The sequence below is a fragment of the Parasteatoda tepidariorum genome, chromosome 5 (genome assembly GCF_982258835.1).
Source record: "Parasteatoda tepidariorum strain Cologne lab strain chromosome 5, Ptep-v5.0, whole genome shotgun sequence".
Classification (NCBI taxonomy): Eukaryota; Metazoa; Arthropoda; class Arachnida; order Araneae; family Theridiidae; genus Parasteatoda; species Parasteatoda tepidariorum.
This window is the reverse complement of record NC_141759.1, coordinates 52664666-52799578: the sequence shown is the minus strand read 5'-3', so window position 1 is coordinate 52799578 and position 134913 is coordinate 52664666. Positions and strand designations below refer to the sequence as shown.

The 134913-nt window shown below is 28.4% G+C and overlaps 5 protein-coding genes across 17 annotated transcripts; 3 read left to right on the top strand and 2 right to left on the bottom strand.

Moving 5' to 3' along the window:
• Window positions 1-13885: 13885 nt before the first annotated feature.
• Window positions 13886-43981, bottom strand: LOC107452822 (RNA 2',3'-cyclic phosphatase angel2). Of its 10 annotated transcripts, none has more exons than XM_016069416.4 (3): window positions 43843-43976; window positions 40995-41171; window positions 13886-16973 (listed from the first exon to the last, which is right to left on the bottom strand). In XM_016069416.4, exons 2-3 carry the CDS (start codon window positions 41089-41091, stop codon window positions 15463-15465), a joined length of 1608 nt encoding a protein of 535 aa, XP_015924902.1. In that variant the 5' UTR covers window positions 41092-41171; window positions 43843-43976; the 3' UTR covers window positions 13886-15462. The 10 variants fall into 10 exon arrangements, with proteins under 10 accessions (XP_015924902.1, XP_015924900.1, XP_015924899.1 ...); XM_016069414.5 differs by having other exon boundaries at window positions 40995-41160; XM_016069413.4 differs by having other exon boundaries at window positions 40995-41160; window positions 43692-43852.
• Window positions 36020-70970, top strand: VhaSFD (V-type proton ATPase subunit VhaSFD). Of its 4 annotated transcripts, none has more exons than XM_016069422.5 (14): window positions 36020-36221; window positions 46524-46605; window positions 47939-48131; window positions 51566-51682; window positions 52859-52963; window positions 53883-53980; window positions 54706-54813; window positions 57320-57404; window positions 60166-60344; window positions 61741-61866; window positions 63185-63286; window positions 64265-64378; window positions 67252-67398; window positions 70196-70970. In XM_016069422.5, the coding sequence occupies exons 1-13, from the start codon at window positions 36197-36199 to the stop codon at window positions 67361-67363; spliced, it is 1446 nt and encodes a 481-aa protein (XP_015924908.1). In that variant the 5' UTR covers window positions 36020-36196; the 3' UTR covers window positions 67364-67398; window positions 70196-70970. The 4 variants fall into 4 exon arrangements, with proteins under 4 accessions (XP_015924908.1, XP_071041294.1, XP_015924907.1 ...); XM_016069421.5 differs by lacking the exon at window positions 36020-36221 and adding an exon at window positions 44027-44368; XM_071185193.2 differs by lacking the exon at window positions 67252-67398.
• Window positions 70971-74686: 3716 nt separating this feature from the next.
• On the bottom strand, window positions 74687-107993 carry LOC107452819 (chitin deacetylase 1). Its single transcript, XM_016069409.4, has 7 exons — window positions 107844-107993; window positions 84678-84914; window positions 80159-80308; window positions 78435-78756; window positions 76963-77262; window positions 76685-76869; window positions 74687-75788 (listed from the first exon to the last, which is right to left on the bottom strand). Exons 1-7 carry the CDS (start codon window positions 107890-107892, stop codon window positions 75436-75438), a joined length of 1596 nt encoding a protein of 531 aa, XP_015924895.1. The 5' UTR covers window positions 107893-107993; the 3' UTR covers window positions 74687-75435.
• A 9329-nt stretch (window positions 107994-117322) lies between these two features.
• On the top strand, window positions 117323-118288 carry LOC107452808 (uncharacterized). Its single transcript, XM_016069393.3, has one exon. The coding sequence runs from the start codon at window positions 117323-117325 to the stop codon at window positions 118286-118288; it is 966 nt and encodes a 321-aa protein (XP_015924879.3).
• Window positions 118289-121499: 3211 nt separating this feature from the next.
• Window positions 121500-131769, top strand: LOC139426372 (TD and POZ domain-containing protein 2). The gene is made up of 2 exons (XM_071185062.2): window positions 121500-122725; window positions 130107-131769. Exons 1-2 carry the CDS (start codon window positions 121643-121645, stop codon window positions 130149-130151), a joined length of 1128 nt encoding a protein of 375 aa, XP_071041163.2. The 5' UTR covers window positions 121500-121642; the 3' UTR covers window positions 130152-131769.
• Window positions 131770-134913: the final 3144 nt, after the last annotated feature.

Genomic DNA, 134913 nt, shown 5'->3' with positions numbered 1-134913 from the left:
TATAAAAATCTATAAATTTTCTTTAATAATTGTTAGAAAGACGGCTATTTTCCAAAGTTCTTTCCGATAGATATTTTCAATTATTGATTAGTTTCTAAAACATTCAGCATTCCAAGAAAGCAATTATTAATTATTTCGTAAAAAAACTATTATTATTTTGTTAACACAGATTTTTTTAAAAATCTGGATAAAAAAACTCTATTTTAAGAAAAATAATTTTATACGGCAGTGTAATTTATAGCCTATGTATAACTTGCGAGAAGAATTTTCCATCATTGCTTAGACCAAAATCGGTTGAAAATTACAAACTAGGAGTCTTTTTGAGTTCAAAACATCAAACCGTAAAAGTTTTAGATCTTTTCATAAAAAAATATTACAAAATATTGTATAAAAACATTACAAACTTTTACAAAATATCAAATAATAGAAATTCTTTGCCATTTTAGCAGGACTGTGAAGGAGCCAAGCCAAAAAGTAATCAGTATGTAATCAATGAAAAGTAAACAATATGCTTCATCTGTAAAAAGAATTTTCCATCATATGCCATCGTTTAGACGTAAATTTATTGAAAAAAGCAAACAGAGGGTTATTTTGAATATAAGACATCGAATTATATAAGTATTAGGTAATAATATTTATTTAATAAATATTACAAATTATGGAGTAGCAACTATACGATTACATTTACCATTTCATCTCAACTCTAAAGTCGGAAAGATTTGCTTGACTCCGACTTCACGAAGTTTGGTCCTAATATAGATTAAAAGAAGAAAATAAGTCTCTGATGCTATAAAAAATAATTTAGACAAGTATTTATAATTGAGCAGCGATGGATCAGGGGATAGAGCGTTCGCCTTCCAATTAGGCGAACCGAGCTCGAATCTCAGCAATGGCTGGTCGATACGAATCCACATCCGGCTTACACTGACCACAGTACTGACATGAAATATCCTCAGTGGTAGACGAATCATGGGTTAGAGTCCCTTTGCCATCAGGCTAGCTGTGGGAGGTTCTTGTGATCTTCCTTTCTAAGTAACGCAAATGTGGGTTAGTTCCATCCAAAAGTCCTCCACGAAGGCAAACTTCTCCCAATTCTTGATCCAGGAGTTCCCTTGTCTTCAGGATTGGGTTCAAAATTACAAGGCTACGGAGTTGAACATTAGTAGTTGTAAACCCAAAAATTGGGTCGGCTGTTTAACGTTGATTATAAAATAAAATAAAATATTTATAATTACATCACTGTTAACTATTATTCGAATAATTATTACAAGGTTAATAATATCACAAATAATTCCAAAAAATTACGAAGTTATTGAAAATTTTGATACAGTATAATTCGAAATCGAGTTTTAGGAAAAATATTAAGTCGAACATTTCAGCTACAGATTTTATAATTATGCATTTGAAGAAACTTAAAAAAATTCCTCATATTATTTTTGAAATCTCTTTTTTGTAATTACTTGTAGTCTCTCTTGATTTTTATTTTCGGATTTTTCTCTCTCATTAAACTTTGGCTTTTACTTTAAATTCCAAATTGATCCGCTGCAATAGCAGGAGAAGTCATGACTCATTTATTAAAGTAACTCGTAATTTTTTTTTCCTCGTAATTTTTTTTACTCGTTCTTATACTCGTAATTTTTTTTATTTCTTTTTTTATCGCATAAGTTCTTTAACATGTGGAAGAGGTCACTTCAAATAGTTAGGAAACTCAAAGGATAAATGAATTAAATAATTTTCAAATTTCTTTGGTTGAATCTCTCAAGATTTTAATTCGAATCAATTAGAGCTCGCAAGTTTTCTTCCCTCTTTCACCCGCTGGTATTTAAGTAACTAGTTCCAGAAATATCCCATGCTCTTAATAGAAAATATTTAATAATAATAACAAATAAAAATATTTTTACTGAGACGATTTACTCAGAATAACCTTTAGTAAATTCATTTATAATACAGGATAAGGTCCTAAACAATTTTTTTAATAAGAAAGTAAAGGCATTTAGTCCAAGCTTTCGTAAAATAAAATTCTTGAACAGGTTTAGGAAATGCTACACGTATTAATCTTAAACTTTTAGAACATTCATAAGTCACGATGTTAAATTATCGTTTGAAATAGTAAGTGGGAAGATATCAAGAATTTATGATGAAGGTATTGGAAAAAATGTAAGGAATGAAATCGTTTGGTTTTTCCCCTTCACTGGTTTGATCATCAAGATCAAGCTGCAACGAAAAGGGGTGTCTACCAGAATATCTTATGACCCAGATAATCCTCAACATAGCTGTTTTGTCCTTGGCTTACTTTACCTACCTGAATCGTATAGAGAGCGAGAGGAAAATATTCCATCTATTTAGCATGCCTGATTCTTTCTTTGTTGTTAAGCCTCTTTTGTTTGCTTTAACTTCTGTTGCCAAACAATAATCATAAATAATGAAATATAAATAAAGTGAAAATAAAAGTCTCAGCATTATAAGAGAGAATAGCACTTCTTTGTGATTGGAACTAGATAAATGCTTGCGATACAGTTTAAACGTTTTAACACTTACTACTAGGAGAAACATTTTAATTCAAGCGATTTTAAGACAAAATGCTTTGAATTTTAAAGCACTGACTTTCAATGTAAATAAAGGTTTTGCATTTTTAAATGGCGTATTGTAGCAGAATTTAGAGATTTCAATAGTTCCAAAATTTTGAATTAAATAGTTTGTTACTTTAATTTCTATAGTCAAACGATAAACATAATTAAGGAAATAAATAATAAAGGGAAAATAAAAGACTTGGCATTTTAAGAGAGAATACCACGTCTTTGCGAATGGAACTAGATAAATGCTTAAAGTACAATGTAAACATTTTAATACTTTGGAAATTTTTTATGAGAGACATTTTACTTCAAACAATTTTAAAATACAATGCTTTAAATTTTAAAGCATTGTATTTTAAAATTGTTTGAAGTAATTATTTCCATCTATTTGCACTGTAAATAGAAGTTTCGCTTTTTCAAATGACTAGTCATAATTTATTGCGAATGTAGCTTAATTAATATTTATAGCAGAATTTAGAGATTTTAATTCTTTCTATATTTTCTGTTTGTTACTTTGCAACTAAAATTATAACGCTTATAAATTTTAAAACATTTAACTTCATTTGCAAATATGTTTTTTTTTTTTACATTTTAAGATGGTGAATAATATTTTTTGTGAATATAATAAAATAAAATAGTTTAAAATATTTCTTCTGATAAATGTTTTCTTTGTTTATGACAGGCTTTATTTAGAGGATTTACAACAAGATGCTCCTTAGATTTTAAAATTAACGAAAAACTTTGTTTTAAATAATAATAAAAAAGGCACGTCTTTACATTGTAAAAATGATAAATGATATTTCCTTTTAAAATTTAAAAAAAAAAGAAAAAATTAATGCAGCACAGTTAAAAATATTTTAGTATTTTTGGAACATTCCTGATAAATATTTTGTTATTTCTTCAACGACTTAACTGATACCTAAGTTCACTCTCAGACGAGTTCCGAATAGTAATACTCGTATAACTTTAGAAAGGTATTGCTGTAACTAATTGTTTAACCTCAATTTTTTGCATATATTTATAAAATATTAAGGTAGGATTATTTCATACGAAAATAGTTTCTTCTGAATTGTTATTTCAAGATCATTAAAAAACGTTAGAAATTTAAAGTAAGCAATTTTCATTTCAAATCAAAATTTAGGAAAAATTGGCTAAATAGTTTAATAGAAAAATGAAAAAAAAAACTTTCTTTAAAATTCGATTAAAATACAAAAGATTTAAAATATTTTCTTTCCTTTTTATGCTTTGACTTTATTTGAAGCATAAGCATTATATTTAATTTTTGTAGGCCACGAAGATTTCAATTTTTATAGCTATCGTAACCTCTAGGACTCCGTAGTCGTAATATCAAAAGTCACCACTATGAAAAATAAAATTTTTGTGTATTGTTATAAATCGTTATCGTCATATATTGTTACCACATTAGTCTCTGATTACTATAAGTTGTTATATAATAATATTGCATCAGATATATTAAATATTTAAATAGCATTAAGTATTCAGAGTGCAAATGATTAAATAACATATTGTCTTAAATTCGTGAAGTCCAACACATTTTAGTGTATAATAATTTTTTTTCTTAGTAAAATTTAAACTATGGAATAATTAATGAATTTAAACTATGGAATAATAAAATGGAACTGCAATAATATGGAAATGTAACTAATTAAATAAATAATTGAAAGAAACAGAAACTTTGACTAAATTTCCAAACTAATTTTTCAAGAATTAAATTAACTTCAAAAATGTGTTAAAATAATTTTCTTTAAAATTATTGTTACTATAGATAATTGAAAAAGTTTTTGAAAGACTTCTCTAGCTTTTAAAGTAAGAAGACAAATAATTAAGAAAAAATAAAAATAATATATTTGTTTTTATATTTTGGAAAACATGCATACCTTATTTATATTGATCATCTTTCTTGTTTTCACTTGCTTGCAATGAAATTTTAATTGTTTCGTAATGTTGCTGTAATTTTTAAAATATTGCATAAAAGAACAATGCTCTAAAGACCAGTTTTTTATAGTTGAGCATATGTTTTAAAATATATTTGTTATTAAGATTTTGTTTAATAAGTGCGGCAATTTTAATTCTATTTTGCGTATTTTTCAGTTAAATATTGTTTTTAGACAAAAGTATTGTGTGGAAGAGACATTAAAAAAACAGTTATAAGAGCCGGAACTTCAAAATAATATCGAATAGGATGAGGGAAGGACAAAAAAATATAACTTCGTAAATCAGTCAGGGTAGCACTAAAAAAGTTTTAAACAATGCTTAATTTAGTTGGGCGTTTCACCTTGAAATAACATTGCACCCCTTCTTGTAAAATTCGGTTAGGAATAACTTTCCACTGACTAAATGCAGAAATACCTGACATCCGTAAAAAAAAAATACCGTTTTTATGTTAAAAGACAAGCTTGAAACCGTATTTCAAAGGTCACTTACATTGTGGCAAAAAGTGCGTGATTGCTAAACGTTATTTGCTAGAGGAAAGAAGAAAGTAAAAGTGTTCGGAATGGGAGCAAATCAAGAATGACCTTAAGTTATAAAATGTTCTTTTTTCCCGTTAAAATGATGAAAAGGTGCGTAAAAGTTTCATAAGAATAAGTCAGGGAATTTTTTCCCCAGGCTTATTCTACAATCACAAATCCGTAATCTAATTAGTCGCAAAAAATTAAAACAATGCATAATAATTGTGAACGAAATTCGAGTAAGAATAATTGTATAATGTTTTTTTCCTTCCAATGCCCACCTGTGTTAACAGTTTTCGTCAATTCAGGCATTTACAGGGCAGATTTGTTGGCCTGTCTTTCAGGGGCACCATATTAGGTGGGCCAACGTTGCTCCCATAGTAAGGATAGAGAAGGAAATAAGCATCCATGCCTTGCCCGGGATTCGAACCCAGAACCTTTCTGATGCAAGAACAGTTCCCTAACCCCTACACAGGCCGGTCGGCTAATTGTATAATGTTTATATATTAATAATTGTACAGTGGATAAGAAAAAAAAAATAGACCACCCTGAATGACTTTTGATCTAATGATTGGATTTTCACGTTCTAGAACTCAATCTTAATGTTTCTAGTACTCAATCTTAATGTTTCGATTAGCATGTTGATTTCAAACATGCTAATTATTAACTGCAAACGATGTTTTAAGTTACGAAATCAGAGAGGCTAAACGAACTTTCTCTGAATAAGTATTCGGATTTATGACTAAATTCGGATTTATGTCTCTCAAAATATAGGGGTAGTATAATATATTAATAGTAAAATATATTAGTAGCCACAATCTGGGAAATATGGTCCCAATAGTTTGGTCAAGCGCGCTCCATAGTTCAGATTCCTAAATTTTAATTTTTCTTTTAGCTATATCTCGAGAAAATTTTAAGCGAATTGAAAAAATTTTGCAAGCAATTATAAAATTCGTTTATCTAAAGATAATTCCATGCAAAAAATAACATTTAGTAAATATTTATTATTTTATTTAAGAATGGTCGAAAAAACTAAGGTCGGGTTTTGAGGATATTTACATTTATGGAATCTTTTTATTTTTCTGTTTTAGGGCAGTTTTGGAAACTTTTAGGGCATCGTTTCTCATTTTGGGGCATATTTTTTCTTTTTTTTCCCTTTAGGGCAAAATCTTTATATTTTAGCATTTATTTGGTATTGGATTAACTTCATATTTAATATTTTCTAACATTTTAGTCGTTCATATCGTAATCCACATTTTTGTTTTCTGCTTTTAACATGTATTTCAAACTTTAATTAGATTTACTTCTCTATATCTATAAGAATACTCATTTTAATGTAAAATTTCTGATAGAATTGCTGAAAATTACATCTCTTTTTCTTATTTAAATACATATTTTAATGCAAACTTTAGGAAGAATTGATAAAAATTATATCTGTGTTTCTCATTTAAATACGTATTTTAATGCGAACTTTATGAAAGAATTGCTAAAAATTACGTCTGTGTTTCTCATTTAAATACGTATTTTAATGCAAACTTTAGGAAAGAATTGCTAAAAATTACGTCTGTGTTTCTCATTTAAATACGTATTTTAATGCAAACTTTAGGAAAGAATTGCTGAAAATTATATCTGTGTTTCTCATTCAAATACGCATTTTAATGCAAACTTTAGGAAAGAATTGCGAAAAAATTATATCTGTGTTTCTCATTTAAATATCTAATTCAATGCAAACTTCAGGAAAGAATTGCTAAGAATTATATCTGTGTTTCTCATTTAAATACGTATTTTAATGCAAACTTTTGGAAAGAATTGATAAAAATTATGTCAGTGTTTCTCATTTAAATACGTATTTTAATGTAAAATTTAGGAAAAAAAAATATTAATATTGATGTTCTCGCTTAATTGAAAGAGAATTTTTCTATTTTAAATGTCAGTATTTTAAAGTCACTTTTTGCTGCTTTTAAGAACATTTTTAGAATTTTTCTTCTTCAAGCCAACAGATTGCGGACTTCATAACTAAATAAGATATAATAAATTCAATATCCTTGAAAAATCATTGCACCTAAGCGAGAAAATGCAATAAAAATGTCTCACATCCTTTATAATATTTTTTGACACAGACGGAACTATTTGAAACTCTACTAGAGTGAAAACGAATTTCTAAAGGTCACTTTCTTTGTGGCATAAAGAGCGATTGCTAAATGCAATTACCAGAGGAAGAAAAGTGAAAGTTGGAATGGGAGCAGGTGAGAATGACCCCAACTATTTGAGGTCTTTTTCGTCAAGATGATGAAAAACCAAACACGAGTACGTGACCAATGTATTCTATATCAGTGGCAGACTATTCGAATCAAATTATCTGGAATGATTTCACTGTTTTTCGAACGTCTTGACTTGTTTCGAAATCATCGCCAAATGGGGTCAAAATCACACCCACATGGGGAGAAAGTGACCAAATGCCTTTGTGAGGGTCTAAACGTTAAGTTACGGTTAAGAACAACCGCATGTTTCGATACCTCGGCGTAATATGATTTTTAATTTTCTTATTTAAGAATAGAGAGAAAAGAATTTTTCGGAAGCATTGTTTTCTAAACACAAGGAAAACAATTGAAGGACGGTAGAAATAATGAATTACATTGACGTAAATAATGTGAAGATATTAATCTTCTTTATTGAAGGCTTTTGTTAGCTGACTTACACAAATAATTGTATTATTCCAATTTTTTAAAATAAAAAAAATTTCAATCATTAAATTTCGCAAAAAGCAAGCGTAGTTGTTATAATTATTATTTTTAATTAACTTATTATATATTACTTTATTGGAGTTTTCAGTAAACAATAATTTTAATAATCTATTGTCAATTATGGTCAGAAAACATTATTAGTGTACATAAAATAATTGCTGAGAAAACAAAACGACGAGATATAAATCTAATAAAGTTGTATAATTGTGGAATAATCCAAAAGAAAAAAATTAAAGTACTATAAAGCCGAAATAAAAAGTAAAAATATTCTTAATTTTCGATAACAATTCTAAAGATTTTATTCAAGTTTTCTATTTTTGGCAATTAAAACCCTATAGTTTAAGAGGACATGAACAATTTAATACAACGAAATGTTTAAAAGCTTTTTTTCAAATAAATTAATATTAGCTGAATGGATGATTATTAATAATTTTTTTTTCCCAAATTATCTTCGGGTAACCAATTTTGTCACGAGTTTTATTTCTATTTATACAAAAATCATTCATTACACATGAGAAAAAACGTTAAAAAAACAGCATCGAACATCAGTCTGGTGAACAGTTAAATTTAAATCAGTTTTCGTTTAAGATCTTTAAAAAAAATTCATAAATGGATTTGATCTGAGAATTTTCACGTTTAAATAACTTTTTAAATTATATTATTTTGTTATGTTTGTAATAAACAGTTTTTATTATTAAAGATTTCCTTAAATAACACGTACATTGTTGAAGAATCGATACTAGTTTATTTATTTAAGGATAATTCGGTATAAATCAGTTTTCCTCCATAGTCTATATTAGTATATAACAGTATATCTAATTGAAAGCAAATAAATACAAAATTAAAAAAACAAACAGAAAACAGTAAGTAGAAGTTTAAAAAAACAAACAAACACTATCAACAAATTTTTAAATGGCCTTAGATCGTTTCTTAGATCAACAATCATCAATAGAGATAAAAAAAAAAAGTAGTACAGTATAAAACTATTATATGTGCAGTTATAACCCTTACATCCAAAACATAGAAAGAGAAAGAGAGAGAGGGAGGGAGAGAGAGAAAAAAGTCAGAAACTTCCAGAAGAGACCACCTCTTTGTAGCAATCTCCTTGTTCAAGCGGTGCTAAGAAAGTAGTAAAGCAAATAATGGAGCATTGAGATGCGTTTTGACTTTTTTGTTGTTGATAAAACAGAGATGAAAATACTTTTTCTGTCTACTATGCTGAACTGTCTCTTAACTTCACTTACTGTGATTTAATGGCTGCTGGATTGATTCGAAATTATTGCTAAAATTCCATACATAGGGAACTTTGACAATCTCTCCGGCATCTCATGAAAGTAGTTACAATTGAAATCAAAGTTGTACTTTTGAGTGGCCAAAGCCGCGGAAAACAGCTAGACGATTAAATAAATTTGTCTAATATATTGTTTCATACTAATTAAGGTTTTAGGATTGGAGGAGGGGTTGAAGAATTAGAAATTATTTAAATACAGTGTTGCATATGGCTTATGGTTACCATTAAAATTAATATGTTGTACAAGATTAGTTTTGTAAGGTAATTAATCTGATCGCCAAAGGCGGCTAGTTATAAATATTTGTCTAAACTATTTTCCTCAGTTCAAAAATTCCGAGCTATCTTTTAACCTTCAGAATCTAACGCTTAATAAACCGGAGTAGTTTTTATTTTCCTTGTTGTCCTATGTAATGAAACGATTGTATTTGTTTATCTTTTTCATTTTTTTGAAAATTTAACATGATTTGCTTGAAAAATCATTGAAAAAGACATAACTATTTCTTGTTTTTGTGGAGAAATTCATTTTATAACCATTAAGACCTTAAACACCTGATTGTGACGGACGTTTCTAGGGTGATGAAGACGAATCGTTTTTTGGATGAAGGAAATGATTTAGACATCAAATTCCCACATAAGAATCTGACAGATTGCAAAATCTGAACAGCATGGAAAATTCCTATTTCCATCATTATTGTGAAAACTGTAAAAACCATATTTTTTTGTCTATTTTTTTGAACTAGAGGAATTTATGAAGAAAGAAAAGGTTTAAAATATATATTTTTTTATATTTACATGTTTTCTCAACAAGCGCGAGCACCTTAAATTCCAAATAAAATGCAGTCATCACACAACTTGCAAATGTGGCAGTAGGGCTGAAAGTAACATTGGTCTATTTTCTTTTCTCGATTTCTAGCTGGGTAAGAAATCTCTAAATTTTGAATCGGGATAGTCATTACTTTAGTGAGCTAACTTTTAATTTTATATGTTTAAAGTAGGGAATAAAGGTAAAACTTTGTCTTTTTTTCTTCTGTTCCGCAAGCTTACGACTGTCGAAATTCATAAATTCTCAGCACTCATTTAAACTGTTCGCGTCTTGGCGTTCACGTGTTTTAAGGCTGTTTTTCGAAGGCTATGTCGTCACATGTAACGTCGCTTTTTAGGAGATAATGCTATTTTTAAAACTGTCGTGAGTTACACTCAATTCAATATAACCCAAGACAAAATTCCTGATGGTACCATTACCATCAAAGAATTATGATGGTTTAAGTAAGATTCTTGATGGTCCAACATGTGTTGATGGTAACCATCATACAACAATTTCCATCTAGTTTTGATGGCCCAACAAATTTCCATCATTACAAAATGGAAAATGTTGCTTTATGTTATGATGGTAAACCATCAAGCAATGTTTGATTTTTGATGGACCTATATAAGCCATCATATTTTGATGGCAGATGTTGTTTTACCATTATGATGATCAACCAACAAGTTATGTTTTCAATTTGTTAAATACGGAACGTGTACTTTAAAAAAAAAATATTATGAACGGGATTATTTCAGTATTTCATCGTTTCGGGGCGTTATAGTACACGATAATAAAACAAGTTTATTTTTTAAAAATATAATACATAAATTTTTATTTTATTTTACAGCTGTCGACCTAATTTTGAGTTAAAAACTACCAATGTTCAATTCCATAACCCTGAACCCAATTCAGAAGATAAGGTAACTCCTGGATCAAGTATCTAGAGAAATTTGCCTTCGCGGAGGACTTTTTGATGGAACTAACCAGCATCTGCGTTATACGAAGAGAAAAACCACGAAAATCTGCCATCGTTAGCCTGACGGCAAGGGGACTCTAACCCATGATCTGTCGTCTATCGATCACTGAGGATATTTTACGTCAGCGCTGTGCAAGATTCGTATAGACCAGCCATCGCTGGTTTTCGAAACAGGGTCACCTCATTGGGAGGTGTGCGCTCTATCCCCTGAGCCACCACGGCTTTTGATATATAAATTAAGAAAATTTTAAAAAATTGGTAGAAATAACTAAATAAAGATATTTAAGTTTAGATTGTGTAGTTTACTTTGTTCTGGCCTCTTCAAAAAGCTGTCTCTTTTAAACACAGTATTTCAAAATAAAAAATGTTCGGCCAATTAATGAGAACTCATGTTCAGCCAACGACAATGGTCACTTCTGGCATATCGGTCATTTTCCGTTCTAAAAGTTCAGTTCAGTTCTAGTAAACGTTTCAGCTTCCATTTCTTTTCGAATTGAAAACACGTTTTTCTAATGTGAAATGTGAATAATTTAACGTAGAGTGTATTAAACAAATTGCAAAACGATAAAAAACGTATTAGCAATCTGTAGGTAAAACGCTGCGTCAATTAATTAGTTAAGCTTTTTAGAAGATAAAAAATAATTTTATCTATAGCAGTGGTTTCCAACTGGCGGTCCGGGGGCCGCATCCAGCCAGCGAAGCCTTTTTTTTGTGGCCCACGAACTCAAATATACTAGTTGTCATTTTTTTGCGGACAATTTTCGTAAAATATCTATATGGGTTTAAAATACTTTTCTCGTTAATAAAAACCTAATTTCTTCGTTTCTGTGAAATTTATCATACCAATGGTGCAAAAAAAAATTATTTCTCAGGTTTTGCATCCAAGACAAGAAAATATTTATTCAAATACAAAATTAATCGCGTACGTTGCTCTTTTCTATTTCATTTTTTTGTATTTTGTGAATATAATTTAGCCTGTGTGTATAAGAAATTTTCTCGAAGAAATTCTCCGATTTAACTTTTTGAAACCACTCATTTTAGACGAAAATATTTACACACACATTTGTAAATTTAAAATGTAAATATCTATTCTCTGGTGGTTGCAGCAGACAAACCTCAATTTTCTCATTGAACATTTTGTGTGCTACTACGTAAGTTTTAATACCAACCTTTTTAAAGTTTTATATCTTAACAATTAGATATCTGTTGCACATTAATTATTTAATACATGGGTGCACATTAAAGTTATTGTAGCCCGAATTTTTTAACATGCAATTAAATATTTTTAAAAATCAATTTCTTATTTTAATTTGTAAGTCAATATTTTCGTTTTGTACAACTTGGTAAAAATCTGACAGTAATTTTTAATGTTCCTTCAAACATAAAAGAGTCCCACATAAGATTTTGATAAAGATGCGGCCCGCCATTTGATTTGTGTTTTTAATTGTGACCCCGGCCTCATGTAAGTTGGAAACCCCTGAAGCAAGGAGTTAAAACAATGGATTTTCGATATTACCTCTCAGAAAAATGACAAATGTTCTAAATTCAGCCAGTAAATATTTGCTATCTGCAGAAAGAAATAAGAAGCAAATCGCTGCACCTGTTTTCGACTAATAAGAATACAAACATTTTAGACTTTCAGTTATATATAAAGAAACATTACATTAGCAACGTAACATAGAAAACGTTTTAAAAAGCGATATTTTTTTCAGCAAACAATTCGATAAATGTCGATTTTTTAAAACCACTTCTCAACTTTTAACTTCGCCTTTGTTTTTGAAAAAAATAAGATAATCTATCTTTTCGGTAGTAATTAGTCCTGCAACAACAGATAAACGCGACATAGTATATTGTTTTATTCATTCCGTACGAAAATGTCAATAATTGAAGTAAATTGAGCGAATAATACAAAGCATCACGGTAAACGGAAAAAAGTTTTAAAATGAGAGCATAGAAAAAACTGGATAAGTTTTTCATAGTGCTTTTTATGGTTTGCGATTTCTATTCTTGTTAAAAAAAAAGTATATTGAATTACTTAAAATATACTTGTAGTATCAAACTCACTGACCGGAAAAATTCTAGAATCGAAGATGAATTGTAACAAATATGTTTTGTACTAAACTCTCGAATTAGTGAAAGAAGAGTATAATTATATTCAATTAATAAACACGTTATGAAAAAAACAATTTTTACCGATAATATAAATTCATTTTATTTTTATAAGAGATTATATCTGTCAGCAAACTTTTGAAAATTCTATTTTCGTATTTTTGGAAAGTACAACTCTTTAAAAAAATAAAATAAGTCGCAGTAGTAGTTTGTTAGTTACGTTTTCAAGTAACTAACAAACGTATAGTGCACAAAATAAAAAAGTGAACATCCTAAATAACTTTTTATGCAATGATTAGATTTTAGTCTCAATGGTTCGAGGTTCTACCTTAATTATTGCTAATTATACAGCAAAAACAATATTATAATTTAGGAGACAAGACACAAAAACGAACCTTATCTGAATAAACTTACTTTTTTTTTTTGACGTAATTTTTATTTCACAAGAGTTCTTCAACCGATTCTTTTCAAATGTCGGATTTCGTCATTCAGAATTACGTAGATTAAATTGGTGTAAAAATTTGCATACCAATTAATTCAAAAATTTTATTAAATTAAATAATCAAACAGGATGAGCATTATTTTTACATGGAAATATCTTTGGATAAACAAGTTTTATAATTTTGAGCAAAAAAAATTTTGTAATTCTGTTAATTAGTTCTTGAGTTATGTCGAAAGATGCAAAAAATAAAATTTCTATTAAGAGGTTCAAACTTTCGGCCGCTTTTAATGCCAAAGGGACCGTATTCCCCAGATTGCGGCTGCACCCCCATATTTTGAACATTAAGCACTCTAATCTGTTTAGGGAAAAATATGTTTATTAAAAGACGATAAGTTTTTGTACCTGATTTCGTAACTTAAAAACTTATATTTCGAATGCGCCCTTAAAGCTTATACAAAAATGACATAGACAATATAGGTTAATAATATTTTTTTTTTATATTCGAGAAGAATGTCAATTACAATATTTATCACAAACATTTTTATGTACTAACAACTCTGATAAGCTTTTGAAAAACGTCAATTTTGTACTTAAAAAAAATGAGTGTTTACATTTTACACCAACATTAAATATCAATATCATTCAACTAGTGGAAATGTCATCATCCATTTACCAAACATTTATTAATTTAAAATTAGGGTAATAAATTAGCATTTCACTAAGTTAACAAGTTATATAGATGTTAAATTATTTATATCCAAAAGCTTTTTTTTAAAAAATATATTTATTTACACAGCGCAGAAGTCATGGACAATATCCTCAAAGATTCAAGCATAACGTGAAGTACTTAAATCATTCTCCATTTAATTTAGGAAAATAATGGTTATCTAAAAATTTGGTTCAATTTAGTTAAATAATTTCCTATATTAATATGCTATAAAATAATCACTAATGATTATTTTATAGCATATAAATAAATAACAATATAATAAGAAAAATTTCCAAGGTCTTTAACAATTGAACCAAATAGTCCTCTTTACGCAACTTAACAATATGTCATATAGGAGCATGCTTTTACAAGAGCTATTGTGGTGGCGTAAGTTAAACAGGGTCTAAAAATGACCGATGATTTGAAAAATATATTAAAGAATAAAGGAGGTAGATAGAAACATACGTACGAGCTGAGTACTGTTTAGGAAACGAGAACTTCACTCTCAGTAAGTTTCAAAATTAGTTACCAAGTTGGTGCTGCTGACTGAGAAAACCTATAGAAACTTGGTCTCAAAATAACCACCATTTGAAAGCAGATGCACTAACTTTGATTTAGTGCTTTTCCTAATCATCAGCGCCATCTGTTGACGAGTTTTTGTTACCAATTTTGAACCTCTTAAGTACAAACCTAATCTCCTTTCGATTTTTTTTTTTAAAAAATCAGCGGCCATTTTTGGAACAGACATGCTAACTAGAACTTGTAATCACATGTTAACATAAGAGCTTAGTAAAATTTTTAGTTATTAACTGAGGTAGCTTTAATTTAAAAATAACTTCTTGACACTTAAAAGAGACGAACTTTTTCTTCCAACTCACTAGAATAAAACATTGATTAACAGGGTGAGTAGCCAAATTTTTTAACAAAAAATAAGCACTCAAAAATATTTTTAAGCACTTAAAAAAATTCATAACTTGGCAGAGTGGGCACGTTTTTGACAATTAACGGTTTTACCCGTCATGTCAAAAAAAAAAAAAAAAACTTTTGTCATAGTGCTTGACAATTGCAAAAAATCATAAAATTTTGAAACATCTAAAACGAATGGCGTTTTCATACGCTACGGACAGACGTTGAATTAATTGTGAAAACGTAGAATAGAACAATGCGAAAAGTGTCTTTTTGCATACTTCATGGCGAAATTCATCATGATAAAGGAAAAATAACATTTTGGAAAAGGGAAAATTAAGCACTTTTAAAAAACGCTACGCACCCTGTTAAATTAGCTTGCTCACTTCTTCATAGTTATAAAAAATAAATGAAGGATGATACGAATTAAAATATTTTATCTCTTACAACACAATCCAAACTGCGCAATGAGACTGGTGTGATCAGAGCCCAAGTGAGCATTTGGCAATCCTCCGATATCATCAATATCGTCCTTTCGCATTAGGCCATACACACCTAACAGTTTTAATTTCCCTTCAGTGTAAGTATTAATATTTTGCTTCTCTCTGACGGTATAAAAAATGTGGTCCACAGTATTGTAATCACAGCCAGTCATGGACGTGATAGGCATGTCTTTTGGATTATCGGTTTGAAACTTGTAGGCAGGTATGAATTTGAAATTGTGAGAAAACTGAAGGTCGCTTTGCTCGCACCTACCATCACTACTATCCATATCTTCAGAGTCGTTTGAATTGGCGGCTTTATTGGTTTTGAAATCTACAGACGTTTTTGGCACGGCTGATTGCTTGGAAGCTAGATCTTGGGCTAGTTTATCATGACCCATTGCTTTTAAAGTAGTTATCCAACGCGGATCATCCGATTTACCGATTGCTAACAATATACTGGGGTCCACAGATTCGATTGTCGGTGGATTAGCCAAGTTACTAGACCCACTGCCTGAATTAGCAAATGATTGACTATTTGGTACAGAAGTTGATAGTTTATTTTCTGATGTATCCTCGTAACGACTAGATTGATTTATACCGAGTTTGTGCAAAGATAATTGCTCACCATTCACACATTTGCCCCTTTTCTTTCCGTCTGTCTGTCCTGACATATCTCCAGATAAAACATTGGTTAGATCAACAAATCCAGACTCGATAAACTGATATAAAGGGGAATGTGGTTCGATATTGAAATCCCCACAGAGGATTATAGGATGATAATGATGCTGACCATCACTAGAGATTTCCTTCAAAGCTAATCTTTCAAGTTCTGCAAGAAGTAGTCGAAGCTGGCACAGTTTCACTTCCCCTCTTCTGGGATTAAACAACAAATGGGTGGTAGCAACATGGAGATTGATGTCCCTTAAATTTGGATGAATGGGTTTCAAAACAGCAATTAAACCAACATTGTCCCTATTTAAAAACTTGTTCCCATTTGCTTTGAACTCAACCTCACAATGTTGAAGAAGATCGAACTTCTTCTTTCGCCACAAGATGGCACAACCATCACCTTTACTGCTTGTTTTCTTCTTGAAAATCGATTCGAATCCATTAGTTTGAAAAAGTTCCTTGATTCTGTACTCAAACACATGCTGTTCAACTTCTTGCAAGCATATAATATCACTTCTGCTGTTCAAGATTTCCGGCAAGATCCTGGAAACTCGATAATCTTCTTGAAGAAAAGTATTGCTGCAGTGCTTGTACAGGAAACGATGATTTTCCACCGCTACTTGGCTTAATATGTTATAGGTCATAACAGAAAATTGAAAACCCCATTTTGGACGTCTCTTGCTCAATTTTGTTTGCTTCCATCGTCGAAAATGGGCAATTTTGTTTTTGATAATGTCTTCAATGCTCATTGCACCTTGTCGGGCCATGTCATGTTGATGTGGCGGCGAAAAACCTATAAAATACAAAGAAAAATGGTTAGACATGATAATATTTATACAAGGTATATATATATTATCGTATATAAACAATATTTATACACGATAATATAATATACAAGGTAGAAAATCGTATACCATTCCTCGTCAATACGAAATTTTGATCCAAATACTTCCAGAAGAATATTTTTTATTGCGAATTGTATTTTAAATTTCATTGCGAAGCTTTTGTGAGGCCATGAAACTATCCGCTAGCCGTTTTTAACATTGTTTCTTCACACATTTTTCAAAGAAAAAAAAAAGGTTTCGAACATGTTGCAATTCACAGTTGGCACTATTGACAAAGGCTGAGGCAGAGTAGAGAGTACGTGTTGACATAAGGCTAACAGGTACTTCGAAAGATTCAACCATTCATGGGTTGTTTAGCGAATGAAAACTAGTAATAGAATGTATAGCAATATAAAAAAGCTGTTTTAAAACATCTTTTTTATTTGAAAAACGCCTCATTAAAATACTCAGCAGATTATATGCGTTATTGTTTTATACATCAAGCAAAAGTGTTATTTATTTGGTTTGAGTTCAAAAGACCGAGTTCTTCGGCCGGGATAGCCTGGTTGGCAGGAGGCTGAGCCGGGAGTTCGAAACCAGCCGGCCAAAGACTCCCGTGTAATAAATGGTGACTGGTGCGCGTTAAATCTGTCGGGTCACAAAGCCCTCCATGTTCCCATAATAAATCAATACCTCTGGGGGTACTGAATTGGAGATTGATCGTTCTCTGGTTCAGGTCAAAATTACGACCGAAATTCGAATTTTTGTCCATAGATCGCACCCCCTCTGCCTTAATGGCTGAAGACAACAACTGAGTTTTTCAAAGATTCCTTATTTCCTTCACTTAATTCTTCAATTAAAAGTGTTTTTCAGTAAACTTAGTGTGATGTTACAAATAAAACATGTGGGTCCGAAAGAAATAGCTAATTAATTTATTTTTAACTCGGTTAGACTTATACTGCGAAATTCTCTAACTATGATTAATAATTCGAAGTTTGTAAAAATAGAAATAATTATACATTCCAAATAGAAATTTCCTATTTTGCAAAATTACTTCAACTACTTTTACAAAAACAAAAATATAATTCAAATACTTCAACCATTTCACAAATTTCAAATCACACACAAGTGAGGAAAATACAAACAGGAAATAACTAATAAAAATGACACTTTCTTCCTAGTTTTTTTTAAATCTATTTAAATCAGGTTTAAAGGGTTCATCAGTTTCCTTTAGAACAAAAATAGCATTTTCATTTTCGAAAAGTGAATTCGATAATTTTTTTTTGTACCGGTATCTTCACACAAATTCGAACTTTTTTTTATTTTTTTTATTCGCTTACACTACGCATCATTAAACAAAGTCATCTTTCCTGCAAAGTCCTCACTTATTGTATTGTTTCCTCATTTTGTTTTCCCCCATTTTGTAGATGAGTGACGTTAGGGCTAACTCCCACGAATTCAAATGGTTAACGTCGACCGTTATCTTTCCGCTTCTATGATCCCAAGAATGACATAACGTGTATTTTAAGTTACAAACATATTATCTAGAGTTTGTTTAGAAAATTTGATTATAAAGTCATTGATTCATCCCTCTCGGAAATAACGTTCGTGAAAGAAATAATGATCAGAGAGTTTTGGACTGTTGCCAGTTAATATTTGTTAAAGTATTGAAAAAATCCTTTTAAAGGAACACTACTATGATTATGCGAGATGTCGATTTATTTCGGAAACAACGATCGTAGCGGGAATAAAGGTTACAGAGTTTCAGGCTTTTCCCACTTAGTGTTAAAGTATAAAAAGGAATTCTAAGTTTATATTTTGTAACTGAAAATTAAACAAACATATCATCTAGAAGTTGCAAACATATTATCTAGAGCTTGTTTAGAAAATTTGATTATAAAGTCATTGATTCATCCCTCTCGGAAATAACGTTCGTGAAAGAAATAATGATCAAAGAGCTGTGGACTGTTGCCACTTAATATTTGTTAATGTATTAAAAAAAAATCGTTTTAAAGGAACACTACTATGATTATGCGAGATGTCGATGTATCTCGGAAACAACAATCGTAGCGGGAATAAAGATGACTGAGTTTCAAGCTTATCCCACTTAATGTTAAAGTATAAAAAGGAATTATATGTTTATATTTTGTAACTGAAAATTAAACCAACATTTCATCTAGAAGTTACAAACATATTATCTCGAGTTTGTTTAGAAAATTTGATTATAAAGTCATTGATTCATCCCTCTCGGAAATAACGTTCGTGAAAGAAATAATGATCAAAGAGCTTTGGACTGTTGCCACTTAATATTTGTTAATGTATTAAAAAAAAATCGTTTTAAAGGAACACTACTATGATTATGCGAGATGTCGATGTATCTCGGAAACAACAATCGTAGCGGGAATAAAGATGACTGAGTTTCAAGCTTATCCCACTTAATGTTAAAGTATAAAAAGGAATTATATGTTTATATTTTGTAACTGAAAATTAAACCAACATTTCATCTAGAAGTTACAAACATATTATCTCGAGTTTGTTTAGAAAATTTGACTATAAAGTCATTGATTCATCCCTCTCGGAAATAACGTTCGTGAAAGAAATAATGATCAAAGAGCTTTGGACTGTTGCCACTTAATATTTGTTAATGTATTAAAAAAAATCGTTTTAAAGGAACACTACTATGATTATGCGAGATGTCGATGTATCTCGGAAACAACAATCGTAGCGGGAATAAAGATGACTGAGTTTCAAGCTTATCCCACTTAATGTTAAAGTATAAAAAGGAATTATATGTTTATATTTTGTAACTGAAAATTAAACCAACATTTCATCTAGAAGTTACAAACATATTATCTCGAGTTTGTTTAGAAAATTTGATTATAAAGTCATTGATTCATCCCTCTCGGAAATAACGTTCGTGAAAGAAATAATGATCAAAGAGCTTTGGACTGTTGCCACTTAATATTTGTTAATGTATTAAAAAAAAATCGTTTTAAAGGAACACTACTATGATTATGCGAGATGTCGATGTATCTCGGAAACAATAATCGTAGCGGGAATAAAGATGACTGAGTTTCAAGCTTATCCCACTTAATGTTAAAGTATAAAAAGGAATTATATGTTTATATTTTGTAACTGAAAATTAAACCAACATTTCATCTAGAAGTTACAAACATATTATCTCGAGTTTGTTTAGAAAATTTGATTATAAAGTCATTGATTCATCCCTCTCGGAAATAACGTTCGTGAAAGAAATAATGATCAAAGAGCTTTGGACTGTTGCCACTTAATATTTGTTAAAGTATTAAAAAAGTCATTTTAAAGGAACACTACTATGATTATGCGAGATGTCGATTTGTCTCGGAAACAATGATCGTAGCGGGAATAAAGGTTAGTTTCAGGCTTATCCCACTTAATGTTTTTCTCTTTTAGAGTTTAATTAATTCCTAACGGGTTGATAATTACACCGAAGATTTATTCTCGTTTTCTTAAATTAAAGAAAACTATTCAAATAACCAGATATAGGGGATAAGTAACAACAAAAAGGATATATTTTAACATGAAGTATACATGACAATGGCTATTACTATAACTACATTAAAAATGTAAATGTCTTTTTCAAGAATCTTTTGACAGTTAACAATGCCATCTAGTGGTGGTTCAAGAAGTATATTTCCACAATGTTAAAGTATAAAAAGGAATTCTATGTTTATATTTTGTAACTGAAAATTTAGTCGACATGCTTCGTCTCATGAAAAATAACATCTTAATGAGATAAAAAACACTTAAAAAATAACATCTTAATGAGATAAAAAAAACTTAAAAAAAAACAAACAATAAAAATAGATTTGTTTATTTCTTTTCCGACGAAAAGTTTATTGCAGAACAAATTTTTTATTGCAGTAAAAATTCTACGGATTTTCTAGTTCTTTTTAGACAGCTTGGCGGCGGCCATAAACTGTGACTCATATTAAATTACTAACGTAATTTGCGGCGATCTATTTATTTAAGTAAACACAATGGAAAAATAACTGATCACATTGCAAGTGAATTAACTGCAATACGATCATTATTCTGATATAACTTTGTAAAGTTTACGTGAATTATGCCACTCTATGCACAGTGAACTATGTTCACATGTCATAATCGAGGTGCAAAGTAGTGTGGTTTTACAAAAGGAAATGAAACATACTATTCACATGTTTTTTAATTTCGTAATGTTGACCAAATGTATATTTGGTCAAAGTTACGACCAGTGGTACACATCGACAGTTCTGTGTCTACAGATTCATATCTATGAATCGTAGAATTGAATGGTAGCTTTTTCTTTCCCCTCCTCTAGATAAAGTTCGAAAAACGGAATTTGGATGAGTTCCCCTTCCTCTAGATAAGGTTCGATTAACGGAATTTGAATTAGTTCCCTTCCCACTAGATAAGGTTCGATTAACGAAATTTGGATTAGTTCCCTTCCCACTAGATAAGGTTCCATTAACGGAATTTGAATTAGTTCCCTTCCCACTAGATAAGGTTCCATTAACGGAATTTGGATTAGTTCCCCCCCCCCACTAGATAAGGTTCGATTAACGAAATTTGGATTAGTTCCCTTCCCACTAGATAAGGTTCGATTAACGGAATTTGAATTAGTTCCCTTCCCACTAGATAAGGTTCCATTAACGGAATTTGGATTAGTTCCCCCCCCCCCACTAGATAAGGTTCGATTAACGAAATTTGGATTAGTTCCCCTCCCACTAGATAAGGTTCGATTAACGGAATTTGAATTAGTTCCCTTCCCACAAGGTTCGATTAACGGAATTTGGATTAGTCCCCCCCCCCCACTAGATAAGGTTCGATTAACGAAATTTGGATTAGTTCCCTTCCCTCTAGATAAGGTTCGATTAACGGAATTTGAATTAGTTCCCCTCCCATTAGATAAGGTTCGACACTAGATAAAGGTTCGATTAATGGAATTTGGATTAGCGAGTTTCAACAGTAATATAAGTATGAAAAGAGAACAAGGTGCAAGAAGAGAGTGCCCCAGGTTCATCAACCTAAGGGTAAAAGATAATTTCATTATGAATAAATAAATAAGTATGCATATGTATAAAAAAACAGCAAGAAATTGTGGGCGATCTCCTGAAAGCCGTTTTTCTTTTATTTTATTTTTCGCTTTCAATCCAAGGTCATTGTCATCCAGGTGAAAGCCAGATTTGCTTTTCCGGTGTACCACGACCTTGCTGTGTGGGATTTTCTTTGCAGATCCATCAACACACGCCCACTGCCACATATTAGGCACCACGTATGGAAATTTTTTTTTTTTTTTGGATGAACATAGATAACCGTTATGTCAAAAACAAACTTCAAGAAAAAAATTATCGAAATGAACTAATCCGTATTTGAGAACTTCTGTTTTATAAGTGAAAAAAAAAAATTAAATTGCTCGAGATACAGCATTGCAAACTTGGAATTGCAGACTTGGTCGATCATCTCTAGAACTACTAGATCGATTTTAATGAAATTTGATATGTTCGTACATTTATACAATACAAAACAAATAACCATTCAACAATTGTAATACAACAATTATCAACAATGTGTACACAATCAACAATTGTGTACACATTATCATGCGTAACACTCGTTGGGGTCGGAAGGTATGAAACAGCGGATGCAGAATAAAAAAAAAGGGGTTAATTGGGGGTATGGCCTCCTCTTACAGATATACAGGCCTTGCAGTTCGATTTCATACTTGAAATAAGGCAGTTTAACATTTCATGTGGCAGTTGGCCTGAATTGTCATGTGGCTATTTCATACCGTCCGACTTCAACGCGTGTTACGCATGATCAAGTGTGTGCATTACAATTGTTGAACGTTTATTTGTTTTGTATTGTATCATTGTATGTACACATCAGATTTAATTAAAATCGGTCCAGTAGACCAAGTCTGAAAATTCACTTAATTTCTGACACAAGTCTATTAAACGTTTTAAATTTCGTTTAAAAAAATTAAACACCAAGTGCTAGTGAAAAGTAATTAACCAGTACTAATTGGATAGTAATGCCTGAAAAGGTGCATTCTATGTCTATCGTATCGTATTTTAAAATGACTAAAAAAATTATTTTCCCGGATGTCCGAAATCACCATCGATGAAGAGAGAGGAGATTAGCAAACTAATATAATAATCATTTTTAATTGGCCTTAATCTGTCATTTCTTGAAGTGTTTTAACAATATTTGCGCACCTATTAATAATTTGTGCAATCTAAAACGACAAGCTGTACTGCGAATGGTTTTGTGTAAGTCTCGAACATTATTTATGTGCAAAACACTAAAATGACTTGTATTTTGTGGTTCTGTCTTTTCAGCATGGACATATTTCTTTAATTTATCCCCCCATACATAATTATCGATCCCAAATATTAGTTATTCTATTTCGAATTTTGGTTATTTACTTAGATAAAATATCTTTGAACAACTTGCGGAGATGGAATTTGTTTGGTCATATGATTTAGGTTCTTTTTCTTCAGCCAATATAGCAGTTTTGAGAACAAACAGTATATGATTGAGTAAAGTTCGCCCATTCCTGCCTTTACTGTTCTTACAACAAATACTTTGATGCAAAGATTGTTGAAATGAAATGAAGATTTCCTTTTGAACCTTTGCAAACCAATCTTTTATTCTCAAAATAAGTTGTACCGAAATATCTGCATTATTTTTATGCTACATTTCGTGCTGCTATATTGCATAACAAGTTCACAGCAAGAGGAATTATGCTTCATCAATTAATAAGATTATTTCTGATAGATGAATTGCACACAAAGTTTACTAATATCACCTCGGCAATGAAAATTGAAAATAACAAATAATATAAATTTTTTTTTTTTTGAAGTCAATTCCTAGTTAGGTTAACAAAGAAAATTTTTATTTTAGTTACTTTTTTTTAAATAATTACAATTAATATAAATATGTATATACATATGACAGAATCACAATATTAAGTAGCAAAATAGAAATGTGCTATTTTGCTACTTAATATTGTGAAATAGTTGATGGTGGTCTATAATTTCTCAGTCTATCCATCTCTTATAATGCTTTTATATCCAGCTAAATATCTTACATAAAAGATATTTTCCCCCATATAAAACTAAAACTAATTAATTAAATTTAATTATTGAATTAACATTTGAAAAAACTGTATTATCATCAAGTGTCATCCACTACAAGCTTAAAAAAAATGTATTTGAACTTGAGTGGATGAATTAAAGTATTTAATTAACGACTGAAAATTTGAACAAGATATATGAATATAGATAGAGAGAGAGTGTGAACTAATAGTAAAATTAGAGTGTGAACTAAGTGAGAGAGTGTGAACTAATAGTAAATTGACGATTGAAAATTTGAACAAGATATATGAATATATATAGAGAGAGTGTGAACTAATAGTAAATTGACGATTGAAAATTTGAACAAGATATATGAATATATATATAGAGAGTGTGAACTAATAGTAGGTATTGAAAAATGAAACGAAATTGCCCTTTAAACTCCAAGCACACGCGGAAGGGAAGCATGTTCGAAGCAAACACCATACATCTTACTCATCTGCATACTTCAAAAACGCGAACTTATTAAAAAACAATTTGAACTTATAAACCAGGATATCTAATAAAAAAAAGTATCTGCATTTTAACAACAATTCAAAAACTTCATATCTGACGATAGAGTTAAGGTGTTTTCACCTAAAGAAGGAGTTGGCGTCAAGGCACACGAAACAAAATATCAGCAAACACTTTAACAGATGACGAAAATGAATAAATTGTCCACCCACTAGATAACGTACGCGGAACAATTATATCAAACGAAAAAATGCCGGAAGGACAAATGGGAAATTATTCACCCAAAGAACTTTTCAAGACTGATGACTTAGTAGTAAAAGCCCAACATTGAAATATTCTTTTTTTGAAGATAACGCAAATATGCAAATTAGACCAAGTAATTACAGAGAATAAAGAAACGTTTCACACTTTCGATACCTAGACAAGAGGGTCTCTGTCAAAAATATCTGTACCGCTCCCATTAGATATGCGGAAATTGATACAAATAAACGAAGTTTTAATATTTTAAGAAAAGCATATAATTTTTTAGAGATGCCACTGGTACTGAACGCCCTAGGTCAATGCTTGATATAACAATTAATTGACTAGATGTAGTGGTTTGATAATAGTACAACACCTAGCGTTGACAGGAAAATTGAGCAGCAAAAATGTTTAACTTTCATTTAGTTGCGCGGGTAAATGAACTTAAACTCATTTAACCTTTATGATAACTTATAGCAAGAAAAATTCAGGGTGAAGTCTTTTAATGTTAAAATATCGAAGAAGAACGTATTTTCTATAGCCAGTGTTTCCCAAAGTGTGGTACGTGTACCCCCAGGGGTACGGGAACAGTTTATCCGGGGTACGCATTCTTATGTGAAATATCTTGCAACAAACGAAAATTTCAAATTTTTTTATTTAAAAACAAAGCTAGCCATGAAAATTTACGATTACGTATTTTTCTATCGGCTATTTTTTGCAGAGTTAACAGCTAATAATTAGTGGTGCCAAAAGCCAGTTGCGATTTTTAACTTTTGTGCAATTTTTTTTACAATAAAAAATTCATTCCTATTTTTTATTAGTGGTACCCAGCGTTACGAAAAATTTAGAAAGGGTACACAAAAGTCATAATTTTGGGAAACACTGTTCTATACGAATATTTTGTAACTTAAAACAGTATCTTAGTCTTGATATCGTGGATATATTGCCTTAAGGGAAAACAATATATTTAAAAAAAATATTGCAGTTTTTTAAAGTTTTTTTTTTAAGATTATTGTATTAAAATATTGAGTAGATTTTCCCAAAAGTGTAAAAGTTACAGCATAATATGTAGCACGCAGTGCACGGTGACATGAATGAACAAGTAAACTTGTGCCCTCAGTTGATTAATGGATTTGTACCCTCCTAACTAAACGTTTAGTAAAACACTCTCATTACAGCTATTTTATTGAAATTAATTGTTTAAATTATGTAAGAAAACGAATTAATTAGGATTCTCACTCAATTTCAGAAAAAAAAAATTCTTAACTTTTCCAGGTATACCTTTAAATTTCAATGAAAATCGAGGCCGTATTTTCATTAGAAAACTTTTGATTTTTTTATTTGTAATGCGAATTATAAGATTTTTTGTGTAAAATTTTTTTTCTTCATGAAATGATGATGGATACCTTTCAGTTTGACTAAAATGTGAAATTTTTATAACAAATAATTGTAATAGAGGTTAGAATTATTTAACTCGAATCTCAATAGCTGATTACTGTCAATGACAATTTTTGACAATTTTATTTTCCAGGTCAAAGTTCTTGTAAAAAAAAAAAAAAAAAAAAATGCAACTTTCTCTAACTATTCCCAGATTTTTGGAGTTAAAATAAAATTCACTGACAATTCCTGGTTGTTCTCCCTGATCCGTGGGAACCCCGATTAATGGTGCTTTCAAAATATTCAGTTAAAATCGCAACCTATTTAGCTGTAATAATTCTTAATGAAAAAAATTAAAATGACAAATAAAATTTCAGCTGATACTCTAAAAACATATGAGCTGTCGCATAAAGGTTAGATTGACAAGAAAAAGGGGCTTAACTATCACTTAAAACTGTTAGAGAAGAAGCAACCTATGAACCTGGTATGAATGCATTATAATTAGTGGCAAAATTTTAATTACTCATAGGTACTATTGATCACAAAACTTTAAACGCATTTTACTCGAATATATTTGCTTTATCTATAACAAGTACAATTTTCAACCAATGGTATTTACTTTGAATTTTGACACACAAATAACCTGCCAACATTGAAAATGTAAAATAACGGAGATTTTTACTAGCGACATTTTTTAGGCTACGAGTAAAGTTTTGATACAGCATGCATAAACATGCAAGCCAAAAAAGATAAATTCAAAAATGGAAATAATATTAGCACTTACATTTAGTGAAGTATAAAATATGCATATAAATCTTAATCTTAAGAAGAATTTTTAACTACTTAAACTATTAATACTCAATATACCTCAGTACTGACAATAGCACTATCTGTTGAAGAATAAGAGAAGTATTTCTGCCATCAGTAGATACTTATCACAATTTCTTTAACAAATGCGGAGAAATTTGAGAATATACAGGTAAACAGGAGACTTGGCAGGTAATAGTTTGCACCGTCTTTGGTAGGTCTTTTTTTTTTAATTGAGTAAACTGGTTTTAATTAAAACACAAAAATGAAATTTATTTTGTCCCTTGTTGACTTTTTTTCTTTCAAAACACCGCCATTTTGAAAAAAAAAAATTTAATTCTCAAAAAAATAGATTACTAACACTCTTTATATTCACAAAACCGGATTTTCTCTATATTGACATACACGTCATTTTTCATTATTAGATGTCGCTGGTTAAACTTAACCAAAAAGTTACTGACAGTAATAAAAAATAGCACAATATTCGCTAAAAAGCATCCTTTCATTTGGCGACAGAGACTTTGAACAGAAAGGTTAGCTTTTAAGAACATATTTCAGTGGAAGTGAGGAAAAATTGTGAACGGATTATAAATAAATATACAACTTATTTTGTAGAGCGTTCGCCTTTCAATGAAGTAAACCGAGTTCGAACCCCAGCAATGGCAGGTCGATACGAATTCTGCATTCGGCTTGCACCGACCACAGTGCTAACGTAAAATGACCTCAGTGGTAAACGAATCATAGGTTAGAGTCTCCTTGCCGTCAGACTAACCGTGGGAGGTTCTCGTAGTGTTCCTCTCCATGTAACGCAAATCTGGGTTGATTTCTTCAAAAAGTCCTCCACGAAGGCAAATTTATCCCAATACTTGATCCAGGAGTTCCCTTGTGCTTTGGATTGTGTTCAAAATTACAAGGCTACGACGTAGACCATTAGTAGTCGTAAACCCCAAAATTGGGCCGGCTGTTCAACGACGGTTATAAAATTTTTAAAAAGAAATAGAATTAAATTTGTAAGCTATGGGGAGAGGGAAGTTTGGTGAAATGTTTGCAAACCCAAAACTACAATTAGCATGCAATTGTTCATGTTTAAACTTAATTAAAGGGTTTTAGAGCACAGTTGGATAGAACTTTCATTTCATTAATACAATAATGAAAACATCTAGAATTTACTAAAACATTTTTGTCACGCAACTTAGGTAATTCGAAGTATTATAATACTAATACTTAAATAAGTAACACAGAAACAGGAAAACAATTTGTCAGAGCTAGACCTGCAACTAGTAGCACTCCTTCGGCTAATTTGAGTTGGAAATCCCAAATTGGAATCATCAAAGTAACGGCACATAGAAACTAATATGTGATATCAACGAGAGAAAAAAAAAAAAAAAACGTTTTGAGGCACTTGCAGCTGCATTATACAAAGCGATACAATTTACACCTTCTGCACATACCAAAGATGTAATTTTCTCGAGAGCAAAAAAATTGTCTCGTCACGCTACAAGGATGTAAGAGTCTATTGAAACCACAAAAAAACATTTACTTACAAGCGCCACAACTGCGGTTCTTAAAAGCGATGCGCATTAAATGTACAGATGGTCGTAAAAATATTAAAACAAATTAATGTTTCTTTTAAACGTCTTTGCATAAGTTCCAACACAATGCTAATGAAGCAATTAAATCCATTATATATTATACCGAAATAACAAACTACAACCTATATATTAATAGAAACAAAAACTTAAGTCTAAAGTTTTTCTTATCAAAATAACCTAAGAAATAAAAATTGGAAAAAAAAAAAAAGGATTTACAGCTATGACATAGTTATTTGTTGCGTAGAAACCTGTGTTTGCAATTCAGTGTAATTCAAAGACACGGTTCTGTTTGAATCTTCAATTAATATTATACTAGTTCTTAAAACGCACGAAATTCTCTAGTACCATCTGCCTACTTCTTTATCCCTATAATAATTAAAATTGATTTCACTTGTTTTGCAGTCATAATCTATTATTTATTTAGCGGTTCGATTCATTCATCTCGAAGAATTTACACATAAAAAAATTACAGGAATTATCAAAATTATTCATAAACGTAACGTTCCGAATTGTAATAATAAAAAAGCATGGATGTTCAAAGGCTTCATATGTGATAGCTCCAATTTGTATTAAAATGCAGACACTAAATGTACTGTATTTGACAAAACTTACAAATGGAACATTGCAGACATTTTTTCACCACACAGCGGAAGGTATTTCGTATGAGAAACATATTTTAAACAACAAGTTTTGTATTAGTAAATTTGAGGAAATCAATCAGACAAATCTATCAATAAATCAGATGGGCTTAAATAATAATCAGGAGAAAGTTTTCCAAGTGCTTATGTTAACCCTACAATTAACTTGATGAACGAATCTTTTAGCTCAATCGTTCATCTATTCCAAACAAGTGATTCTAGCTTCATTCACCTTATTATTGCTGGAGGTTCAGTCTATTATCAGCAGATGGCAGTCAGTACAATAAGAGGCGTTCATAACTTCTTCTGGATGATACGAATGTATCGATTTACACTAAGGCTCCTATACTATGATCACTATCCTATACTCTAATTGACACTAATCTGAGCTACTATGACGTCATAGGAAGACTGCAAGACTTCCTTTTTTTAAAATTTTTGTTTAATACGATTGTCATGCCGCCCATATAAAAAAGAAAGTATCAAATAATAGCGAAGATTTTAGTGGTTTAAAAAAAATGTTGATTAAAACGTCGATAACATTGAAAACATCGAGGAATATATTAATCATTATTGCATCATAATACAAAATTTAATACCTGTGGCAGAATGTTTTCGAGCTTTTTGCGACAAATCTCTCTAATACTTATAATGTATATGTCTTTATATGTAATATGTCTTTCTGTAAGACATTTTTAATATCGAGTTATTATATATATGTATATATTATTAGTTATAAGTAAAATATACACGTTATTAGTTTTAAGTAACAAAAACGCTTTGTGTTCTTAAATAAATAAAAAACTACGAATAGAATTAAAGTGTATATAATTTATTTTTCAGTTGTAAATGTAATTTTTTAAAAAAAATCTACATGTAAAAGAAGACATATTCTATTATTATCAACGATAATCTCCCGTTTTGACGGGAGGGAAACACACTAATTATTTCCTTTTCGCATTTTGTAAATCGTCATTACATTAAAAAAAAAATTAACTCGCAAAATCCGTGGCAGTAACTACCGATAAAAGATCTACGATATAATCACGCGAATCGGACTCTTCAAAAAGTGGTAACTCGAATGCGTGTTTCGTTACTGAGATTAGGTTGTTGTAATAAATAATATCACATTGAAAATATCGGATTTTAAAAACTCTGTGGAAATCAAAGGAAATAACTGCCGAATTTTATAACTGTAACTTTCTCTAATTTGCCTAAAAGGTTCTCGCAGAATGGTGAAATGCGCAAAAAGTAAAAATTAACACTGAGGGGTCCAAACTTTTGACCGCTCACCTGACAAAACTATAATTCCAAGATTGCTATCCCCTATATTAAGAAGGTCAGAAATCATAATCCGTCGAAGAAAAAAAGGTATGTTTATTCAGAGAAAGTTTTGAGTCTGATTTCGTAACTTAAAATACTGCCTGTAAATTAATTAGCATATTTGAAGTAAAAAGTTATTCAAGGTGGTCCATTTTTTGACGACGGCACGCCTATGTTAAACGTTACGAATTTGCCAGTTCATAAGTTACAGTAGTGTATCATAATTTTTTAGTAGAGTTTTAGTAGTTTAGTATAGTTTTTGGTTCCAACAGCTACAGCATTATCATAAAAATAAAAAAAACGATATGGGGTATTTAACTTGGCACAATACTACTTAGTAAAACCACAAAACATATGCTTTTTGTCACTAATGTCAATCTTTAAGTTGTATATTTTGAAATATAGTATCGACAATATGGTGTTCTTTAGCTTAGTTAGGCTGGCGCCAGCACAAGGTTTTCGAAAAGTCTTAATAGAGTTATACACTTAGAACAGTTTACATGCATAATTTTAAATTTAATAACGGTTCCCTAAATTAGGAATGTTGAATTAAAACCTATTGTGTCAAAAACCTTGAATTTTTTTCGATGCAAAAATTTTCGGAATTTCAGTTGAATATCTACTTTTAAATAGTATCACAAAAGTATGCATAGCAAAACAAACTATTTCAACCGCAAGATTATTATCTGTAACAAATTCAGAAAAATGCCGCCATAAAGGGTAACGTCAATTATTTACTGTTACGTAGCAGGAGAAAGTAGGTAAACGCCCAGGAAGAAGTACTTAAAAAGTTTTAAGATCTGTAGAATGAAAAATAACAGCGCGTTCGTTAACGCAACGCCCAGGCATTACTTGTTACCTTGAGGTAGACCATAGGAGTGAGAATTGTTAAAATCGATTACTCATACTCTATGATTTCATGAAAAGAAAATAGAGACACATAAACAGCACTGCTGCCCTCTTAAACTAAACTCATTTCTTAACATGTCGAGCATCACTACTTAAAGCTGTTAGTGTTCGAACGATTCTTTTAACGATCTATCATATAAGTTAATAAGAAATTTGACTTCATGACTTATATGAGGCGTTTAATTTCAATACCAGTTCAATCCATTTTATAAATTTGATCAAAAACATCTTTCATCCGGGCATTTGAAATCGAGTAGATGTTTCGATTTATTTTCTTTTCATCGGACATAAGGCAGTTTATGCTATATAACAGGGGTGGCCAACCTACGGCTCTTTGAAGGATTATTTGTAGCTCTCGATAAATGTACCCGAAATCCTTTTTCATTTTTGTGCTATTATATTTTTCTGAATCCATTTGAAATTAACATAATTCAATGTGTTTTCCATTTCCAGTATAGTTATGACCCAAAAAGCATCTGAAGAATTAGAATTAATAGAGATGCAAGACGATCAAGCTCTACAATTAAAATGCAAGTCGACGTCGATTAATGAATTTTGGAAATTTGTACCAGAATCGATGCATCCTGAATTAAAAAAAAGGTCTGCTTGTTGAATTATTTCAATATTCGGAACAACCTACTTATGTGAATCATTTTATTCCACTTTAAAATTCGTGAAATGCAAACACCGATCAGTATTAGCTAACCAACATCTCAAAGAATTACTGAGAAGTGCTGTCACCAGTTATTCACCAAATTTTAAAGAATTATCAAGAGAAGTAAAATAAAAACGTTTAATATTTAAATTCAATGCATATATTTCGTACTTTTATTTATATGTTTTCAATAAATATAATTTCTGTAAAAAAAAAAATTAATACCTTTTTTGCATACCTTTTAAATATATATTTAATTGCGGCTCGCGAAAAATTTCTAATTTTGAAGAATGCCTCGACTATTTAGGAGCTTGGCCACCCCTGCTATGTAACTTACTTTATGGCGAATATTTTTAAGTCTCATCAAGTAAGCTAATAAGAAATTTGATCTTGATTTTCAAACCAGCTCAATTCATTTAAAAAAAATTCATCAAAAACTGTTTCCTACAGACATGTAAATTTGAGCAACTGCTTTTGCGAGCAACTCGCTGTGTTTTCAAAGAAGAATTTTTAAAAGAATGAACCAAATGTTTTTCAAATCAGTTTATGAGAATTATGACTTAAACAAGAAGTTTGATTTCAAACTAAACTCCATCTAATCCGAAATTTTTATGAATGTGATCAAAAACATATCTCAATCAGACATTTGTACTTCAGTAAATGTTTTTGGGCAAATTCACTTTTATTCAGTCGAATATCAACCAAAGCCGTTAGTGATGGATATTTTTAAAGACTTTTCCTTCAAGAATGAATCAAATAAGTTTACGAGAACTATGAGCTAAACGAGAAGTTTGATTTCAAAACCAGCTCTATCTAATTTAAAATTTTTATGAATGTGATCAAAAACATATTTCAATCAGACATTTGTACTTTAGTAAATATTTTGGAGCAACTCTTCTTCTCTTTAGCCGAATATCAACCAAAGTCATTAGTATTGGATATTTTTAAAGAGGAATTTTATATAATATATATATTTTACCAAATAATAAGATTGTTCACTCATATGAAGTACACGACTTCAAAACCAGTTTGATCTATTTCAATTTTTTTACTCAAACTGTTTTGGATAAACATTTTTGAAAGTGACTTTTACTTTTTTTCATGTAGTCGAACTTAAATTAAAGCGGTCAGTGTTGGATATTTTAAAATTTTTTTAAAAACATTTTAATTTAAGATTTCTGTAAAGAATAGATAAAATAAATAAATAAGAAGTTGTTTTAACAAAGTCTTTATTACTTTTAAAAATATTTCAGTAAGATGAAAATTAGAGGGTTATTTATTTTGGGCAAAATTGATTTTTATACAAACTAGGAGATTAGAAATTTGTAAATATTAGCAAAGAAGAATCAATGGTAATTGCCTTACATTGTGGTTGTGTTGCAATTCTTCGAGAATGGTAGAAAAATAATTAAAAAAATTTAGTTCAATAAATATATTGAGCTCTGAGAAATTTTAAATTATCATAATATAACTTTAAAAAAAAAGGGTTTGACTAAATATTAAAGATAAATAAATTTAAAGTAAAAACGTTCATTAAAAAGCAGGAATTTAGAAAATTCATTAGCTTAAGAATTTTGAGTTATTTTGATATTTAGCATTTTAAGTACACATTTTTTGTATAGAAATTTTTAAGAATATAAACACATTCACTTATTATTAGCAGAAAGAGTACACTCAAACGGACAAAAATAAAATTCGCTGTAGAATTTATTACTATTTAAAAAAAATTATAGATAAAAATTTGTATTGATAAGATTCAAAAACCTTAAACAACTATAGAAATAAATTTTAAATTCTACAAAAAAAAAAATTAAAAAAATAAAAAATAAATAAAACATATCCCACTTTTTCTTATTATTGGGAACAAAAGATGATAAACAAGGATCAATTATATAAATTTTTAATTTTTTCTAAATTTCTAGCTATCTATTAGTAAAAGTTTTCATCAACTTATAGAAATAATTAAAATTACAATATTTTCCACCAATTAAAATTAAATAATTTGAATTGAAATGAATTCACAAAACAGTCAACAATATCATTCTTTTGATCGGGAGTTGTAATAAAAATTAATAAATACCGATATTCACAGTGCTGCCATCTATCAGTCAAGTATCTCAACCAGATAAAGATAAAATGCGCTAATTTATTTACAAATAATTAAGATTCAAGCAACCAATAATAGAGGAACCCGAAATTGTGCATCATATCATTAATTTAAATTAGTGTTGAAATACAGTATAAATTTCAATAAATTTATAGTACAGAAAAAATTTTCATATTTAAAAAAATTTATAGTATAAAAAATTGTACAGTTTATGTTGCTATAAAAAAGTTACTAATAATTTAATCTCTACCCTAATTGCACTTCTATTAGAATTTATCAATACATTTATGGCTTAAAAATTGCCAATTTGGAAAAATAAGATAAAAAATATTTTCTTATAAATTTTTTTTTAATTATAACACAATTTAGTTTTTTTTCTTCTTCATAGATAGAAATTATTCTGTTATGTCAGTTAAATATTCACGAATAGCATTTAAAAATGAGATTTTCAATTACACCATAACTTCAATTCATTAATTTAATAATGCTTTATGCAATTTTTTTCACATAACTAATTATAATTTTTCAAAAGTGTAAATAAATGCATTTTATTTTACTCGTATTGACTGAAAAAAAAAATTTCATATGAAGAAGACAGTAATTTATTAGATTATAAAAATGAAAAATTTATAAATCTTCTTAATCTATGAAAATTTAAGATCCATATTATTACAAATCACAGAGGAGATAATATTGATAATATAATCGAGGATATATCGAATGTTCAAGTAAAAATTTTTTGTCCATATTTCTCTTGAAAAATTTTTTCAAAATAATAAATAAAATATGCACAAAATATAAACAAATAAAATAATTACTTAAGATATTTTCAAAATCATTTGCTTAAAAAGAGAGATAGAAATAAGAAAAACTTTTCTTTCTCATTAAAGAAAATATGAATATTATGAAATAAATGTAAGGTATATCGAAAAGCTTTTTGATAGCAAACTAAACTACAGCTACAATGAGCGCAAACTAAAAGATATATTTTGAGAATTTCTTAAATTACTTATTTTTTTAACTTAGGAAAATAATAAGAATAGTAGTGCAAAATTTAAAAGATAATTTTAGAGAATTTTTGATAGAAAACATTCTTTCTAATTTTTCAATTTTAGGAAATAACACAGTTAAATTAACAATATGAAACTAATAAGTTCGCGGCCTCCCGTTAAAGAGAAAAGACAAATATATCTAAAATTTAGAACAGTTTCGAAATCTAACGAAAAACCGAAGTGGAAAATTACAGAAATATTATCCCGATTTCTCGATCAATTTCATAGGTTTTGGGGAAAAAGCAAAGATAAAATAATAGAAAGCATGCAATAACTGTGTAAGAACAGCTGCATGCTGCGTAGGACACAATAAATAATTAAAAAGAAATCATATTGATCAGCGCGTGTAAATAGATGGATAAAAACAATACATACTTTTGATAAAATATATTTTGATTGGTATTAATCTATTTTTGATATCTCTAAGTCCACAAATAAAATCGATTCATACCAAATCGAAGATGACATTGAATTATATTGGAATTAAATAACTGGTCATGTATCCTCAATAGTGAAAGCGTGCGATGAGAAATACATTACGTAATAGACAAGTAAACAGGAGAAATTATTCAAGAGTCTGAAACATACTAATTCGGAGTAAACTGGTTTCAAGGCTTCGAAGGCACGGATTTCATATTAGCGATCGCTGTATAATAATGATAGCTAAGAGAAAAAATTCTCGGCGAAGGTTAACTAAAAAACGGTGCCGTCAATTCCTTCATTTCAATTTGTTACTTAACACGAAAAACATTTTACTGACTTTAGTTGATAGTTGACGTGCGAAGTTTTCAAAACAATAGCAGACGACTTCTCTTCATTTTTGGAAAACGATTTCAAAAACACGTCTTTACTTTGTGAGATAGATCCGCGAAATTGAAAATGTCAAAATTGTTCATGCCTTCATGTAAGTACCTTATGAGCTATATTACATTAGAAGCGTATAATAATTATCTTTTGTTATTGTGGCATAATTTAAATGTATGCCTAGATGGTAAAATGAAGCAAACGAGTTCTTTATTACTGGCAAACGATTTCAAAAATAAGCGTTATTTTGTAAAACATTTCCGTGATGTGGAACGCGTTTATTCAAGGGCAATACCAAAACCAGTGTTATATTTAAGGTGTGCAATAAATAATATGTGTACAATAAATAGGTATAGTGAAATAATATAATTTCATGCTAATGTTATAACTTTTTCTAGCGTAATAATATATGGAAATTTTACATTCGCCTTTTCTTTAGTGAAACAAGTTGAAACTTAAGTTCGTATTCTTTATCAAAGATATCCAAAAAATGTTCCGTGTCACACTAGGGTACCTCAGACAAATGCATCATGACTTTAAGATTAATTCTTTATTAGTAATCTGTTACTAAGATATAAAGTAGAGTTCTACATGTATGTAATATATTAGTACCCCGTTCGAAGGAAAAAGCTATGAGGATTTTCATTTTCACCGTTTTTTTCATAATTGTACAAAACTCTGTTTTTAACAGTTGCCGTGAAAAGCAAGTAAATAACTAAGAATAAATGCGAGTAGCTACTTAAAGCTTTATTTCATGATGTAAAAAATTATGTAGAATTACAAGCTCAACCATCGAATTTCAAAATTTTTAAATATTGATATTTGGCAATATCAAATCTGTCTCTCTCTTCTTTTAGTTACTTTTGATGGACATCAACTCAATTTCGAGGATTTAAAATGAAGATCTCGAGGGAGAAAAATACGTTTTTTCACAGCAATGGATGAATAACCAAAATTTACAGGAAAGAAAAAACCTGCACAATATTTACACAAAAAGCACTTAAAATTGTAATAACTTTCGAACAAATTTTAAAAAAAAATGTTTGCTTTTTACGAAAATTCTTTTAACATGTCAAGTTTCAACTCCGTAGTTGCATTTCAGCGGCACAGCAGATCGTCATTTCTTTATTCAAAGTTTAACAATTAATAATTCTCGAACTAATCATTAATACGTTACATTTTTTTTTATTTCGTCGTACTCCCTGTACATTTTTCTACGACCTACCAATAAAGCGAGGGGAAAAAAGCAAAATGTTCACGGAAAGAGCACTTAAAATAGCACTAACTTTTGAGCAAATTATTCGAAAACAAGTTCGACTTAAGTCCATAAACTAATATGGACCTTTCATCACGTCAAATTCCAGTTCAGTAGTTGCATTTCAAGGGTGTATAGAGCGGCCCCCGTATTTTTTACTGCAAGTTTAACAGTTAATAATTCTCGGACTAATTATAAAAAGTAAAAAAATTTTTTTGTTCCGCCACACACCCTGCAAATTTCTTCACACTCCATTGTATTATAGTTTCTGAGCAGCAAAACAAAGTGCATCCCAAAGTTGAACACCCAAAACAATGGTTGTGTCGTTTGCATTTTTTTAAATATACAGACAAACATTTAAAAAAAATTTCAACACTTGTTGAGAGGGCTGTTACTCGACAACATTTTATTCAAAGCAAAATGTTCCCCCCTCCGTAATTTTTTTTTTAGATTTGCAAGACCGTCCCAAAGTTTAAAAAAACTGGGAAGATGTATGAAAATTTAAAATTCCTCGAAAGTTTTTTTAATAAATTTTAGAGGCAGAAAATAAATTAAAAATTATGCATTTAGTTCTTTATTCTTTGTAAGAGAGAAAATAAAATTTTCGTGTTTTACAATCAATACTTTCGATTTTTTGCATTTATATTACACTTATACTTTTTATAGTGCCTTTTTCAGCATTATTTTTTTGTCTCATTTAAAGAACTCAAAAATAATTTATTTTCATATATTATAGGCCTTTGTTTTAATATCTAAGATTAAAGAACTTTATGATTGCAAAAAACATAATCAGAGTCATCGTAATGTCAAAGCTTCAAGTTGGGGAGAGTGTTACACATTTATTGTAATAACACAACGCTCATTTGCTAAATACAAAAAAAGAAGAAAAAAAAGGAAAAAAGAAGAAGAAAAAAAACGTCCCCCCTCCCTAATTTTTGATGTAGTGATCGGATTTTTAAGAATAATTCCTAAAAACTAAAAATTTAACTACCTGTCAATGCAAAAAAAATAAATAAATAAATAAAAAGAGGAAAAAACAGTTTTCTTCTAATTTTTGATCTAGTGATCGGAATTTTAAGAATAATAACTAAAAATGTTAAATAATAATCATGCATGAACATTAAGCACCCTAATGTTCATTACACAATTACGCTTCATACGTATTTCCGAATATCCATCGAACTACTTAAGAAAATCAAACAATGTTTGCATAGAATTTTAAAACTCGCAGATTCAAATGCAAAAAAAATATGAAAAGGATCATTCTATGCAAAAAAAAATAAAAAAATTCTCATTCTGTCCTATATCTAAACTATATTTTTCATATTTTGAGGTTCAACAATTCAAATTCATAGAAAAAAAAGGTATATTTATTCAGAGAAAATACGTTTGTGTGTCTGATTTCATAACTTAAAATATTGTAATCGTTAAACTAAGTAGCATATTTAAGTTAAGCTCTTTGACCATTGAGACTGCATCTTAATACGTGATATTTTGATAATTAGATCAAGAGGTATTAAGGTGTTCAGTTTTTATTTTATTTAGAGAACCCTACTATAATTATTTTTTGAATAAATGAGCAATCAGATCGAAATCCTGAGTTATAAGCCATTTTTGCCAGGCACTTCAATTGTATTGATGATTATGAAACATGGATTAATGAGATCGGAAGGAAATAAAATTTAAGTCCAGATAAATATATTTACCATGCACTGACATACTCACAGCTCGAAAATTTAGACTAATACATTAGACGTAATAATGCTTATAGTACAGTCGATCTTGATAGTACAAATATTTCAGCTGGAAAAATTTTAACTAATTAGATGTAATAATATTTATGGTACTGTCGATCTTGATTGTACAAATATTTTAAGTCATATTTTAGATTAATGGTGTACATTTTACTCATTAATATATCTTATCCATAGATATTAGGAAAACATTTTTATTAAGCTTTAGTTTCTTATATCGTAACTTTTTTTCATTCAATATTTAAGTTGCATAGAAAAAAAATAGGCTCTGATAGCAAGTTTAGTACCTTTTTTATAAATCAAACATCATCAATTTTTAAATTATTTTAATTTAAATTTGTTTGTTGCACAAAATTCAATTATCAGACTGCATTTTATCGGTACTAAATTCAATGATTTATATTCCTATATATGAAGCAGCTATTGTATATTACAATCGATATTTTAATTTTCTTTTCTTTTTGCATTTAATGGTGGATATAGATTTTTTCTTAAAATATTGAAATGTTGATAAATTTCAACACAATGTTTTACATAGCTCCTTTCAATTTAATATATGATCAGGAAATAAAAATATATGCAGATTCATGCACGTTAAATTTTAAAGAAAATCTAGAATTAATAGCTTTTTCAATAGAAAAATTGGTGGTCTTCATCTAAAAAGAAGCCAATAATTTTACCTACATGGCCTTTTGTTCTACTTTTCTTTTTAAGATGAAATTAAAACATTTGCAGTTCTTATTATTAAATAAAAAGAAAGGGAAAAAAAGAGGAATGATTTTAGGTGTTTTTGGCAAAATGAATGTAAAACAGCCTTCACCTGGAAAGAATGGGGATATATACCACACAAAACTCCACTTTCAATGATCATGGCTTCTATTGATCACAAAATGAAAATATTGGCCGTTCTTATAATGTATACAAAAATAAATAAATAAATAGAGTAAACGTCTTCAGATATTTCACTGAATAAATTTAAAACTGGCAACCCTTACCTGGAAATATTGAGAGGGGGGTGATAACCGATCCCTAACACCCCTGTTGTGACACCCTTGGTCATCATAGCTATAACTTTTTAGATTATTACCAATGTTTGCTTTATAAATCAGTAAAATGCATTCATTGTTTATATTAGATGGCAATATTTGTCCATAAGTTTTTTCTAAGGGATAAAACACCAAGAAAAGTAAAGAAGTTTATTATAAATGGATGGCAGAGTAGAAATCCCAATATTGATATAGCCAATGCATTTCTTTGCAAATTGTAGCAGCAATTTCACAAAGTAACTTTTTTTAAATAATTAAAGAGGAAATACACTGTGTAATATGCAACATTTTTCGTCCTGTCTAAGAATTGAAAATTAAAAGTAAGAAAATTTCCAAAGTAGAATAAATAAATAAAAATAAGTAATAATTTTTTTTTTCCTTCTTGATAAACTTAGTAAGTTTTTGGATAATCTTAACTTTGAGAGTCAAACTTCAGTGAATATTCTGTTATGAAAGACTAGAAATTCAGTATCAAACTTAACTATGAAAAACAAAATTTTGTGAAAGACTAAAAATGGTTTCAAAATATTGAAATTGAATTTACCCTTTAAAGAAAAAGATGAAAGATTAAAAAAAAAAAAGACATTATTTTAAGATATATTCACAAATCTAAGCAATAATTGAAAATAAATAATAGAATCTACACTGCGACTATATTATTCATGATTATGAGCATGAGTAATAGCTTTTCTCTTTTTTATGTTATTTAATGTCATTAATCAAACTAAACCTTTAGAATTAAAAGAAGATCTTATGAAGTAGAGATAAGTGGCAGTAAAGTATAGATAAGTGAAGACCAAATTTTGTTTTAGAATTACCTCCAAATCTGACATCTTGTACCGGTACAGCATTATATGGAACCCACGATGAATATTGTGGGTATACAATGGGATACGAAATTCTATTGAAATCCATCGTAGCAAGTTTTTCAATTTCCAATAATGTCGTTTTCAAAGATTTGCAAACTAGTGCAAAACAAATCACCTGAAATAATGCTGCGAAATGAATAATTAAGGAAACATGAGTACTATGGTTCTGAAAAATTTTGAAACAATTGGAAGAATTATATAGCGAAATTTTAATTTAGTTACCTAACTTATCTTTATTAAAGGAATAAACATAAATTAAGTCAATAGGATGGGTCTAAAAATACTTATTAATTGCTTCGGTACTTCTAAAGATAGTACCTAGTTTTATTTATAAGAAAACATTTTAAAAAAATACATTAATTAAAAACATCGGATGGCTACAGATTCTTTTGTTATAGTGAGATTTAACAAAAGAAACAAGCCACCAGAAACAGAAATCTCAAATTAATCATTAAAATTTTGCAAAATCGCTTTTAAATTTTTTAAAAAAAATTTATAATCCATTTTCAAGAATCTTCATTTTCCTTCCAACTAATTTAAACTTTTCTTTAAAAAGGATTAAAATTAGAGAAGCACAGCTTTTTTAAAAAAAAGAGGAGCCACCAGGTAAAATAATTGAGCTTTATTTTACCTTTATTTTAAAGAACAAAATAATCTAAAATATTTTTATATGAATTTAATATAAAAGCTGATTTAAAAACTAATCAAATTGGTTTTATTTGTTGAATAGATTAAGAAGTATTATATAAAATTAAAAAAAAATTATAAATATTTATAAGAAACATTACAGAAAAAAGGAAAAATAAATGTTTGCAAAATAGTTTTTTCTTTGGAATTATACATCTCCCCATCAGAAACCAGTTTCAATATCTTTATTTAAGCATAAACTACACCATTTGCTTTTAAAACTTCATAATCAAAGAAAGATTCTTAAAATTTTTAAGTACATATAAATAAAATTAGGATTTTTTGGCGTGATAAAAAAGGAAAATATTTTCACAACAGCCCGCTGTGGGCCATGGAGGTTAAGGTTTCACTATTTTGTAACCAACAATATGATTGTAGCAATTTGGTCAGCATTGTACACAGGTTGTCATTGCTTCTCAGAAAAGCTGATACCCATCAATATGAAGTTGGGCAGGATTCAAACCACAACTGGGGATAAAATCCCTTCCCTTAGGATAGATTCCTTTAAGTCTTGTCAAAATTAACAAAATCATGGGCTAAAATGACACATTAAATTAGAAGAAATTTTAAGTAGGATCAACCTAGGAAACATTTCCATATGTGTACCTATTAGTTCCAAATGTAATTACTAGTAAGTTAAAGAAATATGTAGGTATAGCAGTTTGTATAGGGGTGAATATGAATTTTACTTTTGTTATTTGTACCAAGCTGAAACGTTTTTCACAGTTTCGCGCGAACTCTTTTCAGATGTTAGTAAAATCCTAGAATAGGCCACTCCTTGACGACTTTTTAAAATAAGGTTTATTATTACTTGGATCAATGCTCTTTTTTAATTATTTAAAAAAAAATTTAAATTTTTACAAATTTATTAAAATATTAATAAAATAAAAACTTGAAATAAGGTTGCAACATATATCCCTGAAATATCTTCCAGAAACCTAGTGTGAGCAGATTTCAAAAAGTCGCCACGGGGTGGGCTATTCTAGGAACCGCGTCAGAAGGGTAATTGCATGGGTGATTGTGAGCCCAAGTCAAAATTCCAGAAAATTTCCCAAGTTAAAAAAAAAAAAAAAACAGTTTAAATTGAAAAAAATTTAAACAAGTTTTTTTTTCTTCCTTTTTCTCAATATTTCTTAGTTTACTTAAAATATATTTAAAATATTACACATACCTATACCATTTACACATACCTATGATGACCCGGAGAAGTAATTAAAATTTACAAATATGTCTTTCTTTCTTGAGTTTATGATTATAACAACTATTTACTGATAAAAAATGAATATTAATCATGAATATAAGCTTATAAAGTATCTCTCTGGCTCTCCCTTACAAACAAATAAAATAAACTGTACTTTTAAGTTCCAGCTTTGAAAATTTGATTTCCGGAAACTTCTGTGATCAAAGATTTTTTGAAACGTCTGGACCTTTGATCTCCGGAAACTACCGGATCACTGGTAGCGAAAATTCCGGAAATCCGTATTTTTTCGGGAGCACAATCAGCCCTGTAATTATCAAACCACGGAAAATATCTTGACACAGGTTAAAAATGAGGAAATTTTTTGATGTTAATAGAAGCTGTATGTAATCCCAATAGAAGCTGCATGTAATCACAAACAATTGATGACAAATTTAAAAACTGTATCTGAATAAAAAATGTTGTAGATAATGTATTTAGTGCATGAGTGAGAGTTGTACGGTTAGCGGTTGTTGAGGAAAGGTACAAAGTTTAATCGCAGAAAAAGGTCACACATTCTTTTCTTTCAGTGTAATATAGGACAATAAAGAGAAAGACAGTCTTAGAGAGATTAAAGGGAAAAAAACATTTTTTATATCGAAATGTAATCCCAAATTTAGAATTTATTGACAATTACAATCAAAGCTATTCTGATTGGGGGATATTTCCGTACTCCGATTGCACCACATACAAATAAAAAAGGTACAAGTTTTGACACTTACTTTTAAATTATATAACTAGATCAATAACAAATCCAAACAAATTGATTCATAGTGAATTAATAATAATATAATACGATTCAAAAATGTACCAGAAAAATAAAAGTTTCAGTTTCAAAACACAAAAATAAATTTTCTTGAATTGTTTACTTACACGAGACAGTTGTGGAGGTTGCCCCTGCCGTTCATTTATACGTTCTCTACGGTTTCAATGTTTGAGTTTGAAAAATATAAATACATTAAGTAGCATTGCGAACAGTTTAAAAGACTAAATAAACTGAGTGAACGGAAGAGATTCAGTGTTATTTAAGAACGCAAAGGGGAATTAGCTTTTTGTTGCCATAAATTTTTTAATAAATTCATAAAATTATCCATACACTCTCTTCCATTTTTATTAATTTTGATTTGCATTTATTACAAATAAACGCAATTTTTTACCTTACAAAGAAGTATTTACAGTTTTATTTACAAAAAAAGATTTTTAATTTTTGGTGGCATTATCATTTTGTGCTGTCATGTGATTGTGAGGTCGTCTGGATTTTTGCAGATCTCTGTTTTGGTTATACAAAAATTTAGATTAAAGGCCTCTAATTTTTACAATTGTATAATTTTCCATTTCTAAGCTATTATGGAGCTTAAGCCGAAGCTTTCGTCTTTATCTGATGACATAGAAAAGGAAGGTTAGTTTAATTTTTATATGGACAAATATATGTTTTGTAATCGGCCACTATGAAGGGATGGGTCACAATTTTATGCAAAAATAAATAAATAAAATTGTATAATTTTTATTGAAGATGAATTTTGTATGTTTACAATTTAATGCTTTGATGTTTTGTTCTTATGTTTATGGTTAGCCTCTCATAATTCTTAACGTTGAGCTATTGCTGTAAAAATAGTTATTTCGATAAACGTTTGAATATTTTTATGAAAACTGCTTAAAAATTTTAAGTAAATGCAAGTCTTAATATAAACCTCTTAAAATATTAATATAAACTGTAAATAAAGATCCAAAATTATTATAAAATCTTCTCAAACTGTTATATTTTATTGTAGTAAACAATTAACATAATAAGTAAATAACTGAATTTCTGTAGTTATTCTATTATTTATTTCAAGAGAAACTTGAACTGGACTTGCTGTATTTAAGAATAATCTGAATTTCAACAGAGAATGTGTATTAAGTCATATATAATTAATATTATAAAATGTTATATAATCAATAATATATCATCAGATAAATGTTTAGTTCAATTTTTCTCACTGATTTTTTTGTTCTTATATCGGTATGAACATTTGATAATGTAGAAATATCTAGGTGATTGCGAAATTGAACATTACTTGTTCTCTGACAAAATTGCAACATCATATTAAAATTGGTACAGTTGAACTCAATTATAAAGAGCACAAAGGGATCAAAATATTTGCTTATTACTGAGTGCTTGTAAAAAGTAGATTTGTGAAAAAATTTTAAAAGTTCATGCACACTTACTAAATTAGAAATTTAGTATTTTTTTTTCTCTACAGTTCTAAAGAATTACTTAATTTACTTTAAACTGTTATATTGTATCTCTTGTGTATTATTATTGTCCTTCAAGTAAGACTCATGGCTCAAAAAGGAATTTGTCAACAAGAAAAACATTCAAATAAAGAAATTCATTGGCTTAAAAAACATAAAAAAACAATTTATTGACTAGTAAATCATCAAAATAAGGAATTCTTTGGCCTGAAAAGCATCAAAATAAAAAAATATCCAAGAAAGAATTAGTTGAGCTGGTGAGTTGAAACTAAGTTGAATTTATATGAATCACTGAAATATTGCTTTTTATAAATTTTTTTTTAATAATAGCGAGTTATGTTCCTTTAGACTTAACATTGTTTCAACCAAGTGTTTCTAATTTCTTCATTAAATCAGAATTCGTTAGAAGTGTGTTAAACTGTATTATGATAATTATAAAAATATATGATCTAGTAATACATTTATGCATTCATGAGTATCTCTCTAATTATTAATATAAATTAACTTTAAATCATAGTTTCAAGTTTTTTTTAAACTGCTTCAAAATCAAAACAATTATGATTCATTTCTTGAAGATTTTCTACTGGCAACTCATAATTAAGAGGTTGTGTGCTAAACTATTTGTTAAGAGATGTTAGGAAACTCGTAAAAAGTTTCTTGGCTACAAAATCTGACAAATATTTGTATTGTGTAATAACAATCCTTAAAAAGCATTTTTGATTTATTAAAAAGTATATTTGATTATCTAAAGTTTTCCATCAAGGATTTCATTTCGTAAGGAAAATATCAAAAAAATCGATGCATTACTTTTTATTTATTATAAAAGTATTTAAATTATCTCTCTTTCTAAAATTATTTTTTTATTTTATTTATTTGTTGCTGCTTTTAATACTTTTTTTTATTTTATTTATTTGTGTGTTTTAAAAGTTAACTATATAAAGCAGAAAATACTCAAAATTGTGACAAAGGTTGCAGAATAATCCTGCTGAGCAATTTATGTTTGAAGTAGAATTATTTATATCTACATCTTTGCTTAAAAATATGATGAAATTTTTATATCCTGTTAATTAATTTTGTTCCATTATTATGATTACATTTTAATTTATTAAACTAATTATGGTTTCATGTTTTATAATTTTAGTTTACAAAATAAAATTATTCATCATTGAACAGAATAATTTGTTAGTCCATTTTTGACGATACCCACACAAAATGTTTATTATAAAAAATGTTGCTGAACTTTAGATGTGATTCTGCTTCTAGATAAATAGCTCTATTAATTTAATTGTATTTTTGTATTAATAATTGTTTTCTTTCAGGTGTATTAGATGCCACTGGAGCTCTGCAACAGCGAGCTGCTGAAATTCGATCTCAGATGGTTAATTGGATGTCATACCTTCAGTAAGTTCTTGTTTAGTTGTATATATATTCTTTATTCTAGTGAGCTAAGTTTAAGAAAACTATAGATTTCTGAATGTTTTTTTTATGTGTAGAGTGATTTCACATCATCTTCATATCATCATTCGGATAAAATAAAATAATTCATATATTGAATTAAAGTTTACTTAATGTTATATTGTATGCTTTTTATATTATATATCATATATATCAATATAAGGAAATTAATTATTTTTTTTATCTGCATTCTATTCTTTTTGTTCTTGGAAAATTCGTGTAAACTTAATCCATGCAAATCATCCATGCAAAAATTTCAGATCATTAAATTAGTCTTAATTAGTTGACTGTAAATTTGAGTAGTAGTTAACAATTATCCCATGCTAATAATGTTTAAAAAGAATGATTTTTTTATTGTTACTGGTGTATACAATCTTGTAAAACACTAACAAATATGTTTAATGAAGCATGCATCATTTATATAACTTTTGTTATTTGATTTTTACAATTCACTAAACTTATATTTTGCTGTCTAAGAACATTGAAGCAATCAATCAATGATTTTCTGTTAAAAATAACTTTGATTGTTCCAAATAAATTTTTGCTTGATTTTATTTATTCTGATTATTATATAATATTAATAAAATTAAACTCTGATGTTTGAACATAACTATGTCATTTTTGAAAGCTAACTTATTTTTCATATTAATAATCTGAATAAAATAATCTAAATGAGCTCAAATATTATATAATTGTGTATTTTTGGTTAAAAAATCTATAATCATTTGTATTTTTTGTTTTGTATGTACTTTTAAATTTGATGTAATTTTTACTGTATTAAATTTATGATTTTTTTAAAAAATATTTCTGTATAAGCAGAATAAGGTGAGAAGCTGAATGCTACAACTTTCTTCTTTTTTTATTTAAAAAAAAAAAAAAAGTATTGTTCAAGAAACAATGCAATAAGGAAAAAAGAAAGGCTTGATTTGATTATAAAACTCCACATTCAATTTCTCCTTTTTTTTTTTTAAACAATACTATTAATTATTTCCTTTTCATTACTTATATTTTCAAATACTAATGGTTCATTAATTGTGTAAAGCCTTAAGTGAACCTTAGAAAAATAGTCATCAAGATGTTTTTTAAACTTTTTTTCTTAACCATGAAATTTTTTTTTTTTTTACCCCATTAAACATAAGAAATTTTATAATAGATTTCTAAAATCTTAATTTATTAGACTTTTTGGAAAGTATATGTGTTTTCTTTTTAATAACCAAATGCTTTGTTTTTACGAGAAATGAAAAAAAAATTTTTTTAAATCTTTTTCAAATCTTTACAGGAGTAATATGATTAATCAGGATGATTATAACTTTATCATTGCATTTGATAAAGCTAGAGACAAGAAATCTCGGGATGCTATCTTAGAGACTCAAGGAAGCCAGTGTTCTAAAACATTCTTGAGTATGCTGGGACATATATCCAAAGATCAAACTTTGCAGTATATTCTTATCATGATCGATGATATGTTGCAGGTGTGTATGATGTACAAAAATTTTTTCCTGAGAAGCACATTATTTTATTAATGTATGTACGATATTTTTGAGTATAATTTTTTTTAAATGAATACTGAATTTTTTTTAAATATGCCTTAAAATACGGTATGAAGATTGAGATAATATTCTATAGTGAATTCTCGAGATAGTATTGGTTTAGAACATTATATGTTTCTTAGACAATTTTCCACCTTATACAAGCATTATAGTGCTGCTTTAAAAAATTTCCATAAATAGCAGCAAGTTATGTTTTTAATTATGGAAAAACATTTAAATATTTCTTTAAAATTTAAAAAAATAAAACATTAAGAAGGAATTGTTTGTTTTGATAAATAATAAACTTAGTTCTGTAGCCATTAAAAATTTTCATTGGTCACCTTTTACATTATTTTACATGTCAAATTCATTGTTTTTCTGTTTCAAGATTATTGAAAACTTACTTTAAAATTATTTGATTAAAGATGTTTTGGAACTTGATTACAAACTCTAATTAAATATTGATATGAGGAAATATTATCTAATGTAGGGGTGCACAACCTTTTTGAGTGAAGGGCCACTTGCACAGCAGGTTGGCTAACGAAGGGCCGCACATGTATTTGGAGATGTTAATGACAAATGTAGTAATGTTTATTTAAACATTAGCGTTCCATTTTTTTTATCAATAAACTTAGTCATATCAATAACTTAGTAGTGTTCCATTATTAGAATTCATTCAAAATAAAAAAACTTATACTTTTTTTTTACAAAAAAAAACTTGCTATTTTTATCATATGAACAATAGATTTATCAAAATAAATAAACATTGAAGAAAAGAAATGTTTTTTTTTCTATCATATGCAATACGAAAATTTATTTTAGAATTAAATTCTAATAAATAAATAAAAAAACTGCAATCCCCACAGAATGAAAGTAGGAAAAAGTTTAGTCATAATTAAGTAATATAAATTTAAATTAAATATTTTAATGGAAGAAAATTTATAGGTTTTAAACAAAAGCCTATAATAAAAACAAATCTGTGATAGTTCAAAATAAAATTAAATGCTTATTTTGTAATGCACTTTATTATTTTATTTATTAATTATTAGATTTTTTTATATCGTAAACATTTTCCTTTTTTTTTATCGAAAAAGATCACTTAAGCAACAAAAAACTGAAATCTAAACTACAAACAGTGAGCAGTTTAAAAATTCACGTTTTCCGCCATTTTATGAATTTCTCAAGTTGCAATAACATTGCATTTAAATTAGGGAGGGATGTAACGAGTACTTGGCCCTTCTGTAAAAAATTCAGTTGGTTGAATGATCAGTCAAATATTCGGCAGAATATTTTTTAGAACTGTATTTTTCTAAGTTTTCTTTATTTCTGAATTTTTAGATATTATTATTATTATTTTTTTAAAATTATAATCAGACAAGTCAATTTTGTCATTTTTTCGATTCTTTGAGAATTGAGAAGGATTTTTTTCCATTTCCTGCTGTTTTTATTATAACCCAGCATTTTAACAGAATGTTTCATACTATTAATTTATTATCACTCTTTCCTTGTACTGTAATATAAATAACCAGTAACATAGAAAAGTGTGATTTTCAGTATTAAAGTTTTGTTTCCGGAACTAAGAAATATTTGTTTTTTTCTGTTTTTCTTTTTTTAGGCATTTTTGTTAAGACTCAGCATTTTTTTTAAAATAAAGTTACTAATAAAATTTATTTTAGAGCAATTTTTTTTCTTCTAAAATTATGGCAATGAGAAAAATTTAAATTGAGATTTTCGGCATAAGATTTTCATTTAAAAAATTAAGAACCTTTTTTTCTATCTTTTTATTTTCTTTAAATAAAAAAAACTTTTTTTTAGACGTTTTCATTATAACGTAGTAATTTTTAATAGCATTTCTGTTGACTCAATTCTTTTTTCTTGACTTTTTCTGGTAATTGAAAAACTAAGATGTTCAGCTTTAAAAAACTTTTTCAAAAATTAAGATTGAGTTTTATGTTCTTTGTTTCGCTTTTCGACATTTTCAAAAACGTTCTTGATTGGCCTTATTTTTTAGAGTTAATTTATGAATACGTTTTTCCAGGAAATATTATTCTGAGCATTGAAGTTTTAGTTTCAGTGTTGCTATGCTGCTAAAAGATTTTGCTATTTGGCCCCAAGTGTATGGCGTTCAGTCGATTTTCTTCTTTTTTTTTGCCGAATACTTGGTTTTTGATCAAATCACAATTCATTACCACATTCGACCAAATCATATTCGTTGCGGAAATAAAAGTGAAGGAAAAATAACTAGGATTTATGATAAAACTGTACCGAAATACCGTATCAAAAAGTGATTATTTAATTGCGCGATTAACAATCACATGTCGTAATAACATCATAGTTAAATAACGGGATCGTCCAAATCATGTGGAAAAGTATAGAAATAATTGGGAAAAAATATATTTATGCTGAACTCAGCACGAATAAAGCGTGTTAAATGCATGATTTAAAATTTGCATGTCGTAATAGAATAATTGGAATTTTTATAATGCGTGGGAACACATAACAATAACTGCCGAAAAAAATGTTGAAAAAAAAGAAAGAATTGCAAAAAAAAAGATAAAAAATCACTTAGATTTAAGATGAAATCGTCATAAATAAAGTGCACAGAAAGTGATTATGCGATCTGAAACTCGCGTTGTAATAAAAATTCGGGATTTTCGAAATCACGTAGAAAAGCGGAAATAACTGTTTAAAAAAAATCATTTATATTTACGATAAAATCGGCTTAAAGAAAACGCATTAAACGTTCATTTACTAAAAAATCTGTTAAAATTGATTGTGTCAAAACGTGATGATTTAAAAGTGCGATTAAAAATTGCCATTTTTGAAATTTTTTTTATTGTGTTTAGAAGCTCTCGCGGGCCGCACTTCATTGGGCCGCAGGTTGTGCACCCCTAATCTAATGGATATATTTAATGGATTATAATATTATCTAATGGATTATAGTAATTTTTATTATTTATTTGCAGTAAAATTTGCTTTATTACACTTTAGTGGAGAAAATTATGCTTTTTGTTTGGCAGTTGCCTTTTTTAAAAGTAGTATGGTGTATATGTGTACTGTTTCGAAAATTGTCCTGATTGTTTTTTCGGGCCACTATGAAGCCTGGATTTGCAGGGACTTTTTAGACAGATTTTATTTTTTTCTTTAGACAGATTTTATTGTATATTCTACATTAAGTTGAATAATAATAGGCAATTTATAAAAAAATACTATGTTTAAGCATGATGTAAAGAACACATAATAAATACATTTTAAATGTTATTTATGTGTATAATTTTCTATTTATTTATTTAAAAATAGTGTTGCATGTTTCATATTCATATATAATCTTTCGTAAACACTTTATTTGTTTCTTAATTTTATAATGAAAATTCTAGGAAGATAAATCAAGAGTAGAATTGTTTAAGCCTAAACATTCAAAGAAAAAAAGTGATTCTACCTGGAGTCCATTTTTGCAGTTATTGAATCGACCAGATGGATTTATTATGAACATGGTGAGTATCACTTTGTTAGAAAAACATAACATTTTCTTTGACTACAGAAAATTACACTTATAAGTCTTTTTGTTCATATGCTTTAAATTATGATATGAAATAAATGTATGGAACAAAATGTTTTTTTGGTATTGTTAATTTAAACCATTATCATTGATGTTTGTAAAAAATTACTTTAATCTTTGTTCTCTTTTCAAATTTTAATTTTTTTTCCTTCCAAAGTTTTAGTTGTAACTGAAAGTTGTTTATTACCATTAATGTTTGTAAAAAGTTACTCAACCCTTGTTTTTTTTCCAATTTTTTTATTTTGAAATTTTATTTGTAATTAAAAGTTGTTCATGACTCCTTGATGGTGCTCTTGCATTGTTTTCTTCCATAATGTTGCTTATCAAATTTTCTAAATATTGGCTGTCTGGGTTGGATTAAGTATTGCCAACATATGATTGAAAATCTTACTGCAAAAACTTCATATTATTTTAAATTCTTTTTTAAAAGCTCAATTTCTTTTCTTTCCCCCCCCCTTTTTTTAGTTACTGAAATTACAGTTTTTGTTATTCACCTATCGAGTTCTGAAATATAAATAAATAATGAAATCTGTACGATAAGGAGTTGTTTGCACTATTTGCTGTTTGATTAATTGATAATTTCTGACATTTCTATGCTGTGAGATAATTTCTGGCAGGACTAAAAATGTAGCCATTATTTTTTTTTTCTGAAAATCTTATGTTGCACAGTTGAAATTTTATTTTTAATTGTGAAAAATAGCAGTAATTATTCAATTAATAACAATAGATGTAATCCATTGTTTTATTAAACATAGTGAGGCAAAAATGACATTAAAATAAAGAATAGACAACAGCTGATAGGCTTCCCTTGTGTGCCAGATCCCATTATGAGATGAGGAGGAAAAAATGGAAGCTGGTTGTAGTGCTTGCTAAATAATAGGTATAATATTTGCTGGTATAAAGATTCGTGAATGTCTGTGATTATTTTTTTATTTTCAACAGAAAATTCTCCTGTAATCTATGAAGATATTTTAAGTTTTTGAATTTTCTATAATAATTTACTATATTGGGTATATCACTGTAACAGTAGAATTTTAAAATACTACTGTTACTATTTTAAAATATAATTTTATAAATTTTGGACCTTACAAATTTTTATTGCTCTTTTCAGACTAGTCGTATTATAGCTAAATTGGCATGCTGGAGTAAAGAGTTAATGGATGGCTCTGATTTGAATTACTATCTAACATGGTTAAAAGATCAACTCAAACAGCCAGTAAGTATTGCAGTAGATTTATTTAAATTATTTTTACTCTTAATATATCCTCTATGATATCATTATATGGTTTGACTGAAAAATTTTAAATAGGTCTACATTTTAAAATTTAGATATTGAAAAATAGACATGTAGAGAAAAAAAATTTGCTAGGAATTCTGCTTTCAAAAATTTGCTTTTATCATTTCCTGCGTTTATAATTTTTTTTTTTTTTTTTTAAAGTTTCGAAAGAAGTATTATGGTATAGATTTAAAGTAATAATCTTTAATTCAAAGTAGTTTCCAATCAACACATTATGAAATTATAAAGTGTGTGTTAAATTTAAAATAAGGTTAATATCTTATGAAACAAAGTTAATTTGTAAATCTTGCTGAAAAAATTTTGATTTATTTTAAAATTTACTTAGATTTATGCTTAGTGAAATAGTTCTATCAGAGATACTAGATATCAGTTGATATAAGAAATTAAAATGTGTTGTAACTAAATCAATTCTGACTGAGGGGGGAAAAAGAAACATTTTTTTTTCTGGCTGTTCAATTTTAAAACTTGTTTGTCATATGGAAAAGTTACAGTTTTTAACTCTTTTTATCTTTAGCCTGTAGTACATACATAATATAATGTAAATACATATAATGTTATTTTTGTGAATTTGTGGAAATTGAATTTAGACTGAGTCTGTGATCTGACATAAAGCAATAAATCATCCTTTTTCATATAGTATTGTGCTATATAATGATTTTACAGGATAAGTTATTGCTCTATTATAATAGTTGGCCGTAACATGCTGTTAAATCTAGAAATCTGAATGTTTGTAAAATGTCATTTAATGTATTCTTGTTCTAGTTAGCATCTGCAATTCGAAATGGTATGTGAAAAATAATACTCTATTGTGATGTATACTCTTTTAAATTTTTTTTAGAACAATGAGTACATCCAATCTGTTGCTCGTTGCTTGCAAATGATGCTCAGAATTGATGAATATCGCCTTGCCTTTGTTGCTGTTGATGGAATATCCAAGTAAGAGTTCATTATTTTTTTTAAAATTTTATTTTTGTATACTACTAATATATTGTTTGATTTATTTTCAATATTATGTTGTAGGTCTTATGTGCTTAGCATTATTTTACATTCTTTGCTGTTATGTTTTGTCCTAAGTTGACATTTGACTAAGTTTTACAATAAATTATTCATTAAAATTATGTTTAATGAACCTTTTACTAAAATTATTTTGAAACAATTAATATTAACTGAGTTAAATTCTTCATCATAGAACCAAAATTTTAGTGTGCCCTTTGTGTGCCATTATATGCGTTTTATTGGTGATATTTAGCTTTATTTAGAAATTTGGTATTTGAAATTTGTAAAATATGCTTGTTTAGAAAGCTTAGCGATTGTTACACATGTTGAAAAGAAAAGGGAGAAATTTAAAAATTGTTTAAATTATTTTCAGGAAAAAAATTTTCTTGGTCTGAAGATTAAGCTGAATCTGTTTTTTAATACCATATTTAATGTTAATAACAATTATTTTTATAAAGGATACAAAAAAATTTTGTATAACACTGTAAGGTAGTAAGTGGTCATAATGCATTGAAATCATTATTCAGCTATTTTATAAAGATTTTGCATTAAATAAATTGTGCATTTTTTGTATCTGTAATCTATTTCATAAAATAGTAACTGAATGTAACTGAATAAGCTGTGATTTTTATATTTCTGTACTATAGAAAAATGTCTTTTGTTAGGCTTGTCACAGTATTAGCTGGAAAAGGAAACTATCAAATTCAATATCAGCTTATATTTTGTATTTGGGTGATGACTTTCAATGTTACATTAGCTGAAAAGATGAACAAGTAAAATATATTTCTCATAATGTTTTTTTTATTTTTTATGTTTGATTGATGCTTTACAATTTACAACTAATATATTTATTTTTAAAAATATATATTGCACTTATTAAATACAGTATGCTTTTGCAGTACATTATTGAAAATATTGGTTAATTCGAACATTTATCAATTTCCTTCTTAAATTCATTGGTGAGATTTTATTTTTTAATTTAGATTTTTTTTGCTAGTTTTGTTTTTTCTAGATTTGATGCTGGTGGTTTATTATAGGCATATGTTTTTTAAATCCGGTTGTAGGAAATTGTTTTTAATAACGTAACATGAATAAGGACTATCTGGCAGTCAAAAGTTGAGCTCTCTGTGAGGTTGCTTCAAATAGGCCTGGTGGCTCATATAATGATTGCCAGATATACTCATGAGAATAAAAAGAAAAGAGCTGTATGAGTGGCAAAGGGTAGGTTACAGTAAAATGCATTGTTATTATTGTTAACTGCATTCCTTAGCTTTCCTTTGGCAACATTTTTCTTGTGAATTATTTCAATTTTGTTGCAGTTCTTATTGTTCACATTCGATACTTTACTTGAGAGCTTAATAGCAGAAATCCTCCTGCAGGGCAGCAAGTACTGCAGGTTAACAGTGCATCCACAAATTATGTTTCATTTCAGATTTTTTAAAAAAAAAAAACATGTCTGAAATTCTATTGAGAGGAGAAACTGAAGTATCATTTTGAATTCGTAAACTTACTAAATTATTGTTTGTTTTAGGTGCTTAATAAAATTTGTTTCCCAATATGCAAATATATAAGCAAAAGAAAAATGATGACTCTCAAGTATTCCTAGTAATGTGCTTTAAGTAACTAGAATTTAAAAAAAATAAGAATTTTGAAATACAAGAGAAATTTTAAAAAAATTATTTATTTCCGAAAACTCTAGTTGCCTGTTTATGAACTGTATAGGGACCTATTCTATATTTTAATGATTCAACTACTCTATTTATTTAAAAGGTTATAAATTATTTAATTAAATTAAACTTCTGAATTTGTGCTGATTTTGCTGTATACATGTTATATTCAGCCAAAATTTTACAATAATGTGTCTGTTTGACTGTGTTATGGGCAGAGACAAATTTGAGTTTATTAATGATTGTGTTGCAAATTAAATTCTGCTACCAGGCCTGAGAGAAGTAATTTTATTATTATATAAAAAATCCAGGGGAAAAGAAACGATAAATTTTTTTTTAAAATTCCGGAAAATAAAAGATATAATCTTTTCATCAGCCCATACGATTATATCCGCAAAGAAAAATTTATCTTTTTTTTTCCGGATTTTTCTTTATTATTTTTTTTATTCCCCCCCCTGTTTCTTATTTTTTATTTTTCTCCCTTTTTTCATATGTCTGTAATTTTCCTTTGTTTTATCTTCATTTTGAACTTATTTTATGAGTTCTATTTACTTGCAGCTTATGTGCAATAAATGAAACTTATTATTTTTCTTAATTTTTTCGTGTTTTTTTTGTATTTATTTAGATATATATATATATATATATATATATATATATATATATATATATATATATATATATATATATATATATATATATATATATATATATATATATATAGCTTTGACATGCTTAAAAAACCTCAAGTAGACATTATTTGCTGTGAAGATATGCAGCAGCATATTATAAGTTGTAATTTGCCCACAAAAATTTAAAATACTAAAATGAACCAGTCCTTAATAATATATATATTTCCGGATCATTCCAGTCAGTACCCATGTCTTCTTTTTTATTACATTGCTATTCTTCAATATAAAAATGTAAAAGAAAGTAGAATTTCTGATTTATTTCTGAATGTGTGCAATATTGTGTTTATGTGTTGCATAAAAAATGAAGTCTCAATATTTTTTGAAATTAGTCTAATTTTGAATATATATTGCAAAAAAGTATACAAATCTGCTGAACTGTAGACTAAATTTCTGATTTTTTAATAAACGAGAAAACTAAGGACATCTTTCCAAGTAAAAAATTTAAATTAATGTTAAAAATTCTAAAAATTATTAAACAGCAGCAATCGCCATATCAATACATGCAATGACAACACATGCATACTTTTTGCTCTTGAACATCTGCTTTAAGGTTACCTAAAGTCTCATCTATTTGCTGAAAAGTAGTGTAAATTAAGTAGTAATACTTCGTATTGTGTTTCTATATTATTTTGAAGTCCCTTCTACTTGATAAAAGTAGTGCAAATGTTAAAAGTAATTTTTTTCTGGTTTTAGTTTGCTTTTATTGTATTTTTCATTTAATTGTTTTATATCTTCAATGGCATTGAAAATTGAAATTTATGAAAAAATGCTTATTCCCTGTCTTTTACTATGTTAAAATTGATGCAATTAAAAACTTAGTCTCCTAAACAGCCTTTACTTTAAAAATTTTCTATGTTTTGATGATTTTAATTATGTTAGTGTCTTTATATCAGTAATAAATTGTTTTGTTCTTCTTTCTTTAGATTCAATGTAATTCCAATACTATCAGACATCTTAAGTGAATGTCCCAAGGAAAAAGTTACGAGAATAATATTGGCGACTTTGAGAGTAAGGGTTTTTATTTAAATATTGAAAAAAATTTCATAATAACATAATGTTTGTTTGTTAAAGTAATTTTATAATTGTGTGCAAAAGAAATATTCATGCAATTAATTCCAGTTATAAACTGAAACGAGCAAAAAGTAAAAATGACATTAAGGACACCAAACTTTACACCATTTTTCTAGTTAAACGAGGTGTTTTAAAAAATGTATCCCAAACTGTTACATTAAGATTAATTTCATAATATCAAGGCATGAATTTAATAAGCTGTGCCATATATCTACAACCAAATTAGCTGTGGTTATGATATTTAAAGTTTTTATAATTCAAAATTTTATTTGAATGTTTTAATTTCATTATACTCATTCAAAATACTTTAATAAGTTAAGCTATAAGTCTATAATCTTATTAATTTTGAATATGATGATCTTCAAATTGTTGTAGTATATAATTCAATCTGAAATATTTTCATTATCTTAATTATAATATTGATTTATATTTATAATATTGATTTATATTGATTATAATATTTCTTTATTTCATGATCTTTTAATATTATAACTCTTGACTTCATTTAAAATTAATTCACAATCATTGCTGTTTAGTTTTGTAAAATATGCTATATTTAGCTTTATTTGTCCAGGTGGTAAATAATTTTTGTTATATGACCAAGTCTCAAGCAGAATAAATCCACATATATATATATATTCTTATTATTTATATCATAGCTTGCTTCATTAATTTAAGTTTAGAATTTTTCTGGATTATAAGTACTATATTTAAAGGTAGACTTTCTGCTTAAAATAAGATTATTTTAGCTTTCTTCAAATTTTGATGAAAATCACCAAGGTGACTAATAAAGCAACAACAACAACAAAAAATAATGAATTAATAAATAAAGTAGTAATAAAAAAAACATCCCCAAATGAAGAGGGAGGAAAATTAATTGAAAAATTATTTACCCCAATGGCTGTGTCATAAAAAAAGAATCTATAAAGTTTATAATAATGCTATCATTTTATAGTAACATGTTGAAGGGTGTAAGTTTGCCCATAGCATTTAATTTTGATAATATTTATTTTTTGTTAATAATAATGCTCTGCATTTACTTGATCTATGCTGAATACTTTCTTGTTAATACTTTGTTAATATTTCATGTGAACTTCTGATCAAAGAATGAAACAGATTAACACAAATTCAGAAAAAGACAAAATAAGTAAATAACATTTAAAATTATAAATCAAAATAGCAAAGGAGCTAAAACCAAATTCGTTTTGTTTTAATTTAAAAAGTCAGAAATACATAGAATATTTTAAGATAGGGGAGAGGGGGGCACATGTGAACATGGTATGTTTTACCAATATGATTTGAAATAAAAAATCTTGAAAAATTTTCAATTGATGGCAGTACTAGTCCTACCTCTCTGCAAAACTTTCAGAACAATGAGACATTTAGTTGTTCCATTCTGACAATTTCTTTGTATGAGCTGGTGTTGTATATATTATTATCACTCGCTTCTTCAAGTGAAAACATAGTATAAATCAACAAATAAACTAAAATTAACTATTGCAGACCATTGTCTGAACATTCAGTTAAGTTTATGACAATTATTCTTTTTTTTTTTACTCAATTAAAATTTCCTTATTTTTCAAATTAGCTTTAAGAAGGATGATGGGGCACTTGTGAACAAAATATCTGGGGCAGATATGAACAGTTCACATGTGCCCCTACATAGTATTAAGATTATTATCCTCATGATATTTTAAGTTTAAAAAATATGTATGCATTTAAAATTATTATTATTTAATTTTCCATAATTAATTTATTAGTTTTTTAAAAATTTTTTTTTATTTTTATTAAATGGTTGATTGCGCATTCTAACTGATACACTTGATAAAGCTATAAATGAAAAGATAGAGAAAATGAAAAAAAAGCATAAAAGAGTATTAGGGAAGAAAGAAAAAGGCCCATTACAACTCCTGAGGAACATGAAGTTGCGAAAAACCCAACAGCGGAAAAATTATTGTACAGCTGAAAAATTATTTTCTTATTGACAGTACTGTTGTACAATTTAAATTCACATAGTAAGCTACAACCCCTTCAGTATAATGCGTATCTCTATCTGTTATATTGAAGATTTTTTTCTTTGAAATATGATGATTGCTTTGTGTTTTTAATCTTGTTCAGATGTGCCCCCCAATAGGGGCACATGTGAACAATTGAAGTCATTTTTCTAAAATATCATAAAGTAAAGAAATATTTTATTGAAAAATCTCGAAAAATTCCATAAGACAAAGAAAAGACTATTTAAACGTATGGACTTCTTTACTGTGAGAAATGGATGATATTTTTTGAAAACTGAAGAAATAAAAAAAATTGTTCACATGTGCCCCCCTCTCCCCTACTTAAAAAGCGTTAATCTAGAGACAATGTTGTTTATCATTTTTCTCTACGGATTAAAAATAGCCACATTAATAATTTTTAATAAATATGCAATTAAAAACAAGATGTTCAGGTGTGTTACAGTTTCATTTTGGCATGTATTTCATATGCTAACATGCCCATCAAGATATGTAAACATTTTGAGACTTTTCAAGCCTAGTATTTTCCTGAGAAAAAAAGAAACATCAATGAAATGATCTTTCTATCTTTAAAAACATTTTCCGGATTTGTAGTAGCTTTGTTAATTAAAATCACTAAATTCGAACAATTTTTTAAGGATCAATTGCTGTTCTTCTTTAATATCCAATTTAATTTATATTTCTAGAATTTAATTGAAAAACCTGAAGAGAGTAGCATTAGCCGAGACCATGCAATTGCTATGGTTCAATGCAAAGTTTTAAAACAGCTTGATATACTACAAAGTAGAAGATTTGATGACCCAGATGTAAATGAAGATCTCGAATTCTTAAATGAAAAGCTCCAGGCTAGTGTACAAGACCTTAGGTAATTTAAAAAAAATTTATTTTAATCTTTACTTGAATTTGAGAGTTTTTATATTTCCATGTTCAAATTAATAATTATGTCTTTATTGTTTATTCTTCAAACACTTTTTGCATTTTGTCAATTTGTTTGTAATCTTTGTTAATATATTTCTATAATCATTTTTGAAGGAATTAAAATTTTCATGTGAATTTCATAAACTGTATTGCACGTAAAAGGTGATTTTCTTTTAAAATTTTATGAATAAAAAGTTGAGTGTGGTTTTGCAATTTTTTTTTTCTTATGATGTATGGTGAAATTGTAATTTATTATTTCAATAGTTAACAAAAAATTTAAGTTATAAAAATAACTATAGTTTGGAAAATCATCTTAAGATGATAATGTTAATAGTAGGATTAATAGAACAAAAATCTTTTTTTCTTTCTTTTTTTTTCCACTCTCTCTCTCTCTCTCTCTCTCTATTTTTACTTTACCCTAACTTAACTCAGAAAAAATTTTATTACAGTGAAATGGAATATTTAATTGCTAGTTGCATTTAAAATAGATATTTTCCAGCTGACCTTAGCCATTGTTTACCTCACTGTTATTTGGTATATTTTCAGTGCAAGTTTAATTGGCTGTGTTTTTTGAGCATGGTAAATCAATTTAGTTCTTTTTACATTCAAAAAAATTAGAAATTGGAAAAAAATTTTTTAAAGAAATATTCTTTGTTACAAATATGCCCCATTTTTAAATGTGTTCAATTTTAGGCATCAAAATAAATAATAAATAGATAGATAAACAAAAAGGGAAAACAAAGTAGAAACTTAACTAAATATATAAAAATTCTTAAGTGTCACACTTAGACACTTAGAACACTGAAGTCGAGCATCGTTGGTTGCATTCAGTGATTGGATAGATGACCACTGTGATCATCTTGCACAGGAACCAAGGGTGTGCAGCATCAGTCTTCTGTAAAATGTTCGACTTTGCCTGCAGGCTATCAAAATTGTAATGGCATGTCTTTTGGATCATCCTCAAGAATGTTTCCCAGACCGTCGTCAGTAGCCCATTGTGCAACTCCAGTGCAACGTAAATAAACTACTGCTACTAAAATTTCTTGATTATTTAAGTTTTTTGTTGTAATCATTAGTTAGTACTTTAAAAGGGATCATTCATTAAATATGTTTGATAATTTATTTTTTGATAAACTACAATTATATTTTCTTAAACTGACATGCTGTAATTGACATTTATAAAAAAAATATATGTTATGTTGTAGCTAAATAAGTTATATTGTAGCTAAAAAATATGTTATATTGTAGCTAAATATTATATTGTAGCTAAAAAAATGTATATATATATATATATATATATATATATATATATATATATATATATATATATATATATATTGTAGCTCTTTTGATGAATATTCTACTGAAGTCAAATCTGGTCGATTAGAATGGAGTCCAGTCCATAATTCTGAAAAGTTCTGGAGAGAAAATACACCTCGATTGAATGAGAAGAATTATGAATTACTGAAGTATATTACATTTTTAAATTTTACCCCTATGTCCAAATATTTTTTATTTGTTGAATTAAATTTCTTTTCTAAACTAAACCTAGTGATATATTTTTAACATTTATATTAAAATTTATGCAGAATTATATGTAATCTCACGTATGTTTTGTTATAATCAACGTTATTTGTTTTCATTTACTCTTTACTTTATTCTTTAGTAATAATTGTGGCTTATTATTACAGAGAAAATTATAACATTAAAAGCAGAGAAACAAACTAATGCAATTTTCATGTAGTTCATATTATTCTTTCTCATGATACGATAAAGCTTAAAATATTTTCTTATAAAAAAATAAAAAAAAGTTTTACAGTTCATATAATTTTTTTTAATTGCAAAAGGGAAATGATAAGTTTTTGAAAATAATTATATTTGAAAGTTAAGAATCCAACTACATTGAAAAAAGGTGTTGCTTGTCTGAACTTAAAGTATGACCTGCATAAATTAATTAGCATGTTTAAGATTAGGTACTTGAACCATTACGATTGCATCTTAGTATATTATGTCAAAGGTTATGCATGGTGCATAGCCTTTTTGAAAAGTGCCTAAAGGTGCTTATTTTCGATTTTCGTGTTTAAAAGCCCTCAAAGGTGTTTTTTATGGAGTGTTTTAAAATGTGCTTAATTTTCCCTTTTTGAAAAGAATTTTTTCTTCTTTACTATGTCGATTTTCATTGCATATTATGCAAAAGCGTGGTTTTCACATTGTTCTATTCGATCACAATCAACCGTCGGTCAGTAACATATGATAGTGCCAATTATGTTTTATATATGATGAAATACTTGGGAGTCTGCATGTGCATCTACTGAACTGGATTTGGTGAGATTCTTGCACTATCATGTTTCGACTCTGCCGCATTTTACAAGATATTCTCAATTCCAGGTTTCATTTTCCACCCTCTGAAATCGAACCAAAAATCTCTCGATCTTTTTATGGCAGCTAATATAATCAAGAAAAGACTTCGTCAGAAACTAGTTATTTTATCGGGATTATGTAAAGTCTTTGAAAAATATTTTGCTTTTTGTCAGAAACTAGTTATTTTATCGGGATTATGTAAAGTCTTTGAAAAATATTTTGCTTTTTGTTAATGTATATAGCTCTTAAAATTTTTTTGAGTGCTTAAAAAGTACTTTAAAGGTGCTTATTTTTTGTTGAGAGATTTGGCTACACACCCTGTTATTGATCTGATTTTGTCTTGTAAGTTTAGGATTTTTCAATTATGTTTTATTATTTTCTTGATAAAGATTTTTTTCAACTTGTATTAATTTATTTTTTAACTAGAATTCTAATCTACCTCCTTCAATCAAGTAAGGATCCTCTTGTGTTAAGCGTTGCAGCTCATGATATTGGGGAATATGTGAGACACTATCCACGAGGAAAACAGTAAGTTCACCGTTTCAATTTTAAGCAGTATGCTTTTAATTTTTCAATAATTATTATGATCCATGGCATCAAATTTAATATTTATTAAACAAGAGGTATACAACATACAACCTAAGATCTGTGAGTCAAAACAAGTCTCAAAGCCTTTTAACTTTCCCCCAGAATTGTCTTGAATGTATGAATAAATGTCTTGAATGAATGTCCGAATGAATGTCTTGAATAAAAAAAAAAGGTAGAATTTATATTTTCAGGTATGCTCGATTTCAGTAAGTTATTGATTAAACTTGCAGCCTTTTTCAAAGTATGTGACCATTTGTTACAAAAGTTCTGTTTATGCAATGGTATCAGTGTTTGCAAATGAAATATAGTTACTTAAGAATTTGCACAAATATTGAAAATCAATAAGATAAATAAACGAAATAACAATTTTGAAATTCCAACAACAATTCATTCTAATTTGATAACATTTATCTATTACTCTGTTAGACGTAAATTCTGTTTCCTGAATAACAGTGAGAGTTAACTTTCAGGATGAATGCAAATTTAAGTTACCCTTTTTCTTTGTATTCCTATATATTTTCTATAATTTGTTTTATAATTTGATAAGTATGTTTGTCAAATTTATATTTTTATTGGCGGCACCAAAGCAAAAGATAAATTAGACATTTGTAACTCATTCATATTACTTTCAAACAAAATCTAAATCTTACTTGCATTCTTGTTTTGCAGATTTATGTTAATGTTAAAGATTAATTATACATTTATCACTCATTCATGTTACTTTCAAACAAAATCTAACTATTCCCTGCATTCTTGTAAAATTGGTAACATCTCCCTAATAATATGAAGTTTATTTTACTTTTATTGATGTAAAGTAAAATATAAATTTCTTCTAAATTATTACAAAAATGCATAAATGATAATTTAAATTTTTTTTATAATTTAATAAAATAAATATTTTTTTATAAATATTTTTAGCATTATTGAAGGTCTTGGTGGTAAACAGGAAGTAATGCACCTTTTATCACACGATGACCCGAATGTCCGATATCAAGCACTTTTATGTGTTCAAAAACTTATGGTTCACAATTGGTAAGCATGTTTGGAATCATCATAAAGTTTCAAAAGTCTATCTAAAATCTCTAATTGTGTGTTTATAATTTTAAAAAATTAATACATTTTTCACTTCTTAAATGCTTTATGTGTTTTTCCTTTTGTTTAATATGTTTTGCTCCAGTGTTGAATTATAAACAGATTTTATACCAGTGCAGATTTTTAAGCTAAGATTTTGCTTCAGCTGCTAAATTTGAGCACAGATTTTACTTCACCTACAAATATTTAATACGTATTTTGCGCCAGCATACAATTTTAAATTTTTAATAGATTAAGTTTCTAAAAAATTGCTGTTTGCTTTATATTGGTACAAAGGTCTTTTGCATAGCTTATACCCTGCCTTTTAGTTATTTTTTTTTGTACTGTGTTGTAGCTTTTTTTGTAGATTTATACGTAGTTTTCTTTCTAATGTATTTGTTATATGTATACTAGAGCTCACTAAAATCTCAAGTTTTTTATTATACCTAATTTCAGAATTTTTTTTTGTGAGAATAAGTGTTAATGAACTGATTAAAAAATGAGCTGTACTTGAAATTATTTTTCATTGTTCACATACAATTATATATTATTAGTCGTAAACTCAGAATAGGTCGGCTATTCACCGCCAGTGACAAAGTAAAATATATTTATTTTAAAAAAATACATTAGAAGTTAAACGCTTCTTGAAATTAAACTTCTGTGAAATGATGTGTTTAAAATCTGAAACAAAAAAGCATTATTATTTCAAGAAATTTGTCAAAGAAATTTGCATCAAAGAAATTTGTTAAGAAGATTCTTTTTATTTTGTGTTAGTTTCTTTCAGTCAGTGGCCATAGGTTATCATCCCTCCCTTAAAGGGTTAAAGAAGTTATGCATTTGATCAGAATTTACTATATAGATCAGGGGTTTCTGATTAAGGGGAGGATGAAATTAGTTTAACATTTAAAGAAGAATTTACATTATGCTATCTTGAACTCCATAATGACGAAGTAAGTTTAGATCTAAACCCATGTAGTTTTGATTGAAATTTTTTTTAATATTTTGCTAGGTGAGATTCTTTGGCTGCTGAAAAATGATCCCTGAGCAAAAGATATGTTTTATTTTAATTTTAAAACTGTCGTTGAATAGCCAACCCAATTTTTTTGACTTACGACTACTAATGTTCAGCTCCCTAGCCTTGTAATTTTGAACTCAATCCAGAAGGCAAGGGAGCTAGCTCCTGGATTAAAAGCATTAGAAGAAATTTGCCTGTGTGGAAGACGTTTTGATGAAACTATCCCACATTTGCGTTGCACGGTGAGGAAAACCTCCCACCGTTATCCTAACGGCAAGGGAACTCTAACCCGTGATTCGTCTACCACTGATGATATTTTTACTGCAGCACTGTGGTCAGTGCGACCCGGGTGCGGAATTCATATCAACCAGCCGTCGCTGGTATTCGAACCCAGTTCACCTCATTTTAAGCCACCACGGCTCAAAATATATATTTAAGGGGAGATCAGTCTCAGAATTTCGTTTTAATTTTAATCTTAACTGTATAATTTTTTTCATGAATGCCATTAAAAGTTATGAGAGCATTGTTTTAAGTTATTGTCAACTTATCTTCAGAAATAGGTTTTCTCAATTAGGTTATAAATGAAAATGATTTAAAGAAATAGGTCGAAAAATAGAGGTCACTAAAAATACATTGGTTTTCTGTACTAGTATTTTCATTACGGTCTCAGAATTTCTTCTTTATTTTGGTCTTAATTGTATTATATTTTTTCACAAATTATCAGAGCATTGTTTGGCATTTTTGTCAACTTACTTTTGCAAATAGGGCTTCTCAATTAGGTAACAAATGGTTAAGGTTAATGGTACTTCTATTTATCATGGTGTGTAGCATTTTCATAAAGTGCTTAAAGGTGCTTCTTTTCGTTTTTTAGATGCTGTTAAAGGTGCTTTTTTCAGTGGAGTTTTTTTAAAAATGCTTAATATTCCCTTTTCAAAAATGAGATTTGTTTTTCTTTATCATGTCGGTTTTCGCCAAGTATTATGCCGAAGCCTGGTTTTTACATTGTTCTATTCACCGTTTTCACAATCCATTTCGACGTACCGTCGGTCCAGAGCTTATGACAGCCCCAATCATTTTACTTGTTTGATGAAATATTTGCAAATCCGCATGTGCCTCTACTGAGCTTAGTTTGGTGAGATTCTTGTACTCTTATGTGCAACTCTGCTAGATTTTGCATGATATTCTCAATGTCAGTCTTCATTTTCCCCCCTCTGAAATTGAACCGAGTCTTTTTATGGTACCTAGTATAATCAAGAAAAAAGTTCTTTGTCAGAAACTTATTTTATCATGATCATGTAAAGTGTATGAAAATTACTTTGCATTTTATTAATGCATATAGAGCTTAAATTTTTTTTTAATGCTTAAAAAGTACTAAAAAGGTGCTTATTTTTTGTTGAAAAATTTGGCTACGGCCCTGACTTATTGATTTATTTCTATTTCTTGTGTTTAAATTAGTAGTTTGTTAAAATTAATGGAAAAAACTATGAACGCACTGGTTTATTGAAGAACATGGTATCAAAAAATTAAAAACTGAAAAAATATTGTGTAACTAACTATGTTTTATGTTTTTTAAAGGATGGAATTAACTTCTAGCGATAGTGAAAAGATTGAGAAAAACTGCTATACATTTTATAAATGAGCTCTAGTGTATTGCTTTATTTCACTCTTAATTAGTTACTGAAATGTACTTGTAGTTGGCTTTAATTTTTTACCCTTTCTATGCTTATTTCTTCTACCACCCAATTATTGTTTTGCATGTTACCTGCTTGTGTGAATTCTATTATCTTTAGCCTATGTATTCATATTTTTTACCCTATAGGAATAGTTTATGCTTAAAGTGTAGTGGCGTTAACATAAAATCATCAAACAGCGCTTCAAAATTCACTCTAGGGAAACAATGTATGTGTAAATCAGATTTTAGCAGTAGCTAGTACACTATTAGAATATGTGGATCTAAATGCTTAAGGTAGGTCAAGTTATTTTTGTTTCACTGCACTGGGCTTTATGTTCTTGATGAGCTTTGTGTCTATCTGCTTTTCTTCTTAAGTTTCAAAATTATTATAATATTATTTTTGTTATAATAGTGGCTAATATAATTTAATTAATTATCCCTATTAATTTAATTAATTAAATTATTATTATTAGCGTAGTTTAATTAATAATAATTTAATATAATTTTGTTATAATATTTTGTTATAATTATTCAAGTGTGTAGAAAAAGTATTAAGTGTGATCGATTAAATTGTGTGAATGTTACGTAAGTATTTAAAGCAAAGCATTACATGAAAATTACCACTGGAGGTTTTTTCATGTAATGCTTTGCTTTAAATACTTACGCTAGATCGCTAAATTTTGCAGTTGCCATTATTTTAAGATAATTTCATTTTAGAAATTTTGCTGAAATTATATGATGCTTTATTTTGGTATGTAACTGCCATGAATTTGTGCCCATTTCATTCTAGTAATTTAGCTTCAATTATAATGCTTTGTTTTATCAAAATAAAAATATAATAGAAAAAGGATAAATAATGTTAAAAAGAAAATTGAAGTGTTGAAGAAAAAAATGTTTAAACTTTTATATGTACCTACTTTTTAAAGAAGTAAAAATTAGAAATTAAATATAGCTACAATGTTCTTGACTTTTTAACCAGTGTTTTGCAGCATTAATGTAGAAATGAACAAATATTCAAAACAGAAAAACTGTGATCTTAATTAATATGATAATAGCTATAACTATTAATATTATATTACAATAGCCAATTATTATCTTTAAAATGATTTTTTTAATATTTTTTCAAAAATGTTGATGTAAATTGTATATAATGATGTTTTAGTATTACCAGTAATAGAAATATAATGTGTGTTCTTATATAATGTTTTTTCAAAAATTAATGTATAGAAATAGAAAATTTTAATTTTCTCAATTGAAAACAATTTCTTCTCTTTTAAAAATAGTACGAAAAAGTATTGTGAAGGATTACTAGATCAAGCAATATCTGAAAATAAAAGCTCTAGTAATATTTTTTGTCTGCCCTGAGCTCTGTTTTGATAAAATATGATATCGATTACGTCATAATGCATTCACTTATTTACAACTAGTTGTGTCAGGTTCCAGCTGGTTTGCCATCATGAACTTACTGCACTGCGATTTCATATTGATCCTAATACCTTTGGCAATATTTCTATGAATTTATGGTATTACATATTTGACAGGAATCACAGTTGTGTAAGAAAAATGTTTCAACATTTGGAAGCAGTGAAAATAAAAATGACAACACCGTCAGTTGGTCAAATCTCCATAACTCAAAAAGTTTATGATATTGTTACATAAACAAGAACTTTTTCATATCAACCTTATAATGTACATTGAGAATTTATTTTAAACTCTTTGTATGTATTTTACTGCATTTATACAATTTTATGTATATTCAGGGTGCATAGCGGTTTTAAAAGCGGTTTCAGGGTGCATAGCGGTTTCTTTTATTCAGGGTTTGTAAAAACAGTTTAATTTTCTCTCTTTTAAAAAAAGAGACTTTTTCTTTGCTGTATCGATTGCAGTTCTAAATTACGAAAAAATGCATGATTTTCACAATTTTCTCCGCAATATTTATCAGAAACTAGATCTCGTATCGTGATTATATAAAGGTTTCGAAAATGTTTTTGAATTTTCTTGATTTTATGTTTCTAAATTAAGAACTTTAAACGATAGAAAAAAATTATTTTTATTACTGCACAGATCCTAATTATGATTCTTTTTTGTTTTGTTTTGAAAGGTGATTAAAAATATATTTTGAGTGCTTAAGAAGTGCTTATTTTTTATTGTTTTTCAATACGCAGTCTGATATTTGTAATCACTAGAGCCCGGATTTTGATGACCTGAAAAATCTCAATTAATGCCCTTAAAAAGTGTAAAAAATGCCCTTATGAACTGCAAAATATGCCCTTAAAAGTGCAAAAAATGCCCTTGAAATGCGAAAATTGCGCTAAAAATGCCTTATGACATGACTTAAATAGAAGTAAAAATATTGAACTAAAACAATGTTTTACTCTTCAAAATTATTATGAGTCGTTTCAAAAAATATAAAGCAATGCAATACTTGTTCTATGTTCATTAAAGTTCGACAAATATGTTTTATATCCAAAAATAACAAAAAGAGGAAAATATATTGACTCCGAAACATTTTCATTTTGTATAGAAACTTAAATGAATATAACAACTTCCATCTCATAATATTACTAAATATCAGAATTACAGTGGATTATGAAATTTTTTTTTTTAATATTTTGAAATGTAAACGAGCGTCTCTTGTCTGAAAGCAAATTTTTATACCAGGAGAAGCTTCTTTCAACGTCTACTGATGTTATTGGTGCGTACTTGAAAAGGACGGTCACACTTACTGACAATTCTTCTTCAATTTGAAAAGATGTTGCTTCACCTGTTAAAATCCTAGAAATTTTCTTCATTGTTTGGAAGCCAGTGTAATTATAAAAAATAATAAAAATTAGAAAAATGTAACGAAAAATTTAAAAAATGCTTTAAAATGCAAAATACGCCTCAAAATTTTAAAGAAAATGCCCTATAAATCTCAAAAAATGCTCTAAAGGACAAAGAATGTCCAAAAATGCAAAAAAATGCAAATGTCATCAAAATCCGGGCCTTAGTAATCACTATCTTGAACTCTTCTTATATAAATATTCAAACAACAGAATTATCTTGTATTAATGTCAATGTTGATTTATAATTATTTTTTAATAATTTTTAGGGAGTACTTAGGCCGACAACTGGAGAAACCTGAGAGTCAGTCTATACCTGCAAAGGGATAAAGTTTAAAGTTTAACGGAAACACTTAAGCTTTCATATGGTGACTTTCCTCATATAAAAGAAACAACTATGTCATATGTAGTCAAGATTCAGAAAGTGATTGTTTTATGGACTTTAAATGTTTATTCTCTGTGAAGGTGGTGAGTAATTGGCTGTAAGTTACATTCCAAAGCTAATTAGTATGATTGTAAGGCTGTTGCTAACTTTTTGGTGTGAAAATATTTATTTATCATTTTGTTCCTATTGTTAATAAATGTATTATTTATAAGGAAAATTAATTATTGATGTTCAGAAATTTGTTATGTGTGTTTCATCTGTTGTAATTATGTTTGAATCTTTTAAGTCTAATGTATTATCTTTTAAAATCATCAATATCTGTTTATTTTTTCAGTATAATTTTTTTTTTAAATTGTGAAAAAATAGAGTCCAATATTTTATTAATTAAATGTTTACATTTCAACAAAAATCTATTTATAAATTTTCCCCATATTGCACAAATGTTTAATAAAATGTTTTAATGAAATTATAATAATTTAAATCTAGTAATTTTGAATTTGGATAATTTATAATGTCTTATGAACAACAATTTGTTAACTGAATTGTTATTGGTAGGCTTCTTCTATTAATAGTGTACAATTTGTAAAAAAAGAAATGATCTTTTATTTTTGGCTGTTGTAGACATCTTTATTCAAGATAATAAAAATAAATTGGAAAATGTTCTCCTTGTCTGTTTTAATTAATTTTACAATTCATTTATGAAATCATATTCTATAGAAATGTAATATTTTGATGAAGTTCAGTAGTCTCATAAGCCCACTACAGCACCTGTAATTTGTCCATCCATCTGTTTATAATTTCAGAAAAAAGGAAAATCAAGTGGTAGGATCCAGTTTTTCCCCATTCATTTCGATATTGTTTAGGTTGTCATCAGCATAAAATTAACAAAAGCTGTAAAGGTATTGTTTTCCTTTAAATATTTTTGTATCCCTAATTTAAAGTTATTTTCCAGTACTGCTATTATTAGTGAAAATTATAAATTATGCTTGTGAACTCATCAAATTTGTTTGAACAATATAATGTTATAAGAATATAAATGTTATTTTAAAAAATGATAATTAGAAAAATCACTTCTGTTCACCAAGAGATCTAAATGTTTATAATACTAATAGATGGGTAATATTTGAACATGGGAAGTAGAGGCGCGAACAGAATTCCTTTTAGTACATATATGTTAAGTGAATAATCTTAACTTTAGTAGAAAAACTGTTGTCTGCCAAGAAAAAACAATTATTGCGAAGCAATCGTCGGGGTTGGTGAGCGGTAGTGAACAGGGGACTTAGCCCCTTAGTATGTATAAAAAAATAGATTACTTTTGTTTTGAAAAATATTTTTATCTTTATACTGAGTGTTATTGACGGAACTTATGTAAATAAAATTGGAATTGTTAAATCAGAATCTGCTTGAGCTTAAATTGCTTTTCTCGATATTTGGAGATGCTTGGTTAAATTAAAATTATTTTTTTAAAAAATGAACTAGGGGAAAACATTAATGTTGCTGTGAAAAATAGAGGTATGAATGGCTCCAAGAAAAAGTCAGAAATTTAGCAATTAGTGTAAAGAGATATGCAAAGTTTACCTGTTATTTTTTATTTGCTTGCTGTTAAAAATAAGTTAATGAAGTAAAGAAGAAAAGCATTTTCGAAAAAATAATCAAGTCATAAATATAATAAATGGACTATTCTCATGCTAAGTGAGCTATAATTTTCTGTTTAATAACAGATTGTGTTAATTGGTCAAAATATAAATTCAGTTTTGAAATTTTTTTAGAGCGGCACCTATGCTTATGTGTTATGTGTTCATTCATTTAATCAATTCTCATTGAATGTGTTTGTATCTATAAACACAGAATTGATTACTTATAAGTACTGAAGTTCAAGTTTATGTTCAATTGTTTATAGCAGGAAAAATTTTGAAAATCCCATCCACCTACCCACAAAAAAATGGTCTTGAAAAATCAAATTGATGTTAGTTAAATGAATTTGTTTTTATTAATCAACCTCTATTCTAAAAATTATTTCGACTAAACATTATTATTAGAAGAAGAAAGAAATGGTCCTATGTAGGTTTAAAATGATTGCAAAATTAATTATTTGACTTATGATTTAAAATTTGAAGAGTTATTTAAATTATAACTTTTATATATGTATAAAAGACCTGATAGCTTGTTATAATGCTGACCAAATTTCAAAAAATTGGTCTTTTCATTGTTATTTCACTTCCATTTTAAATATTGTAAATTGGTGAAACTTTCCAGATGATTTGCATGTGCATTGTCTGAGGCGTGAAAACAGACTGTTAAGAGAAATTTCTATGAAAATTGGTAAGTGCTATAAATGCGTGACCCTCATAATCTCTTGATATCCTCTCAGCAGATCAGAATCCATGTATTAATGTTCTTCTCTCAGATAATATCAAGGAAGAAAATCTTTATATTAACTAGTTTTTTATTTACATGAGAATTTTTTATTTTTAATATTTGTAAAAAGATTATTTTTTGGTTGATAAACACAAAGTTTTTAAAAGGTAATATATATAAGCATTTTTATTCAGTCTGGAATTGAACATCTCTAAAAATTTGAAATTATGTATGCTTTATTTTCACACGTTAGTGATGAGTAGAAACATATCGTACAGTACTTAAAATGTCATGTACCAAGCAAAGATGTGCAGTACTTCAAATGTCATGTTCCATGCAAAGATGTGCAGTACTTCAAATGTCATGCACCAAGCAAAGATGTGCAGTACTTCAAATGTCATGTACCAAAGATGTGCAGTACTTCAAATGTCATGTACCAAACAAAGATGTCTAGTACTTCAAATGTTATGTACCAACCAAAGATAGCTTCTGAAGTTATATTGCTCATTATTTTTTTCTTAGATGGAATTTTTCTGTAATTATTGTGGCTGCTTCTAAAGCAAAATCATTAAAATTCAGAACTGCCAACTCTCAGGCTTTTGGCCTGATTCTCAGGCTTTTGTGTCCAATCTCAAAACCTGAGGCTATTTATGAAATGAATGAATTGGAGGTCACAGGCACACTTTGTATATAACCCCAGATCAGCAATTTTGTAGTTAGAGTGTGTTTAGTTCATTGTTTAGTCCTTTTTTGAATCTTTTTTTTAAAGGAAATTAAATCTTTGTTAAACCCAAAAACTAAGTATAGCACTGTTTTTGACAAAGCAGGTACAGGTGATTTCCCTTTTAAGAGTGTTATCTTAATTCATGTTCAAATAGCTAACTTAAGAATTTTTTAATTCTTTCGGTGGGATTGATGCAAAGTTAGCAGCAAGAAAAGTAATGCATGCAGTTGTTGATTAAAATTAATGCTAGTGGTACTAGCCAATTTTTACAGTGTGAAGGATTATTCTGCCACAAAACAAAAATTTAAACTTAATTCGGTTCTTTCTTGTCAAAAAAGGCTTAGACGAATTTGTTAATTGGGAAATCAAACAAAAAGTTCAAAAAAAAAAGTTATATAAATTTTTAAAAAAATTCTATATTAGTCACTAAATTTGAGAGTTAAAAGAATTATTTAATTAAATTTAATGGCTGGGTTAGCCTGCTTAACAGAGTGCTGGACTCGTATTCTTGAGAATGGGAGTTTGAAACCAGCCGGCCGAAGTCTCCCCGTGTGATAAATGGTGGCTGATGCACGTTAAATTTGTCGTGTCACAAAATCCTCCATGTTTCCATAACAAATTATAATTCTGCGGGTACTGAATTGGAGATTGATCGTTCTCTAGTTCAGGTCAAAATTACGATCTGTGGATGAATGAATGGTCTATAAACCAGTGTGAATGCGACAGAAGTCAAATTCTTGGCCATAGATGGCGCCACTGGAAAGCAAGAACAATCGCACCTATTGCCTTACTGGTCTTTGACAACAACAACAAATAAATTTAATTTTAGGTATGTGTGAATAATTTTTTGTTTTTTTTGTTTTACTTATTGTACTGCGAGCTATGTTGCGGTCACCGAAAGTCTCAGGATTTTGAATTTCTGAAGATTTCTTTAAAACATAATTGGGACAAAATTTTAAAAAAAATTGGATAGATTAAAATTAGACTTTTCGTCACAGACTAGAATCTTAGAATAAATTAAGTCTAATTAATTTGAAAAGATATTTCTTCAAATAAAATTTTTTTTCTTCCTGCAAACATGAACTATCAGGTAGCTAAAAAAATAATGACAGCTATTAAAAACTAGCTTGTAACTGCTAATTCTTTAAAACAAATTTAAGAAAATATTTGTTAGAAGTGTTCGTCTCGAGAATTGATAAATCTTAAAAGCAAAAGGTATAATCATAAGATATTACTTCTGTGAGTTCATATGCATCACATGTAATGTAGGAAATTAAACAAGAAATATACAACTTCGTATGAAAATACAATTTATTTCAGTACAATAAAAGCCACAGCTTATTTACATGTTTAAAATTTAGGAACAGTTGTCAAATATGTACATGACTCATGCTATTTTTTTTTCTTAGAGATTTTTCTAATAAATATGTGGAATGAAAACATGATCATTAAGATCCTTTTATGACATGAAAAGCATACTTTACCCAAATATTTGTTAATGAGTGAAATTACACATTCAAATCCAAATTAAAAAAAAAAAAGAAAAATCAGAGCTGTGACTAATTGAGCTGAAAATTAATATAATGATCACAGCATCAGCGATAAAAAAAAATTATCACGATTTTTTTCGTCATAAAACACTAAAGTTTTACTTTAGTCTTCTAAAAAAGGTAATAAAACAAACATTGCTATTGCTCAGCTGCAAATGTTTATTTACAAGTTTGTGGTAAATGATGATTTATTTTGGCAGATTTATATCTAATTATGGCTATAACTATGAATGGTAAGTTATAACAAAATGTTTAAAATTAATGAAAAATACCCTCTAACTACTACTATGATAAGTACCAAATTTTAGCTGTAGATTTCAATGGAAAGGATGATGGTTAATTTTCACTATCATCCACTTCCATTTTTTTAGCCTAAGACAATTTTAGAGTGTATGATATATCGCCCTACAACCACATATTTAAGTGTAGGACATATCGGACAATTCCATTTTATGATAATGTCTCTGTCGTGTGTCTTGACTCAACACGTGCTCATTTCTTCTTGAAGGCGAAGTAATCACCAGTTGGATCTTCTATCCATGGATAGTTCTGTGGACATTCCATGCATGTGTGTAGGCGGATGGTTTCTCCTGGAAGCTCCCTAGTGGTCAAGGGACATGCGTTGGCGTGAGAGCAGAAGGCTTGACCTTTGACGTCGCACTTTTCTTTCCATGGTGCGAAATCTCGGATGGATGATAGCTCAGCAGGTGACTGCATCCATTGAAGAACTTGAGTCATGGTGACGAAGTAGACATCGTTCCTGCCTAAAATTTCGTCCATCCATTGGACGAGGGCATCTAAGTAATCCTGGTTGAGTCTCAACCATCCAGCATGGAAATAGAGACCTAAAATTATAAAGTTATGCGTTTACTATAAAGTATAAATTATTAAGTACCAACCACTAATGTTCAACTCACTAGCCTTGTTATTTTAAACCCAATCCAGAAACAAGGGAACTCCTGGATCAAGTATTGGGAGAAATTCGCCTTATTGCTGGGATCCGAACCCGGTTCACCTCATTGGAAGGCGAATACTCTATCCCCTTAGCCACCACGGCCCCGTGTCAGACTATCTAACAATATGGAAGGACTGAAGAGTATAGAATAGTTTCTTTTAAATGGCAGCTCTTGTATGTTTTTTTTTTCTATTTGCTAAAAATTAATATAACAGCTTTTAAAATGAAAAAAAAAATTTTTTTTTTTTAAAAATCGTATGTTATTCCTCGTTCATTTAGTTTAATATTTTTATTTCTTTCGTACATTTTCTAATTAGTTTGTAAATGACATTGTCTCTAGCTTACATGAGATGAAGAATTAAAAATCTTGCTTTTTGCGAGCAAATTAAGATTGTTGTTGTTGTTGTTCATTTACGTCGCACTAGAGCTGCACAATGGGCTATTGGCGACGGTCTGGGAAACATCCCTGAGGATGATCCGAAGACATGCCATCACAATTTTGATCCTCTGCGAAGGGGATGGCACCCCCGCTTCGGTAGCCAGACGACCAGCAAATTAAAAAGAGTTCAATTATTGAGAGTTGAGTTGTATTTTAAATGGATTGGGAATAGCATGAAAATTTAATTACCTGGATTCAACAAATCCATTGAGGGGAAAAAGGGGAATCTTATATTTTTAAAGACCTAAATGCCATGATTACTCTATGACCATATTTGACTAAATTAAGTCATTATCATTCAGTAGAGTTCAATATATTACCCTCGAAATTTTCTATATTTTTCTTACCTAAAGGTGCTCTGTTGGTTTTGTAATGCCTTTCAAAGTTGTGGTTTAAGAAATTATAAAACTGTTCTCCAGAAATGATATTGCTACAACTGTCAACCATGGCACAGCCAGCGAGTTCTTCGTCAAAGTTTGGATCATCTCTTCGATCTAATTCATTCATTACCATTTCCCACACAGCATGAGATCTATAAAACAATGTATGTGTAAATATATATTTAATAAGCAGTTACACTTGAATTAGGTTTTTTTTTCTTTTTGGAGTTGTTGAATAAACGCACCTGGTTGGGCAGTTTTGTCCGTTACCATGGCATTTGTGAGGCATTCTGAAGTACAAAGTGTAAGGCCAGAGGGGAGGATTGCTAAGAGGTGCAGTAAGGGTTGAATCGTATAAGAATGCCTGTTCCTCCATCATTGAGAATTGACTGTTTCCTCCGACTCTTAAGTATGGTGAACGTACACCCACAATGGAATTATCTGTAATGTTTCCAAAACGTTCCAGTATAAGCCTAACTCCAGCCATTTCTTTTGCCCATGTGTCTAAGCTGGCGTCAGTCCAGTATTTTTCAATGTTTCTATGTCTGTGAAAAAGTAGAAATATATTCGTTAAATATGCATACTAGTATTTTTTAAGAAAGTTGAAACTAGTTAAATTTGTCCTTTAACAGATGGTGATGATGGAGCAATCATGACAACTAAACTTTACTAATCAGAAACTATGTTGAAAAATTTCCGATTTATTGGTACTTTTTTACTTAAGACAATGAAGGTACGAATTGCATGATATGTGTTTTTTTCCCTCTTTCAATATATTTGAAAAATAAATTTTTTTTTTGATGATATATAACTATTTTTTGTACACAATTCATGAAGAGACAATGACTTTTATTTGTAATTAAATGAACGATAACTTCTTCTTAATCAAATACACCTGTTTTCCTACTCAAAGATAAGTTTTTCAAGAATGACATTCTATAAGGTTCTTTGTTAAATGTAACGTCGTAGGTTTTACTATTTTTATAAAGTTTTAGGTTTTGATATTTTTTTAAAGAAAAGTTTGTTTTGTGAAAAGCTTTTTGCTTCCGCTATATTTTATAACGTGTTTCTAAACTCACTAATTCCTTCTTACTGTAAGTTTTTAAATTGCACTAGTATAGTGAGTGCATATGCTCTATTGTCTTCAGATAAGCAAAAAAGACAATACTTTAAAAAAAAGTGGATTTAAAAAAATTGAATTAAATTAATCCAGACAGCAGTAACATTGAATAAGGACATGCACCGCAACTAAATAGCGAAATCATTCCAAAAACATATTTTAGTTGGAAGAATAATCTAGGTTTATTTCTAATGCTAGAAAAAAATTCATAATATTGCTTTTATAATAAATTCACGAAAAAAAATTAAGTTACATAAACTTTAGAAAACTTGGTGCATAATCATGTCTTGCTTTAAATAATCGAACTACAAATAAAGTCGTAGTCGATACATTTCGCATAGATAAGTTAAACGTACTACTGTAATGTGTTGCATTAATATTCTGTAAGTTTACTGCAATCTTTAACTAAGTTGAATCATGTTTCAGCTAAGGTGGAGTCATAGGTGTTGTATGAATAGCTTATACAACCTTACCAAAAGTTGCTGAAAATTAGCTCGTTACTATGTTTCATGAACCAGTAATTTGCCACGTAAGGTTTACTACGAGCAGCTTAAAAATTTATAAATCGCTGATAGAAACTAAATTAAGGTAACTCACGTGATGGAATGTGCAGCAATTTCGTGACCTTTTCTGTGCAACTCTTGTACGGCAGAATAATTGGTGTATTTGTGAGAAACGAAGAAAGTACCCTTGGCGGAACAACCATTTGGATTGTTTCTGCCATCTTTGAAGATTCTTTCGTACACAATAATGTTATTATTGTTGACGGCATCGTCGAAGGTAATGGTAATCATTTGTGGCACTGTGTTGGGTTCCAGTCTTCCTGGGATCTGTGTTCCATCTGGGGAGCAATAACAATCTGGGAGGGCACATTGGCTTGGGTCACATGGAGGAGCCCTGTTAGGATCCCGGTCAACAGCTGTAAAAAAATATAATCCATACATGAAAATTTTGGCTATTGATTTAGTTTAAACTAAAATTTCAGTCTGAAGTACACAGATTTTTAACTAAATTGACATTGAACACTGGAGTATATGAATTCGATTATTGGAATAGCGTAAAAAATGTGAAAAAAAACTTGGTCATTATCTATAAAAACAGAGCTGTGTTTCAAAAGTATCAATTTTTTTATTTATTATTTTTTGTAAAGGCACGTTTTTTTAAAAAAAAATCTTCCTTTTAAATCGTTACTTGATTATTGTGTAACTATGTCCTGAATATGCAGTATAATTTTCATTGCTAGAAAAATATTTTGAGAGGAACAGACGGATAAATCTGCATAAAAAAAGTAAATAAATGACATGAAAATTAAATTTTAAGAAATATTTTCAATAAAGGTAAAGCAATGACTCCAGAGTTTCAGAAAATTTTAAAGCTGATTTATTAAAAAAATTTATAGTATTATTCATTAGTTACGCTTTTGATATAAAAAAAAAATTCCAATTAATAAATTTCCAACTAATAAGATTTTTTTTAAACAAAAATGGGTTTTTCATTTCGAATTTTTTGTTTTCAAACATCAATTTACAAAAGAAAAAAAATTGCTGATAATTCTACAAATTTATCTAAAGCAATATGAGAAATTAAAAGTTTCTTGCAAGCTCAGTTTACAAATCTGAACTTGAACTCTGTACCTAGGATTATTGAACTGAACTTTGTTCAGCAAAATACATAATCCACATTTTGAAGCATTAAGTTCCAATACACGGCAGCAGATATTAGAATTTTCCATTCCATAATGTATTTATATAAACATGGGGTGTCCAGAATGTTTCAATGTCCCTCATTTTATTATCTCAATCCACCCGAATACTAAATTATATATTTTTTTTTCGTTCACTGCATGATAAGCTAGTAAGCAATAATGCAAGTTAGCAAAACATTATGTGGTTCACAAAACTTTAAGTTTTTAACCAACTCTAGCGTTGTTAAAGGTAGAGCACCGCTGGCAAACTTTTTTATTGTAACAAAGAGTCTTAGTTTGCAGAAGTCGTGTCATATTTTATTCCAATTTCAGCAACTATTTGCCAAACTATTAGAAACTTTTTTCATCCAATTCAAGATCTAAACAGAATACTTGGGGCTCATAAAGATTTTTTAAATTGCTTTAGCGAAGTTAACCCTTTGCTTTTTTAAATTGCTTTAGCGAAGTTAACCCTTTGCTTACTGTGTTCCGTGTTGTACCATCAAATGAGGTCCATATGTTGTTCCACCGTAAGCAACAGGTTAAAGGTTATGCACCAAAGTATGCATAAATTGTAGCAGAGAGATCTAGTTTGCAAATGTCATGAGATTTTTTTCTCTATAATAACTATACTTACTGCAAGCGTTTTCATCCGATCCATCACTGCAGTCTGGTAATCCATTACAGAATAATTCCCTTTCAATGCAATCTCCATTACCGCAGGCAAGTTTTCCAGTTTCACATAGTGGTTCATCAGTTGCTAGAAGAGGTGTTGCCAAGCGAGGTTCTGAAATAAAGAAATGAAAATTATGACATTGCTATTTGATGACGCTAATGTTTGAAACGTTCCTTTTAACTAAGACGGTTGTTATTCTAATTCATTTACGTCGCACTAGAGCTGCACAATGGGCTATGGGCGATGATCTGGGAAACATCCCTGAGGATGATCCGAAGATATGCCTTCCCAATTTTGATCCTCTGTAGAGGGGATGGCACCCCCGCTTCGGTAGCCCGACGACCTGCACGCAAAGTCTAGCGCTTTACGGTAGAACAGTTTAACGAGGACCAATACCGCACACCCTCGGTCCCTACGCAGACTGATTCAAGTGGTCACCCGCCCGCACACTGACCGCAGCCAGTGATGCTTGACTTCGGTGATCTGCTGGGAACCGTGTCTTAACGATCAGTCCACTAACTAAGACGGAATTGCATGAAACTAAAAATTGACAAGACATATCTGCTTCACGTTTTTCTAAACTGAAGTGGAATGCTAAAATGGAAAATATTATTATTTCTACTACCATTACTATTTAACAGTTTTTTTTCTCCAAAATATATTGTATAGATTTTATTTTTAAAACAAAAGTTTCATAGTACGTTAAATCATAATATAATGAAAAAAAGAAATAATAAAGAGGAAGGACGAAAAAAAAAAAGAAGGAGGTGAGATATAACCCAAATATGAGTCTACCATATAAACCAGAAATCTGGTTTGAACTAGCATCTAATCCTAAAATGTGGTCTACCATCTAAACATAAAATGTGTTTTAACATCTAACCCAAAAATGTAAACTAGCGTCTAACTTAAAAACGCGCTCTAAGATTTAACTTAAAAATGCGGTCTACCATCTATCCTAAAAATGTAAACTAGCGTCTAACCCAAAAACGTGGTTCATGTAACTAAAAAATGTAAATTTGTGTCTAATCCAAAAACAATGTCTAATTCAAAAATGTGGTCCAGCATCTGAATCAAAAATGTGGTCTAGCAATTAACAACAAAAAAAAGCGACCTAGCATTTAACCCAAAAATGTAGTTTTAGATTCATCCCAAAAATGTGGTCTAGAATCTTGCGAACGTTTTTTAAAAGTAATTGTGTTTTTTTTCTTTTTAATTTTTAATTCTTTCTGTGCATACAACTATTGTTACGCGCTATAACTACGCATACAAACATAAATTGACTAATGATTTTTTTTCAAAGAAAGGCAAAAAATTTTTTTTATTATTTTTAAAAAGTTATATATTTACGCAAAAAAAAAAGTTTATGAACAATAATTTTTAGTTTGATCTATGACCCACGTAATCTAAACATTTTTGAAAATAATTGCAAAACTCGTTCATCAAAGTCATTTGTGATCAAAATAACTTAGAAAGATTTAAATTTTTCTACCTCATTTAAAAATAAGATTTTTTAAGTATCAAAATACAAAATTTGAGCAGAATCTATCAAATTCAAGAATAAAAATTGAATAAAAAACCTAAAATTAAAAATAAGTAGTTAAAGTTTTAAAATATGACATATTTTAATTTTATTACTCTGATTTTATTACCAATTTTGTTAAAAAATTGTATTTTGTCATAAAAACTTTCGAAAATCTTTTTAGCTTTTCTTTTTAATTTTGTATAACTTTGCTAGAGTATTTTTTTTTTTTTTGAATTTTGTATTTTTAAGTCTATATTTGATAAAAAAAATAATGAATTCAAAAATTAAATTTTGCATGAAATAATTTTTGCATAAACTAGTTTTGCGAGTTTTTTTAATTGTGTCCAAATTTTTTTTAATTCGTCCAAATAGTTCTGGAGATATGTTGAATTTCGCAAAAAGTAAAGTTATTGTTAAGGTGATCAGACTATATTGGGCAATATTTTTTACCCCCATTACACTTATTATTACACCCCTATTACACTAATTTTTTTTATTATTACAGCTGCCTCTTAAGAATCAAGAATCCGAATCCACGAAAAAAGCATGTTTATTCAGAGAAAGTTCATTTTTGTGACTTTCGTAACTTATTAAAACATCTGCTCAAATTAATCAGCATAATTTAAATTAGATCCCCAAATTATTAAAATCGCATTTTAGTACCGGAATCAAAATCAAAAGATATTTCGGTGTTTTTTTCTTTATTTTGCTCATTGTACACCTGTTTATTGCTTTATTTGACTTCATTAAAATTTATGAAATGAACGTTAAAATATACGTAATTTAATGCACTATTAATATTATAAATAATTTTTGTTTTTATTAATTAAAAATTCATAAACCTTTTTTAAAAGAAGAAAAAAAAACAGAAAATGATATGTTTTTCTAACTTCTTACTAAGAACTTGAAAATAAATAAATAAAATTTTTTTTTGAGATCTCCGCCCTGAAAATTGGCTTATTAAAATATTCAAGCAGGAATTTGAAAGTAATAAAACAAATTTAAAAAAAAGCAGATCATTAATATTTTGCAGTTTTTTTTTTTATAACGAAAGTATGTTTTGCCGGCAGCTACCTAAACCATGAGCTACTAGCATCAATTATTTAAATTGGATGCTCTCAGCTGAATGACGACTATTCGTTTTACTTTTTTACGCTTGCGGGTTTATTTCGTTTATTTAATTCTCATTTTGTTTCTTTTTATGCAATGAAGCGTTTAAAACTCACTTTTTCTAGAAAATTCTTTCTATGATATATGACATGAATACTAAATGTATTTTATCGTCTAGGAATGCAGACATCATAATTATTTTTATTTATTGAAGCAATATGATTATAGTTTTAAAGTTATTATTATTATTATAACTGGAAAGTAAAGGAGATCACTAACTTTTCCCATTATTAAGCACGAATTTCTCATCATTGTCTTTTGTGCATGCAATTTTTCGCTCACAAAAATGAAAAACAACACATAATTTAATCGATATAGAGTCAATTTTCTGGCATTTTAACTGTAGATTTAGGTATAATGATAAAAAGATATAGGTCATACGAAATTGGGATTTCTGTTCATGTAAATTAATGCCGTCCTATATTGAAATTTTAATATAGCGATCCATCGTCAGGAAATATCAATATATCGTGATATTTATTCAATTTGGTCAACAATGGTCATAATTTTCGTTACCGAAATGATATTTATCAACTCTTACTATAATATTGTTTCCGACGATCTTCGTAATCAAAAATGTTACTTACAATATTATCGTTTTCGATACTTATTGCTGTCATATGTGATCGCAATATTATCGTTGTCGGCAATTACAATAGATTCTATATCGGTTGTAAACATTTATATTGAGAAAATAATTTTTGAAATGTTATTATCATTGTGCTTAAAAATTATCGACATAGCACAGTACATTTCGCAGTTCTATTGTTAATGTTTCTAATTTGATTTTCTACAATTTCGTAAAAACATTTGTATTTTATTTCGGAAGTTTAATTGCACTATAAGTTAGTTTTAAACGGAGAACTTTTTTCCATGAAGATAATTTCTAAAGTAATATTTGAGAAAAAACTGCTTTAATTTTTTTTACAGTACTATATGCTATAATGTAATTCGAAAAAGAGCGATAGTATTTTTTTTTGCATTTTATGGGCAATTAATTTTTAATCAACTCAATACTAATTAATTTTACAATAATATTTTGCATTTTAACATTAAATATCTTTAAAATTAACTGAAAAATTACTAAAAGGAAGAAAAAAAAAACAAATCCGGGGTGAAATTTTTTTGTTTCATTTGAATAAATTGAAAGAGGTAGTACAATTTCGGCATGTAATGCAATGCATTGCAACCCCTTCCCCCCCCAAAAAACAAAATCTAAAATTACGTAAGACTTGCAATAAAATAAAAAATTCTGGCAATTGAAGATTTTAGTGAAAGAAGGTTTCAACTGGGTAAGTTTTCTTTGTAAAAGTTCTTATTTCAGTCGTGTTTATTTATATAACATTGATTTATTTTGAAAATCTTTGAATTTCGGATATATCTGTGAATATACAGTACTAAGTGGCATTTTCTAAGTATTTTGGAGTGGAAGAAGGTCTAAAGCAGATTTGGCAACAAACAATCTACAAGAATTTCATCATTTTTTGAGAAGACCATAATTTTCTGCTCATTGGACAGAAAATTAAAAGCGCCTCGAGAGTGAACGTCGTGACTCCAAACTCAAATGAGTGTTACTCCATTTCATCAAACTCCATTTTAACTCAAATGAGTGTTAGGGATTTTTTGATTCCTCCAAATGAAATGCTTGGGGATAAAAAAATAACAGCAATACCGACCCTATTTTCAATGCATGGACTTCAAAGTTAATTTATTCAAATTCACTAAAAGTTCTAATCCTAATTTTAAAATAGTATATATGAATATATGGCTTTTTTTTTTACTTACTTTCTAACTGTTCGCAATTTTTGACATTATTCTTCCAGTCGCAAGTCTGCTTTTCGATGTCAAAAGCAAGACCAGAAGGACACCTAAGAGCTAGGAGACCCTGGACAGAGCACCTGACTACGTCTCGGCAGTCATCGTCAGCTGTCAGACGAAAATATTCACTGGGTGATCTCTCTTTGCACAACTCTGCGTCGTTTTGACCATCCACTTGTCTCTTAACAATTGATATTGAGAGAACTGCAAGAGATAAAATAATAATTAATTAACAATAATTAAAAATATTAATTAATAACTCCTTTCGCTGCCTGTCTAGGTGCCTGTCTGTTGGTGACTAGAGATTGAATTTATTTCGTAAAACTATTTTGTATAATATATTATTGACACGTGTCGGCAAGGGAAGTAAAGGTTAAAAAAAAAAATGCTTTTCTTGTTTCGATTGCAACTGACAGACCTAAACTAAGTGGCGGTTAGACAGACAGTTCTTTGGTTAGACAGACAGTATAAACAATATATTATATGGGTCAAGTGAAAATGTGAATGAAATAAAACTCATTTTTGATGGAGAATAAATGTGATTTTTCAAAAATAATTTTTCATTTAGTTCCAGGTAAGAAACACTAATTTATTGGAAATGGTGGTTTACAATAACATAGCGAATTTATTTGATTTTTATCGTGAGAATAGCAAAATATTAAAAGTAAAATAAAATATTTTACAATTGGAATCTATGACAAGCAATTATTATTATTATTATTTTACCCAAGGGAAATTGGCAGTGTTTGTCATATTAGCGAAACTTATAGCGTTATTTAACATGAAGTTGTTATTTTAAATGATAAAATCAATATTAATGGTTTTAAATAGTTTGGGGGGACCAAAGAGGCATAGCATTTTTGATTTTGCTAAATTTTGTTTTTGCTTTTGAAAAGAGAAAGAATGCACAGCACTCAAAACGGTCCTAAGTAAATAATGCTTTCAAATTTACGGATGGTATAGAATATGCTATATATAATTAACTATCGTTCAAAACAATTGGTAAAAACTTTATCTATTCAATAAGCACTTTTATTTAATTTCTTAGCCTGTTTGTTATACATTTTTTGTGGTTAAAAATTATTTTTTTTACTAAAATGTTCTACTTCTTTTCAACGCGTGAAATCACCCATTTCGCTTCCATGTCTTGTTTTACGAAGCAATAAATACTGATAACTTAAATATTTAAACGTTAAAAATTATTTTCAATAATTCAATAATTATATTAATAAATTATTTATGTATAATCTAAAATTACATATCCTATGGCAACAAATCCTTCATTCGGCAAGGAATGAGTTAAAGTAAGTTTTTAAATACTTTTTAAATCTGAAGATTATGGTATAGATATAAATTCAAAGAAGCATTATAATTCCGAAAATTTAATTATAATCCTGATAAAACATTGCAATGATTGTGTATAAGAATCGTTACCCATTTATTGCTCATCAATGCAATAACTCAAAATTTCTTTTATTTCTTCTCATTGTTTTGAGTTTTACTTAATTTTTTTTAGAAAAATGTTCACATATATTTTCATGACAAACTAGGTTTCACAAAAAATACATAAAATAAATAAAACTACGTAACAAAATTATCGGTTCTTGAAATAATATGGATGTTAGGGAAGCGTGGATATGGGGCTAGAGTAGACATCTTGAATAACTTTTTTATTTCTTGATCAAATTTCTTCTGTGAGATATCGTAGATTATTAACACTGAATGATACTTCAGCAGAAATTCGTAAAAGATGGTTTTTTATGGAACAAAAATAACTTTCGAATGTTCCATTTACCTTTTTAGTTACTTAATTCTGAATTTCAACAAAGGGTGATAATAGGTTATAAATAATATTATTTTTTACTTATTTATGATAACTTGAGATCTGTTTAATTTCAAATTTCAATTACCCAGCATTCAGCATAAATAACAAATTTCTTCGTGAAGGTGTAGTGCAGAGATGTTTATATCACTAGCCCCAGTTAACTTCCAACGGAAGAGACATGAATATATATATATATATATATATTTTTTTTTGAAAGTTAAACTATTATATAATTCTAGATATAAATGAGAACGCAGTTAGACGTCAATATTATTGTCAAAAAATACTTCTTGAGTTAGAGATCATCATATTAAGCGGAGTTTTTTTTTGTTGACAAACTTCTAAGACAATACCCACACAAAGTCTTTCTTTCCTGCCAAAAATATATTAGCTACTCGCATCTTAAATAAATAATTCGCAAAAGGAGATACATTAATTTTGTAAAATCTTGTGGTATTTTTTGCATGTCATTAAGGACACATGATATTTTTTTTTTTTACATCGCACTACCCTACAGTGAACTATTAATTATCAGAAATTTCTCAAGGTGCACAACTCCATAAAAGATGTTTAGTGAATTTAATTTCGAGGACATCGAATAATAAAAAATAAAAAAAAGACAATGATGTCAGCTTAGTTTTTTGTGCTGACACAAATGCAGAACTGGTTCTCGTAAAACGGGGAAAACGCGGGGACATTTCGGACGAGGAAAGCGAATTAATGAAAACAAAAGTGGGGTTAAACCCTCGAAAGTTATGTACTGAACGCCCTCCAAGAACCGATCAGATCTATGTCATACGTCAAGCATTGTCGTAAGCTGCTTCCTCAATTTCGTTTTTTAGACAAGAATTCGCCCTACGGCCCATGGGCGGATTAGGGCTTGACACTCAATTTCTCGCAGATACAGAGTGGATTTGGAATTTTTTAAGTTCTTTTTTTTTTAAACATTGCCCTATTTCAAGGTGGCTACGGCTTTCAATTTCATCTAGAAGAAATTCCATTTGACCATCGTTTTTTTCTTCTTCTAAATTTAGAGTTTATTGCATCTCTGTACGTGACTTCACTTTCAAATGGCAATTCGAAGAATTCCAACTCAAATGTGAGGCTTTGAATAGGTATTTAAGTTGCATAACATTGAAAGCAGGTAAAAAAATAAGAGAAAAATTTATGACATTTTGTTTCCTCCATACTACATTACTCTTGCTTAATTGAGATGATATGTCAAATCTCCATCAACATCCGGGACCAAATTTTTACTTGATAATGTATATGTTATTGTAAAAAACCTGAAGTCTGAAAATTTTCTACGTTTTGAATGTAAAACGTAGGGTTTACCAAAGTGGTTGGTAGCTCCTAGGTTTTACTACAAAGGCTTGATAATAAGACGAAATGGAATCATATTAAATCATACCTCAGACTTTTACTAAACTACTTTAGTAAAAGCTAGGTTTTACCACCGGTGAACCTAGGATTTGCAAGGTTTTGATATTTTACCGTAATATATATACATATTTGTTTTGTATAATAGAATGGCGTAAGAACTAGTAGTTTATTATTAATATTTTAAGAAATATGAAATAATGAAACATAAATATTTTCGGGTTTTAAAATTCGGTTTTGGCATGCAGAATTCTTATAAATAGTGTATAAATTATAGCAATTTTCATCTGATAAGGAAAAGAGAATTGAAAATGGAAGTGCTGCTTTCTAGGAAGGAAATTTTTGCATTTATATTTTCATAAAAAATACTTTAAAATTAGATTTTATATTTTTGTACAGTTTACAAATTATTGGTGCCAAAAGTTAGAAACCCACACGAAATTTCCTTCTGCAAAGTTTTGTTATATTTTATGATTTATCTTATTTTATTCTTATTTAACCATCTAATTTTTTCTTGATATACTTTTTTTCAAGAAAAAAAGAGAGAACATACTTAAAATTAGAAATCTATGCTGAATTTTTATCACTAAAGAATTAAAATGTGATAAATTCTTATTTTCTTCAATATATGCGATCTCAAGTAGTAAAGTTTGTAGGTTGGAAAAGCTTAAAATCTAATTTTGACTTACTTTTTTCTATATAAAATAATCTGGCACTTTTACTATACTTTAATATTTTGAGCTCATAGATTATAATTATCATAAAGATTAAAAAAACAGAAAGTAAGTTTCAACATAACCAAAATAAAGTATATTTTTTATTTCCATATTTCTATGAATTCAAGATGTTGGTCTTAACTTCTGAGTGTAGTCAACCTATCGTTCCAATGGGTTGTTCAAGAAGTAATTTCGTCTTTACCCAACCGAAAACAGGTAATTGTATTTTTTCATAAAGTTATGCTGCATCCTTATGCTGCATTGTTGTTATGTATTTTATCAGCGGATATAGTAGAGCTAAGTTGTGAAGAAGTTAGTTTGATCAAATATGAAAAATAATAGTGAAAAATGTTCAGAATTCTTAAAAAGAAATGATACCATGTTTTACAAAGATAATACAAGATCTCATACAGTTTGATGGTAACTCACCAAAAAGCCCTTAAAAATTGGTTAACATTTACTATACACTCTCTATGTTTCCCAGATCTGGTACTATTTGTTTGATCTTTGTTTGATCAAATAGGAAAAAATAATAGTGGAAAATGTTCAGAATTGATAAACAGAACTGATATGGTGTTTCATAAAGATAATACAGGATCTCATAACTCACCCAAAAGCTCTTAAAAATTAGGCAGCGTAAACTACTAGACCCTCCATATTTCTTAGATCTGGAAATATTTCTTTATTCTTTTTCCTGTTTTGCCCTCTAAATTAATTTTTAAATAGGTAAAGCTTAAACGTTGAGACCGACTTAGACTATTTTGTCAGCAAAGATAACTTTTATGAACGTGAAGTTATAAAATTTCTGGAAGAAGGTAAAAGAAATTTTGCCAAAATAGAGAATAAGAAGTCAAATATTTTCGCATCAGCCAACTGTGGGACAGGGGGAGTGGACTGCAAAATTTCGTGAATTGTCGCAATATGGTTAACATTAAACACATGCTGCCTTAATTTTCTAGATAAACTGATACTCATTTATCTAAAGCTGCATGGGCTTGGAGCCACTACCGGGAAACGAACCCCAGTTCTTCACTATGTCAGTTCAATACCCTAACTATTGAGCGAGAATATATGATTGAATAAAATATTTAAAAGCTATTTGAAAATCATCCTTCATTAGAAAAGAAAACAAATTACTTTCCAAACAACCCGATATTCAAATTTCTGTTGCTGATTGACAATGGCTTCAAATACAAGGTACAATATCATCAAGTAAATCCTAAAGCGTTGATAAAGCCTTTAAAAGTTTGTTCATTGAATTTCGGAAAGAATTTCGATATGTTTCTTACTTTCATCAACCAAAGCAATAAATTGACAAGGCGTATAATTTGTTTTGACGAATCCATAATTAATTAAGTTAAGAACGCCAAGGTATTTAAGTCAATTAGCCGCATAAATTTAAATGGTAATTAATAGTTTAGCTGAAAAAATTGTAAACATGTTAGAGTACGTGACCATAGAAGATATTGAACACATTATTGACACGAAAAATAATTGGGTCACTGGATCAGAATTTGTGAGCTTTATCAAAAAATGGTCTTCCGCATATTTTCAAAACTGGACATCTTGAAGCAACCGATTCGGTGTTTATCTTTTTTTCGTGCCCTCAAGTAACGTTGAAGAAAGTCCTCACTATCAGCTGTATTTTTGATTACTGAAATCGAGGCCGTTATTTTATCTTTCAATTTTAAAATACGGGTTTTAATAAAAAAAAAAAAAAAAGCTTTGGTGTAAAGTGAAAGGAAACAGGAAAGTCAATTCTTTGTTCTTACCTGTAAGTTCAGGTTTTCAACAACGCGTGATTTTGAGATCACGTTAAATTTTTTTTATTTAATGAGAGTGACTAGTTCTTAATGTTAAAGTTTAAGGATAGTTTCACAATAATTGTGATAAAATATTAGACAATTAACTAGTTAATATTTAGCACGTTCACGCCGGGTGTTGCGCCTGAAAGCTGGACGGAAAAGAGAAAATACTGGTAGAAGAACTATTTCAATATTAGATAATATTCGGGATGAGTTAATCTCTTCTCAACAATAACAATTCACTGTAAGGAAATTTATCACGGCGAAGAAGCAATTCAATACAAAAATTGCATCCGTTAAAAACAATTGGCAGTTATGGTTTTTTATTATTCCCGGAAAAGAACTAAAAAATGAAATTTATTTGTCACCAGTTTTTACTCCGGTGCGCCGCCCGATGAGACAATCTAGCATGACCCACCGGTGGGTCACCCCGGTGTGAACGTGTTAAAATAATTTGTAATCTCAAACGTGTATCAATATTATTTTTGCTGAGTGTTTAATTTATTTACATATTTTGTTCTGAAGTTGAGAATCAAAACAGAGATAATTATGCAAACGATTCTTAAAGTGGTACAAATTCATAATTTTTTTTTTAAATTTTTGATTTTTTTTATATATAAATCGTTTTCTAAATTATTCTTTTAACATTATTTTTATATTTTATCCAACATTAATCGTTTTCTAAATTCCAACTTTTGTTTTTACGCAGAAACACATACTGACTGGACAAATATTTTTTCAAACTTCATTCGGTGATTCAACTTTATTCCAACTTTATTAGTTAACTAGATGTAATTAAATTGCTAATTTAACTGACTTTAACATTGGTAATAACTCAACTGACCAACTGACATCTCTAACTAATTATAATTGTTTTTATAAAAAGACGTGAATTTAGATTTTTTAACAGCAGAAATCAGGTCGTAGGGCCTAAGGGATGTGGGATGTTCGAGTTTATACTATGTGCACTCTGAATTCTTTAGATTAAAGGAAGTATGAGAAGAAAGTAAAAAGTAATTGATTACAAATTGATAAATGCCTATTAATTTATTCATACATTATTATTATTAAAAATTAGACACTCGCTTCATTTACTTTTAAGCTAAAAAAATATCTATTTCAATGCAGAGAATATGATTCAAATGATTACATAGAACTTACAACGAATTAAATATAATTACATTATAAGAAAAACCGATAATTAAACAATAAGCTAATTTAAATCGTTATACAAAAAATTAAAGCATAAGGGAAATTTATTAGATATATAATGGTTATGGATGTTTATTAATAATTTTCGAATACTTTTCTATTCATATTAATGATGAAATTAATAACATGAATTGAAATTCATATTAATATTTTTAATTATTTATATTTATATCTATTTAATAAAAAATGATATACAAATACTCAGGTTTAGAGAAATTATTATTAAATAAATTATATATTAAGTAAATATTGATCAATCTGATACAAATAATATAACTAATAAGTATATTAAGAGGAGCCTTTTTGTGGTGTTTATTTAATGTTTGAACTTTTTAAATGAATTTAAGAAGTAATAGTTTGTTTTCATAAGACACTTTAATGCATTTAATTTTTTAATTTTGTATGAAACTTTTCAGTCTTACTAACTTCAAAATGTCTCTTTTTCAGTCAATATATGAGTGTTTTTAAAAAATCATCATTGAAAAAATGTATATAAATATAGTTTTGAAAAAACTTTACATGAAACTTGACATAGTCAAAATAACGCCTAATTCACGTTTGCAAGTTAGTTCTTGAAAAACTGATTTATCTGAGTGGATATCTCTAACTTTAAAAAAAGAAATTCTATTTATTGATCATATAAAATTATTAATTTAAACTTTATTGGTTAAGCTGTATCACGATTGATTTGGTTGGAATATTTAATATCTAAATCAAATTTTATTTAAAAATCAAATCAAATTAAATTTTATTACACTTACGATTGCTTCAATATTATTATTATTTTTCATTTTTTGACGATAAGCAGATTGTTGCATAAAAGAACAGGTTCTACAGTTTTTGTTTCGTTTTCTATTTCGATAAAGTTGAAACCTAATCATTTTGCTCGGCTACCATAGCAAATTTTTCCACAAATTTGTTATCTAAATTTTTATTTAATTTTTGATTTTTATGAAAAGTCGTTATTTTATTTATTTATTTTACTTAAATTACTAATTATATTGTAAATATAGCTTATAAACCGTTTAACAAATTAAAAATGGTAACTATAAGAATGTTTATAATAAAATGCTGCATAAAAAGGTATTATCAGTCTACTTTTGTAACTTATAAAGGAAAACATTTTTAGTCTTAATTCCTTAGTTTTGAATAAGGATCAAAATGAAGAGAGTTAAGGGAACGGAGAATAATATTAAAAAGATATAATAAATAAATATTACTGATTAATACAGTTGAATAAGGAATAAATAAATAATTTGCCAAGGATATCTAAAAAACATTTGTTTATTTAAAATCATAACATTTGATTTTTCTATCCATTAAAAAAGAAGGAAACTATAAAACAACAATTTTTTTAATGATAAATAGAGACTCTACGTTTTAACATTTTTAAGTAAATGTAAGCTATAAAAACTCGTTTTCCCTTCATAATAAACATAAACTTTGTTTCGCATCGTTTGCTGTCTAGAATCGTTTTCTTTTACAATTCTATGCAATCAAAATATTCTCTTGTTGATTTACAATGAACAGTTAAAATTATCGTTAAATATTTAGATAATCAAAAATCTATGAAGCCAAACTATATCATTTATATTATTTTAATATGTAACTTTCATGCATCCTTACTAAATAATAAATTTACTGATTGTATTTAAAACCGAAGATATTTTTTAGTATTATTTGTAAATTTAGATATCCACTCGTAATCACGCATTAGTTCATTACATTGAAGAAAAAATATTATTTAAATACTTCGTCAAATCAAACGATTTTTAATTTTTATCAAATAAAAATGTTCATATATCTGGCAAATTCTTAAATGTTAGTTTAGAATTTGAATGTCGTGTATATTAGAAGAAAGATTGCTTTTATTAATCTAAATTTTTACATTTAAAGCAATTAATTTAAACAAAATCACTTCACTTCTTCTTTTAATTAGATTCTTTATTTTGAACACGTATTATGAAATAAATTTGATTGGAGAAGTTCTAACGATGAAGTTCTACAGATGAGTCTTTGAAATGCATTAATTTCACCGGAATAATAAAAAAAACAGGTAAATTCTTTTATTTAAATATTAAATCCTATATCATGTCTTCAAATGTAATTTTTTCTTATTCTACTGCACTTACATATGGAATACATACTATCAATAAACCGAAGTAAATAATCCCTTTTGTGAGATAAATATTTATAACGTGAAAAATTATGATTTTTAAAGAATATTTTCTCGAGTTAAAAAAAACCCAGCAGAAACGTTATTAAATTTCAGAAGGTGATTGAATTTTGAACGGCTCAAAAATTTTTAAAAAATATATGAAAATATAGATAAATATATATATAGAAATATATATAAAAAGTTCTACAGATGAATCTTTGAAATGCATTAATTTCACTTAAATGATAAAAGATAGGTAAATTCTTTTATTTAAATATTAAATCGTATATTATGTCTTCAAATATGAGTTTCGCTTATCAACTGCATACCTATGTAGAACATACTATCAATAAATCTAATTAAATAATCCCTTTTGTGAGATAAATATTTATAGCATGAAAAATTATGATTCTTAAAGAATATTTTTCTTGAGTTAAAAAAAAAAAAACAACAGCGAAAACGATATTAAATTTCAAAATGTGATTGAGTTTTAAACGGCTCGATAATTTTTATGATATATTAAACGTTAGTTAGTTGGTGAAAAGTTGTTTCTTTTTGTTGACATTAAAGTAATTAAAATTAATTTCAGTAATTGAAAAAGAATCTTGCATGCATGTATTGCTCCAAATTTATCAATTAAAACACTGGAAGTGGCTTTGTATTTTAAATGATAAAAATTGATGAACGATAAAACTGATAATGAAAATGATAAAAACGGCAAAGGATATAATTGTACATTTAATTGTAGATCAATGTATATTTTATTTAATTGATGTATATTGTGTTTTTTTACCATGTTTTTATTGTTAATAATATTCTTGGCTAAAATGCACAAAGCAGCTTGAAATTGTTGACAGTTAAAATATTATTTTTTAACTGTGTCTTACTAGTTGTAATAAAAAAATGAAGGTAATACATACTAGTAGTCGTTTAATGATTAATTTATAAAATTTCGATTAAAAAGTTTAAGGAAAGCTTATGCTTTATGGAGAATAAAAAGAATATCAGAAATATCAGGCCTGTGAGATGAAATTTTCTCAAACATGAAGTATATTACATCTAAGCTGCTTCTTAAATAATAATTAAAAATATAAACATAGCAATGATAAATATAACTTATTTATATTTTAAATAAGATGTGTTCAAAATACTTAAATTTTGTAAAGAAAGACCTAAGATGCGTTAAAGGATGTTGATTTACTTTTAAGATACAGTTAATTAAAATATGCAAATTAACAACATTTGCACTATTTACGGAGTCGATAAATGATTAACCTTCAAAATTAGTAGAGGAACATTGAGCACAATCAAATAGTTTTCAGACAATGATTTTCTAAATTTATTTTTCTTAAACTTTAACCAAAAGATTAAAAGAATTTATAAACTGTTTTTCTTAAATTTTCATATTATCTATTTGGCATGTAGTTTAGACATTCCTGCTTATTTTACGTTGTCTTTATTCACTTAACTTATGTTTAATCACATTATATTAAAATTTGTATTATTTTATCAAAATTACTTATACCATACCCATTTCACTGAAATATAATTTGATTTTAAACATAATATGAGCTATATAGTAATATTATTATTTAAAGTTAATTTAAATTTGACTGATTTCTTACAGATTATATAAAAAAAAAGTGTTTGCCGATTCCCTGTAGTTTAAAATCTCATGACAACAATGTAGAAATATTATTTATTTGTTCAAATTTTCAGGTTTCGATGAAATTTACTTAAACTATTTGACGTTCAGTTGTCACACCAACGCATTTATATTTACATTGAAAAAATAATTAACCTTGAAGGTTAAAAGCTTACAGGACAAAACCGAATGTAAAATAATTTTTACCTCAAGATTAGTCTGAAAACAAATATTTCATCAGACGATTTATTAAAATTGAATATTTTACAAAACAAACGTTGACCGCAATTTGTATGAGAATGCTGCTTTTTATTTGTCGTGTGGAGATATCTTCACAAAGACCACCTGAACGAAATTTAAGAACAAGGTTAAATTTGTTTATCGGGATTGTTTAGAAACACGCGAAGAGGAATAAATCACTTTGAGCTGAAAATAATAGGTTATTAGAATGAGGAAGAAAGTAAGACAAAGGAATGGATGGAAAGAGTTAAAAAAAAATTCTTTGTCTAAACATTTCTCAATATGTTTAAATTCAATTTTGTAATAATTAAAAATAGTGAAGGAAATTAAAATAGTTTTTCCTTCGAAAATAATTAAAGGACATTATGCCTGTTTTAAGTTAAATCATTGATAAGTAAATGCCTTCAATACATTTGGTTGTAATATTTTAAGCTTAGCAGACATCCATAGTTCATATTACTTAATACGTTACACGTAAATATTATATGCATAGATATTATATTCGCATTATATGCGTATCTAATAATTCAATTAGCTGATTAAAAACGTAACTTCTATTAGGAAAGATTAAAAGCATAACTAAAATTTACTTTTTTTTAATAAAAATAATAAACACAGTATTTTTGTAAACAATTTCGGTTGGGCCCTCAGCAGTTCCGGGACAGTTGTCCCTCTCTCGCCTCCCTTGTGTTCGGCCTAGACTACATCCCATAGAAATACATGAATAAGTTTCTTAAATTTTCATATAAAATATAAATGTCTGCTAGTTTTTCGATGAAATTCTAGTATTTCTAAATTTTTCATTACGTTAACTTACGTACCCGGTTTTACCCCATTAGTGGAGTAAAACCGAGTGTTTTGACTTTTTCTAGAAAATATCATTTACAAAAACAGTAGAATGATGACTTTTCAGGAATGATATGTTATACACAATTAAACAATAAATATCTTGATTAAAGCTGACAGGTGGTTCAAACAGTTTACTCCAACAAGCCTTCGAATCTTAGCTACCCGGTATGCGATTTTTCAATCCAAAGGCTTTTAACAATTCGCTCTCCTGTTGGGATTTTTTTAAATCATAACTTATGACCTTTTTTTAATTCGGGTAACAAATTTTAAAAGTATTAAAAGCTTTCATAATAATTGCGATCAACTACAGCCGAGATGAAAATCTCCAAAAAGTCGTTAAAGGCGTTGGATTTTTTTAAAAAAAGCACCTAGTATTATCTGATTTTCTCCTACATGTTTTACGTAAGAGAGAATCGTGGTCTATTCACATGTATGCAATGTGAAGTATTTGAAATAATTTTAATTTTCATTGCTAATTTACATAATTACAAAACTAAAAGGACAGCTTTTAGTAATATCTGGCACATACATACATTTGGGTTATCTCTGTAACATTAAGGAAGAATATTAAATTAATTCATTTAAATGCCGTATAGCTTTTAAAGAAACCAGAGATCTTAAAAGTGCGAAAAGACATATTAAGGTCAAGTTCAGACACTTAAACGCTGAATTTAACAATATGGTAAACACGGATGTAGTTACAGTTGGTGGCACATACAGATCACCACATGTGGAGCATATTTGCAACGAACTTCAAATTAGGATAGATTAATTAGTCATTTCTATGCACAAAAATAACTAGAAAGTTATTTTTGTCCTGTAGATTTCGCATATTTTTCTCTACTTTAAACACTTTGCAAAAAATTTGGACACAGCGAATAATGTCATAAAACTATACAATTTTAAAGTTATTTGAGATTTCAATCAAAAATATTTTCTGGTAATCTCATTAATTAAATAATGAATAAGTGTTAAATACAAATGGTTAATTTTTAAATTGCTAATATTTAAATTAATTTAAATTGCTAATATTACTATGTTGCTCTGAACACTACTTTCAAGTCGGCTACATTATCAAGAGAGTACCTAATAAGAGCTGCCATTTGTAAAATTTGATATAATTTCCTTAAAAAATAAATTATTTTAAATTAATTCTTGTGAGTTTATGACGTATTTTTGTAAAGGAAAAGGAAGCATTCTCTAAACTGCAGATTTGGGTGTCTAGGATCATGAAAGTTAAGCCTCCGCAAATTTGTGACCAACGACATGATGATGGCAAGGGAGATAATATTGCTCACCAATCGCCTCTCATTTCCAGACAAACTGGTATTCATCGATCTGAAGCTGGTTGTGCTTCAAACCTTCCAATGGGGATGGAAGGCCAGTACTTCACAATGACAGCTCAATGCATTTTTTAAGTCAATTCCCGTACAGGTAACAAAGACCACTCAAGTTTTCCTCAAAATTTGCTTTCTGTAAGCCCAGAGCAAAATTACCAGTATGGTGTCCCGAAGAGGCATTTTAACAGAATACTCTTAAAAATATTTTTTTTTAGATTTTATGGAAATATAAAATACATTCTGCTTAATTTTTAAACTCTTTCTTCTTTAATTGACATCGCAGGTGATCCTTTGTATTCCTAGTCTATAGTCCGTAAAACTGTTATCTATAAGAAACATAATGGGAAACAACTTAATTTTTAAAGATTGAAACATTGTTAGGCGTTGTTGAGCTTTGTAATCACATGTTTCATTGTATTCACATTATTGAATTTTGTAATCACATAGATATATTTCATGACGTGTTAGGTTTATACCTATATTTAATATAATATTTCTGAACTTCCGGCAGTATAATTCTGAAAAAATTACTTGTTGCACTTTTTCTATTGATGAATGATTTGAGCAATATAACTTTGTTAACTTTTTGTTACCTCATCACCAACATAACCAAAACATTGAATTCTTACAGCTAAAGTTTCCCTATGTTGAAGAGTATTCTAGACTATCATGTGTTTTTCTATTTAGCAAGCACGTATACAAAGAGTGTAACCGTAGACTTGAGCTTTACAACAATTAATTGATTTCTAAAATAAACGCTCGTAAACTGCAGCTGAAAAATTGAATATAAGTGACCCCGAATGACAATTCTCATAGTGAGTTAACTAGCAAATAAACTTTATGTTACTGTTCCTCACAGAATTGAATAGGATAAATCTACAGTGGGTACAAATTTCGGAAATGGAAATCCATTAATGTACATTTTAGAAAGGAAGCTGAGTCGCAATGTAAAGTTTAGAATAGTGATCTGATTTTTGAATTCTGTTTTTGAATTAAAAAACTATGTACATTTTAAAAAGGCAACTGAGTCATAATATAAAGTTTAGAATAGTAACCTGATATTTGAAAACATGGTTTTACCTTCATAGATAATTTCCCTTAACCGAAAAAATGAAAATTGTATTAACGTTTTTAAAGTATGTTAATGAATCTTAATAAGTCTGATAAATAAATGTCATTCTGATATTCATTTCTTGAAAAAGGGTGGAGATTACATTTTTATTTCTTTCCCGACAAGAAATTATTTTCTGATATCATCAGGAACTCTTTTAAAAATTTCAAAAAAAAAAAAAACTTAAAAAAAACTCACCGTTTGAGAATACTTTACACGCATTCAAATTGAAATTTTATGGAAAAAGTTGACTTTGACCTCAGCATTTCCATTTACTTAACATTTATCTTTCGATCTTAAATTATTCGTAACCTTGAAGGAACATATTACTCTAAGCATATCGTGACGTGCATTGATGCATTACATTTAATTGAAACTACTATTCCGACAGATATTTAGATAAAGAAAAATATTAAAATCAATTAGATTTCTTTCAGAGAAATTAAAAGAATGCTTATAATAATTTTAAGGAAAAGTCATTTGGCATGCAAAAAATTGATATGATGTTGTCAGGATAACTTTATGGTTTGAATTAGAAAAAAAAACTATTTTCCTTGACCTGCTTATAAGGGCTTTAGGGATTTATTAAAAAAATGGTTATTGAAAAGTTAAATTTAAAAAATAAATGCGTCTTTTGTAAACACTATTTTTTAATAAGACAAAAAAGAAATAAACTTACTGACAGAAAACTATTGTTAATTTTTCCTCGTTTCAATTTTTTTAATTTGAATAATTTTACCAACCTAATGTTAAAAAAAATCCGTTAGACTGGTAAAAACTTCTTCTGGTACCCCTTGTTCTTCATTATTAGGTTCGAACATTAAAAACTACACAGACCTTAATTTTTAGCCTGAATACATTTCATTTAGAAAGTTTAGTTAAATATGAAATGTTTAATAATAGCTCAAAATATAATTCATTAATATTTTAATATATAAAGTTCAATAAGTTTAGTTCAATATGCACTAAACATGCAGTAACAGAAGCAAATAATATAACTGTTATATTTTATATACAGTAAAAAAATCAAATTATACGACACTCTGACCTGCTTGAAAACTTTATTTAATACTGATCTTCGATATTCGAAGTGTTGTTCGCAAATCGTATGATTATGCTTATTGGTTTTCATAATTTAAATGAAAGAAAATTGCTAATTAAGTACTTCGTAAGCTGTTGCTATGCAATGTATATGATCCATAAATTTCGTGAATAGTGGGATTCAAAACTTGTTTTAGCATGACATGAATTTCGGATAAATGGTTAAACAGTCTAAAATGGGTGAACCTAGGTTGTCTTTGATGTATGAATTACAAAGCTTATGCTGGTTTATTAAACATACCTTAGATCTCGTTTTTAGAAAACGTTTTTATAATGTTTACTCTTATCTTCATCTTATTCACAAATGTTTGTTATTTATCAAATCTTTGCATATTTAGCGATAACCGCCAAATCTGCCTCCAAAACAGCTCAATTATCTTCAAGGGTACCTTTGTGACATTATTCTTTTGAGCGTCACAAACTCCGTGACATAGCAAGTATGTTTTTGTCCTACTTATTGTTCCACTAAAAATTAGTGCAAGCTGATCGGAAAAAAAAGTGTTTTAGGCAAGTCGTTCCGCTGCCCTCGCAATCACTTTCACTCTGACGATAAATAATCGTGGTTTCTGAAACGGACGTGAACTCCCCATCCCCAGGGCGTAAGGAAAATAAAAGAAGAGTAGTTAAACACAGCGGCATCTTGCTTGACGACGCCCAGATTCTTTCCCAGTTACGCAAAATCTTCAGTCAACGCCCTGACTTGTTATTTTCTTTCTTTTTTAATCGCGTGATTACCATAGATGCCGTCATACTTGGGAAAGAAAATGCATATGGTTCATTTAAAGAAAGTTTTAAAAATGCAGTAACAATATCGAAACTTTAAAAGAAATGTAATAATGTTTAGTATATTTTTATTTGTCGTTGTTTGAAAGGTTATTTTTAAAGGTAACCGATCAGTTAAGCGTTTCATAACTTAAGGATTGCGTTTTTATTTTTTCTCGACTTCTGATGACCACACTTTTGACTTAACACTCCAATAGAACTTATTTCATTTTCTTATCCTGCTTTGTGCAAAGTGGCACATAAGGCCCTCATCTTCTTGTGACAGCTCATTCTGTCTTTTGCACAAGATCTCGCCTCTGACCAGCTCGTCTATTTCACCTGTCTTTTTTTTCTTCTCCATATTAGCATGGGTCTGCCTCTTCTTCATTTGCCTTCTGGTGCCTACGTTAAGGCTACTTCTTGTAGGAGGCATTCTAAATATGTGACCTATCCATTTTCATCTTTTTCTCCAATCGTAGTAAACATATCATCATCTTATATATCATTTACTACAATAGTAGCAAACGAAAACTCGCTGCCGTCTAGTTAACTATTAATTTTTTATAGATATCAATCAGAAAAATACGTCTGTTACAGGTAATTCTTGTCCCACTTTCATCTGTTTATACTACTACTTTGTTTGAGGGTAATAAAGAGAATTGTAACTCTTAATAATCTCGGCATCCTGCGAATGCGGCGTCGGATTTTACTCTAGAATAGACTGGTTATAGCCTACTTTAAAAGCCAGCAAATATTCAAAAAAAAAAATCTCAAGTTATTATTTTTTGAAGATATCGCTGAAATTACACATATGTCGGACTGTATTATTTCGTAAATAATTCAAAGCGCTGCACCATATTGTGAACATATGTTTCAATGACAAATAGAACCCATATTACCTTGGAAGTCTATCCCATTTATAATTAAATGCAAGACAACTTCATCAGAGACAATTTTTATGAATTCTTATCACTACAGATTCATGAATTATTATCAGTAATAATATAAATATTTTTTTATCATAAATTGAAGTAAAATTTTAACTGTAGTTCAGCTTCTTCACGTATAATCTTTTGAACTTTCCTTTTTTAAATGAATGACAGTTAATTTACAAACTTATCCCACTACTCTTTTTCTAATTTTTAAAGTCAACACTTTCAAGAATTATTTCGATCATGTCACAATTTCCTACAATTTTACATTACATAAAATTTGTGACCCGCGGAAAAAATTGCTAAAAGTGTTAAGTGCTTAAGCAAAAGAGCTAAAAGTGTTCAAAATTAGAACAGAGTACACTGGAATATGTACACTTCAAAACATATTAGTCACTTAAACAATTAAAACCTAAATTTGAAAAAAAAAATTAAAATTAAAAAAAAAAATACTATTTGCTATAGCAAAACCACCGTTTAAATTCAATTATTCCGGCTTAGTTAAAAATAGACAATAATTTAAATATTGATTGAATCAATCAGTATTAATTTGTAGAACTCTTGCTATTTTAGTATTTCATTCTGTTTCTTTTTAATTTTTACTTTAAAAGAACATTTACATTTGTAATTAACGTTTTGTAAAATTTATAATTTTATTTAATTAAATTTTAAAAAATGCATTAATCTAGCTTAAAAGGAAGTTCTTTTAAAATCCTCAATTATTTTGCACCAACACGTGCGTTATAATTATTTGCTATGTCTGAAACTTTATTAAATACATTTGATGAAGGATAATGAACTATTGAGAGCATAAACAAAAAGAGTAGTAGGAAGTTATTGTGAGAAAAACCGTGAGAGGATTACCGGTGCGATTGTTTCCTTAAACAGAAATAAAACGTCTTGCCCGGCTGGCTTCACGATATAATATGTTCATTCAGATTCATTAAAACAATCGAATCAGTTCCTGCTTCGATACAGTTACAAGATAGTAGCTAAAAATATTCCCCCCAGACAAAATGATAGATTAAAAAAAAGTTTCGATGAAATATAGGTTATTTTTATGGTCTTATTACATAGTTTTTTTTCATGTATACATTGACTATTAACTAGGTAATTGATTCTTGAAGAAAAGAAAGAAAAGAGAAACCTAAATGCATTTTAAGGAAAAATATTTCCAAAAAGAAGATAGTCGGGTTTAATTTTTTGCTTAAGGAATACTGATTAGTTCTGACGTATTGAATATTAAGTACGAAATATTAAAAATTGATACTTAACACTAGAAGCATTATTAATACCATAAGAAAATATGAAGTAATATAACTAAGCACTATTACTTATTATTAACTATTAAGTACTAATTGTTTGTAAATTTAATGTAATTTGCTGTTATTTATTTACGATTAAGTTCAATTAATTATTAATATTAAGTTTGTACTATTAAGTAATAGTATTCAGTATTAAGTATTGACTATTAACTAGGTAACTGATTCCTAAAGAAAAAAAATTCTACATTCCTTGAATTCTGTTAAGGAAGCATATTTTCTAAAAGAATTAAGTCTAGTTTAATCATTGTTTAGTAAGACTTCGTTTTATAATTTGGAGTTAATGTTTTTTGTATATAAATGTATGAATATCTTTGAATTAATTTTTCAAATTTATAAAAATAAAAATTCTATATACTGTATATAATCAGTAAAATAAAGGCTTTTGAAATGGTACAATTTTTGGAATTGAGACTTTTTATAAATTTGTAGATTAAAACACTTTTCAAGAAATTCATAACTAAGTATATTTTAATATATACTATTGACCACATGTGTGTTGAATTATTCATTCAGTACTCGGTTCAAAAAAGGTTTTGTAAAAAATTTTAAATGTTTAGATAGGAAATCTTTTTATTTCCTTAAAATTTAAAGTTCTTTCCAGATAAATTTACATAAATGCATATTTTTAGTTAAAATTATTAAGCTTTTTTAAACAAAATGGTCACCACATAGTACAAAAACTGTTATCGGAGGTTTTGAATATTTTTATTGATGTAGAACAAAGTTGAAACTTTCTTTAAAATATTTACGTATTAGTACAAGTGTAAAATAAATTTATAGGCCCTAATCAAACAGTTTTGTCAATATTTCGATCAAAAACTGTTACTATAACTATGTTAAATATTTGTAAAAATAAAGGATGAACTTATACGAAATATGTGAATAAAAACTATTTATGTAACATTTCAAATGAGTTTTAGAATTTCACTCAAATAGAAAATCAAATTAATGTCTGGCTAGAAAACTGATTTCGAAATTACTGAATGTGAAGGAAGACTTTATACGGGACTTATAAATGGAAGCTTTACATAAAACATTTATAAATTAATATATTTTTACGATCCATTATTTACCTCATTTAAGCAATTTGGAGATTATTTCCTAGAAAAACTGTTTCTAAAATTGTTTAATATTCGTGGAGGAAAAGCCTGTGCATGATTTGTAAAGGAATATTTTTTACTAATCATTTATAAATTGGTTTAGTTAAAAACAAATTATTAAGCAAGTTTGTATAATTTGGTCAATACTTCAGAGAAAACTTCTCTTAAAAATGTTTACTGTTTGTAGACAAAAAACTTGTACGTGATATGTAAATAGAAGTTTCTTGAGAAACAATCAGTTTACGCCGGGGGAAGTTCAAGTTAATCTTTTAAGTAAATCTTGTTTTCCTCAATCAAGTTAATCTTGTTTTCCCTGTGATTTTTTAGATTTTTGATTTCACTTCAGAAATATGGATATAGAATTCCAGAAATATAATGAATATTCTTACAAATATTTCGCTGTTGGGAAAAAAAGTTAATATCTATTATATATTAGTTCCCCAAACTTTCTCGAAACATTTTTGAGTCCTTTGAACTTCCTAAGCAGCGAAAAATAAATAGTGAACAAAGCACGTCTTACTGCAATCTTAAATTAAACAAATGGTTTAAATAAGTCAATAAAATTGTAATATTTTTCAGACGAAAATGTCTAACTGCAAAGGTGTATTAAACTTAAGCAAGGTTTACAACGCTAGTACTGTCATTCCATTTGAAAGCCGGTAAAAACAGCAGTAGTACTTTATCATCATTAAGATTCACAATATCGGAACAAGTTAAAATTATTTTTTGGTCTAAATTAACTGGCATAATATTATGAAACAATTTAATTACAATTTTAGTAAAAACACATGATAAAAAAATATTGGATGAAATTTAAATATTTTCTATCTTTTTATTGTATTTTTAGTCTCTTACTATCTACATTTTAAAATACGTTATAGTTATTTTTCTTTGAGAAATTAAAGAAAAATAAATATGCATCTGTTGATTTCAAACAGTTTTTTTAAGCCACTTTCAAAATTCACAAAATAAGCCTTTTCGTTAAGAGGAAAGTCCTCATTAGTTGAGCTTGTTTGAAAGGATTAAAGAAGTATTTTTTCTGATCATTATATTTATGTCTCAGTGTTATTTTGAGCACTAATTATGTACCCTGCAATTTTATACAAGTTTCATTACACCGTTTTTGTTTTCTTGTAAATTTGTTTTTACTCTATTAAGCTTCAACTCTCAAAATTGTCATGATAACTTTTTGATTTAATTAAAAAAAAAAACAATAAATAAAATACTAAAGATTTAATAGGTATATTAACAAGCTTACTAAAATTTTTACTTTGAAAATTGTAAAACAGGAGTAATAAACTCGATTAAATTATGATTAATTGTAGTTATATCTATAAGTTTATATCTGCATCTGCGTCTATAATGATACAAATTCATTGAAATGATATGACGCGCAATTAGCTGTTCAGCTAATTTTTATATTTATTTGACCCACAAACTTTATTATTAAAAAATTAAATAAAGATCAGTTGAAAAAATTGTATTACAACAAACTACATGCATGCATCATAGGTTGTTCAACCTATTTTTGCGTATGATAGTACATTGCGTGAATAAGTTTACTTTCAGTCATTTAACTTTAATGTTAGTTTTTATTAAAACTGTCAAGAATTTAAAATGTTTTTCGGGATTTGTGGATTAATCAGAATTATTATACTCTGTACCGAGTAAGTTATTCAGATAACTTAATTAACGTTTTATGTATGCTTTATATAACTGAACTTAAACAAATAATAATCAATTTATCTCTGCAAATGTTACAAAAACAAAATTAAAAAAAACTAAAACAATATCAAGAACATAATATTCTTAAAAATGTATTGTTGATGTTAAACTTAATAAAGATGAACTCATGAGTATAAGCCAATAATTGCAAATTCAATGAAATTTGTGCATCCAAAGGAAGCTATTTTCTTAAAATTATGTGAGGGGTCATATAAGTTGGATTCACTCGATATCAAATTTCTTGTTACATAACTTACTAGTTAAATTTTAATTTAATTTTTAAAAAAATGTAAGCAAATCACAATAAAAAAATTAGGACTTATTGCAAGAAGAGCAGAAAATGGTCATTGATTTGTGGAGCAATAATTTCTTATCGTAAATTGCAAACAATAACTTAACTACTAGAAGTTTCTTGTGTGTATTAAAATACTGATTGTATTCTGGCTCTAATTAATGAATAAAACCATACAATAACAAATATATGTAAGCTTTCAATTTGGAACATGTTATCATTAAATATGAACTTCAAATGAACAAGAAAGTTGAATATAGTTATTGGTTTTTGATAAAACAAAATAGTTTATTTAAAATTCATAAGAGTTCGTCCTTATTTAAATTTTTTATTTAAAATTTTGAAAATAAAATTCAAAAGTATAAAATAATACCGTGGAAAAAGACAAAGCAAAATTCTACATACATTTAAATTTTTTACATTTATAATACAATGCTTTAAATAACTTTTATTTATCGTCAACAAGTTTGTAGTCTAAAATAATTCAGATTACAAAGTCAAATTTTATGTTACGAATTAATTTCAACCCTTTGCGGTTGTATGTTTGCTCTCAGTCACTAATTCCCATTGAGTTACAACAAAATATGACCGCAAAGGGTAAATTATGCAATTTTTTCGCTTATAAAATGTGAAAAAGTTTAAAATAGTAATCGAAATTAAGCAGTTATTTTAAGAAATCTTAATTTTAAATAGCACAGTAGAAAAATATATGAAAAATAATTGATGTTAAATATACCTTAAATGCATTTTTTAACATGATTAATAAGACTTAAATGCAACACTACAATCTGCTTAGAAGGTTGATAAATGTAACAAAAAAATATGTTTAACTATATCAAAAAACAATAACTAGAAAAATTGATGATACTGTTTTTATTTTCTTGTTTCGAATAAACGAAGAATTAGAACAATTGTTATAGAGGGAGATCCTATAGAAAACGTTCATCAAGCATTATCAACCGAAATCAAAATCATTTCCAGAACTACGCTAAATAAATGAAGAGTAATTATTATTTGGGATAAATTCGAATAAGAAAAGATTAAGGAAAATGAAATATAAAATTCTTATTTGGATATTAAGTTCTTAAGTTTTTAACAGTGAGTTTTCATGAGTTATTTTTATACAGCTTTGAAATAGCAGATGCAGATGTGTACGGCAAAGAATTATAAATAGATGTGAATTGCATATGGTCCTCAAAATTTGATAATGGATTTTTTAATAAATTACTTAGACTAAATGAAGTAAATTAGAAGGCATGAATATAATGGATAACTAGGAAATATTAATTTAATAAATATCATCGCTATTTAAAAATGTCAATGAACTACAGTTTTTTAAAATCGTATCCAACTTAAAACGAAAAAAGTTTTTCAAAACATTTCTGGTTAAAGTTTAAGTTAGAGAAACTAAAATGTCTGATGCGCCTTTTCTTTAGTGAATCCTCAAAGCATCAAATTTTACTTCTCCAAACTGTTCAAAAATTTTTTTAAGTGACCTGAAAACACAAATGTCAATTTTTTGGAAGAGGTCATCCGCCCGAAAATAGCAATTCTTTTGTAAAAATCTTCATGATTTTTTTTTAGTATTATGAATTTAAACATATAGTTGGCTTACCTGCAGTGATATAACATCCTGCGAAAACTATCCACGTCGATCCAACCATGTTGATTCAAAATGAAAACTGGATTTGTGGAACCCCATTCCCCTTTATATGAAGGAAATCTGAGAATGACGTCATTGACCTACCTGCCAGACCAACTGTATCGCGAGGATGATCCTTGGCGTGAAAAGGGATCATTTCACTTTATAGATCAGTGTGCTGGTGAAAGGATAATGATTTCTTCTCTCTTTTCATATGAATTGTATGAATCAGAGTCAATACGGTGTGAAAGAACTTGGCATTCGAAATGTCTTACTTTTTAAAATGCATGAGGATTGTAGATATTCGATTAAGGATGTCACGTTAACAATACAGATTTTGTACCATTTTGTTAAACCAATCAATGCGGAATTAAATTTAAGATATGCCCAAACTGTTTATACTGTAAACTCTTTTACATGTTCTTAAAGAATTTAGGACATATTTCGTTAATAATTTCTATGATATTCGAGCAAATATTGCCCGTGATTTATCACAAAAATTGCTCTTATTTATGAAATTATCTTTACGAAATAATTTTTATGGACATGTATTTTAATACTAGATTCGCTTTCATGACGCTTAATTTAACAAAATCAGTATATAAAATGACCTAAGTCAATTACGATTATTTTAATGTATGACTCGCTTTTGGCAAATAATAAAAGTAACAGAAAAGTTACTTTTTTCAACCTCTCGTAATAAACTTTTTCTTTTAGTTTTTTTGAAATACGAATTATTTTTATGTATGACTCGCTTTTAGCAATACAAAACAAATGAAATAAAATAAAAATATGACCACCGAAGCCGACGTCTTCAGGGGGTACCGGCCCCGGTAGCCATTAAAAACAAAACCATTTCTATTTGAGGGAGAAGCAAAAGCTTAAAATATCTCCCTCAGTACCCCGATGGTTTTGTATAGAGGTCCAGGAAAAACAAGATACATTCAAAAGAATAAACAAATTACGAAAAGAAAATCAATAAAAATCATCAGAAAATTAAAAACTCACAGTCACAGGTCAAGAATCAACTTCAAAAGCAAGTGGAGGAAAAGAAAACACTAAAAACTGAAAAACAACGCCCCCTATAATAATGCGCAGTAGAAGTTTAAAAATGAAATGAAAAAGGTCAGGAGAAGGAGATACGTAGATAAATTAATAGAATGCTTAACTGGGGCTGCTCAGTTAAGACTAGAATTGCGCCCTGTTAAGAGAAAAAAATATATAAAAACTTAAAAACCATCAATCATTTTTTTAATTAAAAAATTAACATTACAGAAATTAAAAGGAAAAGTTCATTTCCTAAAGTTACTTTTATTGATTTTGATTTATCTAGAAAAATTAAAAATCTTAAGGATAAATTCATTGTTACTGTTGTAGATAAAGCTTCAAATAATTTCTGTATTATGTGTAAATATTTTTTTAAAAAATTGATTATTGGGGAATATAATGCAAATAATACCTATTTAAAGTTAAAAGAAGATAAAAAAGTTATTGAAAAAAGAATTATTGCATTTAGTAGAAAATTAAAATTAAAATTAAATAGGATTACATTTCCATATTTATTTCCAATAGTTAAATTTCATAAAAATCCGATTAAATTTAGGTTTATAGCATGTGGTACTAATAGTTATAATTCTGATATTAGTAAAAGGTTTTTTTGTTTTTTAAAAATTATTTTGCTTAAAATTAAAAAAGAGAAAAATATTATTATTGAAAGTAATGTTGAAGTTTTGGATTTTATTAAAAGTAATGATATTTCCAGCATTAACACTTTTGATTTTGAAAATTTGTATACCAGCATAACACATGAAAAAATTATTGAGATTTGTGAAGGTATTTATGACAAGTATTTATTTGATGAAAAAATTGATAGGTTTAACTGGTTAGATTTATGCAAGTTTAATCTTTTTGAGAATGTTCTTTTTAATGGTTTAGATTTTTATAAACAAATTATTGGAATTCCACAAGGTAATTCCTTTTCTGGGGCTTTTGCCAACATTTTTTTGCACTTTTTCGAGGCTAAATTTCTTGAACATAAAGTACTTAATGCTTTCCGATACATTGATGATTTGATTTTGTTTAATTGTGACGATTATAATTTTATTTATAATATTTATCCTGGTGATTTGGTCCTGAAACAAACTAATGAAAATTGCTTTAATATTGAATATTTAGATTTTAAAATTGATATTGTTAACAATTTTATTAAAATTGGTGTGTTTGATAAAAGAAAAGCCTTTAATTTTAATGTTATTTTTTTCTGCAACTTTAAAACTAATTTGTGTAGTAAAATATTCAAAAATCTTGTTTTTTCGCAATTAGTTAGGATCAAGAAAATTTGTAATAATGTTGAAAGTTTTCGGGAAGCTGTGGATAATTTTTTAAATAATTTGAGTAAAAATGATTTTCCTTTTAATTTTTGTAATGTTAATTTTTTAATTAAAAAAATGATTGATGGTTTTTAAGTTTTTATATATTTTTTTCTCTTAACAGGGCGCAATTCTAGTCTTAACTGAGCAGCCCCAGTTAAGCATTCTATTAATTTATCTACGTATCTCCTTCTCCTGACCTTTTTCATTTCATTTTTAAACTTCTACTGCGCATTATTATAGGGGGCGTTGTTTTTCAGTTTTTAGTGTTTTCTTTTCCTCCACTTGCTTTTGAAGTTGATTCTTGACCTGTGACTGTGAGTTTTTAATTTTCTGATGATTTTTATTGATTTTCTTTTCGTAATTTGTTTATTCTTTTGAATGTATCTTGTTTTTCCTGGACCTCTATACAAAACCATCGGGGTACTGAGGGAGATATTTTAAGCTTTTGCTTCTCCCTCAAATAGAAATGGTTTTGTTTTTAATGGCTACCGGGGCCGGTACCCCCTGAAGACGTCGGCTTCGGTGGTCATATTTTTATTTTATTTCATTTGTTTTGTATTGATACTTTTTTCTGAAATTTCTGCTGCTTCTTAGCGCGTTTTTTTCAAAGAAGTTTTATCCTTTTGATCTTAATTATTTGTGTTTACTTTCAGTATCGCTTTTAGCAAGTAATAAAAGTAACAGAAAAGTAACTTTTTTCAACCTCTCTTAATGAGCTTTTTCTTTTAGTTTTTTAGAAATACGAATATCCCCCGAATATTTAACTTTCCTCAAAAGTACTTTACATACTTATAAATTTAGTACAAATCCCTGTTCATAAAACATAAATGAATTTATAATGAATTCTATAATTCTAAACACACTTTCAAGCTGAGTGAAAAAAATTGTATTTTTTTCTGAACTTAAGAAAACTATTTTTTTTAAATTTAAAGAACATCAAAATAATTATTTGGTTTGCATATCGTTATGCAGGATTAGCGCTTTTGTTTTGTTATATTTCAAAGTAATTATTTAAACTTCGTAAAAGTCTTAAAACAAACTATTTTTTTGTCTGCTTCTATTTAAATTCAGTGGCTATGATTGGTTTTGATTGAAAATAGTGTTTGATAGCTCAAGAATTGGGTGCAGATGTGCAATGCCACACCTCTGATAAATTAACTTTTGACTCTAATTTTCAAAGTAAATAAAGTAATAAACATGCTTGTAGAAATGAAAAAAATTTTCTCAGGTTCAAAAAGGTAACTAGGACACTTTGAGATCATGAAACTCTCATTTGTCTAACGAAGATAAATCGAAAAGTGCTTAACTCGCTATTTGAGTTTTAAGCATCAAACGAAAAGATCAAAATAACATTCTCATAAAAACCTTCACTACACTGTAAAAAATTCTGGATCAAATTGTGATAAAAAATACCGGTACTTTTACCGTAAAATCTATTTTTACCGGAACATGTTACGGTAAAGAAATCTGAAGCACCGTAATTTTTACAGTAATTACCTAAAAATCACTCTAACTAAATAAATACTACTGTAAAAATTACGGTATAATATTTTGCAGTAAAAATAGATCTTACGGTAAGATGGTTTTTATGGATGATGCACCCAAAATGTTGGCACTTTATACCGTAATTTGATCCTGAATTTTTTACAGTGTAATATTCCTGCAATTGCAGCAGACAATAATTTTGATTAGTCTTTTTAGACTGCAGGTTACTAATACTATACAGCTAGCAAAATTTTCCTTCATATTTATTATACGAAGCATTTAAAATTAATTTTCAATTCGTTAAGATTACGAAGTAATTTTGTATGCGAAAGTATTTTTATATGTACAGCGAAAAAAGCATTTTTAATGTAAGCCAATCATTTTAAAACTGTTCCACAGTCAAAAAGTTTTCTATTGTTTAAAATTTAAGAGTTCGTATCAATATATTTATTTCAGATCATAAGATTGAAATTTTTTCCTACAAGCTTGGATTTTATTGAATAAAACAAAAAAACAATAGATATTTTTGGAAGAAAAATATATTTTTTTTAAATTTTCACACTAAAATTTTTTTCCCGAAAATATAATCATTTTAAACTTATGTTATTTTTTAATACATTAAGTAACCCTTAAAAATGCTATTCTGTATTTGAAGAGTGAATGGATCTTAAAAAAAATACCACGCTGAAAAAAAAAGCCTTTTTTAAAACAATTGCAAAAGGAAGACATTCTTACAGCATTGATTACAATTATACAGGGTAACAAAAAAATATAGGGATCATTTTTTAATGTTTATATTTCCAAAATTTATTACATAAATTCAGCGATGCTTCTCAATATGTCGACCTCCAGCATAATAGATTTGTCTACAATGCTTCGGTCAGGATTTTAAAGCCCGCAAAATGATTTCCTGGGGGATTTTCTTAACCTCTTCTCTAATAGCTCTTTGAAGGCCTCTCAATGTAGAAATTCTTCGCTTATTCAGTTTGTTTTTCAGATGTCCCCATAGGAAATAGTCGCATGGTGTAGCATCAGGACTGTTTGGAATCCATTGTTCTGTTCTCAGGAATTGCACTTACTGATCTGTTAGGAATTTCTGGGTGACCTTAGAAGCATGCGATGAGGCAGAGTCCTGATGGAACACAGCATCACCATTAGGGTACAATCTGCAGTAATCATCCTTAAGAAAGGGCTTTAATATCTTCTGTATATAATACTCAGAATTTATTTTGGTCCCAGGTTTCACAAACCGAGGTTTGGTCACACCATGGGGGGATATGCCCATCCAAACCATTACGCCTTTGGGATGAAGCACCGTGGTTGATGGTGTCAAGTCTCGCCTGTTCTGCCCGCGACTAAGATATTGAACTTTAGATTTAGCATTGGTATCAGATAGATAGATCCAAGCTTCATCAGTTGTAATGAACTTTCGCCATCTGTCCTTACGGAGAAGCTTGTAGAGGGGCCATGAACGTTGTCTTCTAATCTGCACCGATCTCTCACTTAAATGATGACATTTAGGTTTTTTATGGCATTTTTTCTTCAACTTTTGTTTTAGTTGATAGCTTACAACTTGCTGACTCACGTTAAGAGCTTTAGCCATGCTTACCTGTGTTGGTGGACCCGGTTTTGATGTCATCTTATCAAGCTTCTGCAAATATGATTTCTTCAATTTGTTTGGCCGTCCACTTCTTTTTGGTTTTGCATTATTTTGCATCGATCCGAGTTTTGAATTCTTGATGCGACTGATATGGCTGAGTGAAATCGCAATACCTTTCTTTTTAAAATGGGTTTGTATAATCCTGTGGCTCCAGCGAAGTTCTAAAAATGCTTGTACTTGACCAATTAGCTTTTTGTCAAATTTCTTCAAAGGCATTTTTGTGATTTTATGAAATAGTATTGCAATTGAAAGTCTAATAGCATAGCTTTAGATCAGTAAGCTATATATGTAAAAACGTTTTAAAACTTTAGTGGAAGATAGCCATAAAAGTGATCCCTATACTTTTTTGTTACCCTGTAATGGCTGTCATATTATATAATTATAATAAATGGGACATTTTTGTTGGAAATAAAAAAAAACATATTTAGCTTTTTTTCTTATTTAATACTTGAATTGCTACAAAACTCATCCATTATTTTTTCTGATCATTACATATAAAATATGATTAATATCTGTAAGTTAACAGCAGCATCAAAAATCAATGTAACATTTAGATAAAAAAAATAAAGTAATAATAATAATTAATTAAAAAATGTTTTAATGAACAGTTATAATTTCTAATAAATTATTTTATTACTATTATGAAAAGTTCAAATTTTAATGCAATGGTAATCATTTTTTTACTTCACGTTTCACTCTCTTACTCGCTTAGAAAACCATTGCATTGATATTATCTCATACCTGATTACTGTTATCTCAAAATAACACATGATATGTGATAGCAATTGAACTTATCTGTATGCATGCATTCTTATTCAAAATTCAGAACAAATTTCTTTTTTTTGTGTTTAAAAAATATTCCCCTTTTCTAAAGTATCGTTTGTGGCGTAAAATAAACATCTTTAAAAATTAAGAAAGTATGGGGCAAACAATTGGTACTGTTCAGACCCAAAAACTTTCTGAAAATGAATTTTCATGCGAATGGCACTTTTGTAAAGTTAATTTTGACTTTACATATAAGAGTCCCTATTTTGAATTTACGCATAAAAAAATTGCTCGTTGCTACTTGGAAATGAAGCCTAATATTATACATCGTGTATTGACATTCTCTATGCATGGTTGCAAAGAAGAGAGTGATTTGAAAATATCTTCCAGTGCAGTTCTTGTGGATGGAAAAACCATTTCATGCAAGTCAAACGTATATGAAGGGTCTCTTGATCTGGAACCGTCTATGAAAATCTTTGAAATTCATTTAAGTGATCCAATGCTTTCAGGTTGTTTCAATTATATATTTAAACTTCAGATAAAGTTACAAAGGCATTCGACTTTCCTACCTGAAACTTTAAACGGAAATATTTCTCTTCAAAGCATACAAAATGAAGCGAGTGCTATCACTTCCTTCAACGAAGTATCAATAAGCACGACGTCTTTCGACTATATCACAACATCTTCTTCATTCAACGAAATAACTACGAGCACGAAGTTTCTCGAAAGTAAAGGAGACCCTTCCACTGGTTTAAACGAAGAGCTAATAACCACGCAGAATCTTGGTTATACTAATAGAGACTCTTCCAATACATTCAGCGAGAAACCAACAAATGCAGTGTGCCTTAACAAAGCCAGAAGTGCTTCGAATTTTGAATATACAAAAGAACTAGTTGAAGATTTGCGATGCCTATTCACGTCAGGGAATATGTGTGATTTGGAATTTAAAATTGGAGAAGATGTTCTTCATGCTCATAAGCTGATACTTGGTGCTCGCTCACCGGTTTTCAAGAAAATGATGGAATATGACTGTTTAGAGTCCTCATCCAATTCTGTTACCATCACTGACTGCCCTACTCTTCCATTTAAGAAATTTCTAAAGTACCTTTACACTGGGGAGGTAGAAGATAGCACTGTAAATACTATGATGTTACTCTATTCCTTAGGTGAAAAATATAATGTTAAGGCTTTACCAGAAGCGTGTTCTCGTATACTGCTAAACAAATTTATCACTGAGCCTGTTGATGACGTTGCCAATATCATTTGCGATGTTTTACAGCTAGCAGAGTGTCATTGTAATGTGAAATTGCAAAATTTTTCTGAGACTTTTATCGTTAACAATTTTCCAGTGGTATCCCAGAAACAGAATTGGAAAGATTTGATGAAAAGCAATTTTGAACTAACATCTAAAATTCTTGCTCTTGTAGCTACTGGTCTACAAAAAGTGCAAAGTTAGCATTTATTTCATAGAACGATAAGACAGATACTCTGTACAAATTGCATTAATTTGAAATTTGTTTTCAATAATGATGGTTTACGTATGATTATAGTTATGAATAATGTATAAGATGTCTAATTTATTAAAAATTGTTAGTTTCAATACAATCCTATCTACATTGCGTAAAGAAGTTTATATTTGCTTTAATTTTAATGTCTTCATACTTTTTCTTCTTGGAAAAACATATGAAGTTTTCTGAAAATTTTAATATTTCTTAGGAATTGATGAATTATTATATTTTACGAGTAATGGAGATATCAAAATTTGCAGATGAAGTAAGTATGATAAGCAGGAAAGTATACTTCGCATTTTATTGTCTTTTCACACTTTTCTTTGCTAGAAATTTATGAAGTTTGAGAAAGTTATAATATTAAATATAAAATAATGAATTAGTTTTACAGATTTATTAATCATTTCATACATAGATATAAACGAATCCATATTTGCTGAAAGGTTATTCGCTAATCGTTAAAAATTAATTATTTTTTTCCATGCTTACTGTAATTATACCTACTATTCCATACTTACTATTCCATAATTATCTTAATTATTATACTATTTTCCACGAAATACGCAGTTAAACAGTACTAAATAGTTTAAGCTAATCCTAAAGCCAAGAAGAGTATCCAAAGCAAGGAAAAGTATCCTTGATATGAGAAAAAGTGCTTACTTAAATTAATATAAATGAAAGAGTTACTTGATATCACAATATCATATCAAAGTACAAATTAATTTCAAAATTTAAACATATACTTGTATTTTTAAACATTCAATAATATGCTTTTATGCTTTTTTAATGTCAAATGTGCAAAAGTACCTCAAACATTGGTATTTTATTGTAAAAAAATTTTCGTGAATTAAGAAAAATATTCCAAAACAGTGAAAATTTTCCTAATTTTTAGACTTCATAACTAGAGTTTTTCATAGAAATATAATCAAAGTTTCACAAGAAATATGATCAAGTATCAAACAAGAGATTTATTACTGTATCACACAAGAAAGGATTTATTACTTGATTAGAGTTTTTCATAGAAATATGATCAAAGTTTACAAAATTATCATCGTAATTTTTTTAAAAGATATATACTTTTTCACGCTTTAAAGGACCGTAAGATTATTTGGTTTATAATCAAAAATATAAAAAACAGGTAAAGAAAAACAAGAAATGATTTATTACTTGATATTTTATGAATAAATAGCAAGCATAATTTTAATGTTATATAGATTTATGCATTACAACAGAAAGAGCGAGTTACTGTGACGACAGCGGGTTTTTTAAATTACATCAAAAATCTTTATCTTATACTGGGGCGGAAAAATTCATTCTTGTTCTATATCAGTTAGTAATGATAACAGTGAAGATTATCGCAATATTTCACATATCATAATATTTCAACCAAGCATTTCATTCTTTCCTTCGGTGAGATACTTTTGAACATATCTTTATTCATTTGATATAGCATATTCCGCTTTATAAAACTGCTTACATAAAATAATAAACTTTTGGAAAAATTAAAAAAAAAGTATGGAGCAAATTGGAGAAACGAAGAGAGAAAAATTTGGTGAAAATGAATTTATATATGAGTGGTACTTTAGAAAGGTAGTTTTTAGCAAGTCGTATCGGAGCCCATATTGCGATATTTTACTATACAAAAATATTTATACTTGTCAAATGGCAATCATTCCTGATAACTCCCAAAATGCCCTGAAGTTCTATCTTTTTCTGTATGGTTATAAGGAACGAAATAGACCAAAAATAACATTTAGTGCTTGCTTTATGGATAAAAACTTGCCTACATTCAATGTGAATAGCCCTGACTTATGTCTCGGTCTTGAAACATCTATGAAAATATTTGAAATTCATTCACAGCACCCAATACTTTTTACTTGTGATGCATACACTTTTCAACTTAAGATAAAGTTCTATGAAGATTTGACTATCGCGCCTTCATTTTCAACTGTAAATACTTCTCTTGAAGATACCAAGGAAGAAGACGGCGCATCTTCTATTCCATTCGAAGGAATGCTGAATAGCGTTCAATATCTAAAAGAGTTGAGTCAAGATATGGAATCACTCTATAATTCTGGAGACTTATGTGATTTGCAAATCCTTATTGGTGACGAAATACTTAAAGTTCATAAGTTAATACTTTGTGCTCGCTCAACTGTTTTCAAGAAAATGATGGAACATAATTGCCTAGAGTCCTCAACCAATTCTATCACCATCACTGACTGTCCTACTCTTCCATTTGTAAAATTTTTGAAGTACCTTTACACAGGAGAAATAGAAAGTAGCTCATTGGATACTGTGATGTCCCTGTACTCGCTAGGAGATAAATACGATGTACCGATTTTAAGAGAAGCTTGTTCTAATATGTTACAATCCAAACTTTCTTCTGATGATTCCGTTGAAGATGTCGCTAATATCGTCTGCTATGTTTTACAGCTAGCCGAATGTCATGGTGATTCGAAACTGAAAGATTTAGCGGCTAGTTTTATCGTTAACCACTTCCCAGTGGTATCGAACAAACAAGGTTGGAAAGACTTGATGAAAAACAATTTCGAACTGATATCTAATATTCTCGCTCTTGTAGCTTCTGGTTTACACAAACAGGTTTACAAATCAGTTAATACTTAGTATTAATTTATAATTATTTTTCAATTAATGATTACATACTATTTATATCTATAATTAATTACAAGATAAGTTTTTAAATTAGATTCTTAATTATGGTTTCGAATTTCACTTCACTAAATGTGTGGAAATGTTCTTCATTTAGTTTTTAATTATGTATTTTGAATTCTCCTCACTGTCTTGCAAAGTATATACATTTATAAATTGTTCACTTACTTTCTTATCCCTCAAAAAAAAGTATTTTAAGTTATATTTTCTGCAGAACTGCATGAAATAGGTCAGAAATTCTTCTATTTTCCATAGACAATCGATTAATTATAAACAGCTAATTAAATTAACAATATTTCATATTAATGTATCGAAACAGACGATATTCAAAAACAAATTACTTTATTAAAAAAAAAAGAAAAAAGGACTTGTCTGAAATAAATTGTGCTGCTAAACTTTTCGAGCCATAAAATTGATAATTATATTACTTTATTTAACTTTTGTTTAAAATTAAATTATCATTTCATAGTTTTTTTTTCAATCAGTTACATTAACTATATCAAAGCAGATGATACTCATAGATATTCATTTACTTGAATCAGTAAGGTTTCTTACATCTGAATATGTATGGAAACTAAAAACCCTTAAAGATGAATTCGTGCTAATACAGGAATGTAAGCACACATAACCTTTGTACTTAGTACGGTTTCTGAATATGGGTCTAAAATATAATGTAAAATAAATTATTAAAAAATAAGTTCAAGGCATTCAAACAAAAATGTTTGAAAGTACGATATCTTCACAAGATTTTTTCAAATATTATTTATGACAGAGCATTTAAGCACCTAAGACCGTTTGTTACACATTCCATTTGTTACCCTGTTATTCACAGAGAAAAAATTTTATTATAGGTAAATTTTCGTACAAAATTGGCCAAATTTGAAACAATCGGTCTGTTAAGAGCAAAAATAATTATATTAATAATAATAGTAGTAGAATACCACTAATAATAGACTAACAATAATATAATTCTAATTCTAATGGAATAGTATCTAATATAATGGAACTAGTAATAATAAAATACTAATAATAAAATGCTAATAATAATAGAATACTAAAATTTCAAAGAGAATTATAACATTTCATTTCTCTGTTTAATTACTGAAAATTTAATGTGATATACGTGAATAAAAATATAAAATATTAAAAATAAATGCCTTAAAAATATTTTCTTCTAGAACCTAATGAAATGAAATAAAAAAGTAGCCATTGATTTTTTAATGATATAAACAAAAATGTCTTGTGATAACTAATTGTATCGATGATCAATTTTTAAACTTTTCTTCCCAAAATAAAATTCTGAAAATTCAAAAAACATAAAATCTATTTTCACAAGACTCTGTTTGTTGGTTTTCCGTTGAATGTAGTGGAAGCACCTCTATTACATATCTATTATCTCTATTATAGAATCTCTGTGATAACACTATAAATACTATGATGTAATTCTATTTATTAGGTTACAAATGTAATGTTCAGGCTTTACCAGAAGTATGTTCTGATATACTACGAAAAAAATTTCCTCTGAGTCTGTTGATAAAATTCTAAATATCAATATTGATGTTTCACAAATAGCCGAGTGCTAAATTGATTCGAAATGGCAATTTTTATCTAAGAGTTTTATCGTTAATCATTTTCCAGTGGTATTTAAGAAAGCATCTTAAGAAAGGTATTTAAGAAAGCATCTCATAGCATCTTTTTTATAAAATTATTTGCTTCTTTAAGAAAATATGTAGATATGCATGATACAGTTTATATTGATCTTAAATTAGTTTTAATAATTGCTTATATGCGATTATAGTTGTGACTAGCGCATTAGATATTATTTTATTAAAAACGTAAGTACTAATTTTAAATTAATACGAGCAACATGATGTAGGGAATTTTACTTATAACCATATGGTAATATTTATTTTCATTTTAGTAATGTCTTCAAAATGTGTTTTTTTTAATAAAAAAAATAATATGAAGTTAGTAGAAAAAGCGTTAATATATTAAGTATAAAATAATGAATTATAATAATTTACAAGTTTTAACGAAATCGAAATTTGCAGAAAAGTATATTTTTGCTCATTTTAATTGTGGTATAATTTTGTTTTGTTTTCTGTAGAAATATATGAAAGTAGTTGTGAAAGATTAAATATACATGGAATAATGAATTATTTCATTTATGAATTATTACAAGCAAACCTTCTTTTGCAGAAAAGTCATTTGCTAAATATTAAAAATAAATGTTTTTTCAAAAGATAATTTTTAGTCAGTTATTTTATTCGTTACAGTTGAGTTTGGTGGTGTTAGGATATTAGTTGGAAAGACGATCTGAAACACTAAAAGGTTTATACTTAGCACAGAGCCTGCGAAAATAGTATTCCAAGTAAGGAATAAGAAGTGCCTAAAAATTAAATAAAACTAAATAAAAGAATAGCTTGAAATCAGTATCATATTCTAAAAGTATAGGAAAAATTCAAACTTAAAATTCAAAATTTTAAATATTTAACTACGTGATTCTTTCAGAAAGCTTATCACACATTTGCATTTGACTATATCGTTTGTTTTTTTTTTTGTGAATTAAGACAAAAATTTCAAAAGAATAAAGAAATTACCCTCTTAATAACCAGAGTTTTAAGAAAAATATATTCAAGGCTCACAAAATTATCATTTTAGTTTATTTAAAAATGTTAAACTTATCTATGTTTTAAGAGAATGTAAGATTATTTGGAGTGCTGTCAAAAAGCATAAAAAATCAGGTAACAAATAGTTAGAATCAGAAAACAAATACTCTAGATAAGACTGGTTATTAAGTAAGACTTCAAAAGAATTTTTTTAAATCTCTTGTTGAAAAAATTCAATAAATCATCATCTTAATTTATTTAATTTTTTAAAAACTTTTTATGTTTAAAAGGAATATCAAATAATCTGTATTATTATCAGAAATACTATTATCAAGAAATTATTTGTTAATTAATTATTTTGAAAATAAATTACAAACATGATTTTAATGTACAATGCATTTAAAAGAAATAAGCAACTGACTGTGACAAATAGCTGATTTTTAGAAATGTTGATCTTATTATGCTTACACGGGCAATGTCCAATGTGTTCGGTATCAGCAAATTGTGATATCCGTTGAAATTATCTCACTGTTTCATGTGACATGCGATTGTATTGCAGATAATGCTCTTCGTCCTTTCAATTAATGGAATATTTTAAAACGTATCTTTATTTTTCTGATAAAGTTCATTCCACGGCTTAAAATTGTTTGGTTGATTGCTTACAGTAAAAAATAAATATTTCAGAAAACAAGATAAAGGTATGGAACTAATTGGTGGACTTAAGAAAGAAAATCTTAGCGAAAACGAAATTTTGTATGAGTGGGATTTTAAAGCGATAGTTTTTAACAAGTCATATCGAAGTCAACGACATTGTGAGAATGTTTTGCCACACCAAAATATTTCTGCCGGACAATTCTCAATAGTGCCTGATAATTCACAGAGTGTTGTTAAGTTTTTTCTCTTTCTGTATGGTTATGAAGGACGAAGTGGACAGAAAATGATCTTTACCCTATGTCTTATAGATAAGGACGATTCTAGATTTAAAGTAAGTTGTCCTGACCTCTACCTTGAGCTTGGTACATCTATGAAAATATTTGAAATTCATTCATCGCATCCAATACTTTTTAATTGCAAGCATTATGTTTTTAAACTTACGATAAAATTACAAGAAGATCTGCATTCTGCATCTCCATTTTCCAATATAAATATCCCCGCTCAAGATGCAAAAGAAAGTAATAGAGCTTCAGATCTGATTCCGAAAAACGAGCACTATCTAAAAGAGTTGAGTCAAGACATGGGATCACTCTATAATTCTGGAGACTTGTATGATCTGGAAATCCGTATTGGCGAAGACATCCTTCGTGCTCATAAGTTGATACTTTGTGCTCGCTCACCTGTTTTTAAGAAGATGATGGAACATGATTGCCTAGAATCCTCAACCAACTCTATCACCATCACTGACTGTCCTAAATCTCCATTTGTTAAATTTTTAAAGTACCTTTACACAGGAGAAATAGAAAGTACTCCATTAGATACTGTTATGTCCCTGTACTCGCTAGGAGATAAATACGATGTGCCTATTCTGAAAGAATCTTGTTCTGATATGTTGCAATCAAAACTTTCTTCTGATGATTCCGTTGAAGATGTTGCTAATATCGTCTGCTATGTTTTACAGCTAGCCGAATGTCATAGTGATTCGAAACTGAAAGATTTAGCCGCTAGTTTTATCGTTAACCACTTCCCAGTGGTATCGAATAAACAAAGTTGGAAAGACTTGATGAAAAACAATTTCGAACTGATATCTAATATTCTCGCTCTTGTTGCTTCTGGTTTGCACAAACAGGTTTACAAATCAGTTAATGCTTAGTATTAATTTATAATTAATTTTTAATTAATGATTACATACTATTTATATCTATAGTTACTTACAAGATAAGTTTTTAAATTAGATTCTTAATTATGGTTTTGAATTTCACTTCACTAAATGTATAGAAATATTCTTCATTTAATTTGTAATTATGTATTTTAAATTCTCCTCACTGTCTTGCAAAGTATATACATTTATAAATTGTTCACTTACTTTCTTATCATTCACAAAAATTATTTATTGATATTTTCTGCAGAACTGCATGAAATAGGTTAGAAATTCTTAGACTTTCCATAGACAATATAATAATTATAAACAGCTAATTAAATTAACAATATTTAATATTAATGTATCGAAACAGACGATATTCAGAAACAAATTACTTTATTAAAAAAAAGAAAAAATTTGGTGAAAAACAATTTCGAATTGTTATCTAATATTCTCGCTTTAGTAGCCTCTGGTTTACACAAACAGGTTTACAAATCAGTTCATTCTTTGTAATAATTTATAATTATTTTTTTAAATAATGATTATATACTATTTATATCTATAGTTGGTTACAAAATAAATTTTTAAATTAGATTCTTAATTATGTTTTTGATTACTCAACGCTAAATATTTATAACTACATTTTGTTAATAAATGGTCAGATACAACAAATATATATCTGAAGAAAATTAATTGCAAAATCACTTTTAAATAATATTCTTCATTCCTATATTTTTAAATATATCTATGCTACTTTGTCGGGAAAATGTAATAGTTTGTTTATAAACATGAATTTCAACTTTTGCTTTCGCATCACCGTAATGGAAAAAATATATTCCTAAATTTCTAACTTCCAATTGATATAAAAAGAGCATTTTAAATGATACTTCTGTAAAACCATTTGAAATGGACAAGATACTTAACTACTTTTCCCCTGCAATTGACTTTTAATAATTTGTTTATAAAAACAGAAAAGCACAGTCTCTATATTTTGTTTTAAATTATACTTTTTTTCAATTTTATTAGTTTCTTTTTACCCTGTTATTTATGACATTGCTTCCCCCATTATGGTTTAGTAATAAATTAGAATCAAAAGTGATCATTGGGATCATTCTTCCAATTAAAGTATAGTGATTATTTTTACAGTAGTTTGCTTTCTTCAAAAATTGAAATTTCTGTAGAATTATAAATAAAAATTATTCTTAGAGAAATTAATAGTATAACTCAATCGAAGAGTAATCAATATTTGGAGAGATGTCTTTTAAAACATATAATTTAAGAAAATATGTATAAATATTTTTTATTACTAAGTAAAAAACTTAGAAAAAAGTATAATATTTATGTTTCCTAAAAAAAATTAGGAAGATGAAATTTTGTAAATATGCTGAATGGCCAGAGAATATCTGACAGCTAGTGAAAAATTTTAGAAGGTAACAGCGACCTCCTGTGACCTGATGATGAACCGACGATGGTCCTGTGACAGACGATGATGAATTATCGTCTGTCGCTTTTCGTCTATCGCAGTGGTTCTCAACCTGGGGGCGATCACCCCAAAGGGGGCGATAGAGCTTCTCAAGTGGGCGATAATCCTTAGGGAAGCGATCAGGGGGCGACGAGTAATCAAAAGATAAAAATTGCTAATAATATTAATAATAAAAGCTATTTGAGATTGAAATTGAAAATACATATGAAACCTATGGTTCTGGTGTAGACAAAGAATTATGATAGTTACAAATTAAAAAAAATTCAAGTGCAGGATCGTTTTCGTCCTACCTTTTGGTATCGCAGGCGGAAATCTGATAAGTCACTCAGTTCCTCTGAGCAATAATACTGTTTCCAGGCGTATTGATGAGATGTTGAGTCAAAACTCATCAAATTTCTGAAAGAAGGTAAATTAGCGTTGTAGATTGATGAATTAACTGTGATAGATAACAAAGCTGTTTTAGCTTACGTGAGATTCATAAATGAGAGTAAGGAGATTAACGAGGAAATGTTGTTTACAAGAACTTTGAACACAGATACAAAAGGATCGTAGATTCTTAAATTGGTCAAAGATTATTTTGAGGTAAAAGAAATTCCCCTCACAAATGTAAGTGCTTGTGCAACAGATGGTGCTCCAACCATGTCTGGTTGTCAGATTCTGGTCACCTTAAAAAAGAAGTACCGGAAGTTATCACGCCATTCATTATGTCATTCATCATCAACTTTTGGCTGCGAAAAATTGGTTATTTCTGGCATCAATAAAATAAAAGCTAATTCTCCTAATAACCGTTTGTTCCGAGAACTTTGCCATGAAAATGATGAAGATTTCGAATTTCTGCTCCTACATACAGCTGTGAGATGGCTTTCAAAAGGAAACTGAGCCGTTTCTTCGAATTGCTGGATTCGGTTACTGAGTTTCTCGACACCACTGATCCTGTTTTAAGTGAGAGTTTGAAGCAACGCAAGTTGGAAATTGCATACCTCACTCATAGTTTTGAAAAAATGAAGGAAATCAACGTAAAACTTCAAGGAAATAAAATGAGCATTATCAAGGCTAAGGGAATCATATCTTCATTCATCGCCAAGTTTGATATCTACAAGTCAAACATTGGTCGCAAAGATCTAATGCAACTTCCAACTCTTAAAAAGTGTTCAATGGCAGATATCGAGATTCTCGAAAATAAAATCTTAATTTTTACTGATCACCTTGATCAGTTATGGAATCAAGATTTAATGAAATTAGAAATTCCGGATTGGATTTTCGATCCTTTCTCTTTTGAAGTTAAGGATAAGCTCACTTCCTCTTTGTAGACTGAGATTTTAGATTTGAAGTATGACTGTCAGGCTAAAATCGTCTTTAAAAAATACGGTTACAAGTTAGCTTGGGTAAAGCTTATGGACACTTATCCACAATTGTGGAAACAAACTGAGCCGCTTCTTATCTCGTTCCCGTCAACATATTTAGTAGAGACAGGATTTAGTTCTGTCTTCAGCTGCTCACAATGCAAAGAGAAAGGTTGGACATTTGCTTCAAAGGAGACCCGCGTTTAAATCTGAGGAGCATAAAGCCTGACATTCAAGCTTTAACTTGAAATACACCAAGCACAGGGCAGTCATTGAAGTGGTAAAAATGTACTTTCTCAATCTTCATTTTTTTTCTCAAATTTTAGTTGTTAACGTTTTAAACTTTTCTTGATTAAATTAAAATATGAATTTAAAAAAAATGTACTTTTGTTTTGACTATTCCGTTTTAAATATCATTTCTTTTTGAAAAAAAAAGATGCACAATTTTTTTTTAATTAATAAAAATGACAGTATAAATGTGCCTCCTTATTTGCATTACAATTTAAATTAAAATCAAATAACATTGCATATATTCAGTGTTTGGTTGCTCACAAGCAAACAATGAATAGTTTTTTGAGCAAAAAGAGAAAGGGGCGATATGTGTCAGCCAACCCCAAGAGGGGGGCGATGGTTCACAAAAGGTTGGGAACCACTGGTCTATCGTCTATCACTTTTTCGAGAAAATCAGATAATTAGAGCACTAGTTATTCAAAGTTACATTGTTTTCCTTCTTTCTTTTTCTTTCTTTTTCCTTTTTTGGACACGTGCACTGTACTTGTATGGTATATTACGTGACATTTTATATTAAAATTTTTCTCAAAATAGGTCGAAAATTCCAATATTGTAATGTCTTATATTTAATTTATTTCTTTTTAACACATGCTCACTGAACTGGGTATAGTATATTATATTATGGATTGTTCTCAAAATAGGCCTCAATTACCGATCAGTTATTATAAATAAGCATAAGTATCATTTCAGATATTCATTTCATCATTATTTAATCTTCCTCAGCAAATATAATTCCTTCCTTGCCACTTAAAAGCCCAATTTTTAATTTCGTGTCATGGAGCTTTTATTTCCGAATACAAACGAACTAGTTTCATCAGAAATTAAGAGATAAGACGTAAATTATCTCACCCCCACAAACCCCTTAATAAAAATTTTATTGCATAAAATTCTTACACCATTTTAAATTGTACTATTTTAAGTGCCAAAATCCCCGATATGAACAAAATTTGTCGAATAGTTCTTAAGAAATGAAATTTTAAGATATTACTATGAAATTACTATGAAATAATTATATAATTATTATGAAATTTTATGATTTAGAAAATATTCAACCAATTTTTTGCAATTTAGTATTTTTTTACATGTAATTTCAGAGTTTAAAATTGTGTAAAAATTTCCATAATTTACAATTCAAAAAATTCTTGACCATTGTCTTATAAAATAATAAATGAGCAATAAAATTTTATTTTTAATGTGGAATTATCTTTGGATAAACGAATTTTATAATTATGAGTAAGAAATTTTCATTTACCTTAAGGGGTAATGAAATTGTGAAATAAATGAATAAATGAATGAATTAATAAAAGAATTAATAAGTGAAGTTAACATTAAGGGGTGCAAACATTTAACCGATCCTCCTGACTAAACTATTAAAACCATACTGTTCAGATATCGGCTACCCGCATTGTTGCATATTCAAAAATTCAAATACGTTCTGAAAAAAAGGTATATTTAATCAGAGATGGTTTTGTACTACCTGATTTCGTGTGTATATGTTTTGGGTCTGAAGAAGTGGTGCCTGTAGTGTTTGAATGAGCGTCCTCTTTCAGCTATTCTTCAAGAAATTCTCGAACGGTGTCACAAGAGTTGGCGATTTCAAAGAGACGGGGGGAGGGGACGACTCCAGGCACCCAGCTTTCCTTTGACCATTAAGGATAGTAAAACTTTTCATCAATTACTAGTATTATTTATAGCATGCAATTACATTTCATATTAACTGAATTTTTAAGCAAACTATTTTTAAACAAAGTAAATAAGTTTCTGATCTTTAAAATTTAATTTTTTTTCTTTTAAAGAAAAATCAAATGTATTTTCCTGGTAGACATAAATCTTTTATTAGGGAATAATTTCTGCATAATGAAAATAATCTATTCATTTACATTTTTATTAAATATATGTCTCTACAATGCCGTTTTCATTTGTTTGTTATTTCTTTTAATACTCTATTCATTTGAAATCCTTTTATGCAAGGAATTTGAAACTGCCATCCTCACATTTCTGCCTATATTGTCAGTAAAAAAGTGATCCTTATGAGTGTCTTTTTTTACTGTTAGTGCACCCTTGTATTAAATATTCGTAAAATTACAAAAACGTGGTAAAATGTTTGGTATAAAAACTCTAAGTATTATAAAGGATGAAATCTGTTTAAATAACTGAAAAACTTTTAAATACAAATTTAGAAAAAACAGTTTATTGTTGGAGAATAGTTTGTTTTTAGCAACAATCCAGAAATACTCCAGTAAAGAACTTCACTATGAAGTTAAACAATGAAAGATACTGGTAAAAAATTGAGCAATGTAAGATTTTTTTCACTATTTCAAAAATTTTTTCAGCATCAATTCAGATTCGCTCTTACAAAAAAAATTTTTTAATTCATATTTCGTCAAAAAAAATTTAAAAAAAAACATGGAAAAGATCTTTTGTAACATCTGCAGAAAGCTGTAAGTAATATTTTGTATATTTCATGAATATTATTTTTAATTTTAAAGTTGTATGATTTCCATGCTCAATTCAACACTCAGGTTAATACTATATTAAGATCAATCTCTGAGCAAATTTTCTGCTGTAGAACATTTTTGTACTTTAAAGGTGTTTTGTACATGGTAGCAGAAGTGAGTCTGCAGTATTATTTTCATAACATCCAAATTAGTCTGCATCATAACTCAATCAACAATGATTATTATTGAAAAAATTCAGCATAATCTAACATGTAGCAAATTTTGTAATCTTAAAGTCCTCAAAAAGTATGCATGAAAATTTATGTAGTTTAAATTTAAGTTAAATTTTATACAAGGGTACTTAAAAAACGGAATGCAGTTAACATACAGTGCTCCATACAATTATACCTGTAATCAAGTCACAGAAAAAAAATTTCTTGATTCTTTGTGGAGTTCTCCTACCTCAGCTTTTTTACGACAGATTGGAAGCTCATAGGATGAGCATTTTGTCACTTGAGTTCTGTAGCAGAGCTTATGAAGTGAATCTACAGCATTATTCTCATAAATCGAAATTTGTCTGCAGCTTCAATCCAGTCAACAAAGATTATTATTGTGAAAATTCTGCCTAATGTAACATAAAGCAAATTTCGTAAATTTAAGGTCCTTAAAAAAGTATACATGAAAACTTTATGTTGTTTAAATTTAAGCTACATTTTATGCAAGAATGCTTAAAAACTGGAATGTGGTTAACATACAATCCCTAATACAGTTAACCGTGTAATCAAATCACAGAAAAATTTCTCTACTTTGTTCATTTATGATGTTGTCTAAACTCAGCTTTTTATTTATTGGAAGCAATTTTAGAAATTTTTAAAAGGTGTCGACGCAACTGTCCCCATTTGTTTGCACGCTCACAATAAAAATAAACGCTCATAATAAAATTAAAATAAAATTAAAATAAAAATAATCTTCAGATGCTTTAATAATCTGCACTGTCAACTGTGTGCTGGTGGGTCTCTGTTTCTCGGCGGGTTGGTATTCCCAATCGCTTGTCCCAGATGTTCTTTATTCACAAAGCATAAGGCAAAAAATACTTGAAAGTAAATTATTACAAATTTGTACGCACCCCTCATAAAAGTGTTTGATTAAAAACTAACTACACATACAGATTTTTTATCATAAATACTTAGGTTCTGCTAAGCTACTAAGCTACAAATACTAGGTTAAGCTCTGCCACAAATCAAAACTGGCACCATTTGCAGAAGCAAATGGTTTCCTGTTTTGATTTGCAACTTACTACTTGCTATTTTTGTTTACTTGCTATTAAATAAATGCTGTTTACAAATAGTAAATCCATTTTACACATACGAAAAAAAATTATTGCTGAGAAAGGAACTTGAAAAAAAAATTTTGAATTGACAAATAAATGAATACATTAATTTTAAAATATAAACTAATAAAAAGAACTAAAACTCATGATGTAATTACATTAAATAAAACAAGAAAAACAAAAATTAATTTTAGAAACGTCTCGTACATACAAAATAAATAAATACTGATTTCAAAGCATTATATATCAAAACTAAAACAGTTTTTCTCAATTTGGGAAAGCTGAATTGAAATTAGAGACAAAATTCTAACTTTGAAAATTTTAAAAGACAGCTTTATTTTCAATAGAAATGCATACTGGAATAAAGTTTTAAAGTTTAAAATGTTAAGAAATAGATCCAAATGTATTGATTGGGCATTTTGTTTCCCTCATAATATATTAAATAGCCATATTTATTTAAATGCATTTTATAAAAACTTCGCAGATCAGCCAAGTCCATTGTGAAATCCAGTACAGAGGACAAGAATAACATCCCTGCTTGTTCCTCAAAAGATAAATACCAACCAAATCCATCCTAAGTACTGGAAGAGAAGGTAAAGATCAGAGAGGATTTCCAATTCTGGGAAAACTATTGCAATGAACAACACAAGAAGATCGGGGAAGCCATTGACGACTCAACTTGGAACAACATCAGTTCAATAAACCAGACTAACCTTAACATCAATGAATGTCTCCCATCCGAAAAACAACAGGATAAAACATCGTGTAACAACTTGGAGACGCCAGACAGTCTAACAGTCGTCAAATTCCACCACCATCAGGATTTGTCTGTCAACAGTGTCGAATGCTTCCCAGAAGAAGGGACACGTGTTGCCATTAGCGACAGTCCAAAAGCTGAAATATCTAGCAGTAGTCATCAGGATAAATATAGGACGGGCAATGGCATCTACGATGATCTCAACATGGCAAAAATTAGGAAATGGCAAGCATTTACCAGATGTTTTCGTGTGATCGGGAAAAAAAATGCAAAAATAATCAAAAATGAATTTTTCGATCAATATCACCTATATTTTGGAATGTTTTTTTTTTCATCTTGAAACACGAACAAAATTGAAATTTCGAGCAATATCATCTTCATTTATGTTTCACTCATCATAAAATATGAACAAAATTGAAAATTTCGAACAATATCAACAGCATTCAATCTTTTTTAGTCATCATAAACATGCACATAAACAATGCCTGAAGAGACAACGGAAGTAGAAGAAGAGGGACAACAACAAGAAAAGGAATTTCGTATGATTTAAGGGAGATTAAGAGCTTCTTCAAGCGTTTAAAGTTTCTAAAATGTAGTATGAAGATGAGACAAGTAGAAGGAGGATGGATAGGAGGATGGCAGGAGAAGAATGAGAGAGCTTAATGAAATCGAGAATGGACAAATTTAATCTAAAAAGGCTGATTTAACATCAATATTGATACTTATGTCTTTACAAAAACATGTAGCTGTTTGAAACAATTTAGGTCAAAATTATGAAAAGCTTATACACAATTTCAAAATTCAAAATTTATATTCCAGGTAATTAATACCTAGCTTTTATTAGAATTTGTGGTTGGGCTTATACCTGACTTTTAAATTATGAAATTCAGTTTCATAAAAGATTTAAATATTTTCTTACCTATATCATTAACGTATTTTATTACCTTATTCTAGCATACTTAATAGCTACATAATAATTTGGCCTCAATCCTTTTGATTGGCATATTTTAATTATTTCACTCCCTTTCGCAAATATCATTTTTAATATTGTTCTCAAATTGTTGTATGTTTTCGTAAAGACATAAGTATTAAACATGGAAAAGAAACATCTGATGGAAAGCGACACCCAGCGGAAAGAAATTGCTTTTTGGAATAAGCATCTAGCTGAAAGAATTATTTAGCGGGAAGAAAAATCTGGTGGAAATAAACATCAAGTTGAAAGATACATCGAGTGGAAAGAAAGGTCTGAAGGAAAGATATATATAGTTGGCAGAACATCATGCTGAAAGAAACATCGTATATTCAACACTTACTTAAAAAAACTGGCGTTGTTTATGTGCACAAAAGCCACTCCTAAGAAAATAAAACACCAAACAAAAAAAAGAAAAAACTAAAATTGTCTTTGTAATGTCCCCTTTTGTCAGCAAAGTAAAAAATATAAAAATAAAAAAAAAATTAAAAAAATACATATATATGTAAACATAAAAATCGTATCGTTATAAAAAATAATAAGTGCAACTAAACAAATAAAAAAATGGAATAATGAAGTCAGACTGGTCGAACAGCACATATACAGATGCAGAATGGCGTAACAGCAGCAGATGCATAGTTATAGGGTTTTTTCAGACTGGTTAACCAGCAGCAGATATATGGATTTATCAGATATATGGCAGTAGATGTGCAGATTCAGATTAGTCCATCAGAGAAGTCGGTGTATAGATATTCTGATTGGTCATTAGTCAGACAGTAGATAAAATCATATGCAGGCAGTTTAAATTTTTGGCCCAATAAAGTAGATCAAAATTTTACTATGACTCACTTTTATTTTGATTTGTTTTTAATTCATTAACATTCAGATATTCGATGTAAGTACCCAATTACAAATTAAATTGCTTAAGGTATGAAATCAAGCTTATGAAAAGCATATTACAGTTATTTTGGAATTAAATAAAATGTCAGTTCATATATAAATAAAATGTCAATCATATATATATATATATATATATATATATATATATATATATATAAACCAGAACCAATCACATAGCTGTAAGCAAACCTTTGGTAACCCAAAGGTGATGTCTTTAAAAATTAAAATAGCAACGTTTTAATTTTTAATTTTTTTCTCGCGAAAATAGTCACAGGTAAATTGTTTTTGTTTTTCATTGTATGTACCTTTCTTTCCAAAAAACAATGCAACTTTGTAGCTGGCAAAGGTGATCAATAGTTTTGTATTCAACGAAGTTTCTAAAAATTCAAAAAATTAAATAGAGGTTTTTAAAAAATTTAATGAGCAATTTAATGCAATTTTCATGCATTTTACTTGTATTTTTCATTCGTTAAACACAATATTTTAACATTATTTTCAAAAAGGAATTGTTAAATTTTACGAAAAATAAATTGTCTGCTTTTACAATTAGTTCTCAATGATGGAAAAATTTAAAATCAACTCGGAATCGTAAAAAATAACTCACAGTTAATAAATATTTTTATTAACTCTTATTTTTACATTTGCTTGCTGTTTTTTGATTCAGAACACTCTGTTGGTTGTTTGAAACAAAGTTAAAACCACACAAAAGAAGTTTTTGAGTCAAATGCAAGAAGAATATTTTAACCTATGGAGTCTTAAAATTTTTTACTCAAATATGCGCATCTAATGTTTTTGTTTTTAATTGTATAAACGTTTCTTTATAAGAACCATACAATTTCAAAACTGTCATATGCCTTTAATATTTTTAAATTCCACAACTTCTCTAAACAAATCCCAAAAAAATAAGTTTTCAAAAAGTCTATAAGTGCACTTGAAATACAATTTTGATTTATTCTACTTACAAACTCAACATTTTAATAAAGTTAAAAAAAATTACTAAAAATCTAATTTTTGCTGTCAAAATTTTCGAAAATGTTTCCGCACGTTTTTTTCCTTTTCCTCATAAGTACAATAAAGTAAAAATTCAGCAAATTATTTAAATATGAAAAATTCAACACGATTTTTGTTGCGATTAAATTTTTCTTTGGCTTTCAAAAAATAGTTATAATCAAGGAAAATAAATTTACAGAAAAAAAATTTCAGATTTTCGACCACCATTTTTTGATTCAAACGATTGTGGACAGTTTTTTAAAATTACATCCGTTTTAATCGAATTTGGTTTTATTAACCGGAATATTTATTCTAAGAAATCGAAGATTTGAATAACTTTACAAATAGACTTAGTTATGAATTAAACACTGCATTTATTAACTTTTAGTTTTAACTGTTTTGTTTTAACGATTTAAATTTTGATAAAACACGAATGCGAGTTTTGAATTTGAAGAAAGATTTTAAAAAATAAGCGCATTGTTTTTAATCAGAATTTCGGCTTTAATATCAAACTTTATTTTCAAGTTTATAAAAGTAATTTTCATCATTTTGTCGAGCGTAAAGAATATAACTTCGAATTTATCATCAATATTCTAATCTCGCAGTTTACACATATTTTTGGTTAAATTAAATTTTAAATGACTGCCAAAATGTGCCCCTAATATTTATTCATAGCGAAATCATATTATACCATGATCTCGTATTTGCTTAAAATTGTCAATCAATATTTTAGCCCTGCTTTTTGTTTGAGAAAATAATTTATAGGGTAAACTAATCAGTGAAGGAACACTTAAGCTTCGCTTGCCTTTTAAAAAATCATATTAATTTCAAAATTCGTAATTTTAGTTAAATGACAGTGTCAACATATTTGTTACTAATTGCAAATTATGTAAAAAAATTGTAGAGAACTTACATAATATTGTTTAAAAGTTTTGGAGGTTCAAATAACAAGTAGTAAGAAGACCAAGTGAAGGAACAGCTCTTACCAGTGAATGAACACCCGGTAAAGGAACACTTAATTTTAGTTGTTTTTTTAATGCTCCTTATGAATTTATAAGATATACAAATATTTAAAAACAAGCCTATTCTTGAAATTATAACATATAAATACTTGGGAAATGTTAACTTTTTTTTTGTAATCATGAATTGAAAATTAAACTGTCAACATATTAACACATACTGTTCATTAACGCATACTGTACTATGCCCAGTAAAGGAACATGCCTGTTCCCTCACTGATTAGAAGTTGTTTTTCGTATTTTTAGCATACTTTTGATGCGGAACATCACTAAAGATACAAACAAATTAAAGTTTATCTTTTATTTTCATTAACTTAGAAGAAAACCCAGTAAAGGAACACTTGTTCCTTCACTGGTTTTTCATCGTTTGGTGATCCAGTGAATAAACACTCCCTTATCTCAGTTATTCTGCTATGATGCTTAAAAAAAATAAAACGTAACTTCAATAAATATATTTTGAATTCTCTTTTTCACAGTGAGAAAAATAAAACTATTACATGCAATTAATTCCACTTCAAACATCTAAATACAAACACTCACCTTATATTTTTTTCAAAGAAGCTAGGTGTTGCAGAGATAATAACAAATTCAAAAAAATTTCCAGCGGCGTCCATTTGACCAGGTAATCCAAAACATTGTTAGATGACTTCCTATT

Coding starts and splice junctions, on each gene's coding strand:
- LOC107452808 (XM_016069393.3), top strand. CDS start 117,323: ATGGCAATCATTCCTGATAACTCCCAAAATGCCCTGAAGTTCTATCTT.
- VhaSFD (XM_016069421.5), top strand. CDS start 44,317: ATGGAGCTTAAGCCGAAGCTTTCGTCTTTATCTGATGACATAGAAAAG. Junction 53,981..54,705: donor GCTGTTGATGGAATATCCAA/GTAAGAGTTCAT, acceptor GTCTTTTGTTAG/GCTTGTCACAGTATTAGCTG. Junction 54,814..57,319: donor TTAGCTGAAAAGATGAACAA/GTAAAATATATT, acceptor TTCTTTCTTTAG/ATTCAATGTAATTCCAATAC.
- LOC107452819 (XM_016069409.4), bottom strand. CDS start 107,892: ATGGTTGGATCGACGTGGATAGTTTTCGCAGGATGTTATATCACTGCA. Junction 76,870..76,962: donor GGACAAAACTGCCCAACCAG/GTGCGTTTATTC, acceptor ATTGTTTTATAG/ATCTCATGCTGTGTGGGAAA. Junction 75,789..76,684: donor AACCAACAGAGCACCTTTAG/GTAAGAAAAATA, acceptor TTATAATTTTAG/GTCTCTATTTCCATGCTGGA.
- LOC107452822 (XM_016069416.4), bottom strand. CDS start 41,091: ATGGATTTCAATAGAATTTCGTATCCCATTGTATACCCACAATATTCA. Junction 16,974..40,994: donor ACAAGATGTCAGATTTGGAG/GTAATTCTAAAA, acceptor TGTATTTTATAG/GTTTTTCGCCGCCACATCAA.
- LOC139426372 (XM_071185062.2), top strand. CDS start 121,643: ATGGAACTAATTGGTGGACTTAAGAAAGAAAATCTTAGCGAAAACGAA. Junction 122,726..130,106: donor CTTCTGGTTTGCACAAACAG/GTTTACAAATCA, acceptor AAAACTTCGCAG/ATCAGCCAAGTCCATTGTGA.